This window comes from Cnephaeus nilssonii, assembly GCF_951640355.1.
Source record: "Cnephaeus nilssonii genome assembly, chromosome: 3".
NCBI lineage: Eukaryota > Metazoa > Chordata > Mammalia > Chiroptera > Vespertilionidae > Cnephaeus > Cnephaeus nilssonii.
Genome location: NC_137074.1, coordinates 22,595,673 through 22,739,851, shown reverse-complemented (window position 1 = coordinate 22,739,851; position 144,179 = coordinate 22,595,673). Strand labels below are relative to the sequence as shown.

At 43.3% G+C, this 144,179-nt stretch overlaps 4 protein-coding genes across 6 annotated transcripts; 2 read left to right on the top strand and 2 right to left on the bottom strand.

Moving 5' to 3' along the window:
- The first annotated feature begins 36,064 nt into the window (after positions 1 to 36,064).
- On the top strand, positions 36,065 to 66,781 carry RARRES1 (retinoic acid receptor responder 1). The gene is made up of 6 exons (XM_079764976.1): positions 36,065 to 36,407; positions 53,929 to 53,991; positions 56,772 to 56,955; positions 59,601 to 59,737; positions 66,168 to 66,230; positions 66,311 to 66,781. The coding sequence occupies exons 1-6, from the start codon at positions 36,123 to 36,125 to the stop codon at positions 66,458 to 66,460; spliced, it is 882 nt and encodes a 293-aa protein (XP_079621102.1). The 5' UTR covers positions 36,065 to 36,122; the 3' UTR covers positions 66,461 to 66,781.
- A 2,065-nt stretch (positions 66,782 to 68,846) lies between these two features.
- Positions 68,847 to 111,270, bottom strand: GFM1 (G elongation factor mitochondrial 1). Its single transcript, XM_079767317.1, has 18 exons — positions 111,073 to 111,270; positions 109,678 to 109,830; positions 108,249 to 108,381; positions 107,076 to 107,280; positions 104,867 to 104,983; positions 101,092 to 101,242; positions 100,191 to 100,348; positions 99,684 to 99,768; positions 96,999 to 97,136; positions 94,967 to 95,068; positions 92,559 to 92,615; positions 89,499 to 89,636; positions 88,560 to 88,642; positions 76,725 to 76,887; positions 74,854 to 74,998; positions 72,189 to 72,349; positions 71,384 to 71,437; positions 68,847 to 71,234 (listed from the first exon to the last, which is right to left on the bottom strand). The coding sequence occupies exons 1-18, from the start codon at positions 111,160 to 111,162 to the stop codon at positions 71,103 to 71,105; spliced, it is 2,265 nt and encodes a 754-aa protein (XP_079623443.1). The 5' UTR covers positions 111,163 to 111,270; the 3' UTR covers positions 68,847 to 71,102.
- Positions 81,590 to 88,553, top strand: LXN (latexin). The gene is made up of 6 exons (XM_079767319.1): positions 81,590 to 82,008; positions 83,281 to 83,343; positions 84,682 to 84,859; positions 85,156 to 85,292; positions 87,869 to 87,931; positions 88,194 to 88,553. The coding sequence occupies exons 1-6, from the start codon at positions 81,880 to 81,882 to the stop codon at positions 88,290 to 88,292; spliced, it is 669 nt and encodes a 222-aa protein (XP_079623445.1). The 5' UTR covers positions 81,590 to 81,879; the 3' UTR covers positions 88,293 to 88,553.
- A 6,936-nt stretch (positions 111,271 to 118,206) lies between the features above and the next one.
- Positions 118,207 to 143,285, bottom strand: MLF1 (myeloid leukemia factor 1). Of its 3 annotated transcripts, XM_079767279.1 has the most exons (8): positions 143,155 to 143,285; positions 134,209 to 134,356; positions 130,415 to 130,456; positions 124,857 to 124,940; positions 123,595 to 123,723; positions 121,523 to 121,682; positions 119,801 to 119,942; positions 118,207 to 118,819 (listed from the first exon to the last, which is right to left on the bottom strand). In XM_079767279.1, the coding sequence occupies exons 1-8, from the start codon at positions 143,199 to 143,201 to the stop codon at positions 118,714 to 118,716; spliced, it is 858 nt and encodes a 285-aa protein (XP_079623405.1). In that variant the 5' UTR covers positions 143,202 to 143,285; the 3' UTR covers positions 118,207 to 118,713. The 3 variants fall into 3 exon arrangements, with proteins under 3 accessions (XP_079623405.1, XP_079623406.1, XP_079623407.1); XM_079767280.1 differs by lacking the exon at positions 130,415 to 130,456; XM_079767281.1 differs by lacking the exon at positions 130,415 to 130,456 and having other exon boundaries at positions 118,207 to 118,815.
- Between the last annotated feature and the right edge of the window lie 894 nt (positions 143,286 to 144,179).

Genomic DNA, 144,179 nt, shown 5'->3' with positions numbered 1-144,179 from the left:
AAACCCATACTTTGGACTTTTTATTACAGATGCAATTGCTGACTTACCATAAATCAATGTGCTTAAGGTGCCATATGATATCAAATGTTTAGCTTAACAGCATAAAATGGAGCAGAAACTGTAAAACATGTTTTATAGGGGATATAAAACCCCGGGGCTGGAGGTCCCGCTTTTTTGCATTACTCTGATCCATCAAGTCCACTGAAAATTCCAGATAGCCAATACACTGGGGAATTGAAAATTGGCTTTCAGAGTTTATTCACTTCAGTTAATATAACCTCCAGGGACGGCTCTGTTTCCTACCATGGGGAGAGAAGCACAGGCCCCACAGAAAGGTAAAACATTATATTCTATATACTCCCTCCTGCTGTATCTCATCTTTCCCACCACAGCCCTTGGGGGACTCTTTAGCATCTGGAAAGGGGCTAATTGATATGACAAGAGGGAAGTCATTATTTATCTTTAAGTGTTTGCTTCCCTGAGTAGTGGACACTCATTCGTTCCGCAAGTTCAGTTACTGTTCCACTTTTAAGTACTCGTCTGTGGCTCAGCAACGGACAAGACAGGGTTGAGACAGTGAGGACAGAGAGATGTGACTGATGCGGGAGACCTTTAGGATATAGGTCAATCAGACTTGGTGAGGAAAGGGGTGAGAAAGAGGAAGAAGTCAAAGATAACCCCCAGATTCTTAGCTCCGCAAATGGGTGAGCAGTGAGACTTCCATGATGTGACTGCTGCCATGACCTAGAGCCAGGCCAGAAAGAGATTTCTTCCCGTAAGCATCCTTAGAGACCATCTGATCAGAATTGATACTTTTCTTCTGACATAAACCAGTGCCTCTCCCCTGTGTCCCACAACTTGCTGGTTCCTGGAATAGGCCATGGTCTTGACTTGGTCAAGCGTGTAAGGCATTTTCCCATACCTGAGACTGATCACATACCAGTGTCCCTATCCATCCTGCCTTGTTCTATGTCATTCTTTGGCAGCTGTTAAGCCACACAGAGGAAACTTCCTTCACCTTGCAGTCACCCAAGATGTACCTTGTATGCAAGTTTCCCTTAATAAACTCTGGTTTGGCCTTCCTCTTTCTTCAGTCTTTCCCTGTCCACTGCTTATGGAGGTAGATTTTCAGTCTCAGGGATTTTCCCTGGGCCCGTGTGCCCTAACAGATGGTGGTGCTAATGACTGAGATGGAGTACAGAGAAGGAAGCCAGGGCACATTGAATTTGAGATACCCCTGGGTCATCCTGTGGAAATTTCCAATAGCAATTGCTTTTATGGGTCAAGACCAGAGGGCAAATTAAAAGGAGTTAACTGCGCAGAAACCAAGATGGCGGCATACATAAACACCTAAACTGCTGCCTCGCACAACAACTTCAAAACTACAACTAAAAGACAAAACGGACATCATCCAGAACCACAGGAAGGCTGGCTGAGTGGAAATAATACAACTAGAAGGGAAGAGAAAAGCACACTGAGACTCAGAGGAGGTGCGGAAGGCAGAGGTATGGAGGCGCGTGCACGGGAAGGGCTGGCAACTGAGTACGCAGCTGGCTTTTTCAATCCGGAGGGAGACACAAGCTCCCGACTGCTCTGAACTCCAGTTCTGGGTGAGACTCTGGGGACCCAGACTCATACGGGAAGAAACTGGACTGTCTGGCAGTGGGCAGAACTTGAGGACGGCTTTCTCTCAGAGGTGCTTGCAGCAATTGCTGAGGGACACTGAGGACAGGGCGGGCTGACGGGAAGCCATTGCTGTTTGCTCCACCCTGAGACTCCACCCCATCCAATCTGTGCACAGAGGTTTTTGCATATGAATGGTCAGGTCCTTTGAAAACTAAACATACCTATCAAACTGCAGCTGAGTCAGTGAGACCCAAAACATCCAAAAGAAGGCCCAAGGCCCCGCAGCAGTTTGCATTGCTTCACAGCTGGGCCTCATCTGGGCATCTCCAAAACCCAAACAAAGAAGAGGAATCTGCAGATCTCTCTGTAGCTCCTGCTGGGTAGCCTCAGGCAGAGGCTAAATTAGCACCTCCTAGGAGATCCAAGAGCCAGTGTACCCAGGGGTCAGAGTGGGACCATCCAGATTACAACTCCTCAGATCCATAAGGGACACACTCAGGGGGCAGACTCAGTGAGCACCAAAACCCCACTGAAGCAAGTCTTGCCTCATAAGGGTGTCTCTAGCACAGAAGTTCTCCCATCATAGACACAGCTAATCCTCACAGCCAATTGGCCTAGAGGTCAATTCCTCCCAGTGATACCAACAACAATCAAGGCTTAACTACAACAAGACTGTGCACACAGCCCACAAAGGGGTGCACCAAGAGTATCCACCTCAGGTAACTGGGGAGGCTGAGCTACTGGGCCCTGCTAGGACACCTAGCACACAAAGCCACTCCATCAACTCAGGGAAGCAGCCAAAATGTGGAGACAAAGAGGCAGGTCACAAATGAAGGAAATGGAGGAAAGTAAATGACTGGATATAGAGTTCAAAACCACGGTTATAAGGTTTTTCAAGAATTTCCTAGAAAAGGCTAATAAATTTAGTGAGACCCTTGAGAATATCAAAAAGGACCAACTAGAAATTAAACATACACTTAATTTCTGAAATAAAAAAATAATATACAGAGATTCAACAGCAGACTAGAGGATCACAAGAATCAAGTCAAAGATTTGAAATACAAAGAAGCAAAAAACACCCAACCGGAAAAGCATAAAGAAAAAAGAATCCAAAAATATAAAGATAGTGTAAGGAGCCTCTGGGACAACTTCAAGCACACCAAGATCAGAATTATGGGGGTGCCAGAAGAAGAGAGAGAGCAAGATACTGAAAACCTATTTGAAGAAATAATGACAGAAAACTTCCCCCACCTGGTGAAAGAAATAGACTTACAAGTCCAGGAAGCGCACAGAGCCCCAAACAAAAAGAATCCAAAGAGGACCACACCAAGACACATCATAATTAAAATGCCAAGAGCAAAAGACAAAGAGAGAATATTAAAAGCAGCAAGAGAAATGCAGTTAGTTACATACAAGGGAGCACTCATATGATTGTCAGCTGATTTCTCAACAGAAACTATGCAGGCCAGATGGGAGTGGCAAGAAATATTCAAAGTGAATAGCAAGAACCTACAACCAAGATTACTCTACCCAGAAAAGCTATCATTCAGAATTGAAGGTCAGATAAAGAGCTTCACAGATAAGAAAAAGCTAAAGGAGTTCCTCACTGCCAAACCAGTATTATATGAAATGCTGAAAGGTATTCTTTAAGAAGAGGAAGAAGAAGAAAAAAGTAAAGATAAAAATTATGAACAACAAATACATATTTATCAACAAGTGAATCTAAAAATCAAGTGGATAAAAAATCTGATGAACAGAATAAACTGGTGAATATAATAGAATCAGGGGCATAGAAAGGGAGTGGACTGACAATTCTCGGGGGGAAAGGGGTGTGGGGGGTACGGGAAGAGACTGGACAAAAATCGTACACCTATGGATGAAGACAGTGGGGGTGGGGAGTAGGGGCAGAGGGTGGGGTGGGAACTGGGTGGAGGGGAGCTATGGGGGGGGTGGGGGAGAGGAACAATTGTAATAATCTGAACAATAAAGATTTATTGAAATAAAAAATAAATAAAAGGAGTTAACTGTAGTAAACACCACTGATGGTGTTTTCTGTTGTAAATGCAGACCCTTCCATTATAAAATCATGCACCCCATTGATCACCAGCCTTTGAATGGATGCTTGGTGTGACAGATGTATTTTCTTAAAATGGCTGTAAAATATTTCTGATTTCATATGTTTATCTAGAACCTTGCTGTTATTTCAGTAAGAGGTGGAAGCTATGTCCCTTCCCTTGGGTTGACCTTTATGACTTCTTCAATAAAAAGAGCTACTTGATGCCACCAACCTATAACCCTCACCTCCCCGCCACCCATCCATATGCACCATCCTCTGGGCTGTTCCTCTCCCATTGCCTCCCTGGCATGGGGCTTTGGCTCTGGAGTTCATCCCCACTTCTTCTCCCAGAAACCACCCCATTGCTCTTCTTTAGTCCCTAGGGAACTCTCTTGGGTTCCAGCTACCGCCCTCTCCCCAGAACGCCCTGCATTTCTGCCATCTCTGCAGGGTCCCTCATAATCTGCCTCGAGCAGTTCAGGGAATAAACCCCGCCTCTCTTGCTAAGGATGGGGCTAAGGGTGGGTGCAAGAATGGGTGGGTTGTTATTAATGAACACGGTAAGATAATGTCTTGAGATGTTAATCTGTGGGGTTTTCTTTCCCTCCTTCCCTGTACAGTGACCAAGTGGCCTTATGAATGAGAAAAACTGATAGATTGAAAGGGGGGCAAAAAATAGGCAGTGTGGAGCTTTGTGATTCCCAAACAGCTTTTGAGAATCAAAAAGTGAAACTTGGAGCATGAAGCACACGGAAAACATGGAACAAGGAGACAGACTATAGAAATTACCAGGCGGCCACACCCTAAAAGCCTCCCAGAGTAGCTCTGTGGGGCTGGGCACGGGGAGGAGCAGGGAGGACCACGTGGAGAAGAGCAGGTCAGCATTGGAAGACTGGGGAGCAAGCCCCTGAGAGCCTTCCCCATCACCACCCATCCCCAAGAGGCCCTCATATTCCTGAGGACAGCATATCCCTGAGACATTTGCCAAGCTCATCCATACTCCTCTAAGCGTACCCCCTTCAGCGTTCCAGGACTCTCTGAGCCCCAAATGCTAGCAATACTTTCAGCTACAAGCAACAAAAAATATGATTAGCAGTGCTTTAAACACTAGAGGTTTTTCTCGTGTTAACAAGAATAGAGGTGGGCAGTTGCCTTGTAAAAATGTAGATTCCCCAGAACTAGTTCCTGAGAACAGGATTCAGTTCGTTGTGGAATGATCTCAGAGATCTACAATTCTAACGACCTCCCAGGTGATCCTAACTTGCATCCAGATGTGGGAGCTAATGTCCTGGAGTTCACTGAACCTGCTGCACTGTCCCCTATTCTGAGTTTCCAAAGACCTTTAGCTTCCAGAGGAGTCAACAGCACTGCCATTCAAATGGCCAACAAACAGTAATTGCTAACCTTTTCGCTGGTAGACACCAGCCCGGCGAGGTTTGTGACCTGGGCCTGGAGACATGAGGATTCAGCAACATTTTCAAATGGTGTGGAATTTCCACTGAATCTTATTTTAAGTACTTTCTTTTTCAACTGAAGAAAGATGGGGTAACCATCCAAGCAAAGAGGATGGATTGAACTCCATCATTTGCTTCTGTTCCCTCTTGAAACCTATTACAATATAAAGGTTTTGTTAAAGGCAACAAAATCATCAAGGACAAAGATGAAAGAAAACGCAACAAGAATGGAAAGAGAGCTTTGAACAAAATGTTGGCAACTGGGAAGCAGATGGCGAGTGATGAGTGATTCAGAGACCAGGCCTGGGTTGCAGAGAGGACATGGGGAGCTAACAGATTGGCCCCAGAGAGCCCCTGAAAGGCATAGGATTGGATACCCCAGGAATCTCTCAGAAGGTGGGGTGTTGACTAAATTAAATGCAGAGGATCCCTAGAGTTCTTCTCCACTCAACCAGCCAGACAGCTCACTCGTCCAGAAAACATACTGGAAAGGGGGATTCAGGAAAAGCTGGCATGCTGAATAAATGCTGAGATCCACCACAACTCCTCACTATTGCAGCTGAGAGTTTGGAGGCCCAGCTTAGACAACTGGCTAGAACTTTCCTCTCTAGGGAAACCAAGATCCTCAGAGAAAAGACTTTTAGACAATGCTTATTGAGAATCCTAATCAAACATAAAAATTCAGAGGAAACCAAAACAGCACAAACAGCAGAATAAACGTTCAGGAAAGCCATAATTAATATCTTCAGAGAGGTAATAGAAAATAATGGCACCAATGAAAAGAGAGCAGACTATTCATAGAACAAAAATGATTTCTGTTTTTAAAAAATAGGGAAAAAATTTCAAGAAAATCCAAGCATGCTTTATTAGAGAGCTACTGGAGGTTGTACTCCACCCAAATGAGGGAGTAAACCAGGAGACAAAGAATTCAAGAAACACATGCATATTAGCATAACCAATGGACATGGACACTGGGGTGGTGGGGGCTTGCCCTGGGGGGTGGAGTGGCTGGGGAGGGGTCAATGGGGGAAAAAGGAGACATATGTCATACTTTAAACAATAAAAATTAAAAAAAAGAATTAAAGAAACAGAAATCATCAGAGCAGAAAGCCAGTGGGCTCCAGAGGGGTGTGTGAAAAGTAAAACATCAATGATTGCCTGGCACATTGGAACTATTAGGAAAGATTAACCATTGTGGTAAAGAGTTGGAGAAGCATTAAGGATAGGTATGAGTCAAAATATAAGATAACTAGAGGCCCGGTGCACGAAAATCATGTGTGGGGGGTGGGGAGAAGAGTCCCTCAGCCCGGCCTGCGCCCTCTTGCAGACCTGGAGCCCTTGGGGGATGTCCAACTGCCGTGGAGGCAGGAGAGGCTTCTGGCTCAGCAGCACTCCTCCTGTGGGAGGGCACTGACCACCAGGGGTCAGCTCCTGCATTGAGCATCTGCCCCTTGGTGGTCAGTGTGCGTCATAGCAACTGGTCGTTCCTCCATCCAGTTGATTTGCATATTAGTCTTTTATTATATAGGATGTTGAACTCTAGGGGAGGAAAATGTAGTATAACAAAGGAAACATCATCAGTGTACACAGCATGCCTTAGCTGTGAGAAATATTTACAACTAGTGGCCCAGTGCACAAAATTCGTGCACATTAAAAGGGGGACCCAGAGTCAAGTCCCTGCCCACCCACATGTGCCTCAAAATCGCATTAGACCCAGACCCGGCCGCCCCCTCCCCCCATCGGGCTAGATCCAGACCCAGCCAGTCCCATCCTTGTCAGGCCCCGCCGGGCAGGGGGCATAGCCTCAGGTCCCCTGGCCCGGCACCAAGAGGGCATGGCCTGACGTCCCCCAGATGGGGCGGGGGGCACAGCCTCAGGTCCCCCGTCAAACACCGCTGGGCAGGGGGTGCGGCCTGAGTTCCCCTGACCCAGCACTGGGGGGTGCACCTTGAGGTCCCCTGTCAAGCCCCGCTGGGTTGGGAGCACAGCCTGAGGTCCCCTGTTAAGCCCTGCCAGGCGGGGGGGGGGGGGGGGGGCGCGCCGCCTCAGGTCCCCTGGCCCGGTGCTGGGGCAGGCGGTGCAGCCTGAGGTCCCCAGACCTGGTGCCAGGGTGGGGGGCGCGGCCTGAAGTCCCCTGTCAAGCCCCACCTGGTGGGGGCACGGCCTGAGGTCCCCCGGCCTGGCGCTGGGGTGGGGGGAGCAGCCTGAGGTCCCCTAGCCCAGAACCAGGACGGGAAGCGCACCTTGAGGTCCCCCATCAACCCCCCCTGGGTGGGGGGCGTGGCCTCAGGTCCCCTGGCCTGGTGCCAAGGCAGGAGGCACGGCCTGAGGTCCCCTGTCAAGCCCCATGGGGGCAGGGGAGGGCGTAGCCTCAGGTCCCTGCTGATTGCTCGTTAAGGCTCCTTAAGGGAACTTGGCCTCAGCTGTAGGTGCAACCATCTTTGTGATGGAGTGATGGTCAATTAGCATATTCCCTCTTTATTAGATAAGATAATCACAACAGTGTTAATTTCTGATTCAACCAAAAAATATGATAAAATTACTTTGGAAGAATGGGGAGAACAAGAGTGCTAAATTCTCATCTTTCGTGGGAGGAAGTCGAGTTTATATCTAAATCTGAAAAATCAGTACAGAAGCGTGTTATGTAGACACTTGGAGGCACAGTCAGGAGAAGCCAAGAGGCCAACTGAAAGCGAGATTTTTGTTTCCCTGATGAGGCCGTGTGGGAAATGGTACTGTCAGACCACAGGGAATTTTCTCATCCAAAAACCCCAGGTTTTTGTGATTCTTTCCCCCTCCTTCACTGGGTTCAGCCAAAGTCCTCCCTTGAGGATTAGCAAGTGTAAACTCCAAGGAAACATACAAACACACACACTGAACTTTACTTGAACTTTGTTTTGTCCTTTGTTTCTAAGCCAAGAGTGTCATAACAGATAGGGAAGGAGTCAGAGACCACACAAATATGTGGGGTTTCGTGTAGAGGGTCTGTTCCCTGAGCCTCTTGCATCTACGTTTTTATCAACATGAAGAACTGTGAGTGGCTTCAGGACATGTTTGACTGAATGAAAGAATCAACATGTGAACAGCCATGAGCCCATTCATTTTCACACATTTTGCGGATGCTGAACAAAAGTGAGGACCCACAAAATTTGCCTTTGGTGCTGCTTTCTGATTCACTCAGAGGTTTAATGGCCCCTTATGCATTTTGCTATATATGAGGTAGGCACCTCTCATGTGAAGACATGCCTGTCTTCAAAGAACTACCGTGTGTCTGGGAAGGCAAAATGTGAATAAAGGAGAATTTAAACTCATGGCCACAGACAGTCGAGGATGGGTGCAGAGGAAGAAGTTATTGTGGACTTGAACCCATAACCTTAATGAGAGGCGGGGGCAGGGAGGTGTGACTTTCCCAGCACTGGCTGCCAAGTCCCTAGAGTCTTTTTCAAGTATTTTGTTCACACGGAGGGTGGGAAACTGGGAATAGAGGGTCACACCAAGTGACACACTTGTTTACAAAAGTCAACAAAGAGCAATTGGTTGGCTTCCCGCAAGCCTTCTCATGTTTACCTTAGCAATTTTATTCTAAGGCAAAGAAATGGGAGTTCCCTGATGATGAAATCTCTCCACCAGCCTTTCCTTCCTGCCAGGAGGGAAGTGGGGGGTAGTGGGGGGGGGGGCTGCCTGAGGGCTGCCGGCTCTGCCGGCTCCGTGACTGCAGATGAAAATCATTGGGTATTTCTTCCCACTTGAACAATAATCAAACCATTACCCAGGAATGGCTAAGAGAACCTGGTCTAGGCCACTTCTTTGGGTGTTTACTTATTCTGGAACCCTGTGTCTACACTCCTGTGTCCTCAGGAATCCACCAGGTCCCCTACTGGCCCCACCAATTCATAGCATAGCAGTCCCTTCCTCATTTGTTCTAGGACAGTGGTCGGCAAACTCATTAGTCAACAGAGCCAAATATCAACAGTACAACGATTGAAATTTCTTTTGAGAGGCAAATTTTTTTAAACTTAAACTTCTTCTAATGCCACTTCTTCAAAATACACTCGCCCAGGCGGTGGTATTTTGTGGAAGAGCCACACTCAAGAGGCCAAAGAGCCGCATGTGGCTCGCAAGCCGCAGTTTGCCAACCACAGTTCTAGGAGAAACACCCTCATGGAAGAGAAGTCTTGGTTGCAGCCTGTGCTTGTTCAAACTTCAAAGTATAGAGTCCTCACCAAATGCATTTCTTTAGCTCTGGTGACTCAAGGCAGGTCAGAGGAAGAACCCTAACTTGTCGCCCTCACCTCAAAACTCCACAATCCATTGTTCAGCCCTTTGGATGCATCAGAATTTTGATATCTTTTGGAGAAAAACATCCACCGTCTTGTTGTTTACTTTTCAATAAATTTAAATTCTCGAGGGAACAGCATCTCATGGATTCACTGTGCGACGGCCTTAGCAGGAAGGCTACTTGGGAGTTTGACAGGAAGCAGAGCACGAGCTACTTTTCTCCAGATGCTCCTGGTTTGTTCAGTTTGCTACCTAGAGTTACTGTTACACTTTATGCTCATTGACACAGCTCTGGCTCAAAACACATCTCCATCAAAAATTCAGTTTCATGTCGGGCAGAAACACCTGTAATTTTAAGACGAGCTATGTGTACCCTCTTTTTCTGGAGACCTTGCTGATAGCCAGCAAAAATGCCCTTGGACTCCAACCTCCCCAACACAGCTACCGCTCTGGCAGTCCTGTTCCTGGCAGACTTCCTTCCACAGGCTCCAAGTGGTCAGAGTGGACTTGGTCCCTTTTGATAGAATAAGAATCTCTCTCTAATTACAGAAGAACAAAGTACTTTTTAAATACAATTTGTCCCAAAATAAAGTGTTCTGATTGCCGAATCTAAGATGTAGTGATCTAGGTAGTCCTAAATCTTACACAGATTCTTTAAAACTAGCTTTAATTTCCAGAAGGTTTATACCATCTTATTTTGTTGGTACCATTTATTATTTTGTGATGAAAAATTAACACTATAAAAAAGTAATAGTTTCACTAATAATTCCACCCAAGAAAAATAATTTCATTTCTCCTCATTCAAGTTTGAAAGACAGCATATCAGCTTACAGGGAGATTGCTTCAAAATTCGTAATTAATCCCCAAGTGATGTAAGAGTTCTGCGGGTCAATAAAGAGGAAAATAGGAATGAATTTCATAAAGCATTAAGATTGCTCAAGGTGTGGCCCAAAGCCATACCCCCTCAAGCTTTGTGGGATCATGTTCTCAGGCAAAGTGGAGTTAGGGTTGGAGAGAACCCAAACAAAACACCACCAAAAAGCATGAGGGGGAGCGCAGGACATGGTCGTTATGATTTAGGAGGCCTTGTGCCTCTTGAGTCAGTAATAATAACAACATTTATCACTCCTGGGGTGCTTTCGAAACCTTGGAAGCCCCTCAAAGCCCTACCCACTGAGTTGCTGAGAAAGATCGCTGCTACAAATATCATGTGACCTGATGTCTCCCACGCTGGTGGACAGCATGGGGAGGGAGAAACCAGCACTGAGTGCCATGTAGCACCCTCCTCACTGAGCTTCCCGCATCCATGTGTGCCTGTTCCATATGCTCACCACAGGGGGCCAGGTGACCCTTTGCAGTCTGCTCACGTCACACCGCTGCTAACATTCAGGTCTCACGTCAATCTTACAACAAAGATCAAATCATAATACGGTCTTCAGGACTTAGCATCACCTCTGGCCCTACTCTCTACCATCATCTTCTACTCGCTGCTCCTGCACACTGACCACTACAAGCTCCACAAGCATTTCCATGAGGGTTCCTTCCTACCACAGAGGGTACAGGCCATTCCTCTGTCAGGAACTCTGTACAGACTGTTCCCTTGGTAGGAACTCTGCCCGCTCCACCCCCCTTTGCCTGCCTCACACACGTACTCAGGTCTCAGCTTAAAGGTCTGTTCCTCAATAAATGTCCTGCCCCACACTAGTTTACCTCTCCCAGCACCAATTATCTTTCCCTCAAGAATTTTTTAAAAATATATTTTACTGATTTCAGAGAGGAGGGAAGAGGGAGAGAGAAATAGAAACATCAATGATGAGAGAGAATCATTGATCAGCTGCTTCCTGCATGTCCCACAGTGGGGATCGAGCCCACAACCTGGGCATGTGCCCTAACTAGGAATTGAACTGTGACCTCCTGGTTCATAGGTCAACGCTTAATCCCTGAGCCATGCCTGCCAGGCTTTCCCTCAAGAATTTATCACAATATGCAAGTATGTAGTCATGTGCATGATGATCTGATTAATGTCTTCCTCCTCCAGGTAAGCTGTGATCTCCGTGGAGCCCACATCCGTTTTGTTCAGAATCATTTCCTAATGCCTGGCTCGGGTACCTCATAGGTTCTCACTAAATGCTTGACGAATGTGTGAATGGTAATGGGCTGTCCCATCCTTTACACATGTAATATCTGGGTTCACTTCTACGTCTCCAGCGCCGGGCATAATCAGCATGCAAATCTCTATCCCAAATACAGTAAAGATTGAATCATATCTGATTCTCTATCATTTAATAGCATTTTGATTACTTGAATCCATGCATTGTCCTTCAAAAAGAAAGAAAGTCATCAGACTTCTAGTGCTAAAGGGGACTCAGTTATTTTGACTGAAGAGTTTAAACATTCAGCAAATGTTAAGCCATCTAGTCAAGATAACTGAGCTTCCTTCATTTTTCGACTGTTAGAGATCCTCTTCCTGACCAAGAAGCCCAGTCAAATGCCACTTAGATGTGTGTTCACCCCAACAGACAAAGGGAACTCCTCCTTGCTCTTCATGTGCCATCCCTCTGGGACGTGAAGGTCAACCATGTGTAGCTGCAATGCATCCCTTACTGTCCACAGAGCTCTCTGCATAGTTGATGCACACTGTCCTCCTTTTCTCTAAAATAAACTACCACCTTTTCTGACTCAATCCCTTTATTCAAGGTGGTTTTTCTTCTCAACTTTGATCTGTCTTGGAAAAAAACAAGTTTGTTTGAAAAGAAGAGTATAGATAAGCTTGCTCTGCCAAATATTAAATACATTTTAGGGCTGTGATGACTGATGTGACTAGTGCCAAGATTTCGATTTCAATAGCCGTGAAAGATGAATGTGAGATCTCCATAATGCAAACCCTGGTCAATGCCTGTTCAGGGCTGAAGTCCGCCATGGCTCCTGGGGTGTACTTGACCCACTGAGGCTGCTTCTAGGCCAAGGCCCCATTCAAGGATGGCTCTCCCAATTCCAGAGTGCCTGGTTTCTTCTGGATTTCCCGGCCTTTCTTGTCTTCTGGCCATTATCCCTTTTATCCACTGAGCCAAAACCAGGGTCTCTTCTCTTTCCTCACAATATCTGTCGTTGGCCTATTGGGAAAGTTCTCAACCACCTCAATGGTGAGTCCCAGGTGTTAGCAACTGGCATCACCATGTCAGTCCTCAAGGGCCAGTGCTACACAGCCTTCCTCAAACCCAATAGTCTAATCTCCACTCCCAGGAGAGCGGAGAGGGGATCCCTCTCAGCCCTGGAGAAAGTTGCCCTCCCACCCAGAATAGACCGAACAGCTCTTTGCCATCCAAAAAGAGCAAGACAACAAAAGTTGGGTTTTCATTTCAAGAGAAAGTTGTATCCTGCTTCTCATACCATAATTCATTTAATACTCACAAATATCTCTAGCACATGCACATTAAAAGGTGACATATTCTTGCCCAGCCTGTGTGGCTCAGTGGTTGATGGTCGACCTATGAAACAGGAAGTCACGGTTCGATTCCTGGTGAGGGCACATGCCTGGGTTGCGGGCTTGATCCCAGTGTGGGGCTTGCATGGGGCAGCCAATCAATGATTCTCTCTCATCACTGTTGTTTCTATCTCTCTCTCCCTCTCCCTTCCTCTCTGAAATCAATAAAAATATTTTTTAAGTGATATATCTTTTATATCTAAGAAACTTCTCAGAGACAGGATACTCATTGTTATTTGTATTTTGTTTAATGCTCAATTTATTAAAATTATAAGTTTAATAACCAAAATTTTGAAAATAAAATTTTCTTATCCTCTCAAGCAATGATCATATACTTAAGTTACCTTAAATTATTTATGCTACAATTAAAATTATAGCATGACTAATTTTTGAATACTTCAAACACACAAACACAATGACTACAAAATTCTTACAATGATTCTAAAATATTAACCCAATTCACTTTCTAACTATTTCTATACTTCTCATGCCTTTTCAAGTATTATACAAATATCTCAGGCCAAAGGCAGCAGTATCACTCAGTGTCTGGTTGGGAAAACCAGACGGACTGAGGGTATTGCCGACATCGGGAATTAGGTGCTACTTGTATGGAGGCTCCCAAGCACCCCACTGCCATTACTGCCTGCAGGAAGCCGGAGCTCACCCTCCCACCAACACAGAGCCCACCCGTCAGGGTCAGAGCCAAACCCAGTGGTGTTCTTCACCGCCTCTCCTCCCAGTCAGGAACAAGCATGTACCCATACCCAGGGTTTGTGAGTAGACGCAGCCCCAGAGAAGAAATACAAAGCCCACATGTATTGCTGTTCTCCTAATCACTGCAAACAACACTAAATTAAAAACACACCATGGCACTGACTCTTCCACTACAACTTTTGTGTTCACTTTATATTAACTTTTTTTCTTCCCCATATCTCTAGCTTTTTACAAATTCAACTCTTCCAGTGAACTGTAATGACCATTTTCTTTGTGATACTCGCACTGCCCAAGGCAGGCGGGAAGTGGTGCCAGGTCAACTCCTATGTTCTTTTAGCACAGCCCCTGGAGTCCTGGAAGTCACTCTTGTTTGTTCCAGATCACTCCTGAGGTTTTCTCAGGCCAAGACAGAGAACTAGCTCCCTCCAGGGGCCCTGGCTCCTCCTAGAGACCCATCTGGGCCGAGAGGTGCTCAGGAGCATGCGTGCCAGGAGAAGGGCCCCAGCTGCTGTCCTCCACAGTGAGCAGTACTGACGTGTCTTTAAGGCTTTGTAGTCACAATAATGCTCCGATTTAACATACCCTATTGTTGTCACCTACTTTTCTTACGTATGAGATCTCATTTACCAACATTTTTTTATTTATTCTGACTTTCCTCAAGGCAACTGAGGCTGCGAGAGCTTATGTGATGTGCCCAGCATGCCCTCATCCGTCAGCAGCAGATGTATTTCAAACATGGTCTAATCCCAAAGCTCATGCTCTCCATTCCACAGCACCTAGTGAATGAGAAGCTATAGTTCTGGTCATTTTTCATTTATTCCACGAACCAGTCCTCCCTTAGAGTTTAGGACTCGTCCTTCCTTCTCCATCCCTTGTCACCTGTTGTAAAGTGATTGGAGCACACCTGCCCATTCCGGACACGCTGCCAATGATGAAGAGAAGAAACACTCCTGTGGTCACATCAAACCGAAAAGGAGTTACTTTTTAATTTATTTTTATACCTTCAAGAACTATTCTCTCAAGGCAATCAAGTTACCTCACGTTTCAAGGTCAAGGACAGAATAAATAGGGGAGTGTAAGTGAACAACAAAAGAAATAACCTGAACAGGCCAAGCCAGCAGAGCAAAGGTAAATGAGGAATCAAATCGTGCCCAGCTCTAAGTGTCAGAATAAAGGATCTGCTTTCTCCTCACAGAATTAGTCTTAGGATCAAACAAGAGTCCATTTAAAGCTTTTAGCTCAGCATCTGTCACAGAGCAATCGCTCAAAAGAATGTTAGTAATCATTAGTAGTATTATCACTTCTTTCTGAACCAGCCAGTTTACAGGGCACCTACAATGTGTACAGGATAGTGATTTGAGCTGGGATTAGCATAAACAAACAATCCTGCCTATCCACTAATATCAATCATCTTGTTAACGGATTAATTTTATTGATAGAAATGCTGATAGAGGTCACAAGGTGTTGTTCTGAGTATGGAGAAGAGGGGCTGGCAGCGGGTGGGGTCAGCCAGCTCCGAGGAACGGGCTGCACGTGGCGTGTTTTAGTGAAGAGCTTCCACCCACCTTCTTTCATGATCTGAGAAAAATAAATAAGTCAAAAAGTAATTGAGTTCAGAACTATCATGGATTAAACTTAATTAAATGCACATCCTTATTAAGCATTAAGTTAAATATGGTCTAAGCATTTAAGATGGCTTCTCTTCATCAAGAAGTTAAAGGACAATCTTGGTTTTAGCACATAAAAGGAGAGTCTACTCTATCCAATCCTACTTCCTCCAAATACGGTACACTATTTTTGTTTGTTTGTTTCTTCATTCAGAGTGATTATATTCCTAAATGGAAGCCCACTAAAGTCTTCTATCTATAGGCATGGTAGATCAAATAAACTGAAATTAGCTCAGAAGGTTGTGGAAATGTCACAGTAGAGAAAACTGAAGCGTTCCCGTACCACATACTATAAAACCGACCTTTTTGAAAAAGCAGAAGGAAAATCCTCAAACTGCTGGTACATGGCCAATCTGTTTCAGTCAAAGCTATCTCAGTTTCTGTCAACAGTGGCACAAATGGACAATAAATAATTCCTTTCGGTTCCTAATTTCTCAAGTACAGAATAAGATACTTAATATAGCTTTGAGTGACCTGATTAGTAACTGCAGCCAATTGGGCAGAAGTTTTAAAATATAATTTTAAAATATTATATGATTGAAGTCTTTGTATCATGCTCAAAAACAGTACTGGAAATAGGTGCTAGGTTAAATGCTACAATGAAAACCTACACTTATATGTATAAACTAGAGGCCCAGTACACGAAATTCGTGCACAGGTAGGATCCCTAGTAGTTGCCAGCTGCCAGCCAGGACCTCCCTTCCCTGGCTGCCAGCTGCCGGCCACAGCCTTCCTTCATTCCGCGCCGCCCCCTGGTGATCAGCATACGTCAAAGCAGCGATCGAGGTCCCGGTCGGTCGAACTCCCAAGGGGACACTTTGCATATTAGGCCTTTATATAGAGAGATATTAACTGTAAAATATATCACCTAAGCTTATATATTTTATAATTGGCTCTTCTATATCATCCAACCAAGTGTTCATTGAGATATTCGCCTCTCAGATTTCTAATAAATGCAACACAAATTTTGGAACTCCCTGTGAAACACCTCCATAAAAATGTTGCTAGAAAAACTATACACCTAAATATATATTCCCTCCAATGGTATGGGTATCCAGGGAGTTTGCCATCTGACTCAACAATGGATAGAGAGAGTAATTTTTTTTTCATGTGAAATCAAACCTTCAAGCCTATTCCACTCACGGAAATGGGATTCACATTTATATTAACCAGAAGGTTAGTCCAAGCCCCAAAAGCCCTGCTATCTAATTAAAGACAAACTACCCTGTAGGGACACCAAAAGGGAGTCAGCGTTTCAAGCCTGTGAGATAAGCCATGGACCAACACTGGGGACATATTTTCTTTCTGTCTCACTTGGAACATTTATAAAAGTTGAACATTTACAAAATTGACCTCTGACCGACAGCAAAAGGAATTTTGTTTTTCACTAACTACCAAAACTTGGTACTATGCAGATAAAGTTCTCTAACCCTTGGAAAGCACAATCAAAAATAAAAAAAAAAAACAAATTTTAAAAATAAACCAGTGTATTTGAAAAATAAGAAACAGCTTTCTACATATGAGTTTAAAAAAAATCATTTTTAAAATTACAAAATATTTAGAATTGGATGCCAAAGAAAATCCTGTGTATCATATGGAAGGTAACTAATGCAGAACTTGAAAAAAATAGATATAATAGAAAAGAAGAAAAATTAAAAACTAAAAACCTAAGCATTCAGCTGAAACCGGTTTGGCTCAGTGGATAGAGCGTCGGCCTGCGGACTGAAAGGTCCCAGGTTCGATTCTGGTTAAGGGCATGTGCCTTGGTTGCGGGCACATCCCCAGTGGGGGGTGTGCAGGAGGCGGCTGATCGATGTTTCTCTCTCATCAGTGTTTCTGGCTCTCTATCCCTCTCCCTTCCTCTCTGTAAAACATCAATAAAATATATTTTTTAAAAAAATAATAAAATAAAAAAATAAAAACCTAAGCATTCAGTTCAAGAAATCATAAAAATAATAAAACAAATGAAGTAGGAAGGGGCTAATAAATAAAGAACAGAAATGAATGAAATAACATAATAACCAAACAGGTTTAATAAAGTCAAAAGCTGACTCTATAAAGACTTGTAAAATGGATAAAACTCTAACAAAACTGGGCAATAAAAAAATGAGAAATTGCACAGATCAATATAAAAATTAAATATGAAAATGGTACAGAAAAATATAATTTCATGAAAAAATACTATGAATGATATGACAGTAGATCATTAGATAATTTGCTAGACAAATGTTTTTTTAAAAAACTTGATTTAGGGGAATTAAAAACCCTGAAAAGACCTTAAAGCATTTAAAAACAAATTGAATCTGTAACAAATAAATAAAATCAATTGAAAAAAGCAACAATTCTTTGAAATAGTACAGCTACTTTGGATGGCAGTTTGATGGTTTCTTATGAAACTATAGTCATATGCTTACCACATGATCCAGCAATCATGCTCCTTGGTATTTACCCAAAAATGTTGAAAATTTATGGCCACACAAAAATCTGTACACAGAGGTTTATAGCAGCTTTAGTCATCCTTACCAAAACTTGTAAACAACGAAGATGTCCTTGGGTAGGCAAATGGATAAATAAACTAGTGGTACATCCACACAATAGAATATTTCTCAATGCCATCAAACCATGAAAACACACGGAGAAAACAATGCACATTACTACATGCAAGAAGCCAATCTGAAACATACTACATGATTCCAACTATATGACACTCTGAAAAGACCAAGCTACGGAAACAGGTAAAAGATCAATTATTGCCAGGGGGATCAGGAAGAGAGAGAGAGAGAGAGAGAGAGAGAGAGAGAGAGAGAGAGAGGAAGGGGGGAGGGAGGGAGGGAGGGAGGGAGGTAGAGAGAGAGAGAGAGAGAGAGAGAAGGGGGGGAGGACTAAATAGCTAGAACACAATGGATTTTTAGGGCGGTAAAAGTACTCTATGATACTATTATGGTGAACGCATGTCATTATACATTTGTCAAAACCCACAGAAAGCATAACACCAAGAGTGAACCCTAATGGAAACTGTGAACTGTGGGTGAGGCCGTGGGCCCCTGGATCCGGGTGAGCCTGGCCCCGGGTCCGGGTGAGGCCGTGGGCCCCTGGATCCGGGTGAGCATGGGTCCCGGGTCCGGGTGAGGCCGTGGGCCCCTGGACCCGGGTGAGCCTGGCCCCGGGTCCGGGTGAGGCCGTGGGCCCCTGGACCCGGGTGAGCCTGGCCCCGGGTCAGGGTGAGGCCGTGGGCCCCTGGACCCGGGTGAGCCTGGGTCCCGGGTCCGGGTGAGGCCGTGGGCCCCTGGATCCGGGTGAGCCTGGGTCCCGGGTCCGGGTGAGGCCACGTGCCCCTGGGTCTGGGCAAAGCCATGTGCCCCTGGGTCCGGGTGAGGCTGAATCCTGGGTCTGGGCGAGGCCGTGTGCCCCTGGATCCGGGTGAGGCTGGGTCCCGGGTCCGGGTGAGGCCGTGGGCCCCTGGATCCGGGTGAGCCTGGCCCCGGGTCCGGGTGAGGCCACGTGCCCCTGGGTCTGGGCAAAGCCATGCGCCCCTGGGTCCGGGTGAGGCTGAATCCTGGGTCGGGGCGAGGCCGTGTGCCCCTGGATCCGGGTGAGGCTGGGTCCCGGGTCCGGGTGAGGCCGTGGGCCCCTGGATCCGGGTGAGCCTGGCCCCGGGTCCGGGTGAGGCCGTGGGCCCCTGGATCCGGGTGAGCCTGGCCCCGGGTCCGGGTGAGGCCGTGGGCGCCCCTGGATCCGGGTGAGCCTGGCCCCAGGTCCGGGTGAGGCCGTGGGCCCCTGGATCCGGGTGAGCCTGGGTCCCGGGTCCGGGTGAGGCCACGCGACCCTGGATCCGGGTGAACATGGGTCCCGGGTCCGGGTGAGGCCGTGGGCCCCTGGACCCGGGTGAGCCTGGCCCCGGGTCCGGGTGAGGCCGTGGGCCCCTGGACCCGGGTGAGCCTGGCCCCGGGTCCGGGTGAGGCCGTGGGCCCCTGGACCCGGGTGAGCCTGGCCCCGGGCCCGGGTGAGGCCGTGGGCCCCTGGATCCGGGTGAGCCTAGGTCCTGGGCCCGGGTGAGGCCGTGGGCCCCTGGAGCCGGGTGAGCCTGGCCCCGGGTCGGGGTGAGGCCGTGGGCCCCTGGAGCCGGGTGAGCCTGGCCCCGGGTCGGGGTGAGGCCGTGGGCCCCTGGATCCGGGTGAGCCTGGGTCCCGGGTCCGGGTGAGGCCGTGGGCCCCTGGATCCGGGTGAGCCTGGGTCCCGGGTCCGGGTGAGGCCACGCGACCCTGGATCCGGGTGAGCCTGGGTCCCGGGTCCGGGTGAGGCCACGCGACCCTGGGTTGGGAGAGGCCACGCGCTCCTGGGTCCGGGTGAGGCCATGCGCCCCTGGGCCCGGATGAAGCTGAATCCTGGGTCTGGGCGAGGCCGTGTGCCCCTAGATCCGGGTGAGGCTGGATCCCGGGTCCGGGTGAGGCCGTGGGCCCCTGGATCCGGGTGAAGCCGTGCCCCTGGATCCGGCCGAGACCAAATCAGAGGGAGTCGGACCTGCATTACCACCATTTGTCCACCATCCAGAGCTGAGGGGTCAGTGCCGACACGTACTCATAAGGAACTGGTGGACATTGATATTGGGTCTCAAAAGAACTGTTGGACCAGAAAGAAACTCACTACAGACTGATTCATTTGCCTGTCAGCATAACTATTATTGCTCGTCCCACATTCAATTATTATAAGTATATCTCTAGTGACACATGATTTCGCTCATCTGGGGGAAATGATGAACAACATAGACTGATGAACAAGAACAGAACCAGAAACAAGGAGGCATCGATCGGACTATCGGACCTCAGAGGGAGGATAGGGGAGGGTGGGGGGAGCGGGGAGAGATCAACCAAAGGTCTTGTGTGCATGCATATGAGCCTAACCAATGCTTAAGTTCAACAGAGGGTTGGGGCATCCATGGGGAGGGGTGTGGGATGGGAATGGGGGGATGAGGACAAATATGTGACACCTTAATCAATAAAGAAATTAAAAAAAAATAATAAAAAAAAATAAAACGTTAGCAAACTAAATCCAGCAGTGAATTGAAACTTAAACAATAGCCATATAAGGCTCATTCCTAGAGTGTAACAATGGTTTAACTCCAGAAAATTTATTCATGTGGGAGCTAACTTAACATGTTAAAAAGAAAAATATATATAATTATTTGAATAGATCTGAAACCCTCACTTAACTACTGTAAAGCCCATCGATAATTAGAAACTAAACTCTTAGCAAAGTAGTCATGGGAGGTAAAGCTCATGACCTCATAAAAGATGTCCTCCAAAAAATTACAGCCAACGTTGTACTTAATTATGAAACAGTAGAAGTGTTTCCTCATAATCAAGAAAAGTTCAAGAATTTTCAATATCATCTCTTCTGTTTAGCCCAAAGTTTTAGCCAGCACAATAAAACCAGAGGTGAATATAAAATGTATAAGGGTAGGAAAGGAAGAAACAATCTTGCCATTAATTGCAGGTAATATGATTATTTACAGATGTATTTGTTTTCTGTTGCTAAGTAACAAATTACCACAAACTTAGCAGCTTCAAACAGCACACATTTAATATCTCACAGCTCCGCCCTAGCTGGTTTTCTTCAGTGGGTAGAGCATTGGCCCACAGACTGAAGGGTCCTGGGTTCGATTCTGGTCAAGGCTCAATCCCCAGCCCTGGTCAGGGCGTGAGCCTGAGGCAACCAGTTGATGTGTCTCTCTCACATCAATGTTTCTCTGTGTCTCTTCACCTCCCCCCCACTCTCTCTAAAAAATAATGGGGGCAAAAAATTTCACAGTTCCGTAACTCAGAATTCTGTTCTCTGCTCAGGGTCTCACAAGGCAGAAATCAAGGTGGGGCCCTACTTCTGATCTCAGCCAGAGTTCAGGGTCTTCACCTAAGCTCATGTGGTTGTTGGAAGAATTAAGTTCCTGTGGTTGTAGGACTGAGGTTTCCATTTCCGTGATGGCTGTCACCTGGGTGCTGCTCTCAGTCCCTGGAGCTGTTGGCAGTCACTTGTCACCTGGCCCACACTGTGACAACGTACTTATTCAAAGCCACCAGAACAATCTCTCCCTTCCATGGGTTATGACTGAGTCTTATATGATACTAGAGGCCCTATGCACGAAATTTGTGCAAGAGTAGGCCTTTGCAGCCCTGGCTGCCTCGGCCCTCGCAGCTGCGGCTTTGTCCGGAAGGACGTCAGGACGGTCGTTCCACTGTTCGGCCATTCGGGCTATTTGCATATTACGCTTTTATTATTATAGATAACATAATAAGGGGAGTGTCTATCCCATCATCTTTGCCATACAAAATAACCTAATTAAGGAGTGACTATTGCATCATATTCACAGGTCCTGCCCACACTCAGGGAAAGGGATTATACGAGGTGGGTACCTCACAGAAGTTCTTGCTAAACAGTCTTTCGGTTCTAGGAAACTGTGACTTCCAGCAAAATTATATTTCATGAAACAAATTTTACCATAGGTTAATTGACGTGAACAATAGTGAAGTTCCTTTCTGATCACAAAAACATCACCAAACTTCTAAAGAAAGATTCAAAGCACTTCTAATATGAAACATTGACATAAGCATGAGCTATACACACATTTAAGGAAGACTAATAAAAAAACAAGTCAGATCATTACTTCCCAACACACTTATTCCAGTTCAGGGTCACAGGTTTCCAGAGCCCAGTATCCCCAGCAGCTCAGGGCACAAAGTGGGACCCACCCTGGACAGGACGCACACCCACACTCGCTCAGACTGGGACAATTTAGACGCACTAGTTACCCTGCCGGGCACATCTTTGGGATGTGGGAGGAAACCAAGCACCTGGATAAAACCCAAGCAGACATGGGGAGAATTTGCATACTCCACACAGACAGTGGCCCTGGTTGGGACCAATATTCATTTTCTCATCAATGTCAATACTGAAGCAAGGCTATTTGAGGACCTGCTGTCCACCAGAAGGTGAAAATCCTGGGGCCTTTCTTAGGTATTGCCTACCACAACACAGAAAATTCAAGAGGCTCTTAAAAACGATTATAAGTAATATGACAGTTTAACAGGTTCATAAGTACAAGATCAACAGGCGAAAAAAGTATTTAGACCAGAATCAACTAACACAAATGTAGTAGAAAAGAAGATCCCAATCTGAATATAAAACAAAACCACCAGGTACCAAACTAGGGGAAAAAATCTACCAAAAACAGTACAAGATCCAGAGAAAACTGTCAAACTACAATGACAGATGTGAAAGGACATCTAAACAAGTGGTATATTTACCACAATCAGGAATGGTAAAACTTAATGTTTTAAATAAGCCAATTCTCTCCAAATTAACCAATAAATTCAATGAAATTAAAATAAATACCCCAACAAGATTTTTAAAAATGGAACTTGTCAACTCATCCTCAAATTAATAGCAAGGAACAAGAGGAAAAGTACAGCAAAGAAGCCCAGCCAGTGTTGCTCAGTGGTTGAGCATCGACCTATGAACCAGGAAGTTATGGTTTAATTCCCATTCAGGGCACATGCCTGGGTTGCAAGCTCAACCCAAAAATATTGAAGAAGGAGGAGAAGGGAATTCACACTTCTGGATAACGCGACTTATTATGAAGCTAGAGACACTAAAATAACCAGTGCCAGGTATTCATAAAATAATGAGCTCAGACAGACAAACAGACCAAGGAACACATCTGGATACAGCTTCTCACACATATGAAAACTCCAGTTATGGCATAGCTGGCATTCACAATATAAGCCAATAAGTGATGCTGGGACAACTCAATGTTGATTGGAGAGAAAAATCACTTTTCACACACATATACAAAGTGATGGCTGATAAAGGCCCAATGTGGAAAACAACCTCTGAACACCTTTAGAAGAAAATAAGAGGCTATTTTTATGACATTCGAGTAGGAAAGGGATTTCCTAAATAAGATATAAAAGCACAAACCATGAAAGAACAGATCAACTCGATTAAACTGTAAAACATCTTTAGAAAAAAGTCAGTATACATGAAGTGGAGAAAAATGAACAGACACCAAGCCATAGACTAAGAGGAGAAATTTGCAATACGTATAATCCACTACAGCCACAGGGCTCCATCCACCTTCCGCTTCCTCTGGGTTTGTCCATGGAGATTCCAATGGATTGGAAGCAGACAAGGTTAGGAGGTCAGGCACCTATTCTCCTGGTATCCGTGCATGTCCCCATGACTGTCGGTGACTATCAACCAAACACCAGCGCTCTTAAAAGAGTCCCTCGCAACCTATCCTCATAGTTCCCAGGTTCCTCCTCTGTCCCATTAGCATAGGAGTACAACAGCCCCCACTATTAGTAGACCTTATGGTTTCCCTAAACCCTGCCCACACCTTTATTACACTTGCCTCCAACTGCCCCATTTAGGTTTTCCATCCATTCTCTCCTGGGACACTGACTTGTACACCTGGTACAAATTCTGCTCCTAATGTGGTATAGCTCTATTAGTCAGCTTACGTCACCTGTCGGACTCCAAGGACTTCATTCAAAAGCTCCTCAGCACACCACCCAGTATGGTGAGCACTCAGTGGATGGTTGGTATGGCTATCATGATGGTGGGGTTATTATTGCTGTTACTACAACTATGTCTTCATTGCTACCCAGTCATCTAAGGAGCACCTAACCCTCGCTGGGCAGAAACCTAAGGCAGGATAACTAAGACAATTTGCTATCAGACTTGAGGAACTCCCCAGAGTTTTCTTAAGGTCACCATTATAGTAAATGTTGACCACTCTTTGCCAAGTGGAATGACATAGAGTTGTCTTCTCTCCACTTATAATGAATGGGCCAGTCCAGTTTATCTCCTGCAACAAGAGAAGCCTTCATTATGTTTAAGTCCAGGCCATGCTGGAAGCCAATTCCAGCATGTCAGCAGGGCTGAATCATCTGGAGATGGCTGAGGGCATTTCCCCAAACCTGAAAAGGGTGCATAAATTGATTGTTTACTGCCAGACAGCTGAGGGCATTTCAATCTACATGTTATTGCCTCCTAATGGCCGTAGGAAATTTCTCCAATCTGACAATGGATTCTGTGTACTAAACCCTGACCTTTGAAGTGTATATCTACCTTGCCTTAGGACAATTTTATTAATAAAAAGCAAGGGGTCCTGAGACAAAGGAGAACTTGGTTTCTTCAGCCAAGCTCCTCTGGCCCCCCAAAAACCTTTCAAAATTATGTTTCGTCTCTGGACTCTTGATTAATTTACACACAGCGCTTCTCCAGATTCCTGAACCCTTCTAGATGTTAGATTCAGACCACCGGCAAGGCCACACCAATCACTCCTATTCCATAGACACCTGCAGGTATGTCAGCCACAATAGTCAGTGATAAGCTTGCAAATGCAGGTCTCCATAAAAATCAGCCAACACAAACCAGCGGTGGAGGCTGGCCACCCCCCACTCCTGCACCTGTATGCGCCTCTGCTGGCTGCAAACCTCCAGGGTGATTTCTGCCAGCCAATGACCAGGACGTTGGTCCTTGTATACCTAATGGCCAGGCAGAGTGTTCCCACGTAAGTTCAATTTTACACACATATTTTTAAAACACTACAAGTTACAACACAGAATGTTTTAATTGGCATGACATACTGAACTATTTAAAGTAAGTTATGCAATAGGAATTGTGGGAAAATAATGTAGTAAACACTTGGTTACCTGTCTCATGAGGAAATATGGAAATTTTTTAACTTTTAGGTATTTTTCAAATCATGTATAACTGCCTTATTTTATAGGATATTTACTCCACCCTCATTATATTTGCATAATGTCTAAGAGCTGTCAGAGTGTTGGAGCCTGAGCCCACATGAGGGGTAAGGTGGGGGACCTTCTGGGGTATAACCTGCACCCCAATCTGCATCTTGATTGGGGTGCAGGTTACATGGATCTGTACATTTGTCAAACTCATGGAGCTATACATTTAAGACCTGGGCATGTCTCTGTGGGTATTCGTTATATGAACATGCAGAGGACTAAAAGTTAAAACACAAGTTCTAAAAGGTTACACTTAAAGGTAACTGTACCCACTGTACCAACGTCTTTATGTGACAGAACAAAATCTTGACATGCTTAGCAAATTGATCTGAACTCCCCAGGAGATTGCTAAATAATTACTGGTGAGAGGAGCTGACTCAGAGGCCTGTGAGTGGCAAAAGGGAGTCACTTGAAGATTAGGCTTTGCTGGGAGTAAACCACCCACTTAATTACAAGGTCAGCGCCTCAACTACCTGTGCTCATTCAGAATGGGGTTGATGTGGTGACTTCTGAGACTTTCTGGAAAAGGCCTCAGCCCCGAAGGGATCGAAATCTTCAGGAGCATGTGCTCAAAGCCGCTGGGGTTGGCCCTGGAGGCCAAAATACAATGAGACCTATTTCTAGATGGCTGGGCAAGAAAACTATAGGTCCGTGGTCGGCAAACCGCGGCTCACGAGCCACATGCGGCTCTTTGGCCCCTTGAGTGTGGCTCTTCCACAAAATACCACAGCCTGGGCGAGTCTATTTTGAAGAAGTGGCATTAGAAGAAGTTTAAGTTTAAAAAAATTGGCTCTCAAAATAAATTTCAATCGTTGTACTGTTGATATTTGGCTCTGTTGACTAATGAGTTTGCCGACCACTGCTATAGGTTATTGATTGATTGACAGCATGAGTTCATTTAAATGGGTATCTCAAGGGGTAGGCCTCAGGGCTCTTTCTAGAATAATGATGGGGCCTGAGCCAAAAAGTCCAAGTAGAATAAGTTAAAAGGCAAACTGCCATTAGGCAAAAAAGGCCCATTGTCAAATCCAGGGTGGGGGTGATGAAACCTGACAGCAACAATTGATCCCCATGCAATTCAGAGCCAATGGTATATAGTACAGTTGGTTAAAAACTGAATGTGTTGACAGGCGTGTCCACTGAATTCAACATTGACTATCTCCTTTGGTTCCAGGGGCTGCATTTTAAGAGTGACATTGACAAACTGGGTGTAGGCCAGAGTGGAGGACCAGGACGGTAGGAGATGTAGGCACCTCACTCCACTACAAATACTTGAGGAAAGTCGTTATTTAGCCTGAGAAATAGTGTACAGACACAGGCTAGGTGACCAACCTTCCTAGCCTGCCCAGGGCTGAGAACGTTTGCAGACAAAGAGCCTTCTGTTTTAAAACTGGGATAGTCCCAGACAAACCAGGACAGTCTGCCACCTTAGGATGAGGTGACCGTGGGGTAAGAGGTGGCAGTGAAAGGTGTTTTAGGGGTAAAATAGGCAGGTGTAGGGAGTTTTAGCAACTAGGGGGTCCATGGGGGAGAAAGACATAGTTGGCTAGGGGCTTGGAGCTGCCAAAAGGCATACATTCACAGAGAGCAAAAGGTGCCACAGGATAAGGGGAGAGGAAGACACCCATTCACAGAAGATAGGGAAAAGCCACAGGGTGTGGGGAGAAGGAGGAAACAAGCTTTCACAGAGGACAGAGAAATGCTGACAAATGGAAGAGGAAAACAGGTTTTCACAGGAGACAGAGAATTCTACCACTGAAGGGGGAGAAAAAGAAGGGAGCACCACGTGGGGTTTGAGCTTTGAAGCTGATATAGGGACCAATCATAAGGGAATATCAAGAGATCAAGAACGGCAGCCTTTATAAACCTTAGGAAAAGGGGCTTAGTGGGCTACCCCGTTTGGGACCCCCTCCCCATGTGGGAATCTGTACTTGTTTCCAATAAATTTCCACCCTTTTCATCGACCACCTTTTGTCCGTGGCTTCATTCTTCAAATCCACCTGGACAAGAACCGGGAAAGAAATCACCCTTGCCTCCTGCTCAGGAAAGAAACCACTCAATTCAGCTGATCCCCAAATGTTGGAGGGACTCATTCTCAGCTGCACTGAAGTGAACCAGGGCATGGGTGGAAGTTAGTTACCCACAGGAAGAGCCGGACTCCAGCTAAGGAAGGACTAAGGTTCCTGAGGAGCTTTCTCAGGAATGAGCAGCACACGGCAGGTCTGCACGAGCAGGAGCTCATACCCTGGGTGTGAAAACTCTCTGAACTCACAATACATCAGAAAATTCATCGTAGCCAGAACGTCCAAGTGCAGTAATGCTTTTAAAGGAATCTCTGTTATACAATGTACTAATCACAATGGTGTCTTTTTTTAAATACAGAAATTATTTTTAAAGTATCCACCTCTTTTTTTAAAAATATATTTTTATTGATTTCAGAGAGGAAGAAAGAGGGAGAGAGAGATAGAAACATAGGCAGGTTTAGATGATGAGAGAGAGTCATTGATTGGCTGACTCCTGCAAGCCCCCCACTGGGGATCAAGCCCACAACCTGGGCATGTGCCCTTGACCAGAATCGAACCTGGGACCTTTCAGTTCGCCAGCCAATGCTCTATTCACTGAGCCAAACTGGCTAGGGCAATACAGAAATTATTTATTTACTTATACTTTATTTTTATGGGGGGAAGGGCACCCAATAAGAATAGGACCACCATTGTTCAATGATTATTCACCTTACTAACTATAGATAAGAGGTTTTCTTACAGACCCTGGGAAACTGGAGGTTGTTTTACAAAGAGAAAGACAGGGCTGTATAAGAGACAACTTGGGGCTGGGATGGGTCCATTGCTCAGAAAAGAAAATGCATTTTGAGAACAAAGGACCGGACACACTTAGATTTGGCTGCTGTGCCTGGACCCTGACCCCCCTCTGGGAGTTTGCCTCAGGAATGCTGACCATTCTCCATCCCAGGAACTGGTGGAGCAGGGTTTTAACACCATTGAACATTATCTACCTTGTTATCAGGACTTCAGATCCTGGAGGGAGACACATGGACCATGGGCCTTGCAGCCATTCCAACCCCCTTCCTCCTTGCATGCAGCCTTTCTTCCCTATCTTCTATAATAATAAAAGCGTAATATGCAAATCAACTGAACCGCCAAACGACTGTCTGGAGGACCTTCTGGATGAAGTCAGGGCTTCGAGGGCCTACTCTTGCACGAATTCCATGCATCAGGCCTCTAGTCCCTATATAATCAGCTAACTAGGAGGAGGTGGCAGAGCAGATTTTCGTGGATGACCTTCTGCTCTCCCATACTGCCCGCAGTATTGGAATAAACACTCATATATAAGTCAACCCTGTCTCTGCTTAATTGCCTCAAGTAGTGACAGGCAGCCTGGACCCATTAGTTGTCCAGTTTCATTTTTATTGTTGACACTATTACAAAAGTCCCCATTCCACCCCCCACTTTGCTCACCTCTACCCAGCCCCCACTACTCCTTCCCTCTGCCCATCGCCACCTTGTTGTCTGTGTCTATGTGTTATGCATATATGTTCTCTGGCTAATCCCTTCACCTTCTTTCATCCAGTTCCCCCTTCCCCCTCCCCTCTGACAGCTGTCCGTCTGTTCCATGCACCCATGCTTCTGTTTCTATTTTGTTCATTAGATTCCACATGTAAGTGAAATCATACGGTATTTGATTATTATCTGACCGGTGTATTTCACTTAGCATAATAATCTCCAGGTTCATCCAGGCTGTCCCTAAAGGCAGGGTTTTCTTCTTTTTTATAAGCCACATAGTATTCCACCGTGTACATGTACCACAGCTTTTCTATCCACTCATCTGACAGACACGTGGGCTTAGCTATCCTATATAATAAAAGGGTGATATCCAAATTGACTGGACGGTTGAGTGACTTCCTCAGTATTCTCCTCTTGAAATAAAATAAAACAGAGTTTCCTAACCACAAAGTTGGATTTTTTTTCAGCCCTTAATGACCATTGCTGCTGTGTTTGAATCCCTCCAGTCCACCGGGCGTCTCTGGTGGCGCAACATGGAAGACGGTGCCCGGAGAAAGGGGGGCCAGACCTCAGTGTGGCTTCCCTCCCTGTCCCTTGCTAGTGATGCCACCTTGGGCAAGTCACTTAACCTCTCTATGGCCCCCGGTTTACGCCTCTAAATTGTGGAGAGTAAACGAGACGATGATACCGCTGTAATTAACCTAGTTATAGGAAAGGGGCAAAGGGAAGGCCAAATACTACAGGCATGTCCTATGGGCAGCTTCACCAGGAAGCTACAACTTCACATTCCCCAGGGGACTGGACAAAGGGAAGATAGACGCATGCCCAATAAAGTTGGGGTGACATCAGGAAGGTGCTTGTCTATCAGTCACCCCCTGAGAACAGGTCATTGGCCAGAATGGGCCTGACCACTGCAAGGGCACAAACTTTGGGACATTTAATCCCCTAAACAAAGGAGTTCGCTCTCTTGGTTCCTCGTATGCTCTTGGGACTCTTGTTGCTTGGGGCCTGCACACACAAAGCCGGGTGAACCCCACACGCAATGAGCTCGTGGACTGCAGCTGGACCTGGTTCCAACATGGACGGGAGACTCTGGACACTGGCTTTGCTTCTAGCGTTACTGAAACCCCAGCTATACTTCTCCTGTGGCTGGACGAAGGGAAACGGGATATTGGAAACACAGAAATGTAATTCCGTGCAAATGAAAATCACTCATCCTCCCATGGGAGTCTCAGAAAATTATTTTCCTCCAGAATATCATGACCCCACCCCTAGCACCCAGGAGGGAAGAGGGCACCCCGATTTATCTGATAACAAAAGCATCCAGCATCCTGTCTGAAACCCAGCTCCCCAAAATATTATGTTCCCTTTCTTTCCCCAAATCATTACTAGAGTGAAAAGTCAGTTCGCTGTCTAATGTGGTAATCGCTAGCCACAAGTGGCTAGGTATATTTAAATCAATTAAAAGTTAAAATTCTGCTCTTCAACTGCACTAACCACTCGGTAGCCACCTGTGGCAGGATTGTGCAGAGGCAGAACATTTTCCTCGGGAAGTTCCACTGGACGGTGCTGGTTACCTTGTCCACTTGGATTTCGAAGCTTCCAAACACATCCCTGTCAGTCACTGCCTAAACTATGCCTTGTGAAATCTTTTCTTGGTGACAAGATAAATGCCACCATTCTGTTTCCTATCGCATCTCTTTTATAAATACCCTAGTCTCCATATCTGCATCGCAAAGAATTCAGGCTAGAGACGCTCTCCCCGTAACCTCACAGATTCAGAAACTATCATTAGCTGTCCCACCACTGCCCAGACCTGCATTCTGGGGCCCTTGGAACTGCTTGCAATTGAGAGTGTAGGCATCATGCGGAAAGCTCCAAGCCCTGGGTCTTATTCCCAAAGCAAAACACCATCTTTGGGGACTTGGTGCAGCCAGCGAGAGCCTCGGGCAGCTCATGGGCCCAGGGTTCAGGACACTGTCAATTCCCCCAGAGTCCCAGGCACCTAAAGGAAGAGATCAGGAAGCCGGATGTTCTAGGAAAGCAGCTCACCCCATCAAGCGTGGCCCCTGTTCTTTCCGCCGGGGGTTTTAGGACAAACATTACAGGCCGGGGACGCGGCATGGAAAATATGTAGGTTCACAGGGCTTGTTTAACCAGAACAAAGGCCAGACCCAGAGAACCTGGTGAGCTGCATTTTCTCCACCAGCGTCCCTAATTCCGAGGCTGGGAGATAAGGATCGTCTCGGTCACACCCGGGCTCAGCTATTCAGCTTTCAATAGTCAAGGATTGAGTATTCATATTCTCCTCCCAACCCCACCAACCTGCACCTCTGCCAAGAAGAAGAATAAAAAAAGACTACAGAGTCACATTTTCTGACTTGCTAATAGCTCAAGATTAGGGTCAAGGAGGCTAAAAGTAATAGCTAAGATTTCGTTTAATGGCCTGGCAGTTATTAGTCCTCACCATCCTTTCTCATCATCTATGAAAAAACATCCACAGCTGATTGCATTCTTTTCAAGAGTATACCTAATTTTTTTAAGCTTGTGGATAAAAACAGAGCCACATACTAAACCTGACAAGTTCAGGGGAGGCCTGAGTCTTACAAACTCAGAGGCCAAAAGTAACCACATAGGATGGTCTAAAATTAAAACTTCTTAACTAAAAGAAAGTCATGGCCGAAACCGGTTTGGCTCAGTGGATAGAGCGTCGGCCTGCAGGCTGAAAGGTCCCGGGTTCGATTCCGGTCAAGGGCATGTACCTTGGTTGCGGCCACATCCCCAGTAGGGGGTGTGCAGGAGGCAGCTGATTGATGTTTCTCTCTCATCGATGTTTCTAACTCTCTATCCCTCTCTCTTCCTCTCTGTAAAAAATCAATAAAATATATTTTTTAAAAAAGGAAGTCATGGTGGGTAGTCACGTCCGAGGCTGGTATCTACCCTGACAACGGTCAATCTCTACCTTAGCTGAGCCTGTCTATTGTCTTTTTGCATCTAAGATAGCAGACCTTTGGGATGTCCAGGAATCTTCCCTTACCATGGCACCAGGGCGGAGGCCACACATCCTCTCCCTGTTATCGTTTACTTACCGATAACGTGAACTGCCCCATACCCACAGGTGCAAAGAAGTATGTGTCTACTCGTTTTACTTTTTATGCAATCCCAGCGATTCCCCCTCTTTGCTTTCTCCTGCCTCCCCAATCCATCACCCATGAATTTCACCAAGTGCATAACCGCCACTCTCGGGAGCATTTTCTCAATCCGTTGAGATTTTGCTTCCTGGCAATTGCCAGTTTGGCTCAAATAAACTCACAAAAATTCTTACTACACGTTTGGATGTTTCTTACATTGGCAAGTTAATAGCAATAATAATCGTGATCACGTACCTAGATCGCCCTCACTGTAGGCCAGGCACTGTTCTGAGTGCTGCTCACATGCATAGATATTAGCGCATGGGAACCTCACCAACAGCTGTTTGAGGATGTACCGGCGGGAGGTGAGCGTGAGTAACTCCCCTCTGCCCACCCTGGGGAGACGTGAGTGCTAGAATTTAAAAATGTTTAAACATGTGCCCCTGGTCAATACCAACCTGCCCTAATTGTTGTCATTATCGCTACACAAAACCCCCGTGCTCAGGCAGCAGCTCGTGTTCCCCTGGTGTTTCCTGTGTGTCTGTCTCCCTCCTGTTTATGACTTCCGGATTCTCACTACCTCGCAGGCACTAATGCTCCCATCAGCCATTCCCACCCCTTCCCCATCTCAGCAACAGAGATCCAGAGATCGCTACTTGCCTGCCACTATCCACTCCCCCTGCAGCAACCCCATGGGCACTCTGCCCGGCTCCCTGGGATCCCTCTCCTGGATTTTGACCTTACCATCTGGTGTGCTTTTGCTTCCAACCTGAGGCACCTGTGACTCCCCAGGAGGGCCGTCCTGCCCTTCTGCCTCGTTGCACCCACAGAGAGCCTGAAGTGCCTGGGCTTTGTCAGCCAGGGTGGCCCTTAGCCATGACTGGCAGATATAGACGTATGGAAGCCCAGATCCCCTGCTGGGGTGGGGACAACTCTGAGGCGTGATTTACGTTCCGAAGCTTTCCTGCAGGTCAGGTGAAGTTTCCCTTCACGTAACTTCGTCTGAGATCCTTGCTTGTTACTCTCCTTCTGCTGATTTCTCCTGCGAGTGTTTCCTTCTGAAATCACGTGCACGCAATCTTTGTTCCAAGGCCCGCTTCTGGGACACCAACGTAAGACACAATCTTCTTCCTTAGGCACAAAATCCTGACTTCTATTCTGGCACATGGCCCCCCTGAATAAAGGCTATTTCCCAGCCTCCTTTGCGACTAAGAATATGACTAAGTTCTTGCCAATGGAATCTAAGCAGAAGTGTGCTGTGGGACTTCTAGGAAGTCCGTAGCTCTTGACTAGAGCTCATCTTGCCCTAAGACAGGGGGCATGCCTTTGGGATGTGGGATAAAAGATCTGGCAACAACATCACGGACCTGGCAATACCAACCACACATTGCCTACCACCCCCATCCCAACCTCTTTTATGTGACAAATAAGTTTCTCTCTTTTTAAATCCAATGTCATTTTATTTTTTGTTATATGTTCCCAAACTTATAGTCCAGACCACTACAGAGGCTGAACAAAGGCAGATACTTGCTTTCCTGCCTCCTTTGCAGCTAAGTTTTGCTGGTGTGACCCCGTTCTGGCCAATGAGATATAAGGGAAGTTCTGGTGAGGGGAAAGGTTGGAGGAAAGAAGTCCTAGAAAAAGGTATTTTTTTTCCCAGATGGAAAAACAAAAACAAAAACAGGTACATGACATAGAGCTCTCTTGCCACCCTGGTAACCTACTCTCTGCTGCTATCAGATGTGATGTCTGGAGCTGTGGCAGCCATTCTATCGTCATGAAGCAACAAGTCTACAGACAAAAAGCCAACAGCTGAAGGTAGCTGTGCAGAAGGACGGAGAGAGCCTGAACCTTCCAAAAACCACGGAGTCACCAAACCATCCCGCGACCCGCCACCCCACACCACTGAACAGTCCGCAGAGTTCACCTGTTCTCCTGATATTTGCAGCTGAAAGCAGCCTAACACCCACAGAGGACAAAGCACCGACATAAACTAAGGAAAATTTAATCTTTATGAGACCTGAAGGTGAAACATTCTCAAGAAGCCTACTACCATAACCTTTGGGGGGGATGAAGACGGGGTTCTGAGGAGATAGTTGTCTGTGTTAGGCTATCACGGATGGCAAGAAACAAACTCCAACTTCAAGGAACTTAATGCAAAATGAGCTCCAGCCTGACCGGAGTGGCTCAGTGGCTGAGCATCGACCTATGAACCAGGAGGTCACAGTTCCATTCCTGTCAGGGCACATGCCCGGTTTGCAGGCTCCATCCCCAGGGTGGGGCGTGCAGGAGGTAGCTGATCAGTGATTCTCTCTCAACACTGATGTTTCTATCGCTCTCTCCCTCTCCCTTCCCTTCCTCTCTGAAATCAATAAAAATATTTGTTAAAAAAAAAAAGAATAAAAAGAAAGAAGCGAGCTCCAGGATCAGTTGACTAGGGTGCTCAGCACTGTCGTCCGGAACCCAGGCTCCTCCCCGCTCTGCTCAGCCAGTCTGCAAATGGGCTTCATTCTCCGGCTGCTGGCAAGACAGGAGTGTGCTTCCAGGGGGCACATTCAGCTACGACAAGGCCTGTGGGGTCCCGTGTGAGCCCCACCATTACCCCCACTTCTCATCCCGATTCTCTCCCCCTTGTCTTCTCCCTCCAGCTGCACTTGCTTGCTGTTCTTCAAACATGCTGGGTGGACTCTGCCCCAGGGCCTCTGCCCCTGATGTTCCCTCTGCCCACGTGCTCTTCATACACATGCAGCGGGCTGCCCAGCTCCTTCAGGTCCTTGCTCAAATAGCATTTCCCAGCGAGGCCTGCCTTGACTGCATCACTTAAAATCATAACCACCTCCCAATCCCCCATCCCCTTTCGGGCTTGAATTTTCCCCACGGCGTGTAGCTGCATCCAACACAGGGCACAGTCCCTGCCTGCTATGGTCTGGGCGCGCCTGCCTAGCAGGTGTGCTCCAGAAGCACAGAGATGCTTTTCTGATGGTCCCCCTCATGGTCCCCAGGGCCTAGCAGAGTAGGTGTCCTATAACTACCCGCAGAAGCAAGGCAAGACAGACAGGAGGGGGTCAACATCCGCAGGAGGAGGGGAGAGGGAGGATATTTTCAGAGATGGGCCCCCACCTCCATCCATCCATCACCGCCCGGATTTCCCCCAGCATCTCATCCAGAATCGCACATGCCCTGTCTCAAGGAGTCGCTGGCAAAGAGAGGATCTTCCTTCAGCTCCACAGTGGGGCGGAGTCAGTGGGTGTTGGGCGGGTGGGCCCCTGAACAAAATGAAGACAGATGGAGAAATGGATGCTGGGAATGCTCAGCAGGACCAGCTCTGCCCTCTAACCCCTGGTCCTGCTGAGCATTCCCAGCATCCATTTCTCCATCTCCATCTAAACCCCCCCCCCCGCCTTTTTTTTTTTTTTTAGGGAGGAAGGGAGAGAGAGAGAGAAACATCAATGATGAGAGAGAATCTTCGATCGGCTGCCTCCTGCATGCCTCCTACTGGGGATCAAGTCCAAAATCCAGGCATGTGCCCTCACCAGAATCGAACCCTGTGACCTCCTGGTTCATAGGTCAAAGCTCAACCACTCAGCCACACAGGCCGGGCTGGGCTTTCTCTCTTGTCCGTGGGTTTAAAACAATGGCAGCTCATCCCTTCACTGCCACGTGTCTAAAAACACCTGTCAACACCCTCGCTCGCTCGCTCCAGTGCCCTAAGCCGCATCCAGCCTCACCCCGCTGGAATCCGGCTTCCACGCCCAGCCAATGGGCTTCGCACCAGGGAAATGGGTGACCTACTTGTTTCACAGTCCGGGGGGCCTCTGGGTCCTTATCTGACTCTGCCCTGCTGACAACTCCGGCCTCCTCCGCAGCCCCAGCGCTCCAGCCGGCTGTCCCCCTTCCCAGGGACCCCATTCATGCCGGCCCCTTCTCTGCCCGTCCCCAATTTCACCCTCCGGGCGGGCACAGCGCCAAGCCTTGGGGAACGGAGGCAGCGAAACCCTGAGTTTCGACATCGCAGCCACCGCAGGGGAGAAAAGCTGGGTCCGCGAGCCGGGCCGGAGGCGCGGCGCTGGGTGGCGCCGAGTGGGCCGCGCTCCCTTGGGGGGCGGAGTCTCCACGGCCCCCAGGTCCCCGACCCCGGGTCGCCCAGGCGCCGCGTCCGGGCTCCAGGCCCCGCCACCCGCTGCCCCGGCGGAGTGGGGCGGGGCGCAGGTCGCAGGGGCGCGGGGTGTGCGGGAATCCCCGAGAGGGCGCGGCCGGTGGGGACCCGGCTCCCGGCAGCGGGCCGCCGGGGGGCGGAGGGGAGGGGCGGGGCCCGCGCAGCCTTATTTCCTCGAGCGCCGCTCCCAGCGCGGCCGGTGGAACGCAGCGCCAGCCCTCCCGCGTCCATGCAGCCCCGCCTGCAAGCGCTGCCCGCGCCTGGGCCCGGGGGCCCGCGCCCCGCCGCCCCGCTGCTGGCGCTGCTGCTGCTGCTGCTGCTGGCCGTCCGGGGCTCGGCGGCGGCGCCCGCGGGCTCCGAGGGCCCCCGGGACGCCGGGTGGCAGCGGGACGCCGAGCTCCCGCACGGGCTGCTGCAGCAGGCGGCGCGCGCGGCGCTGCACTTCTTCAACTTCCGCGCGGGCTCGCCCGCCGCCCTGCGAGTGCTGGCCGCCGTGCAGCGGGGCCGCGCGTGGGTGAGTGCGGGAGCGACGCGGCGGGCGGGCGCGCGCGCGCGGGGACCCGCCACGCACCGAGTGGGTGGTGACGCCGAGGGGCGCGCGCCTGTCCGCCTGGCGGCGGGGCGGCGACCGAGGCTAGGCTGGTGCCTGGGCGCCCCCGAGGTATCCAGGCGTGCAAGGCGCGCGTCCGTCGGGGCTCAGAGCCCGCGGGAAACGGCATTTGCGAGGCCGTTCATTGTTCACCGGGCATCTCCTATACCTGGGAGAGGTGTCTGGGGAAACGGAGGAACAGACCCACAAGGCAAGGCTTGGTCTTGCCTGGGGGTACCCAGTGTTGGGGTGGCCACGGCGGGCGGGACACCCAGTGGCTCCAGCGGGAGCCCAGGGCGCGATTTCCAAATTCTAAGCCAGTACTCACGCCTGGCCGCGGACAGACGGGCTGGACCATTGTGGGCCACCACGCAGGGGCTCCAGGATGTGGTCGGAGTCGACACGTCTTCCTGGGTAGGAACCTCGGTAACCCGGGCGTCTGCCTGAATCTAATGGGAGCGGGCGGACCGGGGCTGCTTCCCACGTGAACGGAATGAGTGAGAACCTTACAGCTGGCTGTCGGGGGGCGGATTACAAGGCACTGGCTGTAGCTTCGTGCGGTCTGTGACGCTACATTGTTCTCTTCGGCAACTGGAAGATTACAAAAGTTACAGAACTGCACTGAGTCTGCCCCCCAAAGTCACCATTCTCTTCCCAGGGACTCTCAAATATTCCACAGAGCCTGCAGCCTCAGCCTCCGAGGACCTAGGCTTGAGTGGGGTGTATAAATGGGTAGAGTTTTAAAGCGGGGCGGTAGGATTTTAGCTGAAGATTGTTCTCGAACTGGTGCCAGACACGGGGGTAGGGAAGGCCATCAGGAGGCTCAGCCCTGGTTCCGCAAAGACTTAATTCTGCAAGCTAGAGGGGCTCCGTGTACTGAATGATGAAATCACATCGTTTCTAAGGAAAAGGCAACCTATTCGTGTCACCCGTTTTAAAAATCCTTGCTGTCTTGGGGAGAAGAAAGTTCCGTTTTACTCGCCCAACAGACGAGTGAGTCCAGAGCTTTAGAACTCGGTATCAAAGTAGCAGAGAGCAGCCCCCGCCCAGAGGGCGTTCCTGATACCTGCTCCCGGGTTACCAGCAGGGAGGATTCCCTACAGAAAACCACGCTGGCTCAGAGGTCATTAGGGACTTCCAGTGCCAAGAATCTGTAGTCTAGAGGCCAAAGTGGTTTCAGTTTCTCCCAGGAATTTAGTGAAATTATTTTCCTCCATTTTCCTGCCTCCTCCAAATATCACCACTAAAAGGGCCCACCTCCAGGGTGACCAAGGCAGACTGGGGCAGGCTGAGTCTTCAACTTGTGACAGCCGCACGCCAGGGTCCTTGAGGGTGGCAGAAGCAGAAGAGGGGGCGAGAGTGAGTGCCAACTCTTACTGAGGCACTGCCGTGGACTGCCTTTCCAAAATATGGGGGAGCAGGAGGTGAGGTACTGTAGGGAACCCACATTCCAGCTCCTTGCTTTGCCTCCAGTGAGACGCACAACCTACAGAGAAGGTCCTGTGAGTCTTCTCCGGCTATTTTCCCACTTGGAATGGAAATAATTCATGTCCTGCCCACCATGCCAGTTATCCTTAAGAGCCGTATAAGGTGATCTGAGCACCAATTGTAAAGTATAAAAAGGTGAGTTACCATTATACTGAGGGACAGTCCATTCATCCATTCGTTTATTGAGCACCTACTATGCGCCAGGCTCTGGGCTAGGTAGTAAGTATGGCCCTAACCCAGATTGGGGTGGGATCGTTAGGAAGGCCTCTGAGACTCACTCGGCTGCCTTAGTGAGGAACAGCGACCCCACCCTCATGAAGCTTTCAGTGTAGTGACTTCGGAATTTCTGATTCCCTTACAAGGGCAGTCAAAGCATTGATAAGTGAAAATGGTAGGTCCCCAAAACTCAGGTTTGCGTTCTTTATCCAGTCAGTGCTGTTAGGTCACCGAAGGAGGAATGCACGAGGCCAGAATGGTGAGGGATTACGAATTTATTCGATCATTCGCACACCAGGTTTCAGCGGTTTTTAAAGGGCTTTTGGTGGGCTTTTTCTGCGGGGGGAGAATTCTCTGTGCAGGTCCAGATTCTGGGCAGTCTGATGGGAGAGATAATGGTCTTAGGAAGTGGATTGTGATCTAGGCAAGTGGAATGCCCACTGTGAAGTGGTCTAAAGGCCGGTTCCTAGGGGAGGGGTATTGAGTCAATTATCTGATCAGACCTAACAAGTGCATTTTCAGAGTGAGTGCTCCGTCGCTGCACAATGTCTGTGGTGCATCCAGGACTGACCCCAGGGTGAGCAGGTGGCTGGGTGGGTGCAAAGCACCGCTGGAGGGATCCCTCTCCACCCTCGGGGTCAGCACGTCCCCTTGTAAGACAAGAGGCTGGGGCCAAGTCCGAGTTTTCAAACGAATGGCCCACTAGTGGGTTATAGAATCAGTTTAGTAGGTCGCAGTTGTTTTGTGTGGTTTTTGTTTGTTTTTACTGCGATCGTTTGGAATACCAACTATTAGGGTACATTGCAGAAATACGGGTAAGTAGTACCTCAAAATGTTTCAAATATATATGTATGAACTAGGTCATTATGAAGAATGCGGTTATATATATTATTTCAGAGAGGAAGGGAGAAAGAGATAGAAACATAAATGATGAGAAGGAATCATTGATCGGCTGCCTCCTGCACGCGCCGCGCCCCCCCCCCCCCCCCCCCATGGAGCCCACAACCCGGGAATCTAACCATGACCAGGAATCTAACCGTGACCTCCTGGTTCATGGGGCTGAAGAATGTGGTTCTTTCTATGAGTTTCTCAGCTGAACAAAATTGAAAGCCGGTGAACCAAATGATTAAGGTCTCTCCCAGCTCCAAAATGCCATGATGCTAAGACTTAGTGGTCGGCAAACTCAGTCAACAGAGCCAGATATCAACAGTACAACGATTGAAATTTCTTTTGAGAGCCCAATTTTTTAAACTTAAACTTCTTCTAACGCCACTTCTTCAAAATAGACTCGCCCAGGCCATGGTATTTTGTGGAAGAGCCACACTCAAGGGGCCAGAGAGCCCCATGTGGTTCGCCAGCCGCAGTTTGCCCAACAAGGTGCTAAGTGATTCCTTGGTTCTGCAAGAATCCCTCATTATAGACACACTGTTGCCCTCTAGTGGTGAAATGTAGTAATGGCTGTGGCAGTAACTGCAACTAAGTATTAAGAAATCAGTGCTAACTGTTGAAGACCGAGTGAGCATTCTGTTTTGCTTTGTTTACTGATTGAAGGAGAAGTCACAGCCCCCGGGTCCTGTTCCCTCGCTGCCCCCGCCTGATGCCATCTCCTTCCTGGCCTTACCCTCATCTTCCATGACCCAGGAAGCTGCTACTTTTGTGATATCACATGGCACAGCCTCGGAGACAACGGTGGGCGCTTGGGAGTGGTGCTACTTGGGGTATCCTGGGTCATCCCCACTCCCCACTACTCACCCGTAGACAGGTCTCCTCTGGCCACTCAGCAAGCCCTGGGACCACTGGCCCCTGCCGGAGCAGCCCGCGGAGGCCAGCCCTTTCCTGTCGTGGAGAGAGGCGGGCTGAGCTCTGTGCGCACACACGTCATTACACCAACCCATCCGGGAATCAGCTGGTGCTTGGGGCTGGGTCACTCAAGGGGAATGAATGCCCTCTGGCCTGGACCAGATCTGTAGTTAGAAACATAATTGAAACAATTGACCAAAGTGTGGTGGAGAGTTATGCACATCCCTTAATTGCTTCCATTGAAATTAAAGTCCATGTGAATGTAAAGGTATCCCCTGTCTTTGGGGATAGGGCTAAGGCTATTTCATTGTAGTCTTTATCGCAAGAAGACACACCCAGGAGGAGCTGTGGTTTGTGTTGTTTACTGACCAGGGAGGGAGCACGTGCTAGGAATACAGTGCTTACCCCTCTACTTTTCCTTCCCTTTTCTTGCCCAGTCTTGACTCACCCACACCCAATTCAACAGCAAGAGTTTGAGAGACTTTATCCATTCCTAATACAGCATTTAACTTGGATTGCATGGACCTGGCATCTTTTTCGCTGCCCTCTCCTCACCAGTTTATATAACATTTACCTATGCAATCAGGTTATAAATGCACCCGCCTTAAGCAAGGTTGGGAGCAAAACAAATGACTTTGGTAGAGCATCAGGCGGCCCCCAGGCAGGCAGGCTGGGCTCGGGTCCCGGTTCCTGTGGGCGCCTGTCCCTGTGGCCGACGGCAGACAGGAGCCTGTCCGCTGAGCCGCAGGCAGTTAGGTGACCACCCACCCTGCTAAGAAAAACCTTCCTTTATCGCCTTTCCATCTGTAAAGCACTGCCGTACCACACAATCCATCTAATTACGGCCCTCCTTCAAGTCTTCTCTCCATTAATGTCGATAGCTCAGAGATGATTGTTCACAAGAATAGGAAAGCAACACATTAAGGGAAAACTGGAGAGTGGAACAGGCCACAATGAACATGGAGGGGGGAAGATCAGTAATAAAACACAGACGTGAAATAATCTTTATTTGCATGCAAGGAAGGCTCCTAAGTGCTTTTACAGACCTCATGAAAGAACAAGGAGCGGGGGTGGGGTTGCGAGATGGACATGGCTCTTCAGCTCCCTCCCTGCCCTGCGGGTGACACCTAACGATCCTGAAGGCACAGAGCGGAGAGGCACTGGCCCTCCTTCCTGCCCTGGCCCTGCTCCTGCTGGCGGGGCACAGGGGCACCCGCAGTCTCCACCCGGCCTCCTGCCTGACTGCGGAGTCTGAGTCCAGCTGGCGGTAGGACAGGCCACCTGGCCCTGGGGCCTGGATTTTGGCCTTGGCCTCCATGGCTCGTTGCCCCGGTCGCCCGAGCCAGTTGCTCCTGGATGCCTTTAACCAGCTTATAATACATGGTTTGAACCACAAACGTTCTTTACCAGCCTGCAACATGTGCCCCTTGTCTTGCCACGTGGGGTGTCCTAGGTAAGGATGCGTGTGATCGGAGCGTTAGTTGTGGCCCCAAATAAAGTCCCCTGGTGGCAGGTTGTGGATTTAGCCACCAGGAGGCGGGCTTGGCTGCACGCTCTTCCTCAAAGGGCCCGAGTTGTTCTGCTGAAGAGCAAACGTAAACACTCAGCCCCAGAAGGACCGACATTAACGAGACATGGAATGTCAAACACACACACACACACTCCCTGATCTCAGCATATTGGCAACGATTCACCCTAGAGATTTAGGCAGCCTTGGCATTTATTTGCCTTTGCGATGGTGCCCGAGATGAAGAGGTCTTTGCGGAGCTGGACCCACAGCGGTTGGGTAGTAGCCACAGCAGCTCTCCACGCGGGGTGGCTTGTGGTTGTTTGGGAAGTCTCTAGTCAGTAAAGCCACGTTATGAACGGGGGTCTTGGGCCATCGCTGTGTGCAAGATGCATGTGATTCCATCCCTGATGGCCCCAAGGGTTCGAGCCCACCCAGAACAGGCCATTTATGATCACAAGTAACTTTGTATCTGTATTAGCTTCACTGCTGTAACAAATTTCACCTACTTCAAACGTGGAAGGTGAAAGAAACCACATATTTATTCTCTTATCATTCCGGTCAGAATTCCGAAATGGATCTCACTGTGCTAAGATCAAGGTTTTGGAAGGACAGCACTCTTTTTTTAAATATATATATATATATATATATATATATATATATATATATATATATATTATTGATTTTTTACAGAGAGGAAGGGAGAGGGACAGAGAGTTAGAAACATCGATGAGAGAGAAACATTAATCAGCTGCCTCCTGCACACTCCCCACTGGGTATGTGCCCACAACCAAGGTACATGCCCTTGACCGGAATTGAACCTGGGACCCTTGAGTCTGCAGGCCGACGCTCTATCCACTGAGCCAAACCAGTTAGGGCAACAGCACTCTTTCTGGAGACTCTAGACGAGATCCACTTCCTTGCCTTCTCCGGCTTCTAAAGGCCACCTGCACGCCTTGGCTCATAGCCCCATCCCCCATCTTCAAAGCCAGCAGCGAAGCATCCCCTGAATGCGACTCCTTCCTGTAAGGACCCTGGATGCTCTGCCCATCACACTGGCCAAGTGCCCTTTGCCATGTAAAGTAACATTCACATGAACCCGGGGATTAGGCTGCGGGCACCTTCAGGCCGCTGAGCTCACGCAGGAACACTGCTGGACAGGGGAAGGACCAGCAGCTCTTGCTCCACCTCTTGCCAGGCTGAGCTCTGCAACCCGGGTGACCTCCTTCCCTCTGCAAGTGCCTGTCCTCACACCCTGCTGCTGGCGGGGGCTGCTTTCCGCTTGCTCCTCAACAGCCAATTTATTTCCGCTCTGCACGCGTGCCTGCTTCTGCTCTTTATCTCCTGCGCGGCACTAGCTAGCATAGGGCCCTGCAAGAGACAAATATTAAACATTTTAGAATGAAAAAATGAAAGCAAAGGTAGCTGGCAGGGTGCTGGGACACTTGGACACCTGGAACAGGAGGCCGGGCCAGGCCAGGCCCTAACCATTCCTGCCCCCCTGGAGGTGGGAGAGAGAGTCCACTCCTCACACCCCCCTTCAACCAGACTCTCCTACTGAGCCCCGCCCTGAGCTGGCCGCCAAGCAGAGAACACAGCCTGTGGCCATTCCCACTCGGGCTCCTGTCAAAGGGCCAAGGCCTGGCACCCACAATTGGCTAAGCAAAGATGGACACATGGGGTACCATCTCTCTCTCTCTCTCTCCACCTTAACCTCCTGGAGCCAAGTGTCCTTGTGCAAACCATCTGCTGGGAACCCCAAGACGGGCCCTGACCCGAACGAAAGTCGACAACTTCCGCCGCATGCACTGCGTTCGCTCGGTCTGGGGTGCCCGAGGGAGGGAGGTGCAGGAAGAGGAGTCTGGGCTGGGATGGCATGCACCGGCGCTCGCTCGGTCCGGAACAGAAAACGGCATAGCCGTTTTTATCCCCAGACGAGCTGTGTACTTGTCTCCAGCTCAGCCTGACTCAGAAAGCTAACCTTCTCCAGGGAAGAAGTTTCCTCTCACACGACATTTATGTGTTCCTCCCAGCTGTGGGGGCCGCGGGGGACATTTAGAAGCGAGTCTCTCAGGCCTGGGAGGCCCAGTGTGCGCGGGAGGGGAGGGGAGGGGAGCGGCCCCTGGGGGGGTTGACCGCCCACCGCCCGCCCCAACCTGCACACGTGAATTTGAAGTCGTCACCACCAGCTCTGAGGCAACACGGTGGGACCCTGCTGAGCACCCAGAAGCAGAAAAACAAGGGACAGCATCTCCCCACAGCACAGCGTTTCTGTCCGAGATTCGCTTTCAGCAGAATCGCGTCCTGGGAGACGGCCGGCCAGTGTTTTGGGGGCTCCCTCCGCAGCGGACAGCAAGGCTTCTCTGGGGCGCCCTCCCAGCTCTTCCCTTTGCTCCGAGGCTTGGAGTGACTTGACGAGGGGTGTTACATTTCTAAAATGTGTCCTGGAATAAACAGCACCTATTCTCCATCGCTCATCACGTTCCTCGGATTTATTGTTACTTAAACAAACAGTGTATCTTATCGAATGCAAACACAGTCCGGACAGGCGCTGGAGGCAGGATCTCTGATCCACTCGCATGAGGACAAGCTGTGTGTGTTACCCGGAAAGTAGACCCGACTTGGTAGCATTGCTGTTAGAATGTGCAGATGAGCCGAAACCTGTTTGGCTCAGTGGATAGAGCATCGGCTGCGGACTGAAGGGTCCGGGTTTGATTCCGGTCAAGGGCATGTACCTTGGTTGCGGGCACATCCCCAGTGGGGGGGTGTGAGCTGCTTCTAACTTTCTATCTCTCTCTCTTCCTCACTGTAATAAATCAAAATATATTAAAAAAAAAAAAAAGAATGTGCAGATGTGCTGTCCCGGGGCGGATGCAGATGTCTTTATCTGGAAGACGGCCGTTCCCGTGAAGCAAGGAGTGATGCTCTTCGCGGACTGTTTCAGCCCAGCCGGCCTTCTGCTTGGGGGAGTCTCTAGTCAGTAAAGCCAAGTTATGAAAGGGGGTCTTGGGCCATCGCTGTGTGCAAGATGCATGCGATTCCATCCCTGATGGCCCCAAGGGGACGTGCCCACCCAGAACAGGCCATTTATGATCACAAGTAACTTTGTATCTGTATTAGCTTCACTGCTGTAACAAATTTCACCTACTTCCAACTTGGTAGGTGAAAGAAACCACATATTTATTCTGTTATCATTCCGATCAGAATTCCGAAATGGATCTCACTGTGTGCTAAGATCCAGGTTTTGGAAGCGCACGTCCTAGGAGGGCGCAGAGGGCAGACCTGCCTCTGGGAGTCTCTAAGGCGCCAGGACCTGACTTACCAGAGACTCCGGGGCCCCCCACTTTGAGATCATGTTCCTCCACTTCATTTAGTCCTCATGATGCCCTCGGGCGTCTGGGGAGAACGCAGGGCCCTGTCCGCATCCGGCTGCGTTCTAGTGACCGTCACTTCCTGCCGCTCCCTCGGGGCCTCAGTGTCTCAGCATCCGGAGAGAATTCCTCCATGTGAGGTGCGTGGACCAGCAGCCGCAGCCCCTGGGTCGGGTTAAAATGCACGCTCCCAGGCGCCACCCCAGGCTTACTGGCTCAGACCTCGCAGCTCGCAGTTTTAGCCGCCAGGGGATTCTGTTGCAGCTCAAGTCTGAGACCCAAGTCCCTGCAGGAGGCCTTCTCTAGCCTGGCCCCCCACCCACCATCGGGACCTCGACTCCAAGTCTACCCCTCCCTCCACGAACGCTCATCTCCTCCACCTGGCTGCTCCCCTCGCCCGGCTGACACTCTCCTCCTCGTGCTGGAGGCCCGCCCTTCCTCTCTGCTGGTCTCAGCCTGTCCCCCAGCACTGGCTCCTGTCCCCCGGGCATACCTCGCCTGAAAGGGTGCAGCCAGGGGCTCCTTCCTCATCGCAGAGCGTCTTCATGTCCGAGCCGCTGTGGGTTGAGTTGTGTCCTCCAAAAAGACAGGGTGACGTCCTAACCCCCACGTTGCAAATAGGACCTTGAAAATAGTGTTTGCAGAAGGGATCATGATAAGGCCAAAGAGGCTTGGCCTGGGCCTGGTCCTACCACTCTGTCCTTGTGAGACCCCGTGAAGGTAAAGAGGAGAACGCCACTTAGACTCAGAAGCTGGGGTTGGAGGGAGGCAGCTGCGAGCCCAGGACCGAGGGCACCGCCAGGGGAGGGTTCCACCGGGGCTCACCGGGAGCGCGGCCTGACCACACCTTGACTTTGGACTTACAGTCTCCGAAGCGGAGAATCCGTTTCTGCTGTGTTTGAGGCTCCCAGTCGTGGTGCTTTGCTACGGCTGCCCTAGGAAACTCATAGAACCATGCCCTGCCTGGCTGCCTCCCTTCCAGAGGCTTGGGGGGGCTTGTCTATAGGCGTGGTGGTTGTAAGCACAGCCCCCCCCCCAACCCCCCACCTCATGCACACACACACACACACCTCCCAGGCAGCTTTCTCTCCGCCCTCCCTTAGAGAGAGGCTGCTGCTGTGTACGGGAGAGTGGCTGCCCCAGAGCCTGGCTTCCTTACCACTCCCTCTGTGACTGTGAGCAAGTGCTTCAGTTTCTTCATCCTTAAAATGGGGATAGTGCCCTGGCCGGTGTGGCTCAATGGATAAAGCGTCCACCTGGGCACTGAGGGGTCCTCGGTTGGATTCCCAGTCAGGAGCACATACCTGGGTTGCAGGTTCAATTCCCAGCCCCAGTTGGAGTGCCTACAGGAGGCAACCAATCCATGTCTCTCTCTCTCTCTCTCTCTCCCTCCCTCCCTCCCTCCTTCCCTCCCTTCCACTCCCTCTAAAAAAAGGAAAGAAAAAAACAAGGATAACAGCAGTCTTCACCCCCAAGGGCCCTGGTGATGTAATGAGTGACACACGGGTGCCGTGTAAGAACCACGTGTGGATGGGAGAGCTCAACTGTACCTGTTATTGCTTTTATCATGATTCCTGCCCAGTGACTAGCGGGATGCTTTACACACAAGCAGTGAATAAGTGTTTGGTATTGATTTGATAAGGACCTGAGGGCCATTTTTTTCTGCCCAAGAAAGTACACACACACACACACCCACACACACACACCACACACACACACACACACACACACACACACACACACACACGATGAGTTCAGTCCTTTGAAGGCATTCCTGATACACTTCCTCAAAAAGGAAATGAATGGCCTGTCTCCTCCCCAGCCTCCAAGCTGACTGCAAGCAAAGCCCCAAATCCAAGTGCTGACCGCTCCCCTAAGGAGCCCGTGGTGAGGCGAGGGGGGTGGGAGGTACTCGAGGGGAAGGGCTGGATTCTGCCCTTATTCATGGCCAGGGGCAGCAAGAAAAACAAGAAACCTAAAAAATAAATAAAACACAAAAAACCAGGTTAGAACCTAAACCATGTCATTAAAGGTCCCGGGTTGCCCAGCATTTAGTTCTGGGGACAGTACCCGAGTCCCCTCTTCTGCAGACAGTAGGACCCCCCTCCCCCATCCAGTGTTGCTCCCCCCCCCCCCGCCCCGTGTCAGTTACCTGCGGTCAACGCTGGTCCGAAAATACTAAATGGAAAATTCCAGACATAAACAATTCATAAGTTTAAATGGAGTGCTATTCTGAGTAGCGTGATGAAATCTCTGCCCCAGGCATGAATCATCCTTCAGCTGTATACACTGCCGCCGCCGTTATCAGATATTTTAAGAGAGAAGGACGGCGAGGCCACATTCACATCACTCTTATGACAGCACATTGTTCTGTTTGATCATTGGTTATTGGTGCTCATCTCTCCCTGTGCCTAATTTACAAATTAAACGTCATCGTAGGTAGGTATAGAAATAACTTCTATATATGGGGTTCCAGGTATCCACTGGGGGTCTTGGATGGTATCCCCTCAGATAAGGACTGTAATTAAAAAGAAATCTGAGGCAAAGAGCTGCTCATTTCTTCAGGGTATCCAGTCTCCTGGTCATTTGCTTTGTTTGCTGAGTTTTCCTTTCTATAAAGAGCCTTAATTCTGGAAAGTATTAGAACAATGTGCGGGGCCGCTGGCTGCGCTCTGAGAAAGGGATGTGAAACTTCCTGATCTGTTTCACAGATGGGCGGTCCTGGCGGCTGGGGGTGAAGGGACTGGGGCTGTGATCAGCGGCTCCCGGACAGCTCCTTCCCGGGGAGCCAGCCGCGGTCCCCTTCCCCCAGCACCAGGTCGGCTCTTGCAAAAAATGTCTGATTAGCTCTTGTGTTTTAATAATAGCTTTGCACCATGTGGCTGTAGCAACTGGTGTACAAGCCACAGGGGGAGGACCAGCTGACCGTGAGCTTCTAGATTTGAAGCCAACACACAGTGGGCAGTTTACTCCTCTCATCTAATGAATCTATGTGAAACACGAAGACCCAAGTTTAAGATACGGGGAGGGGACATCCATAGGAGTTACTTTGGACTTAATTTGCTGTTAAATGACTTCCTTTCTATTCCCCCTCCCCCCAAAATATATTTTTATTGATTTCAGAGAGAGGAAGGGAGAGGGAGAGAGAGAGAATCATTGATTGGCTGCCTCTTGCACATCCCACACTGGGGATTGAACCCACAACCCGGGCATGTGCCCTGACTGGGAGTCTAACTGTGACCTCCTGGTTCATAGGTCCACACTCAACCACTGAGCCACGCAGGCCGGGGACTTTCTCTCTTTTTTAAAGCCTGGTGCTGTGCTTGTGGTCCAGGTACCAAGTGGAGGGAGCAACTTTTTGGTTCCGTCTGTGTTTGTGTAGTTACTCTCTTTTGTGCCTCTTTTCGGTCACCCCAACCTCCCAGAGGCAACCACTGGAAACGGTCCTATGTGTATGATTCTGTCTGTAGTGCTCTTAGAAAAGACATTGTTGGTTTGTGTGCAAACTTTAATTTAAAAAATGTTTGTGCGTGATATGTATGCCATGCAGTTTGTTGTTTCTGTTTTCAAGCACAGCATTTAGGGTCTGTCTGTGTTGCCATATGTGTGGCCAGTCTGCATGGCACTCCATGGCAGGCACCCCCCGTTTACCTGCCCTCCCCTGCCCCCAGGAGGGGACACCAGATTGCCTCCAACTCCCCCCCCCCCCGCCACACACACACACACACACACACACACACACACACACACACACAGCCTCCAGGAGCATCCTCCTGGGAGGCCCTTGTGAGGCCCTGTGCCAGTTTCCCTGGAGACAGAACCAGAAGTGGGGTAGCCAAATCGTAGGGCGCAGGTAACTTGATTTGACCCAGTGGGCCAGACTGCCCGCCCCCCTCAGGCTGCCTCTGGGCACCCTCCCACCGGCCACGCAGGAGCCATCTCCCCCATTCCGGCTAACGGTTGGCCCTGCCCACTCTCTAATCCGTTGCCAGTCTGCTCATTGTGCAGGGGTACCTCACTGCTTCCTTGGTTGCGTTTCTCAGGTGCTCATGGGGCTGAGCTGGCCTTCAGAGCTTTGGCATCGAGACCCGTGCAGTGCTCACGGCGGTCCACTCGGCCCGGCAGGCAGGCTGGCTGGCTGGCTGGCCTTCTGTAATGCAAGCATCCTTTCAATGTGGTTGGTTTAATAATGTCCTAATAGGAAACGTGCGTTCTAGCGATAATTTCTGATCTTGAATTACAGGACTGTTTGTGTTGACAGTGTAAACAGTTCTGTCTGCCCACCACATGCTTCTCTCCATTTGCAGTCCCCACCTTGGTTCCCCTTGGTCACCTGGCCCCCCGCAGGCCCTGCACTCACGCTGGACACCTCCTCGCTGCAGCACCAGCTCTCACCTTCCATCTTTTCTTTCTTTTTCTTTTTCTTTTTTTTCACCTTCCATCTCAGAGCAATCTTCTCAAAAGGCTTCCTCCCCGCCCAGGGCTTTCCATTTCTCTAAGGACAAGCCCTCACTGGAGCCTGCAGGGGCCGCTCCTGCCGCTTCCTGAGCCCGCCCTTGGCCCTGGCTGCTCCGCCCGCCTTCAGCCGTCTGCTCCTTCTGTGCTGAACCATTTCCCAGCTCCCCTCCCCCAAGCCCCAACCCCGAAGTCAATTCCTTTCTAATCTTCAGAGTTCAGCTCCAAAGTTCAGCTAACTTCCCCACCCCAAGGCTGGGTCCGTTCTCCAGTGACCCTTCCATCGCTCTGACATCACCCACAGTCCATTCCACAGCGATGGGCCCTGCGGCCTTCTCCGGGCCTCACTGCCCTGGGGCTGGGCTCTCTGTTCTGTTCCCTGGACTCCGCACCTCGCACACGCTCCATAGGGAGGCACCCAACACATCCCAGGGCGGATGTTGGACAACAAGGACCTCTTGATCGCAGAATAATTTGAACCCACATGGAGCCCAGTCCTAAAGAAACGGAGCCTGAGACACTTTGCACACGGTGTCCCCGATGCAGGCCCGCAGGCCGAGATGCCACTTATCTCGGGAGGCCGGCCAGCGGCTCTGGGGAACTTGTGACTCAGAGGAAGGGAGAGAGGAGAGGCCTCAGAGGAGATAAAAGGGCTGCATCTTGATAAGGGACAAAGTGCCATCAAAAATATAAACATCTTATTTGGAACAAAATGTAGATGCTTTTAAGAGGCCTAATTAAAACGAAGTAAGGAAATCAAATCGGCGAGGCCAATAGCTCACAGGCTCCGCCACCCGGTCTCCCCCCCAGAGGGTACGCATGCTTCCCCGGGCTTCCAAAAAGACACCCCCTACCGGGGATGTGCCCGCAACCAAGGTACAATGCCCTTGACCGGAATCGAACTCAGGACCTTTCAGTCCACAGGTCAACGCCCTATCCACTGAGCCAAACTGGTTTTGGCCAAAGATAAACCTTTTACTAAAAAAAGGTACATGCCTGGGGCGAGCCCTCACCATGACCTGCCCAGTCAGGAATGTCTGATCAGATCTTGCTTGTCAGCACTGCGCGTCCTCGGATGGGCGAGCCCGTTTAATACTGTTGCGCCTGTCGCTGGTCCTCAGAGTTCTCCCTGTGCACATCTTCCCGGGGCGATGGCATCAGATGCGGTGTCTCCTTCTGAATCTACTTCTATACACTCAGCTGCCTCCGGGGCGGCTGCCATGTCCCCTGCACCAAAGATTGCACCTGCCTCCTCTTCTCAGGAATGGCCCTGACCTGAGGGGCGTCCCTGACCCCTATGTGAGAGGCCTGCACTCGGATACTCGAGGCTGAGACCCGCAGGCAGGGCTGCCTTCCGTGAGGACGGGTTGTCCTGGGAGCCAGTGTGGCTGAGGGTTCTGGGTTCCTCTAACTTGGGAGGGGGCCGTGAAGACCAGGAGACAGAGGCAGACGCCGTGGGTAGCCTGTCCCACAGGTGGCCCTTTATACCCTTCATCCCTCATTGGGAGCTTCAGGGCAAACCAGCGTCAAAGCAGCCTTGCTGGGAATACCCCTTTTCATTCTCCCCTGGCCTCAGGCTCGGGGTTCTAATCCAGGGCCTTCTCTCCCGCAGGTCCATAGATTTCAATAACGGTAAAAACAGTGAACAGACATTGAACTTGTACCCTGACCCAGGCACTGTCCTAGCTGTTTTATTTAAAAAAAAAAAAAATTTTTTTTTTTTTATTGATTTCAGAGAGGAAGGGAGAGGGAGAGATAAAAAACATCGATGATGAGAGGGAATCATCCATCAGCTGCCTCCTGCACGCCCCCCACTGGGGATCAAGCCTGCAATCTGGGCATGTGCTCTGACCAGGAATCAAACCCTGACCTCCTGCTTCATAGGTCGATGCTTAACCATGGAGCCACGCTGGCTGGGCCATCCTAACTGTTTTAAAGCCACGTCTTACTCCTCATAACACCCTGAGTACTGTAGTTAGGTGTACTTTACTGGGGCTCCCACATACTTTGGTATCAAGTTCTATCTAAATCCCCTTCATAAAAAAAAAAAAAAAAGAGTCTTTCCTGACCATGGGCCACACTCCCCAGACAGCCTTTTCCCAGCGTCACTGCCTCCCTGGAGCGCCGCCCCTACACTCTGTCCACTTAGAAACGCCCAGACCTATAGGGAATTTTTGTACGAGTTGATTTGAGCCAAACTGACCACATACGCTGGGGAGCAAGATCTCAAATGCTCCAGCGAACAGTTTTGCAGCTTCTTTTATGCATTTGAGATTAAGGAGGGAATGTCAGGAAGATGGGAAAAAGCAAGGCGGGGATTGGGTCAGAGGATACTTAAGGAGATTGTGTTTTGAGGGGTAGTATCCCCTTCAAGGGGTATTGCTTCTGGCATTTCAAAGGTGTGTGAACCTAGACGCACACCTTAAATGGCTTAAAACCTTTCACTAAAGAAGTGACAGGCCTGGCGCGTGACTACCCACCATGACCTGCCCCGTTAGGAATTTATGATCAGACCATCCTGTGACGTTCCTGCCATAGAACCCTTTACATCCACAGCTCCATTCCCACGCCTTTGCCTGGCCGGCACCTGCTTCTCAGCGAATTAGTTGAGGCCTCACCTGCCCTGGAAAGCCTGCTTGTAGGCTGCACTCGGCCACACTGATGAGCTAGCTACACCACGTGTCCACTCAAGCAGCCGGTACTGGCGAGGCTGGCCTGGATGTCACATCTCCTGGGTGCCTGCCGCAGCAGCAGGCACACAGTGAATGAGTGAGCAGACAGACGTGTATGAATTTTGTAAATTGAGGCCAGTGTTTCCGTTTACACTGGAACTTGTTTTAAGATTGAAAATGAGCCCTAAGCAAATTGCTCCTGGGTGCTGGGTGCTCCCCTCCCCCCAGCAGCATTGATAGATACACCCATGTGTTTACATGTTCTTTACACAAATACCTGCCACAGGATCCTATCCCTCCATTCTCCAGTTTCCCGGGATCCTTTAAGAATCTGTAACAGTAACGGGTGCTATCTGGTCTAGTTAAGATAACCCTGACTGGTTATTATGTTCCTGGAACGAGCCAAAGGAAATGGATGTTCCCAGAATTTAACTTCATCAGAATTATGTGAAATAACTTCAGCTCCATGCAGCACAGACCTCTCTTCTCTAGAAAATTCTCCTTGTACTGAACGATCATTTCACACTAAAAAATGATAGCCACAAAAGTAGATGATGGTGTCCGGTCGGCATGGCTCAGTGGTTGAGCATCAACCTAGGAACCAGGAGGTCACAGTTTGATTCCTGGTCAGGGCACATGCCCGGGTTGTGGGCTCGATCCCCAGTGTGGGGCGTGCAGGAGGCAGCTCTCTGAAAAAAATAAAAATAAAAAAATAGATGATGGCAAACAATATAACGGCCTCCGAAACAGTTTAAATTGCTCTAATGGTCTGGGCATATATACTCTAAAAATATGCATTGGAATCCATTCAAAAGCGTAAAAAGCAAAAGCGTAAAAAGGCTCAACATGCATTTCCGAAGTGTAGAAGGAGGTCTGCTGGTGGAAGCTGCCAGGGAAGGAGAGCCCCTAACAGCTGAGGTCTGGTCCAATGGCGGCACTCCATCCTGTCCCACCGCCGACCTCAGTGGTCGCTCCCTCTGCCACTCCTGAGTACGGGTGTGGCTGGCTCCCTTCCGGCCCCTGGATCTCAGTGAGGTTTCATCTCCTCCCAGGCACCTTCCTCGGCCACCTGCGGGTGCACACAGGCACAGGGAAAGGCCTGACACTGAAAGCCCGCCTCTGTAAGGAAGGCTGGGACACACCGAGGAAAGGCAGGCCGCTCCAGTCCGCCAGTTAAGAGTCTCTTACGGGAAATTTACACACGAGGCAAGTGTTGGGCCTAAAGAATTATATGGAGCCGGGCAGGATGGATGGGGTGCTGGTGTCAGAGGACGGAACCTGCTTCACATGCTTGCCCGGGGCAGGAACCAGCGCGCGGTGGGCACAGGGAGAGGGTCTGTCCGACGGTCTCTGAGGGATTTAGGGAGACAATCCCTGTTCTGGCCCTGATCTAGCTCTTTGGTCTGGCAATGGCTGTGCCACGGAACAGCCTCTTCTCCACGCCCCCCCCCCCCCCCCTTGTAATAGTAAAAGCAGTCACTCTGCCCCACCACTCCATTTCTCCCGTTATCTCCATCTGAAAACCCATTATTTATTCCTGGGCACACCTGTTCCACCAGGACCAGGGGCGGGAGACCGGGCCTGTCTCCCCCAGGACAGGGCGTGGACGGGCCTGAGGTTGGGGCACGCAGGTCCTCCCTCCACAGCCCTGCACACACATCGGTTCTCCTGTAGCTGCTCTCGCGCAGCCAACTTCCAGCCTCAACGCGACCGTTTCCCTTTCGCAGCCTCCCTCTTGTGAGTAGGTGTCAGCTAGCCGGCAACAAGGCATGATCAGACCAAAACACGGGACCTTTTCTCCTAACAAACACCGGTGTTATTCAGGTACGGCTGCGACAGCAACCATTTCCGTGCCACGTTACCCCAGGAGAGTGATTTTTGGATACGCAGACGTTAGCAGAGCTTCCACCGGCTAAGAGTCAGTTTCTATTTTTCAGATTAATTCAAAGAAGGAATGTCAAGTTGACCTGGAGTTCACCACAGAGCGCTACAACCCAGAGGTAAGCTGCTGTCATTCGTGGAGTCTTTCTGTTGTTGTTGTTAATCCTCATCAGGGGATATTTTTCCATTGCTTATTAGAGAGAGTAGAAGCGGGGGCGGGGGGGAGAGAAACATCGATGTGAAAGAGACACACCAATTGGTTGCCTCCTACACAGGCCGACCAGGGCTGGGGATCGAGCCTGCCCCCAGGTACATGCCCTTGACTAGAATCAAACCTGGGACGCTTCAGTCCTTGGGGCTGATACTCTATCCAAATTGGTATCTTATTAGCAACTCATATGAATTTATTTTTTTGAGTAAGAATACTAATATATAGTGACGTGGAGGTGGGATTTTTTTCCTGCCTTTGTTTTCAAGAACGGAGGAGCAGAGCGAGGCAGGAACTCGATTCCACTCCTGCCATGTCACGGCCTTCTGGGGGGCAGCACGTAGAACAGTGCACACAGCATCATCCCTCCTTCCTGGGCCCCGGGAGGGAATTTCACAGCTCCCTTTGGTACCCCTCCCTAGCACCTCACAGGCCTCCGAATGACTCACTCTCAAATGCCACCCCGTTCCTCTGCCCGTCAGCTGGTGACATTTCTCGTTAGCAGAGCGCAGAGCGTGTGGCCGGCTCCAGAAGCTGCCTGACACAGGTTTTCTGAGCGGCCCGGCGCGGGGCAGTGCACGCCACCGGCGTCACCAGCCCCCACGTTCTGACCAGGCAGCCAGGGTTTGCCAATTCCCTTTTCCCTTTTCCCCGTCCTCAAGAAGAGAGTAAACAGAAAACATACAGAAATGAGACCAGACGTACCTCCGTGCGCTGGGCTAGGCTGCAAGGCAGCAGCAGGGAGGAGGGAGACCAGCCAAATCCCCTCTCTGCGGTGCTGAGTCGAAGCAGGAAGAGCAGGTGGCGGCCAGCATTGCAGAGTCTTGGGTGGCAGAGCTGGGGGGTCGGGGGGGGGGCACAGCCGTGACCCCCAGCCTGATGCTTCCAGAACAACGCTGCCCGTATTCAGAAACAAGCCCCTAACAAGACAACAATATGCTCTCACTTGGCTAATTAACCGAAGAATTAAAATGTTTCTTAAAGCTTAAGGAAGATGCCTTTCACTTTAGAGCTGCAAACTGAAAGCATTAGATTAAAGCTAAAGGGGAAACAATTACTAGATTATTTTGATCAACAATGTGTGTCTCTGACGAGCACAGCTCGCTAATTGAAGTGTCCATGTCCGGGGGTGAGGAGTCTTTCATCTCCAGACGACAGCTTTGATTCTGCGGCGCTGATCTGGGGGGTAGAGAGAGGAAAGGAAAACAAACAGGGGCGATACCTGGTTTTCTCTCTTCCTTGGAAATGGCTTTGACATCAAAGCAGACTGGGTACCGGCCTGTGTTCTGCCTTTGCTAATCCTCTTCCTGACGCTCGCCACCTCTTTCTCCGCGTTGCACTATTTATTAGGATTTTCACGCACCAAGGATATTGCCTCTCGTTCAAAGCTCACCAGAGGAACAGTTGCCCGTTGGAAGCCCATAAGCAGATCCAATTTTAATAACCGTTTGTTTCCTTGGGGGCTTTTTTTCTTTTAAAGTTTATTTTGGGTTGTTGTTGCCATTTGAAATGCCACCCCGTTTAAAGGACTGAAAATGTGAAAAGAATTCAACCGCTTAACCAACCACATCGTAACCGAGTTCTTACCTCGGGGCCCACGAATGGATGTGAGTGGGGCCGTGGCTAGTGGCCCAGGAACTTCCTCAAATTCTAGACCGTGTTGATGGGGTTTTTCTGGGACTAGGCTCCCTGGGGTTATGGACTGTGTGACCTTTGTCAAAGGGTGAAGTGAGTCAGACACCCGAGTCCCCTGAAAGCACCCCCTCTCCCGCCCCAGCTGTCTCTGGGTGGAACAGAAGGGTGATCCCAGAATGCTCAGCATGTGCACGTTTACATGTGAACGCAGATAGGCCCAGCGAGGTCACCCCGGCAGTTGCATTAGTCCCATTTGGGTGACCTCGGCCTCCACTTCATCCGGATTAGATCTGAGTAGACTTTGAGTTAGTACAGAGTCAGGGCTTTGCAAGACAGACATGAGCTCAAGCCCTGGCTCACCACTTCCTGATGTGACATGCAGTAGCTTCCTCTTTAAACTTCGGCATCTTCATCTGTAAAACTGGAACAAGACCAAGTTCACAGGGCAGCATGAAGATGTGGCCATTTTTTTTTCATAGGAACCAGCTTCACCTTCGAGTTCCAGTTAGAAAGCCGGAGGTCCAACTCGGCATGTTGGTCCATAGCAGAGAGTAAAGCACCCGCTCTCCTCAAGTCTTGAGCAGGCAGTACTCACGGGCATCGGTGGTGTTTCTTCAACACCCCCAGCGTTGTTTTGGGGGCATCATTTTTTAATGGATTTTTAGAGAGAGGAAGGAAGATGGACAGAGAGAGACATCCACGAGAAAGAAACATCATCTATCGGCTGCCTTCTGCATGCCCCCTACTGGGGATCAAGCCTGAAACCTGGGCATGTGCCCTGACCCAGAACTGAACCAGCCAGCTCTTGGTTCCTGGGTCGACTCTCAACCACTGAGCCACACTGGCCAGGCAGAAAGCAGGAGTTGAAATGACAGCAAAGAATGAAGGACAATTGTGTTCAGCTATGAGCACAAAAACCACTTTCTATAAAGCAAAGGCCACTACATCTGTTGAGTTACCTGCCATGTACAAGGAACTTCTCAATTTTGTGTGTTTGTGTATTGGGGTGGTGGGGAGAAGGAACCCAGCTATTTAATTCCAAACTCTTTATTTCAGGAAGGCGAGGAACGTTTGGGGAAATGTTCCGCTCAAGTGTTTTTCCGGAATGAGAAACCCAGGCCTGCCATCAATGTCACCTGTTCGCGGTTCATAGGGAAGAGCAAAAGACAGCAAGAGGATTACCTGCTCTACAAGCACATGAAGCAGCTCAAAACCCCCTTGGATGTCAGCAGCATACCTGGTATGGACCAACTGATCTGGAATGTCTCTATCCAGGAGTGTATGAAATGATGAAGTCTTAAAAAAGAATGATCATTTAAGTTTTTATCCCCCAAATGGCACTTCAATCCAACTATAGAATGTGGTACACCTTGTTATTTAAACAAAACTCGGAAGTACGTTTTCCTGTTCTTCACCTCCAGTACAATGTAGGGTCTGTGCTCTCCGGGGCCTGGGCAAGGCCAGGTGCCTCTCCAAGGAATGGGTAGAAGTCTTTGCAACGGGACACGCATGTAGGGGTGCACTTTTCCGGGGAGAGTCTAGAACCTGAAGTGACACTGCTAGCAGTTCCTGGCGGTGGCTTTGGAAACTCGAGGTGACCCCATCCAGGGCCTGCACTGTGCCCATCGCGGCCGTCCGCCCCAGGGCTGAGCGAGCCGACCGTCATGGGGCCTTCCTGGGGGGCCGCAGAGGAGGAGAGTTGATCTTATTTTAGAGCGAGAGCTAATGGGCAGCGGTGCCATCTCTAATAAGAGACTTGCCCTCTGCCCTGAGTGACTCAGCGCAGTGGAGCGGAGCCCATCGGTTCTGGCACTCAGCAGGGTGCGGGCAGCATGGACGCTCAGCTCTTACCGGCAAATTCAATTTCCAAACCACAGGAGTCATCTCTGGATCTGCACGGGGGTATTAAGCTTGACATCTGACCAGTGCTGCAGCACTTCCCATCCCACAGCCTGTCACAGCTCACTTGTCCGCTCAGAGACGGACAGACCCGCGTCAACGTGGGGCCCCACGGTCTCCATTCCTGAGCTGTCTGTGCCCCGTCAATGTTCCTAAAACCCAAGTGGACACTGATCCTCGCGTTCCTCAAGTTCAGAAGCTCAGATAACTCTTACTGTAGCTCTCTGATGACTTAGATGAAATCCTGTTCCAAATAATTGTGAGGAACAACTCAAATCCCATGTTACAGAATTTGCTTCTATTTAGCACTGCCTGAAATATATGGGCTAACGGCAAATACTTTATATCAGGGGTCCTCAAACTTTTTAAACAGGGGGCCAGTTCACTGTCCCTCAGACCGTTGGAGGGCCGGACTATAGTTTAAAAAAACTCTGAACAAATTCCTATGCACACTGCACATATCTTATTTTGAAGTAAAAAAACAAAACGACAAAAACACCCGCATGTGGCCCGCGGGCCGTAGTTTGACGAGGCATGCTTTATATAGTTATTTAGGGATTTTTTTTTTTTTCTCCCCTGGGCATTAGTTGTGGAAATAGGGTTTTATATATCCTCCTTAAAACACAAACTTTAGAAAATGTAGAGGACCTCTTCTTTGAAGATTTGCCACAATATCACTAGATTTCGGACACTTCTTAGTAGCGCAGGCTAGTTGGTTCACGTTCAGTTAATAAAGCCTGGGTCGTTACAAGGGTCATTCTGTAACAAGCCAACTCAATGTGGCTACTATGAAGTATCAAAAAAATTTTTTTAACAGAAGGTACCTTTTCATCCACAAAATTTACAAGTTTTCTTGTCACTTTCAATTTAGCAGAGACATTTAATGGTGCTGTTTATAGCCTGTCCATGTATATAAAATTATCTACTTAGAACTGAAAAAAGAGTTTGGCTTTAGACGAAGTGAATAAAAACCATGGAGATATCCGTGGAGTGGCCAGTTCCAATCTCAGCGGATTCTCCTGAGCAGTTAATCAGTCCATAGTTCTGGGCCATCGTAGAGCAGTTTCTCTACCATTGATGTGAGACTATCAAATCCATTTCAGGATATCCTTGCTCCACACAGCTTTCCCCCTAAAAGAGTTGTCTGGATTTTATTATGTGTAAAAATTTCCCTTTTTGTAATGAATTCATAAGCTTCCATTAGATGAGCCCAAGTATCCTGCAGACGAAGGAAAAGGACTGAGGTGAAGTCCTTCTTTGGGCAGGGCCACCAGCATTGATACTTTCAAATGTCCTTATTAGTCACCGTGTTCAGTGCAGCTAATTTATCTTCTCTGCTAATGGGTTTTCATCTCACGAAATAACAGAAATTACTTGCTAAAATGTGAGTTCCTAAATCACATAAATTACTTGCTAAAATGTGAGTTCCTAAGAGGTCCTTTATTAATCACTGTATCCCTCCCTCTAGCAGTATCTGATATTGAGTTTTTTGGCAAATGTTTGCTGAATTGAAAAGATTGCAGGTACAAAATCAATGCCACAGGAAAAAACCCCTGATTGGTGTGTTAAAAAGTTTTAGAGATGTTGCCAATGCATTTATCAGAAATGGACAAAGATGGCAGGCAGATTGGCAGAGAACTTCCTATGACTGTAGACCCCAAACCAGGTGATGTGGCGAAGATTACTGAGGGATGTTTTGATCTAACTATGAAAGGCTTCTCAACTTACAAGGTGTTAGATTAACTCTGAGCATCATTATAGCTCTTCCTTTGCATTTATATAGTACAGCACATAGCCATGAAACTGTCTTATAGCAACTTGACTTGAAGCACGTAAATCTCAGTATGATGTAGAAAGAAACAAATATTGCTAAAGGTCTTGCTGTGAGAGAGATGACTGATATGACTAAGCCCTTATTTAATTGCTGAAATCTCTGAAGTTTTGTTCCCAAAATGCTCAATACAATTTTTTTTTGTGTGTTCTCAGACAGTCATGGACATATTGATCCCTCTCTTAGACCCATCTGGGACTTAGCTTTTCTTGGCAGCTCTTACGTGATGTGGGAAAAGACAACGCGGTTCTTACACTACTACGTGGCACAGCTCAGCAGTGTGAAGCAGTGGGTAAGAAAAACGGAAAATTAACTTGTGTCACAAGAGATAAAACCAAATGCAGTGTGCGTAGACTAAATTAATGGGAGTTTCCAATTTTACGGCAAGAGTTTTAATTGCATTTCACTCATTCAATAAATATTCGAATGCTTGCAATGGGCCAGGCATCGGATTAGGGACGGATATAGCAGTGGACAGAAAACACAGTGCAGCTGTCCACAGGGAGATGAATTCTAGTGAGGGAAGACAGTGGACGGATGAACAAGCAAAGATGTATCAAATGGTGGTGAGTGCTGTGGAGGAAAATGAAGTCTAGTCTAAAGGAGGGCCCCTCTGAGTTGAGCAGAAGTGACACTGGAGCCGAGGCCCGGAGAAGTGAGAGAGGTGCTTCCACAGGGAAGAGGACTTCCTGGTTGGAGATCAGCGAAGCCAGTGTGGCGGGAACGGTGAGGGGGAGCGGGCCAGGAGGGGCCAGTTCATGTCAGGCCCGGAGGCTGTAAGAAGAACTCTCTCTCTCTCTCTCGTTATGCAACGTTAGCTGAGGAGTGACATGATCTGACTTTCAATAGGATCGTTCTGGCTGCTCTGTTGAGAACAGATTGTACAGACGCGAAGGTGGAAGCAGGACGGCCAGTAAAGCACTGCAATAATCCAGGCACGGCCTGGCGGGAGCCTGGGCCCGGGGGTGGCAGTGCAGGTGGCGAGACACTTGGATTGAGGATACGTTCTGAAGACAGACTGAGATAGTATTTGCTGATGAGTTGGGTATGGACAGCAGAGGGTGAGAAAAATTGAGGGTGATTCTGTAGGATTTTGGCCTGAGTAACTGGAAAGAGAGATTTCATTAACTGATTGGGGAAGACTACAGGAAAAAACAGAATTGGGGAGAAACTAGCTTGATTTGGGGCATACTAAATTCTATGTCCAAGTAGAGAATCTATGTAGTCATCTGTACATAGGAGTCTCAGATACAGGGAAGGGTCGGGGCTGGACTCGTCACCCTGTAGGTGGTTTTTTAGGCCATGAGACCGGATATCACAGAGAATGAGTGTTACATAGAAAAGAAAATAAGTTACGTAAGGATTGAGCCCTGGAACATTTCTAACTTTAGAGGTTGGAGACAGAAAAAGTGTTTCAAGGATGAGGATCAACTGATTGTATCAAAAGCGGATGGAAAGTCGAGTGAGATGAGGACTGAGAATTAACCATTTGATTCAGGCAGTGGAAGTCAATGGGGAGCTTATCACGCTGTCTCCCCGGCACAGCGTGGGCAAAGCCTGACTGGGGTGGGCTCAGGAGAGAATAGGGGGAAAAGAAGTGGACACTCCATCTCTTTTTAAAGTTTGGCTATAAATGGAATAAAAGAAAGGGAGGGCCTATAGCTGGAGGATGGGCAAGCAAAGAGTTGAAAGAACGTTTCTTTCAGTTGTATTTTTAGGTCTCAGTTGTATTTTAGGAGATTTACCAGATTTATATGTTGATGAGAAAAATCCAGGAGAGGGGGCAAAGTGGACTTGGAGGAACGAGATTGTTGGCGTTAATATCTCTGAGCAGGCAAGAGCAGGTAAGGTCAATCCAGATGATCTGAGGCAGGACCATGGAGAGCGCGCCAGGGCAGGAGGCGGAGAAGAGTGACTGAGATGCTGGAAGGAGGGTGGATGGCATGGTGGTAGGTGTGGAAGTTCTATTTCAACGGCTTCTGTCTTCTAAGTGAAAAGTGAGGCAGCCACCAGCTGCGAGCAAGCATGAGACAGGTTTGGGAGTGCGAGGACGTCAGCATCACAGGGCACTGCAGGCCCCGGGGAGATCTGTGGTCATGGAGTTAGAGGAGGACCAGTCCCTCTCAGCTGGGTGGTGAGGGCATGGAGTGAGCCAGGGTTGGAGTTCTTGTCAGGCAAGTGTGATTTAGAGAGAGGCATTTCCAGAGTAAACAGAATCAAGTACTGTGAGAGGCAAGCTGAGCCGACCGCAAGTATACTAGTCAATGTCTAAAAATCACTTCCTTCAGGCATGCACCCATGGAGGGATCCTTGCACTCTTGTGAGTGCAAGGCACTGCCCAGCATCACGTCAGCACTAGGAATGCCCATAACACTCTGGTGGGCCTTCCAGAGGCCACTTGTAGATCAGACAACTACATACATAGTTTTCCTCTTTACTCATCAAAATGAACACACTTCTTTCCCTTTAAATAGTGCTTTTTAATAGAAATTACCACTTAATTGATTGTTGCTATATAACTAGATAAAACGTTCTCCCTCTTTCTCTCTCATCTCCCAAGACGATCATATCCTTAACAAGAGTCTTCCACCCTAACTGAGAAGTCAGGGGAAACTTTGTTTACAGTGTGGAAGGCGGTGCCACGATAATGAACTCAAGGAAATAATGAGAGGAAAACTCAACAGGGGCCAATCAACACAGAGACAACAGAGAGAAAATTAGGATCTTTTAACGTCAGTGTTTTCATTTCTCTTACAGTTGTGTATGACACATTGCCAAACTAAGCGCCAGGACATACCACAGGGCAGGAGCAGCCATTTCTCTCCCGTTCTAGCCAGGCTGTCATCTGTCTATCCATGTCCCTCAACCACCCTGCAAGTGGGAAAGTAGGAACAATGGAGTCATGGAAAACAAAAATGCTGGTTCATCAGAAACAGTGTCCCAGATTAGGAGCTTGAGAGTTTCTTGCATTGTGAGGTTTGTGTTTTAGATAAGTGAATATGTAACTGACTTGCTGGGTCACCCAAGACAAATTCACTTCATCTCTTAGGGCCCATTAATGGAGGATTTACAGATTTACTGAAGTCCTTGAAGCTAACATAATTCTAAATCACTGAATTGAGAAATTTGGTTTCAAGGTTGATAACCCATTTCAGCTTAGAGTTCTCTTATTTTTAAACTCTGCCATTTGGTGGCCACTAAAGATTCCTGTGATCTTTCAGCAAAAGAAGCAACGTAACAACAAGCAATGATTTTCACTGCGTTTTAGAGAGAGGAAGAGAGAGAGAAAGAGAAACATTGAGTGGTAGTTTCCCACATGCTCGCCAATCACAGGTCCTGACTGGACTGAACCCGCAACCTAGGCATTTGCCCTGACTGGGAATCAAACCCGGAACTTTTCAGTGTACAGGATGATACTCCTACTGACTGACCCACACCAGCCAGGGCAAACAATAATTTTTATTTTGTTAATCCTTACCTGAGTATATGTTTCCATTGATTATTAGAGAGACAGAGAGAGAAACATCAATGCCAGAGAGACACATCGATTAGTTGCCTCCTGCACACACCCTGACTGGGGGCCAGGGATAGAGCCTGCAACCAAGATACATGTCCTTGACCAGAATCAAACCTGCAACCCTTCAGTCCACAGGCCAACACTCTACCCACTCAGCCATTATCAGGTAGGGCAAGCAACAATTTTTAAAAAGTCACTAAGATCAGAAGATCTAGGTACTGTCCCAAGAGAGTAGAAGCAGGATGGCAGGGCTGATAAAGCCACAGCCGTCCAGTACAGAAACAGCAAGTGACTGGAGGTGCTCTGTGGCCCTTGGTAGCTCGGAAAGTATAGGGATTATCGTTTTTCCAAATGCTTTCTGGGTAGGAATTACCATCTTTACACTTAGGGTTAAACTCACATTTCAATGCAAGTGTGTAAGGAAGTGCAGGCTTATAAACCCACAGCTTCATATAAGCAAAGTTTGAGGTGCATGTGGGCTATGAAAGAAAAGATTGAATAAAAATGTAAGACCATCTTACTGGCAGAGTTATTGCTTTAGAACCAAACAACGGATGTCATTCCCAATACCGTGAGGACTATGCCAAGGGCAGGGGAGATACTTGCTGGCTAGAGAAAAAGAAAAAGGACAAGGTCTTTTCTTACCTTTAATACGAATTGACTTTCCTTGCCTTTAATACGAATTGAGAAAAGCAAATCTGAGCATTGTTCCAACTCTTATCAACACCAGACATTGTCAGCAACCCAAACCACCGAACCTGCGGCCCGTCACTATCAATCAATTCAAGTCCTGCTGTCGAAAGAGGCTCCCGTGGCCAAGGCACATTACAGAAACATCTTATCTACCTATTTACTCAGCTAAGAAATCTACTCTATATTAAAAGCCTGAGCTTACTCACTCTCTACTAAAACCACACTGGTTTTTCTAAGGATCACTCTCTTTTTTGGGGGGATTTGGGTAGGGGTGGAGGGGGAGGGGTGGCACAAAAGTAAAAGGATACAAACAAAATACTTCCAGTCTGTCTCTAGGAAGATTAAAGTGCTGAGTTATCAGAAAATGTCACAGAAAATCATCATCAATTTGGACTATAATGATTTGGCATTTTGTGACGATTTGAATAGACGCCAAGGAGATTATTTCTGAATAATATTAAAAATGACTTCTTGGCAGAGCTCCATTCGGCGAGGACAGTCTAACCCTGGGATACCTTGCCGGCTGGGGTATACACTCTCCCCTCTGTAGTTCTGTAATAAGCCCCGCTGTTTGGTTTGGTTTAAGGGTTTTCCACCTGGAGGAGGAACAACCCATAAAACAGAAATGCAAGGGTCTGTTTCTGTGACCTCACTGAGGAGGGTCTTCATGAAATGGTACCTGGTTTCCAAGCATTATAATAATCCATTTTTTGTCTGAAAAAATGGGTAACACTGTAGCTGAACAGTTTGTCAAATGGAGTTGGAATCCCAGTTTCCAGCCTTGCCTGTTTTTGTGTGTGTTTTTTTGCCTCAAATCTGAAGACAGCCATGATTTCCTTCAGAAATGCTATTTGCAAAAACAGAATAAGAAGGCATTGACCTGAAAAACACGTTAAGTTTATAAGTAAAACCAATTGTTTTATGATAGAATACATGGTTAACAGTGAGGCCTTGAGAAAGAGTCGGGCAGCACAAAAGCTTGAGACAAGTCATACAACACAGTGGCCTGCTGGTATGGGCCATCTTGAGGCCACCATTTCCTTCCAAGGTCAAGATAGTTACCAGATGAAGGTCAAGCAAGGCTACCTACACCCTCAGACCCAACAATGCCCGACTGACCACTGGGGTCTCCAGAAACTGTTTGTTTATAAAAGAGACACTGAGTATTCTCTCATGAGTTCTCTGACTTCACAGCCTGTGCCTCAGATACTTGCTTTGAATATTCGCATGTTCACTGCCGGGCAGGAGGGAAGGAAACCTACCCATGAGGCAGACACACAGAAAAACAGTCAATTTCTGACCAAACCAGGCCCTCTCGTTTCCTCTCCTTCTAGCACCCTTCCCACCTGCTGGAAATTTCATGGTTTGTAAAAATCTCCATCATTTTAAGCAAAACTTAATATCAAGTCCTTTTGTTTGACTTTGCTTTTTTACATTCTGTAATAGTCTCAATAAAAACCTCCTCAAACTTTATAATTATGAAATTAAAACTATGGCCCGGCCAGTGGCCTCAGTGGTTGAGTGTGGACCTATGAACCAGGTCACGATTCGATTCCAGTCAGGGCACATGCCCAGGTTGCGAGCTCCATCCTCAGTGGGGGATGTGCAGGAGGCAGCCAATCAATGATTCTCTCTTATCCTTGATGTTTCTATCTCTCTCCCTCTCCCTTACTCTCTGAAATCAATAAAAACATATTTAAAAAAATTATAATCCAAGTTGAATTTGTTTTATTTTCTTCCCTTCCATTTTTATGATAGATAAGGACCCTAGCTTCCAATCCCCACACCACAAAAGAAACCACAACCAAAAAAAACAAGAAGTGTCAAAAATAAAATAGGAAATTGGTTTAGTTACTAGTAAAATTTACAGAAATCAAGTGAATAAGAGGTGAGGAAGACTGCCTGCCGCTCTACAAATAAGCAGTGCACTGGTTGAAGAGGCAGTGTGGACGGCGGAGTCCGTAGATCTGGGTTCGAATCCCCATTGGCCACTTACTAGCTGCAACCTGAAGCTATCTCCCTTGTAAAATCAGGCTCAAAACACATACTCTTGTGAGGCAGTCAGAATTACATGAAAACATGACTCCAGTGCTTAGCACAGAACCTGGCCCATGTGGCAGCGCCAAGGACTGGCTGCCCTGCCCCGTGTCTGATTGCCTGGCATATCAGGGCTACCATATCAGCTTGAGGCGCATGTGCATACCTAATTCCTAAGGTTGCCAAAAGATTCTCCCTATCCCCACCGACCTCAGCCTCCATCAAAAACCATAAATAATAGAGAAAAAGGTATAGAAAGACAGTCAATAGATTTTCATGGAACTCAATGACCAAACAATAAGAATCCATGACTTCCATATGTTGATGCAGGATCCTACCCAAGGGAAACAAGGCTCAAATCCAAGAGACAGAAGGAGAGTCCAGGCAGCCACCCGATTTATAAAAAAGCCTTCCAAATTCTGAGCTAATCTACACCTACCTGTTTGTTACACTAACTCTTTTTTCCTTCCTCTAGAAAACAGATGAGGATGCAATTGATTTTGACTATACGGTCCTACTTCATGAATTCTCAACACAGGTAAACACAACATTATACATAGACTTGTTTTTACCAGAATTTTTTGCAGCTCTTAATGTTTTAAAACCCCTATTTCCTAGGAAATCATTCCCTGTCGTATTCACCTGGTCTGGCACCCGAGCAAACCCCTTAAAGTGAAGTACCGCTGTCAGGGGCCGCAGGCACCGGAGGAAGCCTCTGGAACAGAAGAAGGATCAGCGGTGGCACCGATGGGACTTAGCAATTACTGAAAAGAAAAGAAAGAAAAAGACCTGCCTATCCCAAATTCTAAACACAATGACTGTACAAAGTAGCCTCGGTCATTATTCTAGTAAAATAGCCAATGTCTAAGGCATCCTAATAATTCAGAAAGCCTGAGATGCTCAACAATGAAAAGATGCTGGGGTTTTTAAAATATAATATATTTCAATGAAAGCCAATTGTAGGGAAAATATTATCTGTTTAAAAGGAATTGTACTATTTTTATGATCTTAAGCAAGTATTCTTTTATAACTTGATAGCTACTTTTAAATAAATGTTTACATTTCTAAATAAACTGTGTTAAGTCTATTTGTAGAGATTTGTAGGCAAATTCTGTGCTAAGATGGATTTAAATGAACTCTTAATATAGTTTAATTCATATTTTACCAATAAAATTAGAGCATCTCACAGATAAAGCCTAGTGTTTGCAAACATGTATTAAATGGGACAGTGATGTAACTGTAAGTATAGAAAGTATTTACAATTTTCACTTTTAAGGACAACTTGGACCCAATGTTGGCCTAAGTAATTTACAACAATGGGGGGTGGGGGAAGATTAATATGCATATAAGTGCATAGCCCATGGACACAGACAATAGGGTGGCGAAGGGTGGGTGTGGGGAGGAGGGGGTCGATGGGGAAAAAACAACAAACACAAAGGAGACATCTATAATACTTTCAACAATAAAATTTTAAAAAAGGGGGGAAATGTACAACAGACACAATATGTACATAATCTTATTCAGTGGAGTACCTACTTCCCCAAAGGTAGGCAGAATTGGTCCAGGAAATGTAGCCACCACTTGCCTCTCAAAATTAGTATCATTTAATGGAACACTTACATTTGTGTGTGAAAACCGGTAGCCAGATTCCTTGGCTAGTAAATTGGTTAGGAAGCATCAGCCTTAAAATATACCAAATCATTCGTTTTAAGTCTGCACTATTAGAAAATTGGAAAAGTTCACACAGAATAGAAACAATTTAAAGTCATGGATTCTTACAAAATGAAAGATGGATGATACTGTTACTTTTTAGTAGATCTAGTTTACATATTTTTCTGTTTAAAACCCCAACCCTTTACATTCATCTTCCCAACATCCACTCGACTTAAAGAACAGTAAGTATTCTGAAGCACTGGGAGACAGTCATTTAAAGAAAACATCAGATTCCCCACCTGTGTCCTAACGCAGAGAAAATATTTTTCTAAAATAGCAATCTATAATGATTAAATCATGCCAAAACCAAAGGATAAACTCCTCTAACTGAAGTTCCCTACAAAATGTTAAAAAATGGTGCCAGAGCATTGGAATGGCATATTCAATGCCCCGTGACCTTTAGCTTAAGGGCTAGAAGGGTTTCAGCTTTCCAGAGTCTCACCTCACCCTCATAAAGGCATTTTTAATTAGTGAGATTATACTCAAGTATGACCATCATTCAAGCAGGTAAGAACTCTAAGGTAACCCTTTAACAGGTTTATTTCAGTGTAATTGATTATGAAGGGGAATTACACACACAGAGACAACATACAAACACAATTACCTAATTTGTAAGTTTACAAGACCCACAAAACTTAAACCTACTAAAAATTTCTCAGTATTACATTAGAACATCTTTTCAAACAAAGTCTAAGAATTGCTGATTTGATTTTAGTAATAATGATTTTGCTAGCTTACTGAAGAGGAAAATTAATTCACTGACTGTGACATAACATGAAAAATTCTAAATTCCCCAAGCCCTCTTTCATTAAGTCTAAATTCTGAATCACTCTGAGCCAATGACAGTTATATACAGCATCACATTCATTTTCTCAGCCTCTTTCAGAACTTTAAAACATACCAAATAGTACCAGGATTTTGTCTACATTCCATTTGATTCTACTCAGTTTCATTTTTTTCTTACCTGAATTATAAATTGTTAGAAGTTAAACAAGTTCATTTGAGAGTCAGTTGGAAGTTTCTATAGTTGCCCTTGAATGATAGTCCTTCATGAAATGAGTTTATTACATCAATTTTTTCTCAGCTTAGAACCTATTCTGTGACCTTCATTGGCTTTCAGAGTGCTACAGTTACCTAACTTTTTGAATAAATGTTCCCTGGCACTTACTTGAATAAATGTTCACAATAAATTGTCTTGAATACAATTAACTGTTTCAATGATGCATTCCAATGTTATTTATTTGAAAACTAAGCAGCAATTAAAGCTCAAATTCAACAACTTATAGTGTTAGCAATACAAATAGCTGTCTTCTACAAAGAGATGTATTCCATCATGTCATAATTTACCACTACCTCGTGGCTGCCTAGTTTCGTTGACATAAATTTTAAGACTCATCCGTATTTCAAAAATATTAAAATAAAACTTCAGAATTAACAAAATTTCAAAACTAAACAATCTGAGAGTGAGCAAGGAGGAAAGTAACAATAGAAAATTGCCTGTATTTCTTTTAAGGTAAAGTTATCAAACTAAGAACTAGCCCAAGCTCTAACATCACACAAAAGAATATTAGTTATAGGGCACATCTGAATCAATCTTCCATTTCACATCTTGAAGGTGCAGGCAACACTGCAGTGATCTTTAATCTTACCTGCTACTATCATCACTTGGGAAACTTTTGATCTTAATCCAGAGAATCAGACTACCTGGGGTTGGCCTGGGTGTTTCTTTCAAAGCTCCCAGGTGACTTTCGAAGAGTGGTAGGGACAGGAATCAGGGCAATACTGATTGTGTTGCTACCATTCTTCAATACAAGCAATACTGTCTTTCTTTAAATTAACCAACAATTATCCTTCACAACTGTAGTATTAAAAAAAGTCCCCATTGATTTCTTTCTCGTTACAGACTTTGGCTGATAAGTAGTCTTTAATCAACTATAATCTAATGAGTTAGCAAGAAATGTGGGTTCTGGTCCTGGATTTGTCCCTATGAAATCCTATTCTAGTTACTCCCGCCAGCTGGACCTGTGTCGTTGCCTATGAAATGGTGTTGGATTAGATAACTATGCTCTTTTCTGACACTCTATCTTTATGACCAGAATGTTTAACAAGTTAAAAACATCAACATTTGCCCATCTTAGTTCTAATTTTTATGACTGCTGGCAATAGCCAGAGGAGCTGTGCTAAATTCCATGAAAAAATTTCTTCCTCAGGAACAAGATTCTATGTGATTTTGAATGGCATGAGATGCTGATGAAATGCCAATGAAACAACATTTTTCAGGCTTGATGGTATTGTAGCAACAGACATATCATGGGGAAAATGTACTTGAGATGATGAGTAATCAGTTTAAGTTATCAATTGAAAACTGACCGAGCTTCGTGGTCTTAGACAAGTGATTTACCTTTTCTGCACTTTTGCTTCCTCAATTACAAAATGGACACAATAGTACCTACTTTCACAGGAGAGTGAAAACTAAATTAGATAATGCATTTAAAGCCCTTAGAAAATGCCTTGAAAACATGTGCTCAATACTTGTAAAAAAATCTTTTTTTTTCTCAAAACCTTAAGTTATAAAACCAAATCTATAAATCAAGAGAAACAAAAGAATTTAATCATTATTTTATTTATATTATTCACTAAGGAAAATAATTTGGATATGTCTGTACATCACATGATTTCTGGATAAAGTGATTCTGAACAATATGATAGAATTGCCAGGGAAATCCAACTTATTTCAAAAACAAAAGCTTAATATTTGTTCCTTCATGACCTCAGTGAATATAATATGATAAATTCCAAATTCAACTAGCACTCAGTAGGTGAATGAACTGACTAGGCAGGAACTCTGAAACGTGTATTTCATTATTTAGAGCTGCAGAAAGCTTCAGATGAACATAAATGAGAATCGCATGTGCAAGGGCCTGTTTTTACCTCACTGGTCCACAAGAAAGAAACATCAACACTCCTAAAAGAAGGCAGCTACACATTTGCAGAGCCCACAAATGAAAACAATCAGCTCCACATAAAACAGCTAGAGATTTAGCTGGCATTTTAATATACCAATGAAGAATCTGAAAAACGTACTCTATTAAGACCATATGGAACCCACCTACTCTTAAATAAAAAAGCATGCCTGTTAAAGATGACACTCCAAGAAGTGTCATGATATGTGCAATTCACTTTCAAGTGTTTAGCAAAACAATAATTTTTTAAAAATTAAAAATATAAAAGTATGAGAGGTATAGACAACAAACAGATAAAACAAATATTGCAAAACAAATTATCAGATTAACAAATTGTTAACAAAATTGCTCATTGTTAAGATTAGATGGAAGGTATATGGTTGTTCTTTCAGTTTTGCTTTGTTAAAAATTCTTATGATAAAAATTTCAAAAGGAAGGTTACACACATCCTAAGCCTTGACGTGTAACTGATATGTCTCTTCCCGCTTAAAATAAATATAAAATATATATCAGTAATAATCGTATTTTATTTGAGTTTTTTTCAGTGAACTATAAAACCATTCAATAGAGTTGCTATATACATAGAATTAACTTTGATATGATAGGAGCTCCTGAATCTAATAGAAAGGGCTTCTAAAATTTCTTGTTTCTGCCTGAACTCATTCCACTAGGAGCCATTAAAGTACCCAAGCCCGGCAGATTCAGTTAAAGTTAGCTAATGTAAATGGGTCAAGTTAGTTCTTGGCTTTTCCTTTCTTTATAGGAAGTTGACCTGTAGCTTCCAAATACTTATTAATGAGGTCCTCTTGTGTGGCTGGTAAACATGGCTGGTACCTGCAGTACTCCATTGTGTACTCTCCCTTCCCCTGGAAGTTAAAAAAAAAATAACAGAGCTATAAAAAAACTTTTTATTACTATCAGGTAAAGTCATGCAAAGACAAGATTTCACAAATTCGATCCTTTTGTAGAGTAGTCTCTTAAAGGGCACTAACGTAAAATTTAAACACTTGCTTACCTCTGTACATGACCTAAGCTCAGTGGAATAACCAAACATATCATTTAGAGGGACCTGGAAACAAACACAGTAGATAGTATAGCAGTGCTTATTGGTTATATTTGAGAGAAAAACAGAGAATAGCCATTTAATTCCTTTAGACTTGGGTTTCTACTAACAACTCCTGTTTTAAAAGAACTTTAGCCAAAGAGAAACTTACTTTTGTTTTACTGCAAGTAGAAATCCTATTTGAATATAATTTCACCTGACAGTCACAACTAGAGACCAAATGTTTCAGCTGCACAGAGTGCCAGCCTTCCCCCCATCCCCACTCCACTCTCTGGCCAGCTCAGCACTCCAAAGTGTTTCTTCTGTGAAACTGTTCAAACAACTTTCCTGGGACACCTTGATGACATGCTGACCGCACTGTCTTCTAGGAAGCCTTATGGAACGTGATAAAAGACTTTCTCCCAGGAGATTTAAGTCAAGAAAGGAAATTAAATATTAGCCCAATAAATTAGAGAGAACATAAATAAAGCACCTTTGCAAATAATGCTATAATGAGAAAGATAATTAAATATCTAAGAAAAGAACATATTCACAAAAGGCCTACATGAAATGAACTATATTTTCAGCTTTTGCACTTAAGAGTGGCTCTAACAGCAAATTATAGAAATTGCCATATATATATAAAAGCCACAAATTCAACACTCAAATAGCCAGGGAAATGTGTCAATTCATTCTACAATTTCCCAAAACAAAAGCTAACTCTAATTTCCTGTTGTGGTTAATAAAAGCAAGACTGGCAGTGACCAACAATACTTACATCTGCATACAGTGTAAAATAGTCCTCAACTCCATCTTGTCCGGTGATTACCCCATGGCGCCGGTTAATTCCTGCAATCACTGCTCCCTGAAATTCATTCGGGGCCACAACTTCCACAGACATAATGGGTTCAAGAATACATAATGTTGCATTTGCCAAGGCTGGATTTAAAAAAAAAAATAGTTTATTAATATTTAAACAAACTGGAACATTTTTCTATCCAGATATACAAAAAGGGAGATAGAAGGTACTCTCCCAAAGGTACACACAGAAATGACAAGGTTAAATTATTTAATCTGGTCTCATTTTTCTGATATCAGTAACAGTCACTCTTCTAAATGGAAATTTCAATAAGACAAAGCTAAGTTTTAGTATTTCCATTACTGTATTTTTAACCTTAAAAATCATTAAGCTACAGAGGATAATATAAAAGGCGTCTTAAAACCACATTAAAGTCCTTTACCATTTCAATCATGCAGTTGAGAGTTACTTATTCTCTCTGAAAATCTGCAGGAGTAAAGACACTAACAGTTAAGTCTTTGACCAAGGTAAGCCAATTCTTTCTTGTTGGTAAGCAATAGATGATAATTGAATTGAGAAACTTGGTAACCCAAAATGTTCACCCTAAAATTCTCAGATGGCATTCAATGGAGATATATGCTTAAAAGCTGATTTTCTTACTGATCTTGGCAAAAACTTTATTTTACCCTTTATATTTCTGTCTTTCATGGAGAAATAAGAATTAGATGAAGAAACAGCAAAGTAATTCATTTTTCATGCTAACACCATGCCTGTTTGCACGTTTATCTGGCAAATTACAACAACCCCGCCCCCTAAACTTCTCAATTCAATTACCATCTAGTGCTCTTCCTTTGCATATATATACTTAATCATATTTATACACTTAAATAATTAAAAATTAAATAGTACATATTCAACTTTTAGTTAATATTCATAGATATACAGGCTTTTCTCATGGATATATATGTGTATATTATAGGCATATACATCTATATTTATATTTCAAATAGGAACAATTGCTAATTGATAACCATACCAATTATCTTGCTTTATGTAACCTGTAACCTCTATCTCCAGGAAAGCTACCAATTTCCAGTTGAGAACCAGCATAGAACTATTGGTGATTTCTAATTTGGTTTAACTGTACTTTTGAGAAGTATCACAAGGCATACATTTACCAAATCATCACGTTACACACTTTAAATATCTTACAATTTTGTCAATTATACTCCAATAAAGCTGAAAAGAATATTAAATTAATCCAACTAAGCTATCAGCTTAAGATTAAAGTGGTAGAAACTTAGAGGATAAGAGGCAGGTGTTTTAATCTCAAACATGGTTAAAAAAGTCTTATTTTCTTTGTAACTTTATTTCCCTTTTCCTATCCTATATAATAAAGCCTAATATGTTAAGTGTCCAGTCGTCCATTCAACCAATCAAAGTGTAATATGCTAATGATATGCTAAGGTCGCTCAACTACCCGTTATTGACATGCACTGACCACCAGGGGCAGACAGTCGACCGGTCGACCAGTCGCTATGATGTGCACTGACCACCAGGGGGGCAGATGCTCCGACTGGTAGGTTAGCTTGCTGCTGATGGGGACTGAGCGAGGCGAACACGCCCTTGAACTCTCCCATGGTCCCTTCCCAGCTGGCCAACCTCCCAAGTCCCTCCCGGCCCTGGGCCTGCGCCCTCAGGACCCCTCGGGGGATGGCTGAGAGCTAGTTTCAGCCTGATCCGAAGGCCAGGCCTAGGGACCCCACTGGTGCACACACCAGGCCTCTAGTTTAACATAATCTTCAGACTGACAGGATTTCTAGATCACAGATTTCAACTGCAATTTTAATAGGCAGCTGGCATAAATAAAATGGGAAGATTCTCTCTTTCACAACTGAGAAACAAAAACACAAATTACTAATGTCTTCCATTAGTTTCAGTAAAATAAGAAATTAGCAACCTAGTCAAAGTATGAGCAACCTTTTCCAACCATTGTCCCCAACCTGATTTCAGGACACAACTTTGAAGTTTCTTGGTTAAATAACCCTGAAGCCCACCTGCTGTGTTGTCATTTGCTTTTCTCTCTTAAAAACAATGAATCAGATACTTTTGCAATTGCTTAGGGCTGTTTCATACGGGTTTTAATATACATATTATTCTGTGTGAGAAAGGCTGGCAATGTTAGCAGTTTAGCAAGAAGTCTGCACTGTGAATAAGGTTTACTGAATTCTTTCAAAATACTGTGCCATCCTCAAAATGCCTAAGAGCCTTCAATGTCCTACAAGAAAAAATTATTTATAAGTTTATGGAGTTCCTGATATCTGACTAAATGACACACATAAAATACTGTGACTGTAGTTAATGTGTCTTTAAAATATTTCTTAGAAGTCTGAATATTTCTGTCTTTTCTATGAAAAACAACATATAGATTATTTGTGATTTTAAATATATAAAAATGAACAGGTAATTGAGGAGAACAGATAGGCTTTTGATTTTACATGGCACTCCAGCCTCACTTTTGTTCTGAGTATTTGCTCAGGACTAGCCAGGTTCTCTGGTGTGCCACCCCGTGCTCCGGGAAGGGCCGACCAAACCAGCAAGCGAAAACAGCGAGTGACGCAGCGAGTGCTAGGACACAGCATACCTTGTTTGAGCGCCCCTTCTCCTGCACGGATGAAAGAGATTTCATTGGAATCAACCATGTGATGCGCTCCATCTTGCAGGACAAACCGGAGCCCAGAGAGTTTGTGACCAGACAGAGGGCCCTTCTCGCAGGCATCCAAAAACCCCTGTTAATGAATGAACACCACTTCTGGAGTGAGTGGATTTCCCTTGCAGATGCATTACCAAAAGCCCCCAAACATTTTAGTATTCAGAAGCTTAACATTTTTATGTATGCTATATTTCATGCCTCATAAAAAAAGTTTTAAAAAGCTGAACAGCCTGCTTAATTATTGTGGCATGTAGATGAATAATCCCTTGCAAAAGAGTATTAGTTAAAGGTGTGAGTTGGTTTGAAAGTGATGCTGAGAGTGATAACAATCACTTTCTCGAAACCTCGTTTTCGGGAATTACATAACCCTCATAACCCACGATAGAGACAGCATGATCTTAATTTTACAGGGAGGAAACAGATGAAATGCAAATCAAAGGAACTCCCCAAAAGAAAACCCCCAACAAAACTGGCATTAATTCAACAACTGCAATTCTTCTTTTAAAAAACTAGGTTCACTGAGGTATAAATGACATACAATAAACTATACATATTTAAAGAGTGCAATTGATACGTTCAGTTCTTTTTCATCCAATCACTTAAAATATATTTGTAGAGCATCTACAATTCAAGTTAGTTTTTCTTGGCAAAACAATCACATGACTGCACGTACACTACAATATATTTCTCTGATATTTAAAAACTGTAAACTCTGTATGTTAAAAAACAATCTAGCTCTCATTCATCTACATTAATCTTGAGGAATAGAAGATAATTTAAAAAGTGTGTGAATGACAAAATATTGTCTTGAAATAAAGTATAATGAATAAAATACACCAATCACAAAAAATGCTATCAACACTGATACCAAAATTATAATCTGTTATTAAGATATATAAGTTATAAGGTTAAAAAAACAATAAAAGCCCTGACCGGTTTGGCTCAGTGGATAGAGCGTTGGCCTGTGGACTCAAGGGTCCCAGGTTCGATTCCGGTCAAGGGCATGTACCTTGGTTTCGGGCACATACCCAGTAGGGAGTGTGGAGGAGGCAGCTGATCGATGTTTCTCTCTCATCGATGTTTCTAACTCTCTATCCCCCTCCCTTCTTCTCTGTAAAAAAATCAATAAAATGTTTAAAAAACACAAAACAACAAAAAACCTCAATCTATAAGAACAGATAGTGGTTAAAAGTTTACAGCTGTCTTACAGCCAGTGACCTAGAAAGCAAACAAAACACTAACCACTGACATGTGCAGAGCACTTCACAACTGGCAAAGAAATGTCACAGTCTTATCTGATCCTGTTTTGTGAGGGGTTCAAGTTTAAGTATTTCACTCTCACTTTACAGATAAAGAAACTGGCTCTGCACACTGTGATTTACCAAAGAGCACGTAACCGGAGCAGATTTAACAGCAGCACCCAGGTGTTGGGAATCTTAATGAACGATCATTCTACAAAGTCACCTAAAGTCTTCATAAATCCCTAATGACTACTGCAAATTTGAATCGCTGTTTACAATCAATGGAGTAGTTTCAACTTATCAAGAGAAATATATAACTTTATCAACAAGAGAAATAATCATGATTAAGAAACAAAATGATTTCCCTTCATTGTTATACATACATTTATAGCTCTTGAACTTAATGAACTGAAGATTCTAAATTGGATAGAAAGCTTAGCAGTTAGATTAAGAAGCAGTACTTAAAAATGAACCAGGGAAGACAATGTGACAGAAATATGAGTTGATACCTAATAAACTCATGCTTTTTATTTTTACATGTGTTTTTTGATTTGTTTTCACCTTTTCTACAGCAGGCACAAATTGTTTGGGAACATTTGACCCAAATGTTTCATCGGAAAACTCCAACTTAGTGTAGTTCTCTGGCTCCAGAGGCTCCAGGACACCTATCACTTTGCCAAACTGGCCTGCACCACCCGATTGCTTTTTATGTGTAAAGTCAAACCTAAAAGAGATTTAGGAGGAAAAAAAAATCAACATAGCATTATGTACTTACCAAATTAAATTACTAATACTGATTTAAATGAAAAACCACATTTCATTATTTTTACTTTTTTTCTTTGAATATGGTGGCCTTGCTATAAAATTTTATTATGGAATTTATTTAGAAAGGAATTCTTTCCTTTCTGTTTTTACTTAAGAAGTGAGGATAGGCTATACCACCAAAATAATCCATGGCCTAAATTCCACCAATTCTGAATTTATTCCCCAAGTAGAAAAGTAAAAGTCAAGTAATTAAAAAAATAAGTCAGGCCCTGGCTGGTTGTTCTCAGTGGTTAGAGCTCTGGTTGGCCTGCAGACCGAAGAGTCTCGGGTTTGATTCCCATCCCCAGCCCTGGTTGGGGTGCATGCGGGAGGCAACCAATCGATGCGTCTCTCTCACATTGATATTTCTCTCTCTCTCTCTCTCTCTTCTCCCCTCCCTTTAGTCTCTAAAAAATTTAATGGGAAAAATATCCTCCAGTGAGGATTAAAAAAAGAAGAAAAGAAAATAATAAGTCAGTCTAAGGTTCTTGTTCTAGTAACCGACATTCCGAAGAGCTTACCCATTTCTTGGGAATGCCTCCCTTTCTAGGATAGTGTTCTCTCCTTAAATCTCTACAACCAAGCACAGTTATTTGAAAATGGAAGCTCATCAGTTAATTTATTCAGATAGTCCCTATCTGGTTTTATTACTTGGACATTATGGACTGATGCAATACAAGAGAAGGGAGTTTCAGGTAAAATAACACCCCAAATTGATTAATAGCAAAAAGATAATGACTAAACATAAGTCATTCAAAGAGACACATATATAAACACAGGTTGGTGTCTACTTTAAACCACTAAGAGCTATATAAATAGAACAAAGTAAGCATTTTACATACAAACTAAGCATATGCACTGAGCAAAACCAGCTAGGGCAATACTAAGATTATTTACATAGGCTACTATTTCATACTAGAAGCCCAGTGCATGATTTAATCATGCACGTGTAGGCTGTCTGTCCGCTGGTCGGCAGCTCCGAAGTCCCTGGGCCCCTAGGGCGAGGCGGGGCGGAGGCGTGGTCCTCCTGCGGCCGGAGCCCAGGCCAGGGTCTTGCCTTTGCCTCCCGCCCAGGAAGACTGGGGCCGACGCCACGTGCTCCTGCGGCCCAACTGCCGCCAGACTCCTCCCCGGGGAGCCACGCCGCCCGCCCACCGCCCGCCCACCGCCTCCAAACCTCCAAAACGCCGGCTCGGCTCGCTCGGCTCGCTGCCCCAGAGGCCCGTCTGTGCTGCAGCACAGCCATGGCGCAGACGCTGAGCTCGCGTCGCCGCTGGCAACGCGAACTCAGCGTCCTGCCGGCCCAATCACCACCCCAGCCACCCCGAGTCCCGCCCCCTGTGTCACCCGCTGGCCCAATCATGGGCGTAGCGGAGTGATGGTAATTTAAATATTACCTTTTTATTATGTAAGAAGATAAAAAACATTTCATGAGTATCTACTGTTTACAAGGCATTTCTTTCTTTAAAATGAAACCTTCCTCAAGACATTAAGTAGAAGAGATCAGCTCCTTTCAAAATTGTCTGTAGATAACTGTAGAGTGGCGGACATTAATGAGTGCGTGTTCCTGCATACACATCTTTGAGTGGTTTGGAAGATGTAAATATTAATCTTGGTAGGTGATGCTAGCTTAGAATAAGCAGATTTCATAAAGAGGCCCAACAGTGTCTGATGAAATGCCTTTAAATAATGGTCAAGAGCTTCAGGATGGCCTGGGATAAACAAAATGCTAAAAGGTTAATTCCTGGGAGGGATGTAAACAGCCACCAGAGCGAAGAGAAGGAAAGCAGAAGAGAAACAACTGCCAAGTCACCACAGGTTTACTGAAGGTTCCAAAACTGTGGTCCACGGACATTCTTGGGCAGGGGTCCTCAAACTTTTTAAACAGGGGGCCAGTTCACTGTCCCTCAGGCCGTTGGAGGGCCGGACTATAGTTTAAAAAAAACTGTGAACAAATTCCTATGCACACTGCACATATCTTATTTTGAAGTAAAAAAACAAAATGGTAAAAACACCTGCATGTGGCCCGCGGGCCGTAGTTTGAGGACGCCTGTTATGCCTGAGTTTTTGAGACATTTTACATTTAGTTTTCAATTTGATAATAATATAACATCTACACAATATAATCTAGATCTGTGCTGTCTATATGGTAATCCATAACCGCTGATATTTATGTTTAAATTAATTGAAATTAAATAAAATGTAAAATTCAGTTCCTCAGATACATAAGTCACATTTCAAGTGGGCAACAGTCACCTGTGAAGAATGTCTACTGTACAGAACAGCAAGACAGAACAATTCCATCACCGCTCAAAGCTCCATGGCAGAACTGCTGTGGAAGACCCACTCACAAACAAGTCACCCATGCAGCTTCTGAGACCATGTGAATTTAAAATCCAGTGGATGCCAAATAACAAAACACCTGTGTGCCAGGTTTGTACCAAGCACTTAACTTGTCTATACCACAAATGGATGAAATAGGTACTGTTTTTATCACCATTTTATAGATGAGAAACCTAAGGGTCACAAAAAGTAGGTAACTTGCCAAATATGATATAGGTATTATGTGGCAGAGCCACGATTTGTACAAAATCCAATGCTCTTCATCAAACATTTTTCTAGAAGGCTAATAAGAAAAGAATATAAACTGATTTAATCTGCAAATGATGCATTCACTTCAAGAGCCGTTAGAGGGTGCTGCACAAACAGACTGGACACTAGTTCAAACAGAGAACAGGTGGGAGAGCATAGGCATGCTGAGGAGAAGAACCCGGGCGCCTGTGGTCAGCTCACCCACATGCTGCGAAAGGCAATTTAGTTTTGGCAAAACATCACGTCTCACATTAAAATTAATGTTAGTTAGAATTGTGCTGGTTTTATTGTTTATTTCTACTTTATAGATTCATTTGGACTTTAATAGGCGGACCAAAGTTTTAAGTCATAGGTGTTTTTACTTAGTTTATGTTTATACAGTTATATAAAATCAGTTTAATTTATCTGATCCCAGAGACCAATAATTTTGTTCCTTTCAAGATAACCCATACATTATTTGAGGATAATGATCTCTTGATTAACCATCCATGAAGCTTTAATAAGATTTCAAGGACTCAAATATAGAAATTATATAAAGAGATTTTCTTAATGCAGTTTATTTAACATTTAAATACAGTTATTTTTTTAATGCAATAACTATATTTTAAAAAACTTAAAAATTGATGTGTACTTTTAATAAATGCTGGTTACATCACAACCTATACTATTAACCTTGATCTACAGAGATGGCAATTGTATTCATAAAACTTCCAAATGGTGACCTTATCTAACACAGATATTAACTAGCTATTTGTGAAACTTTAAAGTTCATTTTCAGGAAAAAGCTCTTTCTGCATCATCAAAAGGTCATAGTCACTCTTTCCTGGATACTATCAAAGGAGCACACAATTCAAACAATTCACACACACACACGCACACACACACACACACACACACACACACATACACACACCCTAAGAGGTTGGCTGATAGATGAATGACTCATACCCTTTCCCCTCAAAAGAAAAACAACCTTCAATTTTATAGAAAAAGTCTTGAGGAGAAGCTAACCTCTTTGTCCTCTATTTACTTGACAGTTGTTGGCTAATATTACTAAAAAAGATGGAAATGCCTTACTGCTTCCTATTTTTTTAAAAATCCATTTATTCCAAAGAAAGACTGTAAGTAAATTGAAAAGGGCATTTGAGGAAGACAACACATTACAAATATATTTTTCACGTTTTTAAAGTACCATCACAACATATGCCTGGCAAAACACAAAAACAAAAATAAACCCCTTCCAAAACCCATTTTTGAGAAAAAGAGCAAAAGAATCTTTATTTCCAAGCCAACAAGCTAAAGTGCAGGTTTGACCATACATCTGACGAAAAGAAACCTTAGCTTTCTGACCTAAAGAAAATCCAAAAAGCCTACATGATAGCCTCTTTAAAGATGACCCAAGAAGGTAATTAAAAAATCTAGAGTGAAAATGCACTGACTACTATAAGTTTGGGCTTGCTTAAAGAAAGGAGCTTTAAAAACCCCGGCTTTTGTATGGTGCCAGGACACTGAAGAAGCTTCTAAGTTCGGTCTTTAAGTGTGCTTTAATCCTTAAGTTTTCAGTGACTAGAGGAAGTTGGAAGCAGTGTTATATCAAAATCTTATCTAAGTGAAGGGAGACAGGGGTGCAAGTGCATTTTTTAAACTTCCCCTGACCCCAATTACATAACCCTCCAAATGAATGCTATAGTTTGCAGTCTCTCACACCCTGATTTGGGCAGAACTGGCCCAACCCCACAAAAGCTGGGTAAGAGCAAGCCTGTTCCAGGACTCACAATGGGAGGGGTTAAGAAGGAACAGACATCTATTCACTGCAGGGCGCTCCTTTGCACTTTGTCCTGTGGGTGACACTGTGGGTGGTGTATAAGGAAGTTGTGCTCCAGCCTGCAAGCGAAGCAGCCGAACTGTCTTTCCATGGAGAGGAATTTAGAGGCTCCATAAAGGTAAAGGCCAAAACGCCCCTCCCGCCCTTCTGTAAAGGATGGAGTCCGGGCCGCCCAGTCCGTCCCCCAGCCCCTCCCCACCCTGGGCCCGCCCCGCTGGTGAAGGGGCTCTCCAGGCGGCGGAAACCCAGAGTAAAAGCACGCAGAGCAGGGCGGGGCCCAGGAGCTGCCAGTCCGGCAGCCGGCGCCCTGGCGCAGCTTCCTGAACCGGAAGGAGGGAAGGAAGGAAGGAGGGAAGAAGCTGGCGAGCCCGCCCACGCCCAGCCCAGCGGGGCCAGCCGACTGCTCTGCCTCCTCGGCAACCGCTGCAGGCTGGGAGGCGAAGGCGGCGCACTCGTACGCCCAGACCCGTGCTCTCCCGGCTGCCGCTCGCCAGAATGGAAATCCCACCGACCCACTACCCGGCCTCGAGGGCGGCCTCGGTGGTGGAGAACTGCATCAACTACCAGCAAGGGACCCCCAACAAGGTGTTCCTGGTGCAGACTGTCCAGCAGGCCAGCATGGAGGTGAGTCTAGCGGCGCCGACCCCGGCTCGCAGTACTCCCAAGGGTCCCCTCCCTCCCTCTTCGTTTTGGGATTGGCTGCTGGCGTCAGGTCTACAGGGGTTAACATTTCTGGGGAATAGTCGACTATCCAGTCTCTGGGGACAGCCTGGGGCCTGTTTGTTTTCCAGGGAAGGCAGAGACACGATAGATATTTTTATGGGCACTGTTACAAGGAAATGGGGAGAATGTTCCCAATGAGAGGCAGCATTTTCCTTCCTCCCAGTGAAACCTGTAGGAACCATTCAAAAGAATCTTAAAAATGCTATGACATTGCTCACCTACTACACCATCTGGATCAACAAGAGCTCCTATCTTGCAAAGGATTCTTCATTTTACGACCAATCCTTATTAGACTCTTTGGCCAAAATGATGGGGGAAACGAAGAGCAAGAGAAACTGACAACCAGTATCATCGTGGTGAGAAGCTTCGCTTTAACCACCCAAAACACTAGTACAACCAACCATAAGTGATGTGCTTGCTCTCTCTGGCTAAAGGGTTAAATTAAATGCAGAGGACCTCAGCAATCACTAGTCTTGTTTCCATTTTACTAAAATCTAATGGGTTTGAGATTTTTCATTATTTATCTGACATTAACAGCCTTTAAGAGCTGACAGGGAGTAGTGTTAACTGCACTAGATAACATAATTAGGTATAAGTGCCCGATTGTATCTTGATTCAAAAGTGAAATACCTAAACATTTGTCTTACTGTTATAAAATTTATAAAAGTATCATTTTTCTGGCCCAATAATATACAGGTAAAAACAGGACTTAACATATCTAATCACTTTGCAGTAATCTGCCTCAAAATGGAATTCACCGTGACTGAACACTGTTTGGACATAAAGTACCCATAGGACTTTGTGAAAAATCTTTTCAATGATGTATCCTGTTTGCCATCTTTAGACTTAAAAGCTGTTTCAAAATTTCTTCTATAGAGATTTAGGATCACCTATTCAGAGGTTGAAGTCCTCTGACTGAAAGTGAATTGAAACCCATTTTATTTATATGTGCTTTTATCCCACCCTTTTGTTCGCATCCAAAATAAACTGGATAGGGGTCCTGTTAAATTAGATGTTATATACATGGCAATATGCTTTTACGATCTAAGGCTTTAATTATTTACCCCCACCAGTCAGGCACCACCCCCCCCAATCAAATAAGAATGGGTTCTTCTAACAATGCAGAAAATTGAGTTATTGTTATAATAACTCACCATATTTTCTTAATTTTAGGATATTCCAGGAAGAGGACATAAGTATTGCCTTAAGTTGTCTGTGGAAGAAATTATCCAAAAAGTAAGTGAAATGTCCTTTATTATGAAATTCTAAATAACCCAGATCACCTTGGCTGATCAAATCATAGGATTAATTTGTATTTTGTAAGTGGTTAAATTTGTAAGTTGTGAAACCCTACCTTGAAAAAAGAAAAGACATACAAGGGTCAGTTTTTACTCTTTTTGTGTATTCTGAGATACATTAAGTAATTCTATTGAGCTTTTTAAAAAGTAGACTCTATATACTTCAATTCAAATAAATTCCCTTTAAAATGTTATGTACTCATAGGGCAATCTGATCTCATGCCAAATACTAAAAAGTGAAATAAATTACTCTCCAATCATCACCTCTTTGCCTTTTTTCTCATTCTGCTTTTAATTTCTTGTAATTAAAGAAAGCAAGTGTTTTTAGATATTTATGAGCAATATAATGGCCAACTGATATTGTCATGTTCACATGGGAATCTTTCAGTAATGGGGGAGGGAAATTTTTACATACTTCTCAAATTATTAATGAGACAAATTTAAAAGAAAGGACTTGCAGTTTATACCATAACCATCTTGAAATTTAAAAAAGCTTGCCCTTTTGTTGAGCATATTCAGAAGAGAAGAGATACAGGTTAACATAAGGAGATTCATTAAAAGGCATCTGAGCTGCTAGACAACCATCTTTACAAAGCAGAACCAATGTTGCAATCTTCTCATTTTACATCTAGATGCAAATTGCTGTATCTGAGTTTCAGAAAATTACTGTTATTCCTGAAGCAGAGAGTAAGAGTAATGGAAATAATTAAAAAGTAACCAGAGCCGTAGCCGGTTTGGCTCAGTGGATAGAGCATCAGCCTGAAGGATCCTGGGTTCTATTCCGGACAAGGACACATACCTCAGCTGTAGGCTTGATCCCTGGCGCTGGTTGGGCCACATGTGGGAGGCAACCAATCAACGTGTCTCTCTCACATCCATGTTTCTCTCTCTCCATCTCTACCCTTCCACTCTCTAAAAATCAATGGGAAAATATGCCCTGGTGAGAATTAACAACAACAACAACAAAAAGTAACCAGAGATTGGAGTTGGGATATAGTCAGGCTAAAATCTAGCATTGAAAATGGACACCTCATTAATACTGAAATATATTCTAAGTTTTAAGACAAATTTAAAAGATAATGAGACCACATTTAGATGTATTTTAGATATATCTAAGAAAATTACTAAGCCAGCCCTAATTAGATTACCTCTAGAGTAGTCACTCTGAAGTCAAGACTGAAACAACACTGTTAGGGGCATATGCTTTAAATGTTATATCTCAGAACAATAGTAATGGATCTACACGTAAAGATCTTTTGCAAAATGTCTCAAACAGCAAGTGACAGTGAACTGCACAGCTGAAGTTCTTTACCCTCCAATGGGACAAGATACTGCACCAGAAGTCAACTTCACATTTGAAGGAGAAATTGGAAAGAACCCAGATGAAGAAGATAACACATTTTATCAAAAACTCAAGTCCATGAAGGAACCACTAGAAGCACAAAATATTCCAGGTATATAAATATGGCAAGGGGAAATTTTTTTTTCAACTTTAAGATGAATATCAGTGATCTATGCTCAAAATTATTAGATGTTAATATTATGTTGGAAACATTGGCTTTTGCAAAAATATCCATTACCAATCTAATTCAACAACAAAATCTCTTGAAACTTTATTGACCCATGGCCTAATTAAATTATTTTCTAAACACATTTGAAGGAAACTAAGACATGATTTAGAATTTAGATTTTGTAAATGGTTAATACTGTAAGTATAAAGTAATTCCATTTATCATGCTTCCCTCTCCAGACAGTTTTGGAAATATATCTCCAGCAATGAAGCCAATCCGACATTTAGCCTGGGTTGCCTGTGGTTATATAATATGGCAGAATTCTACTGAAAACACATGGTATAAAATGGTAAAAATTCAAACTGTCAAGCAAGTGGTAAGTAATGTCTAAAAATTCACTCGTAATAGGGTTAATGTTTACTGAAAATGCTCTGATTCATTATTAGATCATTAGTGCCCCATTAGTAATTTTGCATTTAAATAGTGTACCAAGTATTTTGAAGGAGAGGTCGGTTACAGTCAAGGCCAGAGAAAGTGAAGCTGCAGTTTCAAGAGAGTGAAGTGTTGTTATAAATAATTTGGCATCCAGGTTCTGTGCTCAGCTTAATACAGATTATTTCGTTTGGCAACCTGAGTTTTGTATGCAAATTACTAGCCATGCAATATTGAAACTACCTCTGCTGTTTTCTTCTACTGAAATGATAGTACCAGAGCTATTAGAAACATGGCTGCCGTTTTCTCCCCTGGGGATCAGCCAGACCAAAAATATTAGCATCTTAGGCTTTGTGGAGCTTGCTGTATGTAATTTTCTTTTATAACCCAATGAGTCATAGTTTACAACCTCTTATCTTACTTGTTGCTAGCCTTGTGTTTTCTTAAGTCTGACTATTCTGAACTGCCTCTTTCTAGACCTTAAAGAGATAAAAAGAAATTCTTTGATTTTAGCTTTATTAAGGGGTTAAGAAGAAGAAAAAAAAGTCAACTTGTGGTATCTAATGGAAAGAAGGAAGACCGTGTCGGCTCCAGAAAGGACAGACTCTCCAGCTTGTTGATAACTGTAGGCAGCTCTTGGAGCACCTTTACTCCAAAGGCTTCTGCAACAGCTACTAGATCCCGATAGGCGCCGGAGGGCAGGACACCCTATTACAGCACTCAGAGTGTGGTGTCAGACACCTAACATAAGTACTAGAACAACATTGTAAGAAACAGTGCCCTTTTCTACTGCGTTTTTGTAGACCTCAGTCCTGACTACAACACTCCTATTGGGATACTGAGGCCTCAAATAACTGCATAACTGGTCCAGGTTAGAGAGGCTATATAATCATAATTTTTCAAGCCATGTCTTAATAGCAAAATATGCACAAAGACGGGGCTAGTAGTTTTTATGAAAGAAAACTCCTATGACCCTTCACCAAATGTAGTTTTAAGGCATTAATGAAAATCTCAACTGAAGAGTTTAACCAGTGCTTCAGGCTATATATATTATACTAGAGGCCCAGTGCACAACATTCGTGTGGGGTGGGGGTGGGGGGCAGTCCCTCAGCCTGGCCTGCGCCCTTTCGCAGTCCAGGAGTCCTTGGGGGATGTCCGACTGTGGCTTAGGCCCGCTCTCCATGGGCCTAAGCGCTGCCAGCTGCCACGTGCTCACCAGCCCTCAGCCTGGCTTGTGGCTGAGTGGTGCTCCTCCTGTGGGAGAGCACTGACCACCAGGGGGCAGCTCCTGCATTAAGCGTCTGCCCCCTGGTGATCAGTGTGTTATAGCGACTGGTCATTCCATCATTTGGTTGATTTGCATATTACCCTTTTATTATATAGGAGGATATCTTACCTATTAAGACCCAACATGTAAGAAAACTTAATACTGATTTTAACATATCTTTTAAAGGACATTCTTTGCTGATATACTCAAAGAAAGAATTACTTCAGGATACCATAAGGAGAGAATTGTATGCTTTTATTTGACCCTGGGGCCACATTTATAATCACTTCACCAAATGTAGTTTTAAGGCATTAATGAAAATCTCAACTGAAGAGTTTAACCATTGCTTCAGGCTATATATATTATACTAGAGGCCCAGTGCACAACATTCGTGTGGTCGGGGGTGGGGGGGGTGGGGCTACAGGGGCTTGTGCTGCTTGGAGTCCAGGGCTTATTTCAGTATACTGATTATGTAAGCTCTAAAGAGTCCTGTCTCTGGTGATTGTGGTTTTAACTATGTAGATGCAATATTTGTGTTGCTGATGGTATAAATACTTTATATGCATAAAGCAATAAGCACAGATTAAAGCTTTAATTACAAAATCAGATAACTACACTCACTACATTTTACTATTTTCAGGGTTTTCTGTGTTTGTTTGTTTTTATCCTTACCTGAGGATATGTTTTTCTTGATTTTAGAGCGAAAAGAAGGGAAAGAGAGAGAAACATTGATGTGAGAGGGGAAACATCAATTAGTTGCCTCCCACATGTGCCCTGACCAGGATCAAACCTGCAACCTTTTGGTGTATAGGACAACACTCCAACTAATTGAACCATCCAGCCAGGGTTATTTTCAGTTTTTTTTAAAGAGAATTTCTATAATAAAATTGGTCTCCATGCATGTAAACACTTATTTCAGTAGTTTATCCCTTCAATCGTGCTTTTCTGAACAATGTAAACATTAAGGCATTTTAAATGACCAACTATAGACTGTAATACTCTTAAGTAGCTACCACAACTAGGAAACTAAAAACAGAAAGTAGAGTAACAAATGAAAAGTCATAATTTTAAATTGTAGTTTGAAGAAAACATTTGTAAGAGAAAGTTTTTCTGATAGGCTAAATTATGACATTCAATTTTTATTTTTACTTAAGTGGGAATATTATAATCATCTAATGAAACATGATTTTTGAAATTAAAATATCGTTTGCCAATGATATTGTTTTATACACCAGGTTTTTAATTTATTATAGCAAAGAAATGATGACTTCATTGAGTTAGACTACACCATTCTACTTCATGACATTGCATCTCAGGTAAAGTACTATTTATTTACTTTTATTTGATGCCACTTTGAAAATTGAGACCTGTTTTATAACCACAGTATGCTGTATTAATTTTGACTCTAAATTAGAATTCATGTAAATTCAATAGGCACCAGGTTAAAGTATATTTGCAATTTAACTTTTGTGCTCTTCTTTATGAGAACTATTTTGTTTCTAACAAGACATAAACCCAACACTGTTTTCTTAAGGGTTTTCTGAATTTTATCCTAGCATTAGTTTCCTTTACTTGCAGGAGATTATTCCTTGGCAAATGCAAGTTCTCTGGCATCCACAATATGGCACTAAAGTAAAACATAATAGCCGTCTGCCAAAGGAAGCACAACTGGAATGAAAGAAGACCCCCAACATTGGATGAAGTGTCAGTATGCTTACTAAAGATGTGTATGTCAACCTTCACTGATATCTAGCTGAAGGGGCCAAACAAATCCCTAACGTCACTCTGTATAAATGTCTTAGCTACAGCACAGAACTGTATAGCTTCCATAATAAAGAGTCATGATGTACAAGTGTCTTAATAACAGTAATAGTATTATGTATATCCCACAATAAAAACTTCAATTCCACCCTCATAATAGGTTTGACTGTGTTGCATACTTACGGGACAGGGGCAGTAATGGTCTCTCTGAAAGCAACTTTTGGCTTTCCTGTGATACAAGGGCAGCCATATTCTCTTTCCATCCTCTAAAAATAGCAGGAGAAATAATTTCTTTGGTATATTTAAATTTAAAAAATAAACAGAAGAAAAATCCTAAGAATCTTAATTATTAGAAGCATTCATTTAAATATAATAGGTAAGCAAATGATCAATCTTACATCATTCAACTATCTTATAAGAATTAGATTCATGATATTAAAGAATACAAACTGCTATATAAGTGAATTCTAACTTAGACTGATTAATTTACACATATACCCAATTAATATATCCACTAAAACTTCATCTTTGTTTCATCTTATTACATATATATTGGAATAGTATATGAATCTGTTGTCAGAATTTTGTACTCTCTCAACTTCAAAGGTATGATCACAACCAGAATTTTTAATCTTAAGTCATATATCTTGTTTTCATTCAGTTATACAGATCATTCCTAGGAAAGTACGTGCCCCATCTATCCATTCTTTTATCTACATTATAATCTCCAAGTATTGACTTAGAGAATAAAACAAACAAGAAATGTCCTGAAGAGTGGGAATTGGTGGGCCAACGTTCTCAGCAAGTTTCTTCCTATAGGTTGTCTTCCTAAGGCTGGGACCAGGATATACTTAACCGAACTAACCATGACCTAGGGATGGATGGATGGTGTAATTGCAAGTCCCCTGTCCTTGATTCTGGAAGTCTGCCATGTTTTACAAATAAAAAGATTTAGAGACCAAAAATACTTAATTTGTAATACTTGGTAGAGGAAGCAGTATACCACATCTGGATATAAACAAAAGTGAGCTTGAACAACTGCTATTAGTTATGGACATTAGAATTATTGACTTTTGTTCTTACATAAAGTGAACTTAATTTAACTTCCATGCTATTCATTACCTGAGCATAGATTTCCAGGTGTAATTCTCCCATTCCAGATACAATTGTCTCTTTGCTCTCGGTGTCAAAGTGGACTTTAAATGTGGGATCTTCTCTTGTAAACCTGCCAATACCTTTTGAAAATTTCTCCAGATCATTCTTTAAAAAAAGAAAGTCATTACATATTTTACTAATCGTGATATGCAATGAGACTGTTGAAAGAACTGTCCTGAATGAAATTAAATACATACGTAGTGAAGAAGTAAAGATACTCTACCATCTAATTCCTAGGCCATACCCTCTGAATATGTGAACTTGGACACCACACAGCGAACAGGGAGGATATTGCTAGCTGATAGCAATTTCTTTCCATACCAAGATATAAGAATCCAAGACTTAACTCTATGACCTTTCCTATTATATTGACAAAAACTGTCCCTTTGTGGAAAATTGCCCATAGAGTAGAAAGTAGAATATGTGTTACTGTTACATAATCAAAGGAATCAGCATGTTTACCAAGATTCTATTGTAGACTCAAGAGGACAATTAAGACCAACAGTAAGGCAAATGCTGCATTGAGACTTTCAAAACAATCTGCTTGGATGTGGTTTCATGCATCTTTATTCTCCTTAGATGTAATCTCCTCATGTGGTAAGCAGAATAATGGTCCTCTAAGGATATGCCCTAATCCCTCCCAAACCTGTGAATGCTACTTTACATGGTAAAGGGGACTTTGCAGATGTGATTGAGGTCACAGACATGAATAATTTGGGTGGGCCCAATGTAATCACATCGGCTTTTTAAAAAAATGAAAGAGGAATGCAGAAGGGTAGGTGAAAGAGATGTGAAGAGGGAAAAAGGCAGGAAATATCTGAAGCACAAGACTCATTTCACTGTTGCTGGCACTGAAGACAGGAGAAGGGGGCCAGTCTCTAGGAGCTAGGAACAGCCCTCAGGTGACAGCAAGGAATGGGAACCCCAGCCCTGCAACCACAAGGAGCTGAATTCTTCCCGCAATCTGAGTAAACAAGGAAATAAATTGTCCCCTAGAGCCTGCAGAAAGGAACCCTGCCAATATCTTGATTTTAGCCCATAAAGAACCGTATCATATTTCTCACCTACACAACTATAAAATAATACATTTGTGATGTTTTAAGCCACTAAGTTTGTGGTAATTTTCTACAGCAGCAACAGAAAACTAACACACCCTTGAATCACCAGCATTAATAGATATTACATGTGCCTGGAGCTGTGTGTCATGTATTTTGTATATGTTACCTCAAATTCTAACCACAATGCTGCAAGATAGAATTATCCACATTTTACAGGTGAGGAAAGTAGGTACAGATAACTGACTTGCTCAAGGCTACACAGACAGTGCATGGCAAAGCTGAGAATGAATCCTGGGTTAGTCTATCTCCGAAGTCCTTTTCCCTTTCCCCTGCACTCGCCTGCAGGCACTCTCAACTTACTAGATCATCCCTGCCTCCACTACTGAGATTCTCAGCTTTGTGCAGTGATTTCTTCATTTAACTTAATTTACTCCAGCAAGCAGATAATCCTGAGACACCAAAAAAGCCAACCAAACAAACCAAAACCACCTTTTGGATATTGATACATTTGATTTCCCTCCATTATTATAACTATCAAGACAAAAGTCTCATATAAACTCTGAATTTAGGAATGAAGAGCATTACATCTTTACCTTCTAGCCCTGTATATTCTGAAGGGAAAAACAATTTAACAAAGCACTCAGAACAAACTGTGGCATCAGGTGTAAGATTTGCCTTTCCTCAGATTTCTGAGATGGAGTCATTTAATGTTTCTTGCCACCTCAACATTCTCCTTTCTACAATGAAAAGTTTCTGTAAAACCTCAAGTTCCTCAAAATAAAAGTAGAAGCTGTTAATGCATCTATAAGACAAACCAGAGTATGTTCTGTAAATGACATTTCCCAGATGACAAGAGGTCATAAATGTTCACTCAATGCATGAATGAGTTCATTTCAATACACCCTATTAACATGATTGCTATAAATGTCAAAACTAAGACATATCCAAATCATTCATTAAGAACTAAATGATTCCAGTTCAAGATCAGGACTAATTCTGAGGGCAAGCTAATGGGAATACAGAACTTATTCAAGTAATCTTGACTTTGGAAAAAGCTAAACGACATCAAATTCAATCATAAACTTGCTATAAAAGTAAGAAAAACAGTCTTATTTGCAGGCTCTCCATGTTATAATCAGGCATTTATTTTATAACTACCACAAATTTAGAGATGCATTATAATCCATGAGGCAGTTAATCTATGCAATATTCTAAAGTACTTTAAAGTGAGGTTTTTCTACAACTTAGGACAAATGCCCATTTCCCCTCTTCCATCCCTTTATGATCTGAATCTAGGAAGTTAACTTACCATTCTGGAGCAAATGTTATACCTTTACTTAGTAAAGTGTTATTAAGCAAGTCTGGTGAATACTTTAGTACCATTAATTCTTCAAAATACTGAGGAGTAATTACTACTGATTGACTGATAAATTTTATATAAAAGGTGATCTCAATACCAAAATGCCGGGGCTGACCAGCATACCGTGAATGACGGATGAATAGATTACTCTGACACTCATCTCTGTGAAAGAGAAGGCTAAGGGGCTTGTATGACTTTAGGAACCAAAACAGCCCCGATTGCCTGCCTCGTTAGGCTTTTATTGTAACAACAGCTTGAACTAAAATTAACCTCTAGATACAATCAGCAGGGTAAGTATCCTTGAGAAAGCTCATGCTTCTACAAGGTCGGGTCTAAAGACTAAACACAGAGATTCCAGCAAAATACCAGGGGGCTTGGACTTGTTTGGAAAAGTCAAGGTAGAGGCAAGGTCCCCCCAGAAGCCCTCGACCTTTTGGAGAATCCTCCTTGCAGACTTTCTAACCAAGTCCCATGCTTCCCCACAACAAAAGAGGAAATAGAGACCATAAGATTGCTGGTTATCACAAGGTACCATGTGCATTGTGGAGACAGATGAAAAAGAGCTCAAGTCTTTACTGTGATATACTGAGTGTTAAATCAAACTCCTACCTTGTTAGAAGGCTTCATTGCTATTGAAATGACAGGATCAGGAACATGAATTGACTCCTAAAATATTGTTTAAAAAAAAGAGAAGAATTCAAATATAGCACTCTATGGGTCAGGGTCAGGGATGGATTAATTTTAATGTTCTACTTTACAAAGAACAAAAGCACTAAATATCTTTAGGCTAGACAATATATACATATATATATATATATATATATATATATATATATATATATATATCTTGGTCTCTCTGCATTAAGTAAATGAATATATTAATATAATATTTTAATAAAGTTGATCTCCTCCCTCCCAAAACAACAAAAATAAAGTATTTATTTATTTACTTAACTGTTTAAGACCCTTAAGTTTATTGACACTTTCAGTTTAACGTAATCATTTAATAAATCCAAATGCTGAGATGTGGAATTCTTATCAGCTGGCAGCTACATTTACTGTTGGTATCTTCTGATAAGTTATTTAATCAAATTTATTATGATCACTGATAAGAGAAACAGAGAACGGGCACTAGACTCTTTATATGTGATACCTCATTTAATCAACCACAACTCTGAGAGGCAGATATTACCTCCACTATACAAATAAAATATTAAAGGCATGGAAAGAATATAAAGTAATGTGACCAAAGGCTAGTGGGTAATATATAGCAGAGGTGAGACTCTAACCAGGGTCTACTTGCTTCAAAGCCTCAGTACTTCCCACAGCCTCCAGTCCCTTATGATTGCTCATGACAAGCCTGGAGAGAAAACCTTATAATCATTCCTCTTATGTACAACCCCAAAAAGCCTGTACAGATTTTTGACTTCTATAGTGTCTTCAATCAACATTAAAACCAGATATTAGAGAATATTTTATGCAAAAACACTAAATTATAAAATTAAGGATTTGTCATGTCATATGATCTAGGAAACATTATAGTGTGTACCTGTTCTTAAATAAATAGACCAATTCTTACATAAATGACCCATTGTGAATTTTTTTAAAAATATATTTTATTGATTTTTTTACAGAGAGGAAGGGAGAGAGATAGAGAGTTAGAAACATCGATGAGAGAGAAACATCGATCAGCTGCCTCCTGCACACCCCCTACTGGGATTGTGCCCGCAACCAAGGTACATGCCCTTGACCAGAATCAAACCTGGGACCTTTCAGTCCGCAGGCTGACGCTCTATCCACTGAGCCAAACCGGCTTCGGCACCCATTGTGAATTTGTTCACTGCACGTTACCTATCCCCTAAGTACTCATACAGTATATTCTTTCTTTACTGAATTCAGTAGAGGGTCTTACTGTAGCACAGCCTGCTTTCCTAAAGGGGCACAAATGGAAAATGAGGGAATTCAAAGGCAAGAACTGCTTAAGCATGTGTGGAGGACAGACTATTCCATGATGTGACCACTGTCTGGACCACGAGCTGAACTGGGCCAGAACGGAGATTGCTTGACCGCAAACCCCCCTTAGAGACTATCTAATGGTAATTAATGTTCACTCTGACATAAATAAGCAATGAGCTGGTTCCCGGAACAGGTTGTTGTCCTGACCTGGTCATGCATGTTAAGTAATTTCCACACCAGGTAACACTCATGTACTAGTAACTGTGACTATTCCCCCCTTTTGACCCCATATGATAATTTTCTGGCTCCTGTCAGGAGGGTGGAGACTGTTCACTTCATCTTGCAGCTGCCCAGGAAGTGCCTCCTATGTAAGGTTCCCTTAAGGAACTCTGTTAGTTGCCAGAATGGAGTGGCCTGCCTCTTTCTTCAGTTTTTCTCTGCTCTCCATGTACAGAGGTAGATTTTCAGTGTCAGGGCTTTTCCTAGGGTCTACGTGTATTAAGAGCATGCTCTTCCCTTCAGGGTCCCTCAGTGATGAAAGGGGACCTATGAGTTCCACAGAGCAGGTTGTCTGCAGTAAGTCAGACTGTCTAGTTGCATTTGGTGCCCTTCTGTTATGTGACCCCCAAGCCTGCCTAAATGTTAGTCTGGTCTTACAATTCCTGAGCGAATGGTCTACTCTGGCTGCTGAGTTACTAAGGAAGGAACATCCCCCAGGGACCAGCCTGATGATGGCGATAGAAATTAGAGAAGTACCCACAATGGGAAAAGATCTCAGTGTAGAGTCAGAGCTACATAGTCAGGTGCATCTAGTGGAGATTTTCCCTCCACACTAAATGTTGAAGAATCATGGAATGACTTTACTAAAAAACACCCAGATAAGTTAGTTTACACAGAACACCTGTTCACCTGACATTTAAAGAGCCACAACCAATCTATACTTGATGCCTGCAGCACTACTCAGTGAAAACTTTTGTGGTTGTTTTTCTGAAATGTTAAATGTATCACAAAAAAACACAGACTTTGAGACTCAAGTGAAACACAGCTTTGAAATGACTTACCATAGAAAGTCCACTATTATCTTTGTTTGTGAATGTGTCTCCACTAGCACAGTCAATGCCAAATAATGCACAGATGTCTCCAGCAAATACTTCCTCAACATCCTAAATAAAGAAATAACACAAAAATGATACTTATAAGTAATACAATTCAGAACAGGGTGACTAAAGAGTACTTGACAATAAACACATTGCACATAAATAAATATGGCAGAATCTTACCATGGATTTTATAAAGAATGAATTAGCCACACCAATGCAACATCAACAATCAACCACAGCAAGACAGACCTTAAACTGGGCCCTTATTTAAGCCACCTCTCAATAGACAAGATTTTACTTTAAACAGAAACTCAGAGTTATGGCATCATTACTTGGAGTATCTGCAGTATTGACAGAACAGAGTCTCACAGTTATAAAGTTATTTCTATGGAATAAAAAAGCATGCACTATAGCCCAATGTGTGTGGCTCAGTGGTGGAGCATTGACCGATGAACCAAGAGGCCATGGTTTGATTCCCGGTCAGGGCATATTCCCAGGTTGCAGGCTCAATCCTCAGTTGGGGGCGTGCAGGAGGCAGCCGATAAATGACTCTCTCTCATCACTGATGTTTCTCTCTCCCTATCCCTTCCTCTCCGAAATTAATAAAAAAATATACCATATTTTCCGGCGTATAAGATGATTTTTTAACCCAGGAAAATCTTCTCAAAAGTCGGGGGTCGTCTTATACGCTGGGTGTCATCTTATAGGACGGGTATATCCCAAACTCTGTATTTTAACTGGAAAAGTTGGGGGTCGTCTTATAGGCCGGAAAATACGGTATTTTTTTAAAAAAAAGCATGTATTGTATGCTGCCACAGTCCAACAATGAGATGTGTATGACAAAGGTGTACAAGAAAAACCTACAAAGGAAGTTTTGAAAACAAAGGCAGGAGAATGGAGCCCACTTTACTTAAAATAATCTTAATTTCTTACAGATTCAAGCAGTTAAAAAAACAGGAAATCAAAGAACAAAGCATTGTACCTCTAAACTTCCTTGTTTTTGTCCTTTATATGAACAGTTCATTCATAACAGCTGCGGCTGTGAATGAGCAAGTATGTGTGTGTGTCGTACTTTAATGGTTATACAGCTGTACACTTCTCCTAGCTTCTGGCCCATATAACAGCTGTGGACAATCCCTAATCCCTCTGGCTGCCCCCTACTGCCTACCTCTCAAAACAGTAATTCTGTCCAATTTTGAAAGAATGCTTATTCATCTTTCAGGAGACACAAAGGTTATGGCCACCAAAAATTACTGAACATACTAAGATTCTGCTCAGATTAATAAATTTCCCAGCAATACAGAGCTGAATTGGGAAAGGATGAGAGTAGGAGACAACCTTGCACACTCAGTTTCCTACCAAGGCCTAATCACCCTGTGGACCACAGAAAGCTAGGACAGATTCAGAGCCAATTCAAGAATTCAAGCCAAAATTTATCTCCCAGACCAGACCTTGGAAGGTTTTAAATCTTCGGATGGAGTCTAACACCATTATGGCCCTTCTTGGGGTTGGTTCTACAAATATAAAGCTTTAGTGTTAAACAGAACTTTCAGACCTGCCATATTTTAGAAAGTAAATTCACTGAACAATGTGTGAAATTATATGTGAGTTTACTACTCTCACTTACCTTTGAGAAGCACAGTTCCACTGTCCAGAAACCTATTATCCTCTTTGTAATGATGGCTCTTGAGAAAAATGTTGAATTTGTGGTTCTGAGTCATAGGGAACTAATTGCCCTTTCTCCTTAACCTTGGCCATTGAGGAAATACAGCTAACTCACAAATAATGATATAAACTGTGTTCTTAACATCTACTAATTTAGCCTATACTAAAATCCTACATCAAAACTGCAGCACACCTAACTAAAAAGGAAGAAGCTAGGAAAACACATTCAACTAGAAGTGGTTTTCTTGTGGGGCCCAGAATACCAAGAAGGTAGATCTATTTCACCTGCGCTAGAGAATTTCTGACCTCTCAGTGACCAGGCACTTGCCTCCATCATGTCAGCATGCATGCGAACCAGCCGTTGCACCCGCACTTTCTTTCCTGTTCTCGTGTTGCAGATGGTGTCCCCTTTCTTCAACTCTCCTTGATAACTGCGAATATAAGTTAATTGTCCAAATCGACCTGCCTAGAAGTCAAGATTGGGTAAGGGCAGAAAGAATAAAAAAGAAACCAAAATCATGAGGAAAACTTCACAACTATCTCCAAACATTCCCTTATCAATTTTAGAAGTTTTCAACACAGGTAAGTTGAACGATTGTGTTATTCTTTTTGGTATCACAATCCAAGATACTACTTGTGCTTCCTCTGAAATAAAAGTTATTAGAAAAAATTTTAAAATTACTTATGTAAAGAATTATCCTTTTGTCTTCGAATACTATTTTGTAAGTTCAGTTTAACATAGATATAAAAATAAGGTATAATGATTGTAAAGACAACAAAAACATCATTAGAAATAGCAAGACATTTAAAATACTTTGATAATCACCTGGAAAGCTACACAATTAAGGGTTTTGTAAAGTGACTGAATATAAAATGAATAATTAAGGATCAATTTCTCCTGAATAACAAGGTATGTATTTAAAGGTTGCCAATGCCTCCCATATTAATTTAACACAATAGTAATCAAAATCCCAAGATAAAATCTTAAACATTTAATTTGTGATTTTAAAAGTCATTTAGAAGAATGGATAAAAATAAAAAGTTTTGAAAAACTATGGTAATGAAAAGAAACTAAGACTGATATAAAAACATATTAAATTATCCAAAACTTGAAAAGTATAGAACTAGCACAAATTAGACTAAACAACCCATAGAATATAGTACAAATGTCTAAATGTTTAATTCATTTATAAATAATGATAAAGAAAGCATGACAGTCAATGGAAAAGTATTGTTCAAAACTGGTAACTGGACAACTGTTCTTGGATTGGAGAAACACTTGGATCCTGCTTCACAGCACACAGCAAATCAAATTCCAGTTAGATTAACAATGGAAAAAAAATCCCACCATAAAAAAACTAGAAAAAGAACAATAAATATTTATTAAATATATTTTAAAAAGAGGGTTTCTAAGGTTAAGAATAAGAGAATGACTAAGGACAAAGACTGATAGACTTGACTATATAAATTTTAAAGTTCAAATTGTTTTTGACAAATCATGTTTATTAGAGAAAGTTTATACAAATAAGTAAAATACTTTGATCCTCATTTTAGAAAAAGAAATAGACAATTACAAAAGAGAAAATACAACTGCATAATAAAAACAGTATATGAAAAAATATTCTCTATCATTAGGAATTAAGATGAAATATTTTCATTTATGAAGTCAGTAATAACTTTTTTGTTTTGTTTTGTTTGGTTTTTTGTTTTTTTTTGTCAGTAATAACTTTTAATAAATAATATTTATTGCTAATAAAGATTCACTGAAATAATCCAATACATTAATTCTGAGAAGTATGAAAACAATGTGGCAATACAAATCATTAGATATTAATATATTCCATGCCTTTAATTTTATAATCGCTAGTCTAGGGATCCTAAGAAAATATTCCTAAATACATTTTTAAAAGCTTTATGCACAATTGTCACTGCAATGTTACTTGTACTTATTAATTTAAAATTACTTTTTCCTCATTTTAGTAATAAGAAGTATATTGTAAAGTTTTAAAAATAAAAATCTAGGAAAAAGCCCCCAAAATATAATTCCATCTATACCACTGTTAATACTTCCATCTTTTCTGCCTATTTTCTCACATAAAATATTATGAACAGAAGCAACAATACCCCAACAAAAAGCACACCCAGTGATCAAATCTTGGTTTCTAAAACCATTCTCTCTTAAAAGGAACCAGGACCCCTAAAGAAATGGCTGATTCTAGGGCTGGGGCAGGGAATATATCAGATAAGCCTGGAGCATCCTGTAGTGCCAGGAAGTGAGAAAGTAGTCAGAAAGCAAACGCTGGAGAATCAGAGACTCAGGAGCCAAGTGAAAGAGCAGCAATGGCCAAATCAGTCAATCTAGGCACCAAAATAAGTAACATACTACTTGACTGTAACTCAAAGTAAAAAATAAATACCCATAAGCTCATACTGATGTCTATATATATAAAAGCCTAAGTGACCGTTCAACCATTCGACTGGTAGCTATGACGCACACTGAACACCAGGGGAAGATGCTCCAACCAGTAGGTTAGCTTGCTGCTGGGGTCTGGCCGATCGGGACTGGGTGAGACAGGCCGGACATGCCCTGGAGCCCTCCTGTGGTCCCTTCCTGGCTGGCCAACCTCCCGTGTCCCTCCCCAGCCCCGATCGTGCACCAGTGGGGTCCCTCAGCCTGGCCTGCGCCCTCTCGCAATCCGGGACCCCTTGGGGGATGTTGGAAAGTGAGTTTCAGCCCGATCCCGCAGGCCAGGCCGAGGGACCTCACTGGTGCACAAATTCGTGCACCGAGCCTCTAGTATCAAAGAAGTAGATACTGCTCCCTCAAGGAGGTAGAGCATGAGATGTGCATAGTAACTTCCTTCTAAAAAGTCAGTATGGAAAGGGGGGAAAAAAGAGTAATAGTGGAGAAACTTATAGCCAAATCAGTCAGAAGAGTCAGTTAGTAATAGGAATAAAAACCTAAAAGAAAATTTCTATATATAGCAGTTAAATACATTAGCAAGCAACTTACCTCCAGTTTAAAAGCCAGGCCTACAAATGAGTGGGAATTGTCTCTGTTGGAGTTCATTAAGATTTTGGTTTTCTCTTTTGAGTCACTTAAAATAAAAGAAATATAATTGTGAGATGTAACAACTAATATTTCTTTTATATCAATTTGTTTCATCAGAGTATTATCTGAGAAAAAGCACACCAGTTACTACATTGTGATAGGATCAGAGGAAACGGGAAAAAAACCACACAGAAATGGTCTGGTAGAGAATTTTCTGAAGATTTACATCTTGAGGGATAATATATCACACTTCTAACTCACAAATAAAATATAATATGGGAAGTGGTATGATAAATATTTTTGTATATGCCAAAATTGTTACCCAAATAGAAATGGTGATTGTTTTTATAAATTATGAAAAATAACACAAATACAACATAACTAGAAGAATAATTCTTACATTCTTTCATAGTGCACAAATGTTAAAGGTATTTCTGCATGAACTAAGAATCAGTTTCCAAGACTTACTCATCCTGCTTGAGCATAGCATAATTCTGGACTTCAGATGGATTTGGGAGGTAGTCTAAAACAGCATCTAAAAGAGGCTGAACTCCTTTGTTCTTCAAGGCACTTCCCAAAAAGACAGGAGTAAATGACCTGCTTAAAGTAGCTCTGCGGATTGCAAGCTACAAAAGAAAAAAAATGTAAAGATTAGTCATTCTTAAAAATTACATCTGTGTTTTAGATCAATTACAAACCAACAAATGAATGAATTACCATATTTTCCGGCATATAAGATGACTTTTTAACCCAGGAAAATCTTCTATACGCCCAGTCGTCTTATACGCCGGAAAATATGGTAATATTCTTTGGAGTATTGGCTCTAGTGGAGACTAGGATCAGGTAGGTCCTCTATAACTTGAGGTCAAAATTCAAAACAAAGGAGAAAAAACAAAACAGTTCCTTTTTCAGGCCTAGGAAGCTGCTTTTAACACTCCTGAAATGTCACTAATTTTTAATTTGGTAAAAAAACGTATATACAACGCTGGCTGGTGCGACTTGGGGCTGAGCATCATCCCATGCACTGAAAGGTCACTGGATTGGAATTCCGGTTAGGGCACATGTTCCGGTTGCGGGTTTGATCTCCAGTTGGGGTGCATGCGGTCAAGGGCATGTACCTCGGTTGCAGGCTCAATTCCTGGCCCTGGTAAGGGCGCCTGCGGGAGGCAACAAATCGATGTGTCTCCCTCACATCCGATGTTTCTCTCTCTTGTCTCTCCCCATCCCTTCCACTCTCTCTAAAAATCAATGGAAAAATATTGAGTGAGAATTAATCAAAAGGAAAATATATACACACACACACACACACACACACACACACATACATACACACACACATACACATATGACTTATTTTGAGAGCACTTGCCTTTAAATCAGAAATTGAGGGGATCTTTTCTTCCAGGAACATCTCACCAAGCTGCTCATCTGAATTAGCAATACTTTCAATCAGCTCCTGGCGGTGGTCAGCTGCCGCAGCCCTGAATTCCGCTGGAATTTCCCCATAGCGAACAATCTGACTAAGAAATGTTTATATTGTTACTTTAAGGATGTACAATTAAATATATAAAGCACCAATGAAAATGTTAAACTAATAGCTAAAATATCTTTTTAGTGAGAAAGAGCTATGACATATTTGTATTAATATGGCAAATAATACTAATGGATATCTTTAAAATTCAGACAGATAATGGGCAAAACAGGCAAAGCAAATTGCTCCAGATTGTACTATTAGTAAACAGAAGAGCCAAGATGCAGAGCCAACCTGGCTTCATGTGAGCACCTGAAAATTCTATTAACCAAATTATTCCAAACATCACAGTCTCTTACAGGCAGGATTAGAGACCCAATTATATCTTCCCAAAGTAACAAACCCAATCACACAATTTTAACAGAATATTCAATTTTGTAGTAAAAAAAAAAAGTTTACTAATATTTGACAAAGGAGGCAAGAACATACAATGGAGTCAAGGCAGTCTCTTCAATAAATGGTGTTGGGAAAATTGGACAGATACATGCAAAAAAATGAAACTAGACCACCAACTTACATCATACACAAAAATAAACTCAAAATGGATAAAGGACTTAAACATAAGACGAGAAACCATAAAAATATTAGAGGAATCCACAGGCAGCTAAATCTCAGACATATGTCGAAGCAGTATCTTCAACTGACACAGCTCCTAGGGCAATGGAAACTAAAGAGAAAATAAACAAATGGGACTTCATCAAAATAAAAAGCTTCTGCTCAGCAAAAGAAACCATCAGCAAAACAAGAAAGCCCACTGCATGAGAGAACATATTTGCCAATGTTATCTCCAATAAGGGTTTAATCTCTAACATTTACAGGGAACTCATACAACTTAACCAAAGGAAGATAAACAACCCAATCAAAATATGGGCAACGGACCTAAATAGATCCTTTTTGAAAGAGGACATAAGGAAGGCCAAGAGACATGTGAAACCATGCTCAAAGTCACTAATCATCCGAGAGATACAAATCAAAACAACAATGAGGTACCATCTTCAGACCTGTCAGAATAGCTATCATCAACAAATCAACAAACGATTAGTGCTGGCGAGGATGTGGAGAACCCTCGTGCACTGCTAGTGGGAATGCAGACTGATGCAGCCACTGTGGAGAACAGTATGGAGTTTCCTCAAAAAACTAAAAATGGAACTCCCATTTGACCCAGTGATCCCACTTCTAGGACTGTATCCCAAGAAACTAGAAACACCAATCAGAAAGGATATTTGCACCCCTATGTTCACAGCAGCACAATTTACCATAGCTAAGATTTGGAAACAGCCTAAGTGGCCATCAGCAGATGAATGGATTAAAAAACTATGATACATCTACACAATGGAATTCTATACTGCGGTAAAAAAGAAGGAATTCTTAGCATTTGCTACAGCATGGATGGAACTGGAGAGCATTATGCTAAGCCAGTGGTCGGCAAACTCATTAGTCAACAGAGCCAAATATCAACAGTACAACAATTGAAATTTCTTCTGAGAGCCAAATTTTTTAAACTTAAACTTCTTCTAACGCCACTTCTTCAAAATAGACTTGCCCAGGCCGTGGTATTTTGTGGAAGAGCCACATTCAAGGGGCCAAAGAGCCGCATGTGGCTCACGAGCCGCAGTTTGCCGACCACGGTGCTAAGCAAAATAAGCCAGTCAGAGAAAGATAAATATCACATGATCTCACTCATTTGTGGAATATAATGAACAACATAAACTGATGAACAAAAAACAGGTCCAGAGACAGAGAAGCATTGATCAGACCATCAAACCTCAGAGGGAAGGTTGGGGAGGGTGGGGGTAAGGAGGAGAAATCAACCAAAGGACTTGTGTGCATGCATATAAGCCTAACCAACGGACACAGACACCAGTGGGGTTGAGGGCATGAGTGGGGGGTGGGGGTTGGAGGGTGGGGGAGACAATGGGGTGATAAGGACACATATGTAATACCTTAATCAATAAAGGGAAAAAAATACTAAAAAAAAAAAAAGTTTACTAAATACGACAGACTCTTCAACCTTAGCCCCAGTTCTCCTCCATTCCTTAATAGAGGCCAAATAGGTAAGAGACACAGATAAAATATATACAACCAAGAAGTGAATATACTTGATATTTAGAAATATTAGTATGAAAGTTTTCAAAGTATCTTTAAAATTGAAACTAATGTCAAAAAAATAGTAATCTTTTCAGAAAACATGTACCTAAATGAAAAAGCAAAAGCCAATTGCAAATACTTCTAAAGAATGTTCTTCAATAGTCTTTAGAACTTAATTTCTTCCTTTCTGTTAAGCTCTTTAGTGCTTAGACTTTTATGTCAGAATCAAAATATACAAACCCAGTAGTCCAGCGCTGGGAAAGGGGGCAGGTATATTAAGAAGTTACACCTGTGGTTCTGATGTACAACAAGTTTAAAAGCCTCTAATTTAGAAGACAGAAACTTGTGCCCTGGTAACTCTGGGGAAGTGGATTTGTTTGTTTATTTATTTACCAACATTTTTTGAGTCCCTATTATGTACCAGACACCTCTAGGGCTGGGGAAAATAGCAATGAATAAAGTTGATAAAAATCCCTGTGCTCTTGAGCCTTACATTGTAAGGAATAATAGACAAACTTGCAGTCATTACTCAGTTGTCACACAAGAAGTGTGAGAAACACTTCATCTGCTGGACAGCTCCCATCTTTTTCCTGCCCACAAGATGGCTGATCAAGATAAATTCTGTATTTAACTGATCACGACACCCTGTACCTACCCGCCAGGCCAGATCAGCAATCCTAGTTCCATAGCAAAGGAAGGGAACCCCTCAAGAAGTGCCTCTGGAAAAGCTGCCAGGCTGCTGAGGCCACTCCTCAGAACAAGGATCACGTATGACTCCCCCACATTGTCGAGATCAGTGCCACTCGAGTGGTCTGTAGACCCGCAACATCAGCGTCTTTGGGAGCTTTCCAGAATGCACATTGCAGGCCCCACCCTAAGATCTACTGAATCAGAATCTCTGGAGGTGGATACAAGAATATGTGTTTGTTAAAGCTCTCCAGGTGATTTTCCTGAATGCCAAGGTTTGATAATCACTAAGAAACTATAGTGATTTGTATGTGAAAGTCACTCAAAAGTTGATTGATGAACCAAATACCATATAAGTTACCAATTTGCTTCTTGTATTGCCTAAACCACATCTGTACAATCTGTAACTGCTTTTTACATATTAATCTTTTTATCCTTGCAATGCCATGAAGTAGGTAGAGGGAATATTTATGATGCCTATTTTCTTCCTAGTTTTTATCTCAATATCCATGATGTAGTTGCTCCCCCAAAAGTCTGCAGAATGAATGAATGCAACATTACATTACTAGCTGAGGCTGAAGGCCTCCTTCCACCACACCATGCAGGTCATAATGCAATGCAAATATATTACCCAACAAGTAACATACTCTCCCTTGGAATGAATACTAAGCAAAATGGGAAGCAACTAGGATTAAAGGCACTAAAACAAAATCATCTTAGAGGCTATTCTTCCAGCCACATTTCAAAAAGTTGTTTATTTAAATAACTCATCCTTTTCCTTCTCTTCAATACTTTTTAAAATGTAAGAGTTATTTAACGGTATGTTTTTAATACTTACCCAAAGTCTCCATCAAAATAGATGGCTCGTTCCTCAATAAGATCTATAATACCTTTAAAGTCACCCTCCAAACCAATGGGTATCTGCACAAATGCTGCATTATGATTTAGTTTAGACCTGAAAAATAAAAATACATATACTTAAATCCTTTTTTCTCCCCAAATCCCTTTGAAATTACAAACAAACAAAAAAATGTAAGAAGAAATCAATGGGCAGATGCTGTAGCTCTGGGAGGGGTGTCATCAGCAGTCAGAACAGACGATATAATGCAGTTGAGAACAGAATGACAGCCAAACTCATGCTAATGAAGCTACAACCCTATTTAGGCAATAAAAAGAACTCTAAAAGGATAGTAGGATAACTATGTCCACATATCATTCTTGAATCAGCTGACTCTAGCGAAACAGAGTATAGCTATCTGAAGAGAAGTTCTTGGAAGAAAACTCTCAGAGCAGGTGTTAAAATCAGACCCTTATTATCAGCCTGTAACTCCATCAGCCACATCTACTGAATAAAAATTATACTCATAGACAGGGATTCTCACTTAAGGAGAAATATGTTCTAGCTACCTAGATTCTATGTGCCCATCTATGATTATGGCTAGATAACTAGGAATCACCAAATATTTGAAGGAAACTAATAAATAGCTTGAAAGAGAGGTATAAGCTCAAGAAATAGTACTAACTTCCAAGGAGAGAGATACTAGAAGAAAATAAAATGTAAAGGTCTGAGAAGTAACTATCTCTATTAATAAAAATATTCCAATAAAAGAGAAAGTTTATGGAAATTAACTATACATAATTGCCGAAATTAAAAAGAACAAACAGGCTAAATAACTGAAGGGATGCAGATGAATAGCAGATTAGTGAACTAGAAGACTGACCTCAAGCATTAGCTCATTACCCAGTCCAAAACAGAGACAGAAAGTATGGCAGAGAGACCAGATGCAGAAGTTAAAAACACAGAGACCAGATGCACAAGTTTCAAAATCTGTTTAATGGGAGTTACAAAATGAGAAAACAGGTAAAAAGCGAGTGGAGCAAACCAAACTAGCCAAATAGATGCTAGAAGAGAATATTCCTAAAATTCAGAAAGAGACTTAGTAGAAAGAGTCCCTATATTGCCAACCACAATTAAAATATAGTAATAAAGATGAAAAGTAAAAATGTTTCATTTTACCAAGAAAATTTTACAGGTATCCAATAAAGGACAAATTTCACTCTCATATTCTCAAATACATCACTTTTATCAAAGTGCACACAGCAATACGGTCACTTAAAGTTCCTCAACACCGGATCTTTTGTCATCAGACACATCACTCTTAGTCTTTCCCTTATCACGAACTCTGCTGCCTATGTCTCTCTTGTGTCTATCAGCTCTCTCTTGTGAAATGAGCTCCACTTACACATCTACAAGCGGTGAAAAGTGAGACAGACTCTTTTCAAAGGCTATCTGAAATACATAACTGTGCAATGCAGCACACTACAAATACCACTGGGTTACCCCTGGTACAGAGCCGAAGTGTTCCCGTTATCTTAGCAGGTATTTGACCATGAGAGCAAGGAAATACAGCATACTACTTCAGGGCATTAATTAAATTCCTCAAGTAGCCGAAACCGGTTTGGCTCAGTGGATAGAGCGTCGGCCTGTGGACTGAAAGGTCCCAGGTTCGATTCCGGTCAAGGGCATGTACCTTGGTTGCGGGCACATCCCCAGTAGGGGGTGTGCAAGAGGCAGCTGATCGATGTTTCTCTATCATCGATGTTTCTAACTCTCTATCCCTCTCTCTTCCTCTCTGTAAAAAAATCAATAAAATATATTTTAAATTCCTCAAGTAAAGGTTAAACTAAAGGGGATCCTCTAGATTTTTCTAAATAAACACAAAGTACTTTTAGAATCTACTTTAGATTATAACTTCTCTAATTATAACAAAACAGCTTAAATTGCCAGATTATTTTCTGACTTCACCTTCAGCATCCCTACAATTTAAGTAATATTTTCCCCATTTTAGAGAGAAGGCAGTTGATGAGATCACACCATAAACCAAAACCAAACTACTGACTTTAATGCTCCATTTACTAAATCACTCAATAAATTAAATAAAGGGGTGGGGGGAATGTAAGGATAAAGCTTAATGACACTAATTGTTCTGGATATCAAGTTTATCATGCAGATCATCACACCCCTCTGTTCTTCTAAGAATCAGTACCTCATCTGCTGCAGCGCCCTGGCGGGGTTGGAGCCCAATCGGTCCAGTTTGTTAATGAAAGTGAGAAATGGAACATTGTAGCGCTTCATCTGCCGATTCACAGTCATGGTCTGGCACTGCACCCCTCCGACCGCACAGACAACAAGGATCGCGCCGTCCAACACTCTCAGGGCCCTTTCAACTTCTATTGTGAAGTCCACATGCCCTAAATGAGACAAGTGTGTGAGGGTCTTAAAGAGCAGCCTGAAGTTTTGTAACATGCACAATTAAAAGTTTCTGTATCTCTGCTCATCACATAAGGCTTCTAATTAGAATGAAATTTTTAAAATCACCAATACCATTCACTCACCATAAGGTCCAGGGGCCCAACAAGATCACTTCAAAAAGATACATGGGCATGTGAACCTCTGGAATCAGCTACAACATGCAAAAGGCACAAATCTTCCTACTCACCATTTATTAGCACTATTTTTCAGGGAAACCACGAAAGGATGAGAGAGGCACTCTAAGCCCCAAGTCAAACTTCTCTAACAGAGACTCAGTCACACTTCTGAGTATCCTATCTAATAAAAGAGTAATATGCAAATTGACTATCACTACAACACACAAGATGGCTGCCCCCATGTGGTCAAAGATGGCTGCCCCCATGTGGACACAAGATGGCCACCACAAGATGGCCAGCAGGGGAGGGCAGTTGGGAGGGACCAGGCCTGCAAGGGAAGGCAGTTGTGGGCGATCAGGCCAGCAGGGGAGGGCAATTGGGAGGGACAAGGCCTGCAAGGGAGAGCAGTTGGGGGGACCAGGCCTGCAGGGGAGGGCAGTTAGGGGTGACCAGGCCTGCAGGGGAGGGCAGCTAGAGGCAATCAGGCTGGCAGGGGAGCAGTTAAGCATCAATCAGGCTGGCAGGGGAGTGGTTAGGGGGTGATCAGGCAGGCAGGTGAGCAGTTGGGAGCCAGCAGTCCTGGATTGTGAGAGGGCAGTCGGACATCCCTCGAGGAGTCCCAGATTGGAGAGGGTGCAGGCTGGGCTGAGGGACACACCCCCACCCTCGTGCATGAATTTCGTGCACCGGGCCTCTAGTTATTTGATACTCAAATATAAGCTGAGTCACAGTAGAGGAAAGAGCTCACTGTGCTTCTGCCCAAACAAGCTGCAATAAAACAGAAACCTCACCAGGAGTATCTATAATGTTGATGTTGACATCTTTCCACATGGTATAGGTGGCCGCTGACTGAATAGTGATTCCTCTTTGTCTCTCTAGTTCCATGGAGTCCATGACAGCACCAACTCCATCTTTACCTTTCACCTAGACACAAGGACAGCAATTCAGAGTTCTCTGTCCCTGCATTCCAAGAAGCAGAGACATTTTTACAGAGATGGAACCAGAGCACAGGTGGTTAAATGATGCAATTAGCAGAGAAGTCTCATTTGTCAAACCATATCATCTGATGAAATAGAAAGCTGACACAGATTTTGCCCTCTATTACCTGCCTAACCCTTTTTTCATCCGTTCTCAGCAACTACTGCCATAGAGCAGTCACCCATCCTTGGAGCCATCCTTGCTCCTTCGGCACTGCTCCTGCCGGCCAGCCCTCTGCTGGTCTGTGCGGAGATGTTCAGAGAACAGCTTTGCCTGCTCTGCTATATGTGGATTTTGAGGCCCAGGAGGGGAGGATTCAGCTTTTAAAGTATGCAATTTAAGAAGATGATCTTCATCTGAAGAAATATTTTTGAATGGAGAGTTGTTACTCATTGATATGTAATTTCTTCAGGAGAGTTTCGAGATTTTCTTTAAAATTTTTTTTCCTGATACAGATAGTTTTTAAACTACAGTAGGTCCTCAGGTTACGTCGGAGATCCGTTCCTACGGCACCGCAGTAAGTCAGAACCCACCTACATAAGCACCTACGTCACTCACATGGAGCACATGCACAGCAGTAATGAAGTGAAACAGTAAAAAAATTTAAAAGATAACAATTCCTGACCTTTACTTGTGGTAAATACAGTAAATAATAAAAAACATAAAGCCATAAGTACATATGTTGAAATAACGGAACTTTTTTTTTTTATAAATAAATGGGAGATGGCGACGTAACCACGAAATGACATACATCGAGTCCAACGTAACCCGAGTACGGACTGTATTAAGCTCATACTATGCATCATTTTAAATCTTTTTTTTTCCACTTAACATTATAAACATCTCTCCGTAACATTAAAAAAATTATGTAAATACTATTTTAATGGCTGCTTAAGGATACATCACATTACGTAATTTAACATTCTCAAAAGACCACCTACTCAGTATACCTACAATGATGATCACTAGATCGATTCCTCAGAGCAATATTTCAAGCCTACTCGAGCTATCCACTGTGTAATATGATTTTGATTAAAGATCCACTGCTACCATTCTTTAACCCTTTGCATTCGCTTGCTTTTTTTCTCGATTCCTTTATTCTAATGCTAACCGTGTCGAGTCACACTCGACATCTGAGTGAAAAAGGTTAAACCTTTCAGGTTTTGTAAAGTTTGTTAAATCATAACCACAAAACCATTAAAACCAAGCTCTAACTCATCGGAATCAACACAAACCACATACCTCATGCATCTTTGCAATTCTGCCAGTGTAGTAAAGCACTCGTTCTGTTAATGTCGTTTTCCCAGAATCAATGTGAGCCGAGATTCCAATATTTCTTATCCTTTCATTAGGAATCTTCCCTGATGAACACCATCTGCAGACCTTCCAATTAACCTGGAGTAAAAAAAAAAAAAAAAAGCCCAATTCATTGCACATATTACAAGGTAACAGGCAATTAAAATGGGTTGGTGGACATCTTTCCTCCAAGGAATCTCAATGGACACAAAACATCATCTGAGATAATGGGGAAAGGAAGAGTAAATGTGTCAACCTGCAACTCTTGCAATCAAAGGAGAGAATGCAAGAAAGGACAGAAAATATATATTCTTAAAAAGAATTAAATCAAAAAAACCGATGAATTAAAATAAATTAATTAAACAAAAGGAGCAGACACTTTTAGGGAATGTTACAAGTTTGAAAACATACACCGGGGATGATAAAATCAGAAAGACAGCCCCCAACAGCTACTTTACTAGGAAACAGCTTTTAGTTTAAATTTTACTTTGATTCCCCCCACCCCACCCCACCTGTACTGCGGTTCACAGCAAGCAAGAATGTTCGAGGCCTTCTGTGCTCTATGCGCTGGTGCCAAGAGCTCCCAGGCAGCCTACAAAAAGTTTCCAATTCCTTCTACCCCCAAACAATGACATTAAAAAAACAACAACAACAACCCACTTTATATTAATCGGGGAAGGGGGTCAAATCTTGCATTTATGGAATCAAGACACAATATAAACCTCTTCCTATAGGACTGCACACCCAAAATGCACTGCAGCCACCTTTGGGGAAAGGAAAGCAGAAGGCCTCGGAAAAGGTGGGTCAGGTATTAGGTGGAATCTGGGTGACAGGCGCGTAGTTGAGTCAACCCCAGGGACACCAGGGAGCAAAGCAGAGCAGGTCTGCGTGACGGGAAGGGCTCAACTCCTGCCCAATCCTGCTTCATTCTGCGCCCCCAGCAAAAGGCAGGAACCAGGCCACAGGGAAGTACCCGGAGGCTCGCGCGCCTGATCAAACCCCCCAGGGCAGGCTGAGAGGGGGCGGTCGGCCCAGCCACACTGGAGTGGAAAGAGCACTTGATAAAGAGGCGGGGGCCCTGGGTTCGAGCCTTGGACACACTCGTAGTTCAGCTGTCTTGCCCTTCCCTCCAGGCACTTCTCCTCTTGAAGGTACAGCAAAGAGAAGAGGCTCAATCACACATGGAGGCACGCCCAACCTCCCATGGCACAAGCAGCCGTCAGCACAGTGAGTGAGGAGGCGCCAGGGAGGGAAGGGGTGTTAGCACCCACCCGGCCCCGGAGGGCCGCAAGGTCCCAGGGACGTCCCCCTGTTCGGTCTCGCCTCGCCGGGCACTGATACCTGCTTCCCCTGCCAGCCCAGGGCGGCCGGGACCCGCGGGAGCGGCCCGCGGCCCACGGCCGTGGCGAAGGCTGCACCCAGCAGCCTCATGGCAAACACAGAACAAGTACGAAGGTGCCGCGGCTCCGGGTCCGCTCCGCCACCCGCACCGCAGCCGGAGCGTTCAAAGTCACGCCGGCGACCAGGGCCGGAGGAGCACTTCCGGGGCGAAGGACGCGAGGGGGCGCAGAAGGGAAAGAGGGCGGGGCTTCCGGACCTCAGAGCAGAGCAGCGCCCTCCGCTGACCGGGCGCCCTCTGCCGGGTTGGAAGAGAAAGTGCAATCGCTTTGCGGCTCTAATCAAGCTTTCGCGTATTCCCAGAAAGATGCAAGCCTTTAAAAGTGCAAAATTTCCCCATATAGCAATGTGGAGACATGTTTATAACAGAATGTAAGTGAAAAAGATGCAAACTTTTTATCTATGCTGTAACAAACATAAAAAAATAATTATCTGAAAAACATGACCTGGAGGAACAAGGAAAGATAAGAACTATCGATTACTTGTGCGTTTTCTCATTTCGAGATGTTCCGCCATTGTTTGTTGTTAATTAAACAATGTTCTATGTCCAGTCCAAGGAACACAGTGTCCTTGATGATTCCACGGGAATCTCTTCGCGGCATCTCAGACTTAGCGCCCCAAACGGAGCTCCTGATCTTCCTCCCAAACCCTCCCGCAGCCTTCGTTGTGTAAATGGAAACTCCGCTGAGTTGCCCATATCGCACATGTTCGTCACTCTGACACCACTCTTTGACACCCTTAATCTGTCCACATGTGCTCTAGGCACTGCCTTCAAAAATAGACCCGAAACTGCCCCTTCTCCCCCCTCCAGCACCGCCACCTCGACAGAAAGCCTGCGGGACAGAGCTGTCTGTTCTCAACGCGGGAGCCACGCCAGGTCATGTCATTTCCTGCTGCAAACACTCCATCCACTGAATTCATCGTTGCTGTTATCTGTACTTTTGTGTAGATTTGAAATTTCTCATAATAACTTTTTTTTTTTTAAGTGTAATGGCATCCCCTCCCTGTCAGAGTAGGCACCCACGGCCCCGCTGGAGCTGCTAGGCCAACGCAGCTCTACTCCCCTTGCCCGGTTGCTCCAGCCACATGGGCCTCTTCGCTTACCCTCACATGGCCAGGGTCCTCTCCTCCCCAGAGAGCAGCGTGCCTCTTTCCCGTACTTTCTTCTGTCAGTTCCAAGAGCCGCCCGGCAGTGAGATGCTCCCTGACGAACTCTTCTAAAACAGCAAGCTCCTCCCTTCCCATTTCTCATGCTGCTTCATTTGCCTGCACAGCACTTCTTAGATATATCCAGATATTTGGCATACCTGTTTATTGTCTGGCTACCAATGGGAATACCAATTCCATAAGGACAGTGATTTGGATTTGTTAGTTGCTGAAACCTTGTATGTACTAGATGTTCAATAAGTATTTGTTAAAATGAATGAATGAATCAGGTCAAATAGAAATAAATTACAAGGACAAAAGAAATCAGACTCAATGATGAATTTTGGACCTATTTTTTTGCATGCCATCTATGTATTAATTTACAATAAATGATTTGTAAGCTGCTTTGATAAATTCATTAAAATTGAATATATCTTTAAATAAACTTTATTTATAAACTTTAAAAATTTAGTCTTTATAAGCTTTTATATTTGGCTAAAATATATAATTTTGTAAGTGGTAATAAAATTAAGGTTTTTACTTTAATTTTAAGATAATGATCTCTTCTCTGTATATAAAAGGCTAATATGCTAAGTGTCCGACTGTCCAACTGGTCACTATGACGCTCACTGACCACCAGGGGGCAGACACTCAATGCAGGAGCTTCCATGATGCACACTGGCCATTTACAGAGAAACAACACCACGGACCTGGCTCCCACAAAGCAATACTCGGCTCCCCCCAAGTGGGACACAGGCCCTGCCACCACCCCAGAGCGACAGTCCACCAAGTCGCAGCTGATGCTGCCAAGACCCCATGGCACAAAATGTGGCTCACAGCCCAGCCCAGAAACAGTAGCTGTGGGCGCTGGGTAATGATGTCATGTAGCAACGCCTAGCTTCCTCTCCCTAGCGACTTCCTCTCCCTTGGAGTTTCTTCAGCCCAGGAACATGACTTGCTTTATAGCCAGGTGCAAACATTTTACACTTTAACCAAATATCTGTGAAGTGTTTTCCCGTGCCTCATCTCATTTGATCCTCACAGAAGTCCTGGAGTAGGTAGATAAGAGATTTGGTGGAATCCTCTTTTCTTTTTCCTTAGCTGGAAAATGGAGATTTAGAAAGTTTAGAAACTTGACCCAACTGAAAAGAAATGGTGGACCTTGAAAATGACTTCAGGTTTTTTCACTGCGCAGAATATTGTCAAACACTGCTGCAGTTAAATATTTTATCCTTTGTTCTCCCTGCATGATCACGATAATAATCTGCTTTGTGTTGATATTTACTGTTGTGTTGCTGACAATTACCTGAAAGAAAAGTTGGGGTGCTTCACTGGGCTGGAAAAAGTTTAGCTACATCAGAAAGCAGGTCTAATTAAGTAAGTCTATTCTATATCTATAAAAGGCTAAGATGACTCACACATGCGCGATACATATAAAGCTCTTGCTGGTGCCAATCGCACACGTGTGTTTCGATCTGTTATTGTTAATTGTAAGTTTGGTTGATACTTCTGTTATAAAGGGCGAATAGTGATATTAAAATATTTCTTCTACTTAATTTCCTTTCAATGTGCACAAATTCATGTACCGGGCCACTAGTGTTAAATAAAAGTGTATCTATTACCACTTTAACAAAATTTCCTTTAGTAAAAATGCATACTCATTATCTTGTGTGTATATATATTATTTTTCTGAAATTAAAACAAGTATATTCTTATTTTTATTAATACCACTTGTAGCCAAAGTAATCAACTTAGTTTTGTTTACATAGAAAACTGAAACATGGAAAACCAAGCACTATTTAGCTCAATTTTTATGAGTACATATAATTGCCTTTGTTAGGTTTTAAAGTAGTATGTATGTATACCCTGAGTGGCCAGATTATTATGATCTCTGAACACATAACAATATGGCCACTCAGTGTGTGTTACACACACACACACACACACACACACACACACACACACATTAGAGGCCTGGTGCATGAATTCGTGCATGGGTGGGGTCCGGCCAGCCTGGCCAGGGGGAGGGGACAAGGGCCGTTGGCCGGCCTGCCTGCTGGTCGAACTCCTGGTCGAAGGGACAATTTGCATATTATCCTTTTATTATATAGGATATACACTGAGTGGCCAGATTATTATGTGTTCAGAAATCATGATAATCTGGCCACTCAGTATGTGTGTGTGTATGTATATATATATATATATATATATATATATATATATATATTCCAAAATATTTGAACATTGTGTTAATTCAGTCATTTTATAAATGTATAAAAATAAAGATAAATTGAAACTATCTTCAGTAGCCAAAACTTTGTATCACTTTTACTTAGAAATTGTCCAAATATCTAAAGATCAATTTAACATTTCTAAAGTTTTGAGAAGTTAAATGAGGATTTGAAAAACTAAAGTTCTAGCTAAAATTTAGCTAGAGCCATCTGTATACTGTTAAAAGATAAACTGAGGCATAGCGAGAATTTTGAGCAAAATCGATTCCAATAGGGCAGTGTCACTCTGGAAGTGTTTTGGTGCGCTCCATCAGCTAGGGCCGTGGTCGGCAAACTGCGGCTCACGAGCCACAGGCGGCTCATGAGCCTCTGTTTGCCGCTTTGTTGACTAATGAGTTTGCCAACCACTGCCCTAGATTCTTGATTCCAATAATTACAGGCTGTTGTTGTTCCTTGTGATTAAGCCCCTATCCAGTGGTCGGCAAACTCATTAGTCAACAGAGCTGCAGTTTGCCGACCACTGAGCTAGGGGAAAGACTTAAAAGAGGAGGCAGAAGCAAAGCAAGGTGGTTCAATGATTGGCAATAGCTTAAGCAGTTGTCTTTTTTAAAAAAAAAAAAAAATATTTTATTGATTTTTTACAGAGAGGAAGGGAGAGGGATAGAGAGCTAGAAACATCGATCAGCCGCCTCCTGCACAGGGGATGTGTCTGCAACCAAGGTACATGCCCTTGACCGGAATCGAACCTGGGACCCTTCAGTCCGCAGCTCTATCCACTGAGCCAAACCGGTTTCGGCTTAAGCAGTTGTCTTATTTGGGAAAGCCTGTTTGTGTTTAGGTTTCAATTTCTTAGCCTTAAGGCATTGCAGGCTCAGGTTTTGCTTTGCTCTCAGGGGCTACTAAGGCATTAAAGCCGCCTCAAACTAATGTTTAATTAATTTAATAATACAAATATGAAAGTATTTCTGTAAAAGGCTAATTGCCTTCCCTATTCAAGAAGAGAGGAGTTTAAATATAAGCCATATCGTTAAAAAGCCCTGAAAATAAAAATGTGTGGCCTTTTATATAAATAACATGGTTTCTTTAGACAAATAACACAAAAGCTCTCCTGTTTGGGGTATTGTCTTCTAAGGTGCCTCTCAAGTGCAAGTCTTCAACATGTCACAGTTCCAAGTGGTTACTGCAGTTCCTTGCTAAAGGTGTGCCAGAGGTTTGTCTGTTCGCTGACAAACCCATGAAAAATGGCCTGATGTGCTATCAAATGTAAAGTATTCTTATGTCTGTCTCAGGCTGACTACTGACCTGAGAATCATGTGGTTAGATGGTAACAGGCATGGACAGGAGGATTCTCCCAAAGCAAACTTCTTGTACAAAGGCAAGACTGAGGTAAGTTTTCATGGACAAATAATATAACATGGTGGGAAAACAGAAGATAAATGTGTTTATAGCCAAATTCACCAGAGGACACCGAAGTCTCATCAGAACCTCCAAACTCCAGCATGACATTAGGGCCAAAGATATCATCAGAAGGCAGTTTACTGCAAAACCTATGTAATCAGGGCCAGAGGGGCCTTAAAGCGTCTCAGATATGTACATAATTACCAAACTGAAGGTCCTACTCATTGCAGTAAGGGTCTAGGTTGAGCCTTCGTAGAATCTCCAAATTGTCCCAGCCTGATCAGCCTAAGACCACTCTTTTAGTTCATCCAGCTGCTGAAACAAAGACCATAGACTGGTTGGCTTATAAACAATAGAAATTTCATGTAGTTCTGGAGGCTGGGAAGTCCAAGAGCAAGGACAGAAGATTCGGTGTCTGGTGAGAAAATACTTCTCATTCAAAGGCAGTCAACATCACTCTGTTCACATGGAAGAAAGGGCAAGGAAGCTCTCTGGGTCTCTCATAAAGTCACTAATTCTATTCATGAGGGCTCCACCCCCATGGCCTAATCACACCCAACAGCCCCATCTCCAATTACCATCACACTGCCACTTGCAGGCACCATCTGATTCCAATGTGCTCGGCACTGCCCTGTGACAGGAAAGGACAATGGAGTCAGGAAGGTAAGGAAAGCTTATCACTGAGACTGCCAGCGCCAGGAAAACCTCCCAAGTGGCAAGGAGCCTAACTGTGCAACTTGGCCTTGTTACCAAGGCCACATTCGCCAAATTGTTCATTTCCTTACATTCCCCTAAGACCCAGGGTTCCAGAAAGATCAATGTTGTCCGTTAAGAAAAAAATCATGTGAGCTACAGGCTACAGAGAGCCTTCTTTTTTATACTGGTTGACTTCAGCATTATGGTAAAAATAAGTTCTGGAAAAAAACTCATTTTCAGCATCATGTGAACATAAAGATTTGTCTAGTGGCCCCTTAGGAAGTACTCTGGGATAAGAAATCCATAGCTTTAATTTCATTTTTTTCTTAATTTCCATGGTAAATAAATTGGATTATCTAATGGCTGTATGATGCACAGAAGTTGTACTGTTTTAAGAAAAATTATTTATAAAGTGTTTTCACATTTGAATATAGGGATTCCAGTTTATCAGTATAATGATTTAGGCAACAGAAGAATAATGACAGTATCTACTCTTGAGATTCTGCTCTTGATAAAGTAAATTTATGCAAAAGTGTTCTTTAAAATTTATGCCTTTTTGCCCTAACCAGTTTGGCTCAGTGGATAGAGCGTTGGCCTGCGGATTGAAGGGTCCCAGGTTCGATTCTGGTCAAGGGCATGTACCTTGGTTGTGGGCACATCCCCAATAGGGGGTGTGCAGAAGGCAGCTGATCGATGTTTCTCTGTCATCAATGTTTCTAACTCTCTATCCCTCTCCCTTCCTCTCTGTAAAAAAAAAAATCAATAAAATATATATTTTTAAAAAATTTATGCCTTTTGACAACTACTCAATATGTTATATTATGTTATTAGTACACTAAAGTATATGGAAAAGAAAAATTCTAACATCTTTAATACATGCTAAATCACTTTCCATTATAAAAATTAATTGGTGCATATGCATCTTATCTTAGTGACTGATTAAAGGCATGAAATACCAACTAGTAAAATGAACAGGATATGTTATAGAAAACTAGAAGAGTGTAAGCACAATTATGTAATTCTACTTCCAAAGTTAAAAAAGGAAGAGAGCAGATTTTTTGTTCTATTTTTCCCCTTGAAACAACAAAGATTTAAGAGATAAGATTTTATATTCTAATAGAGTTCAAACCTTCTATAAAAATTAATGCTTTAATTCTAGAATAAAAATGCTAGAGATGATTTTATAAATGGTATAATTAAAAAGGGACCAATTGACTTAGGAAGTCAAACACACACATCACCTGTCTAAGAAATTTTGAGACAATCAATCACTCAGGTTTGCAGAATACCAAATGCATTTTTCTAAATGTCACAGAAAGGCTGAGCAGAGTTTCTCCAAGGACACTCCAACTTCAGAATGTTAACAGTGGAGACAGATTAAGTGTTTGTGGGAAAGGAGAGTAGAAATACCTGAAGACGTTACACAGAAAGGTCAGTGTAAAGTCTGATAAATGTTAAGAATGCAATATAGAAAGAAAAATATACTGTATAAAGACACTACAAGAAGAAAACTCATGTATATTAGCAGTTTAAAATATTTCTTTGAAAATGAACTATTTGCTCTTTATTTTATCAAAATGATAAATTTCTCGCAAGACAGTACTAGTAAAGTTCTGCTTTATTTTTAAAAAATCTTTAAGCTAGCTGGCTACATAACACATTGTGAAATCTGAAGTAAATGATTTTAACCTTATTAACATGACCCTAGAGTAGTGTTAAATGAAAATTGAGACAATTTTTTAAACATTTAACTTTCTTAAAACTAATTATATAGAACTAGTGCCACATTCAGTCTTGTATAAAAGAATACACAGCCAACAGGAAAATAACTGGGAAAGCAAAATCAGCACGTGAGTTTTGAAACTTAGTATGTTTTAAAGTGAAGAGTTTGATTAAATATTTAACAACTTTGCCACACTGCTGAAAATCAAAGTTTTATTTCTAAAGTAGGGACAACATAATGCTAGCCCTTCCAGGAACACTGAGAGATCAGAAGAAAGTTGCTAAGTACAGTACTGATTTCACAACAGGAGATTGGTCTTATGTGTATTACCCAGCACCATTACTTTCTCTGTAAAACAACCCAAACTGAGCATATCAAATGCAAGGCTGTTTATTTTTTGTTGATTTTCACAGGTGATCCTTTGATGTTGAGTTTGTCCACGAAAACATTTGATCTTCTTCCACGTTCAATGCCTGGGCATTGATGAGATTTCTCCCTGAGAAATATACATATAAAAAAATTAATACTTTTTTTTTAAATGGTCAACAGTTTACAAATCAATACAAACATGTTAAAAATCACTGTGATTTAAGCAAGATTTTACCTTAACAGTTCCTCAATAGCTTTGAAAAACATATGTCAGACGATTTCCCTTGACATTTAAGAAAGCAGCCGCTGCTTTCCTGAGACAGATTTAACTATGCATGGTTTAACCATGATGGCAGCCACTAGCAATGTCATTTATATGTTAATAAAATTCAGTTCCTCAGTTGCCCCAGCCACTGAGGGTGTGTGATTCCATAGCTACATGTGGCTAGCGGCTACATTTTTGGACAGTACAGATATAGAACATTTTCATCACTGCGGAACATCACTTCAGAAAGTTCTACCATGGTGCTAGTTTACAGGAAATGCCCGATAGGGCCGTAAATTATAGATCGTTTATAAAGAACATGCTTTCTTTCACCAGGACCTGGATTTCATAGTCACTCTTACCACTGTTAGGCTTTTATCAGTAAACTTTTCCAAGTGAGACAAATACTATCTAAAATTAATATGGGAGCAGATTTCCTATAGAAAATATTAGTGCTCTAAACTCCAAACAGGTATTTTAAAAATAAAAGATGCTAGCACGTGAAATTCTGCACGAGGCTTCTGATTCACATTAAAATCTGTTTCACATGAATAACTACATTATAGCATGTTCCTTAGGAGGATTTAGCCCTTATCTTCTGAAGCATAATTTGCTAGTGAGTTACTAATCATGTAATCCTGAAATATTATTGTTTTTTAGGTATAAAATTAAATTTGTGTGGAATACTCAGATATAATGTAAATCACATCTTTCTCAAAAGATATTATTGATGAAAACAACTTGGATGTTAATGAGAACTTCTTGATAACAGAGGTAAAATTATGAAACTTTTTTCCTAATTATTCTTTACACAACACAATTTATTTTAGAAATAACCCTTACCTTCTTTTAAGTTCTCGGGCTCCTGAATTCTCATGCCCAACACTTCGGGGCATCCTGGTGTTTTCTAGATTGCACCACTGTCTCCCTTGTTTGTACTTTAAAATCTCATTTTGCCACTCATCATCAAAAGCATGGGCATCACCTACATTAAAGAGCGAAACAAAGGAGTAATATTAAGGTATCAGTCGGTCAGTAAATGTCTTGCTCCCCACAAACTTCATTCTAGCCCGATGTTTCCATCAATCTAACCTCAAGATAGAGGCAGGAAACTGCTTCAGATACAAAGGTCTCTGGCTCAGGGTAATATTTCCTTTTCTGTTTGTTCCTCTCCTATTCCTATTGATAATTGTGTCACTGATGATCTGGTTTTACACACACCTGCCTGGATATCACATTATTCTACCCAAGGGACCCCTTGACCCAATGACACTGACTTTTAGTCTTCCTTCCTGTGCCTCCCCGTAGTGATCATCCTTTTTCTCTGTAGCTGGGCACTCCTCCTGTGGCTAGCATTCCTATTACCCTCACCATTTTCCTGTGTAATTTGGCCTCACAAGCTTCTGTTGTCAATTTCCTAAGACAGGTTACTCGTTTTGACTGCCAACTTATGTTGTTATGAAGTAGGTAACCTCACTTCCATAATAACAACAGATAAATGGCAATACTTGTTCTTTCAGACTGCCTTTATAATAATATATTCCTTCACTAAATCTTGCTTTAGTATGTTAATTATATTTCAATATGACAAAATTATAAAGGTTAAAAGTAACAAAAGGTTAAGATGTTGTGGCTTCCATTTCATTGCATAAGAATAAGTTTATCAAACTCCAACCTTAAGAGAAATTCTCTTTTTAAAATTATACAATAATTCAGACCCTTTATGGCATTAAAATATTTTTGTTCAGGATACTTTCTGAAAATAGGAGATGAATATAACTTTAAAACTACAACCAGAAGAATTAGGATACGGGAAAGACAAATTCATTTAAAAATAAATGTAAAATCTAGAAAATTTACTTGATACATACATGATATGTAATATATTACATTATATCTATTTCTAACAATACCAGAAATTAAAATCTTATCGATATAAAAGCCTGAATATCCAAAAATACCGAATCATTTAAATGAATTATGGCCTATTCATGATAAAACTTTTAGGTAACCATTTAAAATGTTTTTGAAAAAATATCATAGGTGACTGTTCACAATTATAATGGAGAATTAAAATAAACACTATATACATTATATAAACACTAAAATATTAACTTTGAAAAAAGTATATATGTTGATATATACATAAAATTATTAGGAAGAAATACACCAAAACATTAATAGTAGTTATTTTAGGTTGAAATTTCAGATAATTTTCTTCTTTATACTTTTTTACATTTTTCAAATGTACTTCTTTGAAAATTAGAAATATTTAAACTCATTTTGCCTACTGAATCTTACTAAATAACAATTCAAACTATTCCATTTCCCAAACATAAAACATAAAATAGTACTCAACATTACCAAAAATTACTATAAAAACAGATCTACTCTGAAATTATGAAACCACAATGTTATTACTTTAATAAGATATTTCCTATACATTCATAAACTACCTCAAAACGACTTCTTATGAAACGTTTCTACAAAAAATATTCAAGTTCCACCAGTGCAGGTGCTATTTTGACTTTACTAGGAATAATGCTATTTTCTGCAAACACTTACTTTCATTCATATTGATGAACTCCTGGTTGACCTCTTCATCTCCAGTCTTGTTGTTCTTCGATTTTTTGATAACATGAGCTCTGTCATGGAGATGATGTCCAACAGCCATTTTTTCTAGTCCACTGTCAGAATCTCTCAATGCTTTCCTAGTTTCCTTTATCTGTAAAAGTAAAAAAAATAAAAGTGAGCTATTCTTTAAATACTAGAGGCCTGGTGCACAAAATTCGTGCATGGGTAAGGTCCCTAGGCCTGGCCAGCGATCAGGGCTGATCAGGTTCTCCACCTCCCTGCCTCCTCCTTCCCTCACTCCCTCAGCGCCCCACCACTGCTGGTCCCCCACCATGTTCTGTGCTGCCCCCTGGTGGTCAGTGCACATCATAGCAAGCGAGCGATCTATCGTTCTCCTGGTCGAACTCCCGAGGGGACACTTTGCATATTAGCCTTTTATATATAGATACATTGAATGGATTTAATTCTAAACTCCTCAGGGCCTGTTTACTACAGAGATTAGACCATCAATCTACTGTTCTAAAAATAATGGGCACTCAGTTCCACTACCAACTTGCAGTAAAATTATGGTAATAATTCTCTGTTATTTCCTGAACTGCTTGAAATTAAAATGTCTAGGACAAATAGGACCAATACAATTTAATCTTTTTCAAAACTGTAATCAAATGTTAAATCAAAGAATAACTTAATTATAGAAAACTTAGTGCCTTCGACACTGCCCTTGACAATGTAATAGTAATACATGTTAGCATTCCTATAAGTAAGGGCAGCTAACTATTCAGCAGTCATGTTGATGAGATTGAATCTCATGACTCCCACCTATGAACTCTATGGGTTATTAGACTATCTATGATAGCCAAAGCTATTAACATGGTTCTCTATGGGATATCTACATTTATATTCTGTTTACGTTTATGATGCATGTCATTTACAGCAAGTTAAAATTAAAATGTCTGAGGTGAATTAGCTGCACTATTGCAAAAGCATCATTAAAAGATATAACTAATATGTAAGAACTAAATAAATTAACCACTCACACCCATTAGACAGGCAAACCTAACTTTTTTTTACTATAATTACTAACAAAGAAATGGAGAAATGTGAACTCTTATACCAGAGTTTGTGGAAGCTAACTGTTTCAATCACTGTGTGATAGTAACTTGGTAATTTCTAATGAAAACGATACACACCTCCTACACCCAGCCAATGCCATTCCTAGATCCTTTGCACAAGGAGACTTTTGTAAATATGAATGAAAAATTAGAAATACCCAAATGTTTATCAGTAGCAAAGTAGATTTAAAAACTGCTATGTAATCACATTTGGGATACTATTAAGAAGTTAAAGAAACCAGAGCTATATACATATCAACTTGAATAAATCTGAGGCATATTATTGAGCAAAGTCAAGTTGCAGAGGACACTGCAATATGACACCATTTATATAAAGTTTAGAAACTTGAAAATAACTCATTATGTTATTTATGAAGCATACATAAGTAACAAAATTATAAAGACATGCAAGAGAATGATAAGTCCCAGATACAGGAAAATGTGCTCTTTGGGGGAGGGAGACAAGGAAAAGGGACCAAGGAGGGAGGAAGGGAGGAAGGCACTGGAAGCTTTAACTGCATCTGCAAAGTTTTTTGCTTAAAAAGAAAACAAGAGATGAGTTAAACAGAGAAAAATGTTGTGATTTAAGGCATATGAATATTTATATTATTCTTTATATCCTTTCTGTATACTTGAAATATCCCATGAGTTAAAAAATTAATTTACTTCAAATATAAGTTAAAAGTAGACATTTGTTTCATGAAACAAAGACTTCTTTTAGTGTCTATGTATCTGTCAACATGTAAAGTTAATAAACATCATCAGATATTTACATAAATAAAGGTTGGGTGGGGAGACAAAAAATGCTTTATTGTTTTTCATAGAGACAGGGGTCTTCTCTCCTCCACATCCCCCCCGACAGAACCAGGTCAAATTTGAATAATTAACCTTTGATAGAGGCAGTCATTCCACAACTCTATAAAGCTCTAAGAATGCTTAGAAAAGACTTACTCCTCCTGGAGCCTGACGGGTTTGAGTTGAGGCCTGGAAAACCCTTGGCGGTTCATCTCCTACTTTGGAATAAGTCATAACCGAGGAAGAAGTAAACGAATGTCCGTTTGGATCCATTGAAAGGTTACCCTACAAATATAAATTGTAAATTCAGAAAGTTTAGTCAAATATGCAGAACTAATGTCAGAGAACTCAAGTAAGTAATAACACAACCACAAGTTCTACTAAGGATACTATACTATCAGTATGGTGTATCCAAATGGCACCACCAGGAAGGTCCTAACTTCCTTCCCTTTTAGCCACCAATTCCCACCTCCTACTGAGGATACAAGCGAGTCACTCAAAGATCCTTAAGTCTTTGGGATCAAAGACCTATGGCTTAGACTGAAATATAGATGCTATGATACTTTTAGTCAGTGGTTGATGCTTGTGTGCTAGTTTGCCAACGTTGAGCCAATTAACCATACACCAAGAGTTTTATACCTCCTGTGGGTACCAGATTGCTAATTACTAAAATCATTCTGAAATGATCCTTAGATTTCAAATGAGAAGACTAAATAACATGGGCCTTCTTCAGATTGAATCAAGTTATTGTTTTGATGTGAATATTGAGTAGAAAAGTAAGAGTGGTAGGACTACTTTATAAGTATTTGGATGACGTGGATCTAATTCATCATAAAACATCATTGTGTCTAAACATCATTCTAAAATTTTCAGAATTTTTTAAACACTAAAACTTAACTTCTTAGATGATACAATTGCTTTTAAGTAGACAAGTTATAAAATTTAAAAAATCTAAATTCTTATAAAATGTTCATTTACAATAGTGACCTTCAGCAGAACAAATGCTTTTGAGGTTGATTTTTTTTAACTTTGAAAGTTAATTAATGCTATTTTCCTCAAACTTGTTGGTTGTGAAATCAATTTTGTGGGTTGTGACCAGGATTTTTAAAAAAATCTGAAATAAATAGAAAATATCAGCACATATTGTAAATAGTATGATCATTTTCTTAAACTTTTTTTTCAGGTATATTTATTTAGTACACAAGTATTGTGTACTGTACCATGACATAGGACATACATGTAAATATTTTTTTTTTGGTGAAAGTGTCATTTTATCACATCACTATCAAAGGTAGATGCTATGGATAAGACATATTTTTTAACTACTGTGTATCATGGTTAAAAAGAGTTTGAAAGCCACTATAATATCGGGTACCAATAACTGAAAATAATGTTCTCGTCAATGTTTTAGTACTTACAAAGTTTCTTTGTAATTCCTGCATACTGTTTCGCATATTTAACATCATTCGGTCCATTGCCTGAAAAGGGCTGACATCTGTACGCTACAGGATATTAGGAAGTATGTTATTAACTATAACTATAACACAATGGAAACAAATCAACCATTCCAAAACAGCTGAAACTATTTTCTCGATTTATGCAGTGGGATCTCATGCAGTAATAGACCAAGTAAAGATAATTTAAAGACTATACAATGAAAATGATTTGTCAAAGAAAAGAATTAAAGCATACACAAAATCCCAAATAGCCAACATATAAATGATTAGGGAGCCATAACACTATATATACATGCATACATACATGTGTGTACACATACACAAACGCACACACACACGATATAGAGGATAGAGCAAAAGTAGGTTTACAGTTGTGAGTATGCAAAACACAGAGATTATTCTTATATTATTATTTATTAACTAGAGGCCTGGTGCACGGGTTGGTGCACCGGTGGGGTCCCTCGGCCTGGCCTGCACCCTCTTGCAATCCGGGACCCCTTAGGGGATGTCGGAGAGCCGGTTTCTGCTCAATCCCCGCAGACCAGGCTGAGGGACCCCACTGGTGCATGAATCCGCGCACTGGGCCTCTAGTATGTATATAAGACCTTTGGTTAATCTCTTCCTGCCCTCTCCATGTCTGTTTCATGTTTCCATATCTCTGGTTTCCGCTCCTGCATTGAGCATCTTCCCCCTGGTGGTCAGTGCACATCACCAGCTGGCTGGCCGGCCAGTCACTTAGGCTTTTATATATATAGATTATTATATTGTTTTCCATATGAACAACTGTAAACCTACTTTTGCCCCACCCTGTATGTGCAAGAACATATAAATATATACACAGTATCATTCATCAACTTTCTTAAAACATATTTAGCTAATATATAAACACTGATGCATTCTGGGCTGGGACAACTCTAGCATAGACTAGTCTTCAAATCTTTCCTTCTTCCCTCTCTTAATACCCCACCACACAAATAAATAAAACTTGGGCATAAGATACCTGTGTCACCCCCACCAGTACCACATGGCTGACAGAAGTTGAGCCAGCCCTTCTTTTCATCATTGTGGGGTCCAGGTGATAGAGGTTCACTCACTCTACTAATTTGCCACCTACCATTGAAGGCTCATAGGGCACACACCCTTGAAGCCTGAAGCATGCTCCTTTAGGAGGAGAGCTCAGAATTCCTCTAGAACAGTGGTTCCTCAGACAAGAGAGACTGTGACTCCAGGGGGGTTCTCCAGGGAAATCCTCAGTTTTGTTTGTCACCACTGAGGAGGCTGTATGACTGGCATATAGTGTGTAGAGGCCAGGAATACTGCTAAACATCTTACAAAGCATAGGGCAGCCCCCAGCTGGAGAGCATTATGCTAAGCAAAATAAAGCCAGTCAGTGAAAAATAAGTATCACATGATCTCACTCATATGTAGAATCTAATGAACAACATAAACTGATGAACAAAAATGGACCCAGAGACATAGAAACATCGAACAGACTGAAAAACCTCAGAGGGAAGACAGGGGAGCGTGGGTGGGTGGGAAGAGATCAACCAATGAACTCATGTGTATTTATGCATAACCCATGGGCACAGACAACAGGGTGGTGAAGGCCTGGGTTGAAGGGCAGGGCAGGATGAGAGAGGTCAGTGAGGGAAAAAGGGGACCTGTGTAATACTTTCAACAATAAAGAGTAAAAAACACACTGACTTTATAATTATTAAAAAACAAAAAGAATTGCTCTGACCAGTTTGGCTCAGTGGATAGAGCGTCAGCCTGCGGACTCAAGGGTCCCAAGTTCAGTTTCAGTCAAGGGCATGTACCTTGGTTGCGGGCACATCCCCAGGAGGCAGCTGATCGATGTTTCTCTCTCATCGATGTTTCTAACTCTCTCTCCCTCTCCCTTCCTCTCTGTAATAAATCAATAAAATATATTTTTAAAAAAGAAAGAATTATCAGCCCAAAGTGTCAGCAGTGTCACATCTGAGAAACTGCTCTAGAAAAATCTATAATAATTTTAGGTTTTATCACTGGAATATTCACCAGAAATTAAAAAGTAAAGCACACATTCTAATGTTCCACCCAATGCACTGTCTACTACTATTAAACAGAGAGACTGTTTGGTTCAAGTCACTCAAGCAGGAGGAGTCTTTCGAATCCTGTTAGGCACTGTGATTCAATGCTGATATTGCAGCCCTGCTGGAGATTCTTTTGCTGTGTGCCAAGCTAGGACTCACCAAAAAATTATCATAGGCCTATTTATGGTTTTGCGTTCTGCTGTGTGTTTTTTTTTTAATACAATATTTGTTCTTTTTATATATATATATATATTTATTGACTTTTTACAGAGAGGAAAGGAGAGGGACAGAGAGCTAGAAACATCGGTGAGAGAGAAACATCGACCAACTGCCTCTTGCACACCCCCTACCGGGGATGTGCCCGCAACCAATGTACATGCCCTTGACCGGAATCGAACCTGGGACCTTTCAGTCCGCAGACCGACACTCTATTCACTGAGCCAAACCGGTTTCAGCAATCTGCTGGGTTTTTATTGCTAGTAAAAAAATGGATGGGAAAACCAAATTCCCATAATTTTGTTAATATTTAGAACACGCACTTAACACAGTACAGAACACAAATGCACATTGAGGAGATACTGATACATCCTTGGGCTGCAATATAATTAATCTGCATTTCAGAGATTCAGGAAATCCTATCTAACAAAGAAGGAATATGCTAATTGACCCTCACATGGTCACAAAAGTGGCAGTGCCCACAGTCAATAAGGAGGGAATATGCTAATTGAATGCCACGCCCTCAAAGATGGCGGCACCCAGTTCCCTCAGCCCCGCCGCATGCCTGCTTCCAGAGTCCCCCAGTCCCCTCAGCCCCCCAGCCCCCCAGGGCTGGCCTGAGGCGCAGGCAAGCCTCAGATGGAGACTGCCCAGCTGCCCAGGGCTGCCCGAGGCTCAGGTAACCAGGGCCAGCCCAGGCTTGCATTGCCAGCAGTTGCAGCAGCAGAGGTGTGATAGGGGCGTCGCCTTCCCCTGATCACTGGGTCGCCTCCCGCCCCTTAGGGTTCCCGGACTGCGAGAGGGGGCAGGCCGGGCTAAGGGACCCCCCCCCCTCCAGTGCATGAATTTTCATGCACCAGGCCTCTAGTATTCTAAATAACCAGGCTGTATGAGAGACACTATTCTTAAAGAGCTGAAAGGGAGCTGGGCAAAGGAATAGGAGAAGAGGGAGAAGAAAGAAGAGACGATCAGATGTTTGGGTATGTTCTGCCCTATTCTCAATTCACTGTCAAATCAGCCATCAAAAGATGTATTTGGCCGAAACTGGTTTGGCTCTGTGGATAGAGCTCAGCCTGCGGACTGGAAGGTCCCAGGTTCAATTCCGGTCAAGGGCATGTACCTTGGTTGCGGGCACATCCCCAATAGGGGGTGTGCAGGAGGCAGCTGATCGATGTTTCTCCCTCATCGATGTTTCTAGCTCTCTATCCCTCTCCCTTCCTCTCTAAAAAAAAAAAAAAAAAAATCAATAAAAAAAAAAAGATGTATTTGTACCTTCTCTGGGTGGCCCAACACCGTAAGTAACAAAAAGTAGGGGTACAAATTACAGCTGAGATTCCAGTGGGCTCACAAGGCCTTCAGGAACTTTGTACACATGCTTTCCTCTCTGCCCAGAATACTTCCCCCTGACTCAGCATAGGTAGTTTCTGCTCAGCATTAGAGTACCACCTTCTTAGAAAGGCCCCCTATCTAAACTAATCTCGGCTCACCTCCCTCACTGTATCATTACCCTGCGTCATCTCCTTCAGAGTACTTGGAAGTACCTGGATGACCTGAAATCATGCTGTTGTTTGCCGTCTGTTTTCCCACTCTATAAAAAGAACCTCTGAGAAGGTAGGGCTGTCTTATTCACTACTATACTCCCAATACTTTAGAAATACTTCCTGGCATATAGGAAGGCTCAATAAATATTTGCTGAATGAATAACAAATTCTCTCTAGCTCAGCTCAAACCCCTATATCCAACTATTTACCAGATAGGTAAATCTACCCAGACAACCCACAAATGCCTCAAACACAAAAGGCCCCAAAGTGAAATGATCCTTTTGGCCATTCCTGCCCTCATATCTACACCATATCGCTGCTCTGTTTCTTATCTCAGTGGGATTCTCTTTCTCTACTGCCCCGTAACCCTATCAATCAAGTTCTATCTATTCACCTCTTTAATTCTCTCAAATGAGATTATTTCTCATTATCAGCACAGCCATTACCCAAGCAGAAGTGATTGTGAATGCTACTCACACTCTAACAGCCTCATGACCGCCCTGCCTCCACTGTGGTCCCTTCTAATTTCTCCATCCCCCTCAAGCACAATGATCTGCTTAAATTATTGACTCTATTACTATTTTGATGAAAATTGATCAACTGCTTCCTCTGCTCTTATGATAATGTCCGCAGTCCTTACCAGGATGAAAGAAGTCCTTGGTTACCTCTCCATCCTCTTCTACATCGACTCTTCAACTCATACTCTGGGGCCAAGTGATCCTCAATGTTTTTGCGCTCCTTAGCCTCCAGGTCTTTGCAGGTGCTGCTTCCTCTGTGTTGAGGACTCTTCTCCCCTCCCTGTTTTTCCTGGGTAACTCCTACTAATCCATAAGGTTCGTGGAGTCTTCTCTGATTGACCTCTATCCCCCTATCCCCAAAGGGTTACAGGCTTTTTCCTATGCCCCTATCCCCAAAGGGTTACAGGCTTTTTCCACAGCATGTCAAACTTCCTATCATTTTACTGATAACTCTGCTATAAATGCTCCTTTTCTTTGTCACTTGTCCCACTGAAAACTCTGATCAGGAAGGTTACACTTTAAGGATACAAATGGTTGAAGTCGAGCACAAGAGAATTTAAAAAAAAATACAAAAAACTTTTTCGTGAGAGTGTAGATGCATCCATAGGAAATGTTCCAAAGTCATGCTATTCTCTGCTACTCCTCAGACTACCTTCCAATGTGTTAGAAACTAGCATTACAGAACATAGGACACAAGCCCAAAGAAACACAGGTGGGAGAAAAGCTGGGTGCAGCGCAGGCACATCTGGGCGTGGGAAAGAAAAAGCAGCACAAAGTGCCAGTAGAGACCTAGAGAAAGCAGCCGGTCTGAGCTTTGCCAAACATGCTTGTCTACCTAAGTGCTGGTGCTTTTTTGCCTGTTGGAAAGTCATCATAAGCATGTCTCCAACTTGTAATCCCTTTCGGAAATCAACTGAACGCTCATTCATTTATTAAGATGTACTTTTTATTTCTGAAGACTGATTTTATATATGTGGATAGGACTTACTTCAGAAAACACATGCCAACACACTCTAAAATAAACTTAATTCATGAAACAGGTTTTCAGTACAAATACTAAAAAGCCACTACTATAAAAGTAAAGCGGCATGCCAAATCAATTTGCTTGAGTTAATGAAAAATAAGTATGTTAGGAAATAGTGCTAAAATGGCTTGTGTCTCATGATACGAACCATACCACCAAAACTGCCAAAAGGCACAAGAGAATTCACTGCCTAGAAAAAAAGGCAATTAATTTTGGTTATGATATTTATATGATAATTCCAGGAAAAGAAAGAAATGCACTATATACTCACATAGTTCAGTGCTAGTAAAATTACAGAACCTTTTAATCAAACAGAACTCAGCATATATTTTTAAAATTCCCTGCTTATTATTCATTGTATAGCCTGACAAGAGCCTGGCAGGCAAGTAGGAGACACCATATATCACTTTTAAATATGACTACTCTAGTATTTATTAAAGGCAGTTAAAAAATATTTGCTATGGCTTAATACACACATATCTCAAAGGGAAAGCAAATTCACACCAAAATTAATTAAAACATAATGTACAATGATTAAGATTATATCATCTTTCCTTTGCTCAGCTATTCCATATTTTTAAAAGATCAGTTAATCTTGCCTGCAACTGATTAAAAGTAAAAATCTATCCACATTAATAACATCTCAAAAGATTAGCAGAGATATTGGACAAAAATTTTAATAAATATCTCCTAAGAACTAATTTATGAAATAAAAAATACAGACTTCAGAAAGGATCACACACACAGATTTTAAAGTATTTAAGGCCTCAATAGGCAAAAGAATGTTAAGTATAATAGATGGAATAATAAAAATTTATAGTTCAAAAATTATACTTCTCAATAGGTAAAGATGAATAAAAAGAAAATTTTAGACACATGTATACAAATGAAAAACTTTCATTACTTGAGAGTTTCAAATGTTGAAAACATTATAGAATTTCTGGGTAAAGCTATATATATAGTTAGTGATTTTTTCCCTGTGTAACTTATGTTGAAAAATAGAAAAAACTGTGTTTACATTAAAAATTGTATATCAAATGATATATACTTATTACTGTATATCTACAACAGTAATCTCCAAAGTGTCTTGGATGCACCAATAAAATTATTCTATTTCTTGTCACTGAAAGAAAAAGAATTCCTCTTTTTATTTCTTTTTATTGACTCTGGTACCAACACTCAATCTAAATGTCAGATGCTCACATGTCATATCTTGAATGATAAATTGCCTAATTAAATACAGTTAAAGATTAAATTATCTAGTTTTAAATAAAATTAATCTTCTCAAAATGGACAACTGGCTTAAAAATAGCCCCATAAACAAATCATGAACTGAAGAAAATGTTAACAATACAAACCCAAGGAAATGGCATAGCTGATGCTTCTCCTACTTTTGTAGGAATCTCTGTTTTCCCTCATAATATGGCTGGTGAAGATGACAAATGTCAAGAAATGGACCACCCAAAAAGGAAAAAAAAAGGATCAAGGTGTCTATTTAAAAGCATCAGCATAATAGCTTACTGCTCCACCAAAACACTCATTTTGAAACTTCACTTCACAAAAAGAGAGAAGCTTTGTATTAAAAGTTCAGCTAGCATGCTCAAAAAGCCTATTTTTTTTTTTTTTTGGCTGTGCTCTTTCAAACTTAGCACTACTCTCTTTCATCTTCTGCAGTCAATTTCTAATTTTTGTTTTAAGCACAAATACCCAGGAAAGAAAGATTAAGTTCCATTTCCAGTGAATGACCAGCAGCTTACAGCTGATGTGAACAGGCAGCGTCAGTAAGAAGTTTACAGCTGAATTACAAACACATCTCCATTCTGTACTTACAGGGAACAAAGTTGTCACTTCTTGCTTCTTTCACAAAAGCTATGAGTAGCTCATTTAGGACATAAATACAAAGCACTATATAAATCTCTATTCTTTCCTTGCTATGGTTATAGCAGAATACAAAATATTTCAATGGTCATGTGAAAGAAAATTTTAGAATGTCACATTTGATTTTTCTGCCCTCTTTGACAATTTATCCTTTGATCTTAATATTAGACTTTTATAGAAATTGATAATAATAAAAGGCTAATATAATAAAAGGCTAATATACAAATAGACCAAATGGTGGAACAACCAAACAACCAGTCGCTATGATGTGTGCTGACCACCAGGGGCATGCATGGAACATGGTGGGTGTCAGCCGTGGCGGGATGGTGGAGCAGGTGAGCGGGGCACCAGACCAAGGCAGGGCACCAGTAGCTGTCATCAGGGTTAGCCTCTGGTGGTTACTGAAAATTCTTTGCTCCCATGCACTGTGGTCCTGCCCAGCACTTGCACCCACTGCCTGCGCTGGCCCCACTCGCACCTGCTGCTGGCACCGGCCTGAATCACTGGGTGCCGTCAGCACGTGGGAGTGGTGGCGGTGGGAACGGGGCTGCTGGCAGACAGAGGACCCAAGGTTGTGGCGGGAGGGGCCTGGCAGGGGAGCGGAGGATGGGCCGAGACCCACCCCTGTGCTCACCACAGCCTTGCAGCCCACAGTTCCTTTCAAGGTGCACGAATTGGTGCACTGGGCCCCTAGTATGAATGTGTATATATATATATATATATATATATATATATATATATATATACACACACACACAGTATATATATGGTAAATGTAATTCTGTCCATTAAACTTCTTAGAAGTATTTAAAATATTTTGCTCTATTTAAGATTATTAAAAACAGAAAATATGAAAAGGTGATAATTATGCTATAGCTTTGGCTGCTATTTTGAAGTGGCAAAGAAAATTGTATGGGACAGGAAATATATGTCCTTGCCTGTTCATGACAAGACATGAGAGGCATTTCTAAGGTGAGAACAAATCATATATATACATATGAAAAACAATGCTTTAAGTTTGGCTTATAATATATAACCATATGATCCTAAAAGTTTTGTTTTTGTTTATCTGGAAGATTCTGGAAGTTTTCTAATTGACCAATTTAATGTTCACTGAGTTCCAAATATCTACATTCCAATTGCAGAGATTCATCTTCATAGAAACTTCTATGGATTTGTTATTCTAGAACTGCCATTCCTAAGACCAAAAAAGCAATAGAAATAAACAGAAAAGAATATAGTCAAGATATATAAATACCCTGAGATTCTTTTTAAAATTTGTTTTTATTTATTTCAGAGAGAGGAAGGGAGAGGGAGAGAAACATCAATGATGAGAGAGAATCATGAATTGGCTGCCTCCTGCACACCTCCCACTGGGGATTGAGCCCACAACCCAGGCATGTGCCCTGAACAGTAATTGAACTGTTACCTCCTGGTTCATGGGTCAATGCTCAACCACTGAGTCACACCGGCCAGGCCTGAGATTTTTGTTGTTGCTATTGCGTATGTTTGCAACTTAGCTTTGCTCTCAGACAAGACTTATGAAAATATACTGCAATTATGCAAGACTTTTGAATACAGTTAAAAGTTAATATAAAATTTGAAGATCTAAAACTTTAGATTGGCTTTGAAGAAGTCAATTGACTATGAAGAAGATTAGGTCTTCCTGGTTCAATAGTGATAATTATGCTATAGCTTTGGCTGCTATTTTGAAGTGGCAAAGAAAATTGTATGGGACAGGAAATATATGTCCTTGCCTGTTCATGACAAGACATGAGAGGCATTTCTAAGGTGAGAACAAATCATATATATACATATGAAAAACAATGCTTTAAGTTTGGCTTATAATATATAACCATATGATCCTAAAAGTTTAGGTAGCATAGTGAAATTCTATATAGCTAACAGTTCATTGTTAAAGGGTTAAGCTTTCCAACAAGTCCCTCCCATTATAGAGTAGTAATTTCCATAACATAAGTATTAGTTATATCCTGTCATGATAGATACATTCTTCAAATAATACCTTTCTTCAAATTCCCACTAACTTTAAAATAAAGAACTTACAGTCAAAAAATTCTCCCCATCATCACGTCCTGAACAATTATGAGCTCTTCTTCTACCATCAGAGATGCTAAGCAAGTCTCTTCCGAAAGGTTCAGAAAAACTTCTCATCATCTGTCGCATACTTTCTTGGTGTGCATGAAAAGAATCACTGTTGAAAATCACATAAGAATAAGTGTTGGAATTTAAATAATAGGCAGATAAATACTATAATGAAGTATTTTGAGCTAATATGTCTGTTAAAGTGACAAAAGAACACTTTAGAATAGAATCCTATACAATAAAAGCCTAATATGCAAATTGACTGAACAGTAGAACGACAGGTGGAACGACCGGTCGCTATAATGTGCACTGACCACCAGGGGGCAGACGCTCAATGCAGGAGCTGCCCCCAGCCCACAGGCCCCAGGCCGGCCCCGGTCGCCCCACTGGTCGACTCGCAGAGGGAGGTCACAGGCGGTGGTGGCAGGGGGCGGGGCTGGTGAGTGGGCGGTGCCATGCCAGCCAAGGTGGGTGCCAGCGGGGCGGGGGGGGGTCCCCCGATTGTTCCACTTGTCGCCCCACAGATCAGCCCTGATTGCTGGCCAGGCTTAGGGACCCTACCCATGCACGAATTTCATGCACTGGGCCCTAGTTATCCCATAAAAATCCATTATTCATAAATACAGTGTATAGATAATAGATATTTCATAAAGACCTAATATTCACAAATACAGAACTGTTCTTGTTATTTACTATAATTCACTTATGAATAATAATAAAATATATCTTTATCCTTTATGATATAAAAATGTTAAACACAAAGTAACACATCTCTGGTAGCATAAGCTAGTTCTAAGGGAAATAGCAAAAAGAAGACTGGAAAATTCTGTTACCAGGTAGAGGCCACCTTGGGCAGTCAACAACATAAATTCTAGTCAGGATTAATAAAGTATTTCATATCTCAATGATAATGCCCGATGATACCAAGAAATCTAATTTTTGTTAATTTTGTTTGATGTGAATATGGTATTGTGGTTATGTAAGAAGATAACCACATTTTTCATAGATTAATGTATTGGGAAATACGTGAGGTGAGATAATAGAAAGTCTGGAATTTGCTTTTAAAACACTTTGGAGGCAGCAGCATATATGGAGATAAATGTAGCAGGTATTAATTCTGAAATCCTGGGTATTGGGTACACAGTATTGACATACACTTTTGTAGTATACGTTTAAAATAGTTCATAATAAAAATATCTTTAAAGAATAAAAAAGAAATAGAACTACGTAGAGTTAAAAGATTTCATACCACCTGATATTTTAAAATGAATGATTCAAAAAAGAGCCCATTTACTTAGAGCTTTATATTCACTGGATATTTAGAGCTTAGAATCCTATCTAATAAAGAGGGAATATGCTAATTGACCATCACTCTGTCACAAAGATGGCTGCACCCACAGCTGAGGCCAAGTTCCCATAAGGAGCCTTAACAAGCAATCAGCAGGGACCTGAGGTTACACCCTCCCACTCCCCCTCCCCCGCCGGACCTCAGGCTGCATCACCCACCCAGCAGGGCTTGACAGAGGACCTCAGGCCGTGCCCCCTGCCCTGGTGTCAGGCTGGGGGACCTCAGGCCGTGCCCCCCACCAGGTGGGGCTTGTCAGGGGACCTCAGGGAACCTGAGGCTGTGCCCCCCTGCCTGGCGGGGCTTGACAGGGGACCTGAGGCCATGCCTCCCACCTGGCGGGGCTTGACAGGGACCTCAAGGTGCACCCCCAGTTCTGGGTTGGGGGAACTCAGGCCGTGCCCCCACCCAGTGGGGCTTGATGGGGGGACCTGAGGCTGCGCCCCCCTCCTGGTGCTGGGCTGGGGGACCTGAGGCTGCGCCCCTCTCCTGGTGCTGGGCCGGGGGACCTGAGGCTGCGCCCCTCTCCTGGTGCTGGGCCGGGGGACCTGAGGCTGCGCCCCTCTCCTGGTGCTGGGCTGGGGGACCTGAGGCTGCACCCCCCCCACCACCTGGCAGGGCTTGACGGGGGACCTCAGGCCATGCCCCCCACCCAGCGGAGCTTGACAGAGCATCTCAGGCCATGTCCCCCACCTGGTGGGGCTTGATGGAGGACCTCAAGGTACACCCCCACCCCGGTCTGGGCTGGGGGACCTCAGGCCACGCCCCCCGTCCTGGCACTGGGCCAGGGGACCTGAGACTATGACCCCTGCCCAGCAGAGCTTGACAAGGGTGGGACTGGTTGGGTCTGGATCTAGCCCAACAGGAGGGTGGGGGGTGGCCGGCTCTGGGTCTCACGTGATTTTGAGGTGCATGTGGGTGGGCAGGAACTTGACTCTGGGTCCTGTGGTGTGCCCCAGACTCTGACAGGAGGAAGGTTTTCATATACATTTTACTAATTTTCTTTCATCTCTGACACTTCTATTATAGAGAAAGGGCAAATAGCAATATTAAATTATTTCCTCTAATTAATCCCCTTTTAATGAGCACAAATTTCGTGCACCGGGTCACTAGTATGTATATGAGTATGGAGATTAAAATGTTCATCACTTCAAGAAAACCAGTTCACCTTCCCTTTAGATATCTTCAAATGCAATGAAGAAAGATACTTAAGGGAATATGAAATTTTGTGCTGGGGATGAATGATTATGAAACAGTTTATTTCCCTATAGAAACATGCAATTTAGTGAATCTTATTTTTCTGATTGCATTACATACAATTGGGTTAGAAATTCAGCAACTAAATGTGGCTAATTTAAAATGTTGCCCAGGGTTCTCTTTATTTAAATAGGAGTAGGTATATTTATATGTAGGACAAATGCTAAAAAAGAAATCTTTATTTTTTGAGTGACAACAACAAAAGGCTGCCTGTTGGAAAAAGCATGAAGATGAAAGTGGGCTTGCAGCCTGGCTTTTGCACCTGTCTGGACCACTCAGGAAGAAATCTGGCTGGACCCTGAAGTGAGTGCAACTCATGTCTACCCAGAACAGCAACTGCTTGCAGATAAGACTTCAAGATTTCTCTTGTTCACGCCAAAAATCTCTGGCAGTAGCCAACAATTGTTTTAACACGTTTTTAAATTAACCTAATGCAGAGTTTATCAGGTGAGAAGTTAATAGTTTTTATATATTTCTATCTATTCATATTGTTCTTCTTGGAAATTAATGTTTCATTCTTTCAGGGAAATTTTACTTATACTATTATGATGGCCATACTGCCTCTTTCAAGATCACTGACACAAACCACAACCAAGCACAGTGACATTTGGTACTAAATGTACTTTTTCTACTCCATGTTATTAATCTATCACAAGCTAGGAAAAAATAAATTGTTACTCCCTTCCACCCAAATTTTAACTCTTAAATTGATTCTGGGCCTGTTTGGAATAATTTCAACATAAACGTGTTTTTTAATTTAATTTTATTTTATTGTTCTAGAGATAGAAGAAGGGAGAAGGAAAGAGAAACATTGATGTGAGAGCCAAGCGTAGATTGATTGCCTCCTGAACACCCCCTACAGGGGACCAAGCCTGCAACCCCCGCATATGCCCGGACTGGGAATCAAACCAGCAACTGTTTGGTGCATGGGATGACGCCCAACCAACTGAGCCACACTGGACAGGGCATGAAAGCTGGCTTTTTTTTTTTTTTTTTTAAGGGCTGGTATAGTTTCACTTCAGATAAATCCTGCTTTTAAGGCTCAAATACAAATATACATATGTATATATACACATGCACATATATATTTGGGGGCACAGCTTATAATTTTATTTAGTCTGTATAAGAATATAGATATTTATACTTCTAAATAAAAACCATGACATTATGTATTACATAAGGGTCTCAGATTGATAAGGCAGTTCCATTCATCAAGGGAAATTCCTTTTTTCCTTCCTTCAACTATACGTACTAGTAGCAAAAGCTTGCTTAGCCAGCAGATTGTTATGATTCTCTTAATAATAAAGAAATGTTCCCGAGTTTCAATGAGGTGTATGGGTACGTAAAGAAAATACATCAGGTGATCCAAATTTTAAAGCTAGAAATAATATACGTAACATTCATAAGAAAATCTTGAGGGCATGGGCCATAACTTCTACAAATTTTCAAGTCCACAGGGCTGGGCATATAGTAGAAACCCAAGAAATACTGAAGAATGAATTACATAGCTACAGGCAATCTATTTTCCCAATAATTAGAAGCACAGTTTAAAATGGTAGTATGGCATAAACCTTTGATACTAAGTGAGTTGCAGGAATGACTATGACCCCTCCCATCCTATAAGTACTCCCCTACTTTTGCGTGAATATTTATAATGTTTACTTTTATTTTTAAATACTAGAGGCCCGATGCACGAAATTTGTGCAAGAGTAGGCCTTCCTTCCCCCGGCTGCCGGCACCGGCTTCCCTCTGGCACCCAGGACCCGGGCTTCCTTCGCAGCCCCGGCTTCGTCCGGAAGGTCATCCAGAAGGACGTCTGGTCTAATTAGCATATTACACTTTTATTATTATAGATATATTTTTTAATCAATTTTGGAGAGCAAGAGCGAGGGATAGAGAGATAGAAACATCAATAATGAGAGAGAATCATTGATCCGCTGCCTCCTACAGGTCCTCTACTGGGGATTGAGCTGCAAGCCTGGCATGTGCCCTGACTGGGAATCGAATCGTGACCTCCTGGTTCATAGGTTCATGCTCAACCATTAAGCCACACCAGCCAGGCTATAGTGTTTATTGATAGAACTAAGCATTAAGATATGATTAGATGCTATCAAATGGCATTTCTTGACCCAGCCAACTGTCATAAATGTGTTGTACTCCTTAACTACCCAATGAACCAAAAAATGCACCAAATCAAGTCTACCTTATAAATTCTTTCATTTTAGGGTTTATAGTACCTCATTCTATAAATATGATATCCTAAAATATGTATAATTAAATTATAAGAAATATCCTTATAAAAATATTTCTGAGAACATAAATTTTTAAGTGCTAAAACTCATAGTAGTTGTTAGGAGTCTTAAATTGGATCCTGAAAATGAAAACTTTAAATTTTAGCTGAGTACTCTAAAGCTAACTTTATTAAATGATTAGAATTAGAATACTATTTAGCACCAAACTACGTCATCTTAATGAAGACCTTACCTCAAACTATATGTATGAAAACAAATATGTAAGTAACCTCAAACGTTGTTCACAAAAGTTTATCTAGTAAGGTACTTTTTATTTCCTGCTATGACAGTATTCTCAATCAAGAATATATCAGTCAAGTCCACCAGTGTGACTCCGTGGTTGAACGTTGACCCATGAACCAAGAGGTCGCGGTGTGATTCCCTGTCAGGGCACATGCTTGGGTTGTGGGCTTGATCCCCAGTAGGAGGCAGCCAATTGATAATGTTTCTCTCTCATCGATGTTTCTATCTCTCTATCCCTCTCCCTCTCTTTCTAAAAAAATCAATAAGAACATATTAAGAAAAGAAAATACCAGTCAATATCTTTCTTGCATATGAAATACATTTACTTTCAACTCAGTCAATGAATATGCCAAAAGAAGTGTCCTCCAATTATCTTCAAATTGCAAAATGAAATTTTAAAAAATTTAAGTAGAGATTATAAAAATGTAAGTTTCAGCTTCTGTGAAGATCAAGGAGATGGAAAAACAACATCCTGTAAATAAATGCAGTTCTTTGACCAAATACACATATGGTGCCCATATGAAGAGTTGGGTGCCTTAAGGAAATGCTAACAATTTATGATTAAAAATAAGGCTGATAGACATGTCAACCTGCTTCTGAGCCTTTAATATCTAATAGCTTGTAAGTGCTAACATAGATATTCTTTGTAGACTTGCACGATCAGAAATCCATTTCCGTAGCTCAGAAGACTCATGTTTCTGTACAAAGTAGAAATTTTCAGATTGTACTAGATATATACTTTTATAGTAAATAATCAACTCTTTTAGGGTATAGGATACCAAAATAACTTTAACCTCAAATTAGTTTTCCTGCCCAAACATAAATATTTTTATTTCTTCTTTAGCAAATATAAATGGAAGGGGGAAGTAGCATCTTTGAGAGAAAACTGCATGCCAGGAAGTACCACCATTTTTTTTTAGCCTTTGTGTTTTTAACCAAATTACAAGTATTATTTATTTACAAGGTATATATGAAGGTATGCCGTAAATCGATTTTCATTGAAATCACTTCAGCTCAGCAACATAAGAAGATACCAATATTAAAAAATCCCAAATATATACAACAAACTAAGAAATCACTTTAAAGTTTCCTTTTAATTTTCTGTTGAAATTTAATATGTGCTATTATGTGAAGGTAAACATTTAAAACGAATATATTTGAACTTAAAACCACTATTTTAATTGTGTTTTTACTCAGATAGTTTAAGCATTTGACGATTTGACCACCGTATTTTACCAGTCTCAAACTATTGAATTATTATAATTTTATATCCAAGAACTATATATTTTTAATCTTTTCACTCTTAAGTAATTAGTAAAGTAACAAAGTGTGCTTATATTGATATCCTTGATTCTGAACTGATGGATTATTTAGGAAATGGTATTGTTCAAATTAGAAAGTGCCACATCAACAATGGCATTTGTTGAATGCAAATAATTGCTTTCAGCAAGAAATACCAGAGTAACAAGACAAAGAGTAAAGGAAACCAGATTATCATTACACAATATTTACTGAAAACTTTCTACATGTCAGACATCAAACTATCCACAGGGAACCCAGTGACCAGACACATAATGTTAGCAATAGGGATAATGCTTATATAAAAGATGGCATGAATTCTTTATGTTTGACTTATATTAATTAATGGATATTCATTTTGTTTGAGGTTGGGGTAAAATGGGTAGGTCAAATGACGTTACCTGAAATAAATATAAACTCACAGTTTTGTTTTGTTTTCTATAACTTCTCCAAAGTATGTTTACTCTCTATAGAGGTAGTTGTGGAGCAATGAAATTACAAGCAGGAATCAGTTTTATAAAGTTAATAACAATAATTTTATCCTACATTTTTATGATACAGTTTCCTACCTTTAAAGAAGGCGATGACTGAAAGACCTACTGACATGTAACTGATGGTCTTTTCCACCGTAAGCACAGGGAAGAGAGTTCTTTGAGGCATGCCTACTATTTGTGATCTGTTACTATTTCTGACCCTGACCCTTGGGTTCATTGCCTTTGCTCAAAAGAGTCACCCAAGGGTTTAAATTACACTTTTGCTAGACATCTTAAAGAAGGTACTAATTATACATTCACAGTTTAGTTAAGGCCATTGCTCTTTTTGATACAATCAAGGACATAATACAACAGACAAGTTGTGTATCATAATCTTCTTAACCCATTGCACTGATGTCACAATTTCATAAGAACCACTTCAACAGCTCCACTAATCTATGGATATATTTAGTCCCTACTCTCAGAGGCTTTTAAAAGAGCAGATCATAATACAAACTTTGAAATTTGTTTTAAAATGGCACTGGTTGCAAATGTCCCAATTGCTTCTAAACAAGTGAACTAAAACAGCACAATGAATTTGCTGTTTAATGAGTAACCTTCAGAAGAGTTGGTACAACTGAGCTTTCTTGTTCACACTAGAAATTAAAGTCTCCTGAAGGTATTAATTACATTTTCTATAGCCCTCTTTGTTTCATTAGCTTTGATTCCTTAAATGTGAGTGTAGCTATTTCACTGTTAATTATTCCCTCAATTATTACTTTGCTGTTATGTGGTTTTAAACATTTAAGTCAATATTTTCCTTTAAGAAAACCTACATGGAAGGTAAACGGTTAACATTTTAACCTTGGAAAAAAAAAAGGGGGGGGGGGTCCCCTAAGTTGCCTAGAGAAAGAATTTAAGCGATCTAATTAAATCAAGGACCCCAAGTCAAAATTCAAACTGGCAAAACACTTGGGCAAAAAAGGATCACCAATCTTCCTGTTCTAGGGATGCAATTGCATTAGATCATTACTTTTATATAATCACCAAAAGGAGAATTTTTAAAAAAAACAAAAAACAGAAAACTAGATCATAATGGAACAACTAATTCATTTCTGGATGTCATCTTCCTAAGGCATCACATTCATTTCACTTGGACCGGCCCACAGGTTGGCACTTGTCACCGGGGTGTGAAATGCACCCTCTCCCTGCTTCCCTGTCCTCGTTGTACTTCTGACCGAGGCGGAGTCCCTCCCCAAACACGGCCGGCTTTGCAACAAGGCGAGCAAGGAAAACAAACACTGCACAGGGCAACTCCCAAGCCCCTGGAGGTGAGGCAGCACAGCTCCCCAGCTTCGCGGCGCTCTCCTAAACACACGGTTAAACGTGCTGTTCTGGAAAATGTTTCCCTTTTCAAAGGACTGCCACCCAGAAGACACCCCCCGGCCCTCGTTTGGGGTTGGCACAGGTGTGGGGAGGTCCCGAGAGCATGCCTCCTTCTCACCATTAGTTCCACCGGCGGGTGGCCGTTACCCAGAGGCAGTTGCCGCCCCTGCAAAGCCTCACTCCGAAGGAGGAAAGCCAAGGGAGGGGTGGGGGCACCCGAAGTCCGGCCGAGTGGAGAGCAGCTCTCACCCCGGGTGCGGGATGCAGGGGAGGGCTGCTCAGACCTCTGCTCTCCTCACGCCCCAAATCCTTCTCTCCGCGCCCCCAAGTCCTTTCCCATCCCAGCTCCCCAAACTCGGCTCACTTCACCTCACGGACCCAAACTCTCTTGCTTCTCTCGACGTCCCCGCAAACCTCCTCTCCCCTCCCTGGTTCACCCCTAAGTCCTCTTCTCCCTTCTTTCTCACGCCCCCGCCCCCCCACAAGTCCTCCTCTTCCTCAAACTGCCTCCCGGAGTCCCCCCTTTCGCCCTCTCAAACTCGCTCTTTGCCTTTAAAATAGTTCCCTAGAAATAGCCCTCAATTGCCGCGCGATGCCGGCCCCGGACACTCACGAGAAGAAGGGGTCATCCTCAAACCCGCCGTGGAGCATCCTGAACATGCTGGCGGTCTCGGCCGCGGCGGACAGGCTGGAGGACGATGTAACTCGCCGCAGCCGCGGCTGGACCCTGCCTGCCCCGCACAGTCCTCGCTTCTGGCTTGGGCGCCTAAGGCGGTGGCCGCCCGTAAAGGCGGAGCCGGGCGCAGAACTGGTTTCCCATTGGATGCTGGTCCCCTGACGTCACAGAGACGAGGCGGGGACCATGCGCCGCTGCCATGACAACTGGGATCAACACGGAGGTAAGAGTTCGGACTGGTGCCAGCCAGGCAACCCATCTCCAGCCTCCCCATGGACGAGATAGCTTGTTCTTAGGCCTGCTCCCCGCCCCCCCCCCCCCCCGCCAAAAAAAAAAAAAATTAGACCGCCCTCTGCTCGACCTTGGGCAAATCGCCCTTGGCCTTGAACTCCAAGTCTCTTTTCAGGAAAGTGGAGATGGGTCAAGATTTTGGGCCAGATGGTATCCAAAGACCCATCCGCCGGCCACATTTTGTGACCCACACGAGAGAGCCTTATAACTGAAGTAATCTGTGGTCGTTGGTCCAAGCTGTGCACAAATAATGAGAAAAAAAAATGTGCAAAGGTTGTTGGGTCCAGTTAGTAAATACTAGTGTTTGAAGGTAACGGGATGGATGGGGCCTATCAAATTTCAACAAACTTATTTGCCTTTTCTAAGTCTAAAACCCAAAGCAATATATACCAAAGTGGGAAATGCTTAAGTTAAAAGTACACATGGAATTTAAAATGAGAAAGAAAAAGTTGCTTTCTTTTCGATCCTCTTTCCAGTCTCTATTTTAAGGAACAAGTGTCACTTTGATGATGGCAGGTCTTCAACATTGCTCCACCATTCCTTAACCTAACTGCAGGACTCAGGCATGAAGCTTGCAGCAAGCAACCCTATCCAACTAAAATTCCATTATATACTTTTTTGTTTTAATTATATTATACTAGAGGCCTGGTGCCCAAATTCGTGCACCAGTG

Bases quoted from the DNA above. Each gene is read 5' to 3' on its own strand.
- LXN (XM_079767319.1), top strand. From the start codon at position 81,880: ATGGAAATCCCACCGACCCACTACCCGGCCTCGAGGGCGGCCTCGGTG. The intron at 82,009-83,280 runs GTGAGTCTAGCG...TCTTAATTTTAG, and splicing joins TCCAGCAGGCCAGCATGGAG to GATATTCCAGGAAGAGGACA. The intron at 84,860-85,155 runs GTATATAAATAT...TTCCCTCTCCAG, and splicing joins AGAAGCACAAAATATTCCAG to ACAGTTTTGGAAATATATCT.
- GFM1 (XM_079767317.1), bottom strand. From the start codon at position 111,162: ATGAGGCTGCTGGGTGCAGCCTTCGCCACGGCCGTGGGCCGCGGGCCG. The intron at 100,349-101,091 runs GCAAGTGCTCTC...TTTCTTTTGTAG, and splicing joins CCTCAATTTCTGATTTAAAG to CTTGCAATCCGCAGAGCTAC. The intron at 92,616-94,966 runs GTAAGTCATTTC...ACAATATTTTAG, and splicing joins ATAATAGTGGACTTTCTATG to GAGTCAATTCATGTTCCTGA.
- RARRES1 (XM_079764976.1), top strand. From the start codon at position 36,123: ATGCAGCCCCGCCTGCAAGCGCTGCCCGCGCCTGGGCCCGGGGGCCCG. The intron at 36,408-53,928 runs GTGAGTGCGGGA...TCTATTTTTCAG, and splicing joins TGCAGCGGGGCCGCGCGTGG to ATTAATTCAAAGAAGGAATG. The intron at 66,231-66,310 runs GTAAACACAACA...CCTATTTCCTAG, and splicing joins TTCATGAATTCTCAACACAG to GAAATCATTCCCTGTCGTAT.
- MLF1 (XM_079767279.1), bottom strand. From the start codon at position 143,201: ATGTTCAGGATGCTCCACGGCGGGTTTGAGGATGACCCCTTCTTCTC. The intron at 134,357-143,154 runs GTGAGTGTCCGG...GATTTTCAACAG, and splicing joins GAGGATGACCCCTTCTTCTC to TGATTCTTTTCATGCACACC. The intron at 119,943-121,522 runs GTAAGTGTTTGC...TCTTTAATGTAG, and splicing joins GTTCATCAATATGAATGAAA to GTGATGCCCATGCTTTTGAT.